The sequence below is a fragment of the Triplophysa rosa genome, linkage group LG2, assembly GCF_024868665.1.
Source record: "Triplophysa rosa linkage group LG2, Trosa_1v2, whole genome shotgun sequence".
NCBI lineage: Eukaryota > Metazoa > Chordata > Actinopteri > Cypriniformes > Nemacheilidae > Triplophysa > Triplophysa rosa.
In genome coordinates, this window is record NC_079891.1 from 21,362,657 (window position 1) to 21,506,835 (window position 144,179).

General features: G+C 41.0%; 1 protein-coding gene across 2 annotated transcripts; it reads left to right on the forward strand.

Annotated features, from left to right (window-relative positions):
- Positions 1-4,279: 4,279 nt before the first annotated feature.
- On the forward strand, positions 4,280-115,415 carry fibcd1b (fibrinogen C domain containing 1b). Of its 2 annotated transcripts, XM_057354047.1 has the most exons (8): positions 4,280-5,213; positions 42,528-42,611; positions 47,507-47,986; positions 56,346-56,505; positions 58,064-58,200; positions 69,478-69,574; positions 104,725-104,904; positions 109,935-115,415. In XM_057354047.1, the coding sequence occupies exons 1-8, from the start codon at positions 5,142-5,144 to the stop codon at positions 110,201-110,203; spliced, it is 1,479 nt and encodes a 492-aa protein (XP_057210030.1). In that variant the 5' UTR covers positions 4,280-5,141; the 3' UTR covers positions 110,204-115,415. The 2 variants fall into 2 exon arrangements, with proteins under 2 accessions (XP_057210030.1, XP_057210039.1); XM_057354056.1 differs by lacking the exon at positions 42,528-42,611 and having other exon boundaries at positions 109,935-115,414.
- The last annotated feature ends 28,764 nt before the right edge of the window (positions 115,416-144,179 follow it).

The window sequence follows — 144,179 nt, forward strand, 5'->3', positions numbered from 1 at the left end:
CTTCCTCACGCTATCATTACATATTAATAGGATCGTTTCCTTTGTCCACCTGTACGTTGTATTGATCTCCCTCCTGCTGTCTGAAGGGGTGTAGTCTGGTTACATTTTCGCTTTGGCTTGAATGACTTTTTTCGTGTCTGTCAGTACAGTGACAAAAGCTATAATTTAAAGTCATGCTTAACTGTCTCATTCTGTACTAGCTGAGGGCGGTTGAGACGTCTTTGGGTATGTGCTTGAGGAAGAAAAGTGAGAGAGAAAATATACTTTTGTACATTTTTCATTCACTTTTCATTGTTCGATATCTGCCGACATTTTTTCTTGTTTTTTTGCTGTCACATCACCTTCCCTCCCCCTTTCCTTCCACCCCTCAAATGTTTTACAAATTGTGGCTTTGGCATTTGAGGGAGAGCACTGCCTCTTCACAGACCTCTGCTTCTGTCCCCATGCTCTATCATCCATGAAAGCGCACACTTCTGCAAGTACACACACGCATAGAGCAACATGCTGTTCTGTATGTTAAAAAACAGGACACATGCAGAGCCTAAGCAACACAGACACGCACAGAAATAACACAAAAATACACTCTGTACCGAAAGCTGGTGCCCACATTCATCAGACTCACAAGACGGTAGACAGGCAATGCGGGCCCGCCCACTTATGAGTTTCGTAAGTCTTGCCAATGGTGCCTTTCTCTCCTTTGCCTAAGGCTTCTGGCTGAGATACGAGTCTTACTGGATTCAACTAACATACACACCTGCATCCAAAAGCTCCCCTCTGTCCACTATCAAGTAGTCTCAGCATGTGGCAGGCTGTTGCCTGAGGCCCTAGAGGGTTTAGGCTCCACACATCTTCAATCCTGTTACACTGAAGTATGTGCACAGTGTCCATGCTGATATCCTTAGAAGATGACAGTGTAGGTGAAATTTCATTGAAAACACTTCAATGAAGCTTCAGGGATAAGTATGTGATTTGTTTGGTACTGTAAGAGAATAAATCTACAACCAGAACTCCCTGTTTGTATTTTACTGTACTCATGCAAAGCTGCATGTCTTTGAGATATGAGCTATTTATGCCTTTACCATCTTAATATTTATCCATACTCTACAGTCATAGATTTTGCAAATGTAACTTTTAAGTGCCTTATAAAATGGACTAGATATAAGTCTGTAAAATGATTTGTGTAGATTCTGGCAGATGAGACAGACAGGGTAGCTGCTCTATGCACACAGCTCCCAGACACACACTCCACCTCTTCTATCTCTCATTCATGGCAGTTTTACCGGATTGCATCTGCTCTGCCATCTCCTTGCCCCCTTTTCAAAAATTAAAAAGTGTTCTTGCATGTTCTTTCTTCAAACACTATGATGAGCTACACATTAAAAAAACGAAGATGTCCAGCAATGGGCACATTTTATCTTTATATAGTCATTTATATACATAGAACATTTTTCATTTCAAAGAACCTTTTGTGCAATGGAGCGTTCTCATGGATGTAACAAAGTTCTTATTAGAACCATGTACCCCAACATAGAGTCAAAATCTTCATTTCCAAAGTATACCGTAGCCTACTCTCTCACATGCTGCAGACCAGATGAGATTTTTATGGGATATTGATGTACAGTTCATGATAACCAAAAATACAAATGAAATACAAAAATGTGCCCTTGCTACTAGGTTTATTACAAATACAAACTAGTGTATCACTTTACTTCAAGGGGTATTCATAAGACTGACATGACACATTAATAACCATGACATGACACATGTCATGAATATGAAGGAGATTTTATGCATGTTTATGACAACTGTAAGTGTCATTCGCTGATTTATGTCATTTTTAATGCAAAGATGACATTTTTTGAGTTGTCTTTGTTATGACAACTTGACATAACCAATGTCAAAGATATTTTATGAGCACCTAGCTCCTATCCCACCCCTTACCCGAAACCTAACCACTTGTCAACCATTAAACACAACACACAAGTAAAATTACAGTCACATGTATTTATTCCATAAAATGAACAAAACTGTATAAACGTATTACAAACAAGTCGCTTTGCAAACCTTCTGAACTGAAGCCATGCGATAACTTTGGGAACTCCGGGAACAGACAGCAACGCATCTTTTTTAATTATTATTATTTTTCGGACATCAACACATCTGTAAACAAGCGGAACATTAGAATGACGTAATCAGTAACGAGAGCCAATAGCATTTTACACTCAACGCTGACGCAATGACGACCATGAGACAGACGGAAAGCCAATGATATTTCACTATTAAAGCTGATGTAATTTGGCGCCAGATTTGAAAATCTGGAAACGCAGCAGAAACCGGAAAACAGCAGATGGTGATTGCTTTCGTGTCTGTTCCTCAAATAAATCAATCGTTTCATCTCGGTAGTCGGTACAATTGGAATATTTGTACGTTTTAAACATTTTAACTGTTTTGTATCTGTCTCATGCGTTTTCTGTTATTTAATAAATAAATGTGTTGTGTTACTTGCTCAAAAGGCCTTATCTGTGTATGTGTAATGTAAATACAGTTATCTCAACATTTTGAAATTAAAATAAAACCACAACACCTGCTATTATTGTAAATTAATACCCCAAAATGTACATTTTTAATGACAGTAGGTGATAGTCTTGTTTGTCAATGTTTGTCGTATTTGATGAAGGGACGAATGACATACGTATGTTATATGGGTTGGAGGATGTTGCATTAAAATGTCATTAAGTGTTAATACTCTGTAAGATAGTTTTATAACAGTGTCATGAATACATTTCTTGACCTCAACTACAGTGGTACAAATTTAACCTGTCATTAAAATGTCATTAAGTGTTAATTGTCATGACTCTGCCTCATCTTGTCATGTTTTTCTTGGTCTTGTGGCAGAGTCATGACAAAGCCTTTGGTCATGACAAAGCCTCTCCAGTCTTGTCATTGGCCCCGCCCCTCTTGTTTCCCGTATTGCTTCCCTGCCGTGTCTTATGTTCTTCACCTGCCCCTCGTTATCTTCCTTTGTTTGTCACCCTATATAATAAACTTGTGTTCATTGTCCTGTGATCGTTTGTTGTGCTTTGTTCTTGTGCTGTATGCTAGTCATGCTCTCCCCGTATATTACCTTGCCCTTGGATGTTCTTGTCTCAGTCGTGTCTTAGTTCGTGTAAGTAATTGTATTATTTTGTTCTCCATCGTTTTTGCCCCATTGTGGGAAGTCTTTGTTTTTGTACCCTGCCTAAGTTTAGTTATCCCCCATCGTGGGTGTTTTGTTTTTTTCTTTGTTTTGTGCTGTTATATTTAATAAATATACCCCTTGTTAACCCCTTCATCCCCCGCTGCCTGCAATTGGGTTTTTCTCTGCGCTGTCACCCCCGGTCGTGACAGAACCATGACAGTTAATACTCTGTCAAATAGTTTTATAACAGTATCATGAATACTTTTCTTGACCTCAACTACAGTGGTACGAATTACCATGTTTATGACAGATTTATGACATTTTATGTTGCCTTGGTAATGTCAAGTTGTCATGACAAAGACATTGACAGGTTATGATGTATTGCTTTATGTCAAGTTGTCATAACAAAGACAACTCAAACAATGTTATCTTTGCAATAAAAATGACATAAACCAGCGAATGACACTTAATGACAGTTGTCATAAACGTGCATAAAATCTCTTTCATATTCATGACATGTGTCATGTCATGATTATGAAGGTGTCATGTCAGTCTTATGAACACCCCTTCATGTAAAGTGTTACCAAAACAAGGTTTATATAAATCCTGGCCTCCCAATAAGTATTATTCATACCCCTCGGCCAAATAGGGAAACTTCTATTAAAATTATTGTACTGTTTTTTTAAGTTTATTGTGTCATAATTGCATGTAATTGTAGCTATCCTTATTATGAACCAATAAAGGCTTACAAGAAACACAAAAAGCCAAAGTTATTTTGTCAGTGAGCTTGTGGCCATAAGCTTGAGGGCTGGGGGGCATTTTCAATTTCTGTCACACCTGGACTGCGTCTTTGCATGATTTCCCTGTAAAACCCTGTCCTGTCATATAATCGTCATGGCAAAGTTATGCTCTGTAATAGGTAATATTACAAAAACACCCCTGCGTCCATTGGCTGCGTACTTATAAAATGTAACTACATCTGACACAAAACGAATCTTTAGATTTTTATTTGTTTAAGTCAGAGTTCGTTCGCTCTCCCTGTCGTGACGGGTCATTTTGTTGCGATGTGGGAGTTTCTTGAACTAGACGAGGGTGTGGAAAACTCAGCGCCGACGGCGTTTCGGAGCGAAAAGAAGAAATTGATTGAGCACAGGGAGCGCGCTTAACGGATAGCTTCTGACGCTCGAGAAGAGCGAGAAGCTCTGCACACGAATAGGAAACCGTTAATCTGTCCTGCCGCACTCTAGGCTGTCAAAACATCAACGAGACATCCTTCGCCCCAGTCCGGCAAACGGATTTCCTCCTCAAACCAAGTCCTGCGCGAGCCACAAGCGAGCGCTGCGCTTGAAGCAACATTTTATCACCGCTCACTCCATCCCGCTAACGGCTCAGCCCGCAAACGGAATACAGGGTGCTTCAGGTCACTTGTAATAGAATCTTCGAGACTGCACGTCTTTCTTTAAGTAATCACTTCATTGACAAAGTGGAGTTTATCGTCTTTGGAAAGGAGTCGGTTTGGATTATACTCGCGCTTGGCGAGTTAATTTCGCGCCCCTTTTTTGAGGACGTGTTCTTTCTGCCATTTTTAGTGTGGAACAGCCTATCTGGGGACTTTCTCAACGTTCTGGAGCAAAGAACGCTTAAAGAACAACTTAACGGAAATCTGTGAAGTTTTTCGTATTACAATCTTTTCTTATCAAGTGCGTATGATATACAATGTGTGTGGTGCTAGAGTCTTCGCCTCCCCTTTTCGACCAGATTTAGTCCGTGTGGTCCCGGAGTAGAGGCTAGATCGGTGTCTTCTCCCTCTCTCCTCTGTTCTCTTTCCCTTATTTTCTCAAGATGTTATTTGTCTGTTTCTATGGAATAACTGGCCAGAAAAGCGACTGAACGACCCCGTGTCTTGTTTTCTCACCTCCGCCTGAAACTGACAGGCGGTTGAGGATTGGCTCTTCTCCGGAGAATGCTCAATGATCGATGGGGAATCATGAACAGCTCATCGGAACTCGAAGACGGACAGCGGGGCAAAAACCAGGTGTGTGTCCCACTCTTCCCTCTTACACTTAGCAACGAAACAATGTCGTTTCCTGATTAGATACAATACTCATTCATGTATATGTGTGTGAGTGTTTAAATGCAGTCGTGTGTGTGTGCGTGCGTGTGTGTGTGTGTGTTCAGAGAATAGTAGCACAATGAGTTGAGCGCGCCTTGTTCCTGTCACTCCGCATAAGCGCGCACATAGATCATGCGCTCGACTAAAAGCGGCCGAATTTGGTTTCCCGTTAATGTAGGTTGCTGAAGAAAAGGGAGCTAGTCATGCGAAATACAGCTGCTGTGTGGATTTGGCAAATAAATGGTTTATTATGAAGTTTATCCGTTCCTTTTCCAGAGTAGGCTATATCCGATAAGGTGACTAAACAATCCAAGCGGTTTAGAAATATCATTTGATTCACGATCCGAACACTGCACTGAAACGTGTTTCGTAAGGATGGCAGGGGTTAATAACAACACTGTTTGTGGCACAGATGTTAGAAGAGATATGTGCTGAGCGTGATAAAATCCAGAGCATTTACATACAGAAAAAAACACTAATAGAAATATGGCTGTGGTAGTCGTGTGTGTGCGTGGGTAAGGGAGCCTTTGTGTTCTACCTGAGGGTCAGCAGAGGGCGAGACGGAACGGTAAGGCAAAGTGTGGATACGCCACAGTGGCGCTTTTGTGGGCTTTTCAAAACAGATCCAAGGTTGAGACTAAAGCAAACACTGCAAAACATCATAATGAAACTCCTTTATCCATATCACTGAATATCAAATGGCTTCAAAGTGCGTAAAACATATTTTCATTGATTTGAATAAGTAGTTTATGGTGAATGTGAGAATCAATGGCCAGTGATTTAAAAGTCTGTGACTGTATTTGTCAATGGCATTACTGGAACACAAGCAGCATCTGAGACGACAACGCTTAACACACACACACACACTGACAACAACAAAAAATATCAAAACAAACTCATCTCAAGAAATACTTGAAGCTTAAGTACACACCCACACCATTGCACAATCAAGTACATCTGGGGTAGAGAGGGAGGGAGGGAGGGAGGGAGGGAGAGTAGACTGTGCAGTTAGTACTCAACCTGTACTTTTTTCCTCACCCTCTCTCCCATTCATCTTTGTTTATTCATACTTTGTGTATTTTGTAATGCTTTTTTTTAGAGATCAATAATATGATGCCATTGTACCACAACCCAGTCTGTGTTTCTCTATGCTGCAATTAGGGGTGTCACAAATATACAGTACCAGCAATGACAAACAATATTAATATATTGACATGATATTAATAATCATGATTATTGATACATTACCATACATATGATCATTTTGTCAGAAAAATATTAAAAACCAGTATATGGTTGACACTTCAACATAGTAGATGGTGGTATTGCCAATTGTCATAAGAGCCACAATGTTAACAAATTTCTCTCTCTCTGCCACCCTCCTTTTGAATAGTGCAATAATAAGATTTTTCTGATTTCTTTTGGCCATGATAATTGTGAAACTCAAATATTGTGACAGCCCTAGCTAGGATTTGACTGTACCACAATCCAGCATTTATTCCTCTGTGCTGGGATGAATGTGTACAAGACAGCCTGTGTTTCTCTATCCTGGGATGAAACCGCAATACAATCCAGTCTCTGATGTGATGAGAGAGAATCAGTCCTCAAAAATTACTTTCCTCTGATGTGCAGTAGTTATGAGAACTGGTCTCTGATTATATGATCTGGTGTGAGTTTCTTTGGATTCAAATTATCTCAATACTTATAACCTGGATCAATGTCTGCATCAGTAGCTGGTTTCAGGAAAGTAGTTTAGGGCCTTCTGATTCATATCAGTTGTGTTAGGAAGATTAGAATGAATGCATCAAAAATGAAACTTAAAACCAACAAAAATGAAGATTTTTTGTAGGGTTTGATATTTAAGCTTGCCAAAGAATTTTAAGAAAGTTCAATCAATCAATAAAAAAGACCCCAAAACACACACACATCCTCTATACACACACAGTAGTGGATTGGAATTGATTGAGTCCGTTTTTGCTGACAACAGTCGGCAGCAGGCTCTGCACGTGCATTTTAAACTATTGACCTTAGGTGACTGTTCCTCTGAAAATCCTTTGTTATTGTATGCATGTTTACATTTTAGCTGAGAAGATTGGTTGCAAGAACACTAGCAAGAACGTTCCAGGGAATGTTGCAGAATTAATGAACGTTTCAGTTTTACACAGATGCAACTGATAATCGTAGTGATGTACAGAGAACAAAGATAACTATTAAGAAATGATTCAATTAAATCAATCATAAAGAGCAAAACTGTATTTGATATCTTGCCTAGTAAAAAAAGTTTAAATGCCAGTGAGAGTTAAAGCTTCCCTAGAGGGACAGGCTGAAAAACCTTTAGGGGTGTAACACAAAACCTTTTATTAGAGTGTAGATGTTCTCCTGGTATAATCTCCTAACCTACTCAAGCACACACTGATACACACTTCTGCTTGTTTGACGAAGCTTTTCAGGACCACGGACAGCAACAACAACACACCAGTGCCACATTCAGAACCATGGACAGAACCTGTGCTAGGTCTCACACTTCAACAAAATAATAGTTGTTTTATAACCTTGATCAGGAAAACTTTTTCAAGCTGATTTTTTTTACACACTTTTCGACCCAAATTGGGTTACAAAGGGTTGTTTTAACCCAAGAGTTGGGTTGGAAATAACCCAGCATTTGTAGATGTTTATTGTAGTTTTATTGTTGTTTGAAACATGTTTAGCAATCAACTATGGCAATTCTCTTACACAATTATTTAGCTAGAACAAAGCAAAACATGAAAGTGCAATGTAATTTAGTGTAATGTAAATTATATTATGAAAAAGACTGGTAGAATATATATATAAATAAAAAATATATATAAATCAAATGTTGCTGCAAAAGTTAGCCTGTAGTTCAGCCATAAATTGCAATATTACACAAGTGTGTCATGCTAAGAGTGTCACGATCGTGGGGAGACAGAACCCAAGTGCAGGCAGGTGAAGGGTTAAATAATAAACGTTTAATAACAAATAGGAACAAAAAACCCACGATGGGGAAAACGGTAACAAACAAAACAAGTAAATAAACTAAAATACTTCCCGCAAGGGGGATAAAACAAACATGATGAATGAATTAGTCCAACACGAAAAAAGGAAAGTCCACAGCAAACAGGAATGAGGGATCCGGAACACGAGGGCAAGGTAAGGTGAGGCAAACAAATACTGGAGAACAAGGAACACGCATACCCAGATAGCACAATCCATCTAGTTTACATCTATTTGACGTCTGCATTTGCATCTGCAAGACATCTTAAATACATAGTTTGCTCATCTGCAATACGTCTCGGAGACGTCTGAACGTCTGTAATACATCTGCTAAAGATCTGGAGATCTGCTGCTTAAAAACATCTGCTAAACATCTTAGAAAGAGCTGATGTAAATCCATTCTAAATCATAAACATCTTACAGACATCTTCTAGATGTCTATATGACGTCTGACAGCAGACATCTCCGAGATGTATTGCAGATGAGCAAACGATGTATTGTAGATGTCTTGCAGATGTAAATGCAGACGTCAAATAGACGTAAACCAGATGTATGTGTGCAGGACAGGACTTATAAAGGGGAAAACTAACGAAGGATAATAGGACAGGGATGGTGACGGGCAGGTGACAAGACTTAACATAAATGGGAACTGGCGGGAAGATGATAGGGACAGGTGAGGGAGATGAAACACTAACGGAGAAACAAGGGGGCGGAGTTAAACGAAAGACAGGAGGACACGCGGCGAAATGTCACAACATACCGCCACGTGTCTCCACACAAGACAAAACATATACACACAAGCAGTGTTGGGTGTAACTAGTTACTAAGTAATTAGTTACTGTAATTTAATTACTTTTCCCTTGAAAAAGTAAAGTAAGGGATTACTCTTATTTTTCTATAATTTAATTACAGTTACTTCTGATGTAATTAAACTAAATACTTTGTGTAATATGTGTGTGCAATAGTGGAATTGACATCAAAATTCAAAGTCTAACTTTAAAATCCATGCTTTAATGTATAATTCTCACATTTGTAATACTTTGGTTAGTTAATAAGAGTACTTAATGTAGTTTTATATTATTTATTTGAATGAATTAAATAAGCGTTTCATGTCTATCCTTCAATCACTTAACTAATCACGGTTGATGTAGGATATAGAAAGTAATTAGTAATAAGTAACTGTAACAAAGTTCAATAGAAGGGAAGGAAGGAGGCGGGAACCGGCGAACATTTAAACATTTTAATCCAAATAAATAAACAATAAACAGCATTAAAACAGGCTGGCAGCCCCTCACGGACGACTGCCGGCCACACAAACGTAAACAAAACTCAACAACTTCCGGGCCCGGTCCTCTCTCGTCGGCAGTCCCGCCGCTCGTCCTCTTATGCTCCCTAGCTCCCCGTGAGGCATGCGGGACCGGTGCGCGTACAGCTGATACTCATAATCACTCACGCCACCGGCCCCGCCTTCCTGCCCCACGGCTCTCGTCCCGCCTTCCTCGCTACAGTAACTAAATACTTTTTGGAGAGAGTAATTTGTACAGTAATCTAATTACACTATTGAATATGTAATTAGTAACTAGTAATTAATTACTTTTTCAGAGTAACTTACCCAACACTGCACACAAGACATGGTACTGTCACGACCCTGTCCACAAGACACGAAAACTCCGAATAGGAAGGACAGGACCCTGACAAAGAGGGACCAGTAACAATCTGCAAATATAATAAGACAGTACAAAGCAACCCCCAACAAGGAAAAAGATGGAGCTGTGAGGAAGGGAGAGATGTAAGGTTGAACTGCAAGTTGTGGGGATTTCTTTAAGCTTCAGGATATGCTGTAAGGAAGACACACACAGACACAGTTACACTTGATTGCATTTTGTTTTATATTAGATTAGTATTCTAAAGCATGATTTCCAAGTGCCCTGTTTATGCACAAACTCAGATGCCAACACCACTCAAATGTACCTAACATCTGCTAATGTGTGTCTGTGTATATGCCATTACTTTTTTCTACATGTGTGCTTGGGAACATCTTACTGTATATTCTCCACTTTTCTTTTTTATTCTCCTCGTCGATCCCTTTCTCCTCTCTCTCTCTCTCTCTCTCTCTCTCTCTCTTTCTCACAGACCATCTGTCTCTTACCCTGCTTCACCCTGTCAGTCTACCTCTTGCTTTTTTCCTCCATCAGGTCAACCTCTGACTGTTTCGTCAATAGAGGCCTGGGGAGGGGGTTGGTCGTTTTCTTTCCTTAATTCTACTCCTCCTGCCTTTCCTTTGAACCTTCTATCATTTTCTCATCTCTTCCTCCCCATGTTATTGCTTTCCTTCACAAATATGCACAGCTAACGGGAGTGTGGGCTTATGCACACAGACACGCAGTTAGACACAAACATCACCCCACGCACTATAATGAGGAATCAAGGTTCGCCATGCCCGTGTTGTGCAGAATATGATGCCCTTGTACGCTGAAAGAATTCTGTGCCCTGCGGGCCAATCAAACGGAGCGCTGCGTTAGTGCCTGCACATGCGGTTGCACAGGGCCTCTTAATTCACTTCCTGTTATGCATTCAGCGACACATGTGACAATAGCCTTAAGCCATTAGGCATTGTTCACTCACTAAAAAATGCATGAAACCGTGCATTATGCTGTATTTAAGATGCAGTAATAATCGTTAACATCTGTAATGAAGTCTTCATAAATTCAGGCTGCTTCCATACATAAGAATTATGGGTTAAGCGTGTACTTATTGTTTCAAAGGGAAATGGAGGTGGGTTGTATTTTCTTGCTGAAATGCTTTGCATGCATTTACTTTTTATCCCACCTGGGAAATAGGTTATATATACTCTAAATATATAGCTAATTACATGTTTTGTTATGTAATTACTTCCTTTGTTAAGGCAATCTTCAGTTGTAGAGCTGAACATTCACATCAAGGTTTCAGATGCATTGACAGATCTGTTTACACACTTGGTTATAAATTAAACTCATTAAAGATGACTGTTCAGTGATGCAGGGTGAATCCTCATCAATGCCTCCCTGATGACAATTTCTTTATATAGCCTTCTGATGAACTGTCACACAAAAAACAGAGAATGGTTATTTGGTTCTGGTTATGAACTTCTAAACAGTGATGGTAGGAAACGAATTAAAACAGGAAAATAACTGAATCATTTATGAACAACAAAAGTGCTAATCTGAGAGGAAGAGTGAGCGAGAGAGCGAGCGGGAGAGGGAGAGGGAGAGGGAGAGGGAGAGGGAGAGGGAGAGAGAGAGAGAGAACATAAGGGGCTGAGAAGAAACAAGACGGACAGATGAATCAGATAACTGTCTGGAGAGAGTGTAAGTCCATCAATGAGTGTGTCAGTCTGTGATGGTCTGAAGGCTCCTTAGGCATTCTTAGATTATATTAGTGAATGAGCAAACCTTACCAGGTTCAGAGTGACATACCAGTTGAAATTTAAGGTTGGTTTCTGTACTGTCGGTCATTTTCAATCAAAACATGGTATCAGCATTTTTCATTGTACTATATAAAAAATGAAAATTCTGCATTGAATTACTCACAAGGTAGTTGTTCCTAACCTGTATACATTTCTTTGTTTGGTTGAACACGGAGAAAAATATTTGGCCAAACAGTTCTTGGCCACCATCGACTACCATAGTAGGAAAAATGACAATGATAGTCAGAAGTGCCCTGTTTGCTTTCCTACATTCAACAGTGTTCAACAGAACAAAAAAAATGATAAAGTACAAATATTTTTCTCTGTGTTCATCAGAACAAAGAAATGTATGCAGTTTTGGAACAACTCAAAGGTGAATAAAGGCTGATTTATACTTCTACACAATAGACAATACGCCTTAGCCTGGTCAACTATGCACAAGTATAAATGAAAACTGGCAGTTTGCCTATGGCGTAGGTCCGACGCAGAAGTATATAACAGCTGTAAATGATGACAGATTATTTGTTTTTGGGTGAACTATCATTTTAAGTTTAGTAATGAGGACCCTATAATCTTTCCACAATGCCATGAATTCAAAATTCTTAAAGATGACAGCTGGCTTCAGGAGTGAAAAGTGTCTTTTGAAAAATATAGCAATAGAAAATATATCTGATGTTGGTCTTAAAGAGCTTTGCATGAAAAGTATGTAATGAGCCAAAAATCCATTAACTGTGTAGCTGTTGATTGAGCTGTCAGTTCAAGATTCAAAATTAACATAAAGTAATTCAGAATACACAAATAAAGCAGTATTTAGCCGCCAACCCAAGTATGCAGCGCAGCACTAATTTAAGTAGTGTTAATAGTGTTAAATTTGGCTTCCTGCATGTCAGTATAACGTTCTAATAAACCTGGACCTGTTGATCAATTATTTTTTTTTAAATCAGATTCCTGGAATCAAGCGAATTGTCAAATGGGCAGAGAACTTGCGAAAATAATTTAATTACATCCCCTTATAGACAGCATCGAGCCGTGTGTTTGACAGGTTTAAATAGCTGTTCAGATTCCAATTTCCCTGAAATTGGGGCTTTGTGTATTTCTACACCAAATTGACTCTCGTCTTGTGTATTAGGTGGTTGATTAATGACATTATTTAGCCCTGCCGCTCTTGTGTTTGTATGTTCACGCTTATGTGTGCATTATAAGGGGTCGTGAATGTGCGAGTTGATTTAATACTGAGTGGTAATAGCATCATTAAGGCGGAATGATGTGATCAGGAATGTCAAGGTTAATCACTGGACTAATTACAGCCCAGAGATAGAGATTAAAGGAGGGCGAGGAAAAATGGAGAGCAAGGAAGGCTTCACCTTTTCAGCATTTGCCAGACTGTAACCACATCTCGCGTCTTGACTTCGGCACGCATCCACAGAAGCGGTCTGTCAGATGATGATTGTATGGGGGTGGTAGCCATTAGGGATGCTAATAGCGATGGTTCCGCAGATAATTCTAAAAGGCAAATATACTGACAGATGGGGTGAAGGATTTGAAAACCAAAGTATGGAGAAAGAAACGTTGCAGGTTCTCCAACGAAGATCCAGGCCCTCGGTAACAGTAATCCAGCCCATGAATTATTTAAACTGCATCTAAGCTCAATCTACCAAACACCGATCAATTCCTCTGCACAACATATGGGGGAGGGAAAAGGATAGATGATGGAGGGAGAGAGAGTGGGTGGATTAATAAATGAATTTAAGAAGTTATTCAAATTCTAAATTATTTACATGTCAAATCAGTCTGAAGAACTGAGAATAGATAGCTGTGAGCGTGCCTCATTTTAAGGCAGACAGGGGATGAAGTGAGGTGTGTGAAGAGAAGAAACCGGATAAAAGAGAGGTTTGAAGAGAGGCCAGAGGATTGGATCAATAAAACATGTGAATACATCAGCAGTAACTGCTTATTTGTTAAGAATCAAGATTGGAGAAAGTGACTGTTTTGAAGTACTGTACGGTTTTTAACACATGAAACCAAAGTTCCTGAAAAAACAATTAATAGTTTATAATGACTTTTTTCTACAGTCTCTCTGGTTCTCCAGCATGTATAAATCAATGAAAGCGAGTCCATCATTAGTGCTGTTGAAACTACTGAGGGCATATGAGATCAGCTGAATAATAGCGTATAAGTGTGTTGTGAAAACCTTAGATGTGCACGTCTATTGACACTCTAAAGTCGTTCACTTCCTTTTGTCTCATACTGTCATGATCGGCAAGGAAAGAACCCAAATTCAGGCAGCGGTAAGGGGTAACAAAAACAAGACTTTAATAACATAACAAAAACTCCCGCGATGGGGAAAAAACAGGGAAACAGGATAATGAAATAAGAATAGGACGAAGACTGACTAACACTAAACTAAAACAACACTTGACATAGACTAAATTAGACACTTACTATAACCGAAGAAACAGGAACAACAGGAACAGGCAATAACAACAACTTTGGACATCAGCACAAAGTACCAAGCAAAACAAACGAGCACAGGACAATGAAACATGAGGGCATTTTAAAGGGTGACAAACAAAGGAAGATAACGAGGGGCAGGTGAAAAACATAAGACACGGCAGGGAGGCAATACGGGAAACGTGAGTGTCTAAAGATAAACACCCCATGGCTTTCTCACACTAAACCAAAGGCTTTGTCACGACTCTGCCACAATACCAAGAAAACCATGACAAGATAAGGCAGAGTCGTGACACATACGTGTATCTTCCAAAAAAAAAAATTACCACAGCAGCCCAATATTTGAATATTTTCTTCCTTACAGTTTGGTCAATGCTGGGTTATTTTTAACCCAATGTTGGGTCAAGAAGGGACAAACTCAACTGATAGGTTAAATTAACCCAGAATATGTTTATTTTTTGTATTGTGATGTACAGCCACAGAAAAAAAGATACCATATCAAAATTAGTTAAATTTTTTCTGAATTTACTATAGGTATGTGTTTAGGTAAAATTATCGTTTTTGTTTCATTCTGTGAACTACTAACAATATTTCTCCCAAATTTCACATAAAAATGAAACCTGGAGAAACAGGTCAAAATAACAGAAAAGATGCTCTGTATTTTTTCATACCTCTAAGCCTGCAAAGAACACAAGTTCATATTCACTTTTAAGCAATACAACACAGTGTTGCTTTAGCTATATTGCAATACAGTAATATTTCTACATGTATTTAGTTTAAAATAATTTAAAATATTTTTTTTATGTGAAAACCTGGATTCACTTTCCGTCGGTCTCTCGACGTTGTGTCGAACCGACAGATGGGGTTCGTCCCTGAGAACCAATCGCTTCCGACTTCTTAGAAAAGGCCAATGAAAATTGGCGAATGAAATTTGCATGCCGGACTCCGCCCCCGGATATCCGGGTATAAAAGGGAGACGGCGTGCCTCATTGATTCACCTTTTGTTCTTCGTAGCCTTCGCTCATGATCAACAGAGTTCGCTACAAGACTGCCGGCTCTACGACATGGTGCAGTGGACTGTCCCTTCCTGCAGCGACTTCCCCTGGGCATCTCGGCGGTTACAGAAATGTTCGAGTTTTTTCTCTAAAAGAGCAAATTTCTCCAGCATGGCATGTCCCGCTGTTCTCGTGGGTGCAACACACTCATCGAGGAGGGGGACGGACACGATGTCTGCTTCCAGTACGCTGGGGCAGATGTTGTGGATACGTCCTGCCCGCACTGCGGGCGGTTGACGATTCAGACGTTGCGTCACGGGTGGCTGTGTTCCCACGGGACTCAGCCACCACCTCGTCTGCTTCCCGTTCCGTGACGGCAGGACTACGGCCCTGCCGCCCGCTACGACGAGCAGCGAGGGTGATATGACGATTATTGTGAGCGCTAATCCGTCAGCCACTGGCTCTCGGACCGTTCGCACCTCGTCTTGCTCGTCTGACCGTTCCCCATGAGACAGTCCGCCGTCTTATTCCTCAATCACGTATCGGACACGGTACGTGATGATGAGATGTCTGTTGCAGCATCGGAGGATGACTCACTGGCATCAGACTCCGACGATTCCTTGAAGCTCCCTCCCTCGGGGGGTCGAGATCAGGAAGAAACGGACGTTGAAATGTCAGCCATGCTTTCCCGGGCCGCCGGCATTGGGTTGCGGTGCACCGCACTGCCTCTCCCAACGCTCGCGGCTGGATACACGGTTGATCGGGCTTGAGAGCGGCTCCAAGCCGCACTCGCCCCCAGTGCCGTGTTCCCCCGGAAGTGCATGAGGAACCTAATACGACCTGGAATGCCCCCTTCGGCGCGTACACGTCAACTAGTTCCATCACCCTTTCTTCCCTCGATGGTGGGGCAGCTAGAGGATACGTCGATGTCGCCCAGGGGCTCGACCTAGACTCCCGTCCAAAGCACGTAGGCTTTTCGGCATCTGAGGTGTCGAGAGCTTACTCTGCTGCGGGCCAAGCTGTCCCCTCTCTCCACGCTATGGCCTTCCTGCAGGCCAATGCGCGGAGAGAGCTCCACGAGGGTAAGACCAACCCAGCGGTTATGCATGAACTCCGCGGCTTCACCGACCTCGCTCTCGGGCGACCAAGGTGATGGCGCGGGCCCTGTGTCAGGCGATGTCCACACTTGTGGTCCAGGAGAGACACCTCTGGCTGAACCTTGCACAGGTGAGTAATACTGAGAAAGTCCGCTTTCTCGATGCACCCATCTCGCAAGGGGGGGCTGTTTGGTGATACTGTCGAGTTCAACAGTTAGGGAGCAGACAGAGGATATCAAGTATGTCCTCCCCAGCCGCGACTCGACCGCCCTCTGGCCGCCGAGATCCCGTGCACCGTCTGCTTCCCAGCAGCCCTGGTCCTCTTCGAGACATCGAAGAGGAGACCACCACCCCGTCAGCAGCCGCGGCGAAAGCCAAACCGGCCCTCATGGGAAGACCCCAGGGAGACCGAGAATACCTTCGGGCCCGACCCCAGCCATTCCATTGCTGGTGGTCGATCCGAGACGGTTCCTGCCCCGTCCCAACAGCCCATTCTAAAAGTTTTCTCCCTCTCTGGGCGTTTATCACACCCGCTCTCACCCTCTACACGACGGTGTTCGGCAAACTCGACGTTGCGTCATGGCGAGACCCAATGTCGAGGATAATCAGAAGCCTAAGCACTCTCAATCGACGGTGCGTTGTGCCACATCATCGTCTGGGTATTATCACAGCCGCTCTCACCCTCTACGCGACGGTGTTCGGCAACTCGACGTTGCAGCAAGACCCAATGTCGAGGATAATCATCAGACATCATCGCCAGGCAGGTAAAACTGCAGAGCCGATCTCATCTCCAGGGGTCCCCCCCACGGCGAGGGATCCGCACTGCCAGCCATCGAACCACCCCCGGGAGGTCGATGAAGCAGAACGTACCCCTAGCCTCCCTGTAAGTCCCTGGGAACCTGACAAGAGCTTCCCAAACCGTCACGGTGACTACGGGATACGGTCCGTCTCGGGTACGCGATCCAACTCCCCGGACGCCCGCCCAAGTTTCGGGGTATCCTCTTAACCTCAGCTGAGGCAGGGATGCCCCGTGCTTCGGGCCGAGGTCGCCACCCCTCTGGTGAGGAAGCGATCGTGCCCGTCCCTCTAGCCGAGATGTTCAACGGGTTTTACAGCCCATACTTCATCGTCCCCAAAAGAGCGGGGTTCGCTAGATGGCTCTCGGGAGGACGCTCAAGAGGGTAGCGGACCTACAAGCATTCTCCGTGTCCACAGATTGCCTAGAACTCGGGCCCGGTCATTCTCTATCTTGAGACCCCGGCCCGGCTACGTGCCCAGAGTTCCCACCACTCCCCCGAGACACCAGGTGGTGAACTTACAGGTGCTCCCCACCGGGGAGGAAGACCCAACCCCATCCGTGTTGTGTCCATTACGTGCATTGTGCCTCTGCTTGGACCGCACGCAGAGCCGCAGAAGCTCTGAGCAGCTCTTTGTCTGTTTCGGAGATCAGCAGGGAGGGCTGTCTCAAACAGAGATTGGTGCACTGGATCATGGACGCCGTCACTTTGGCGTACCTGTCCTAAGATCGCCTACGCCCACTGGGTGAGAGCTCTCTCCACACGGAGTACAGCCTCCTCGTGGGCACTGGCTCGAGGCACCTCTGTGGCAGACATCTGCAGAGCTGCGGGTTGGGCTACACCCATCACCTTCGCAAGGTCCTACGGCCTCCGCGTAAAACCGGTATCGGCTCGAGTCTTGCAGGCATCAGGCAAGACCGGCGGCCGGTAGGGTGTACGCCTATGACAGTACCCCCCCCCTTTCTCCTAAGGGGGTCAGCGTACTACTAGCCTCCCTTCTTCCCCCACTGGGTGAAGAACAGGCACTCCATCCATCACTAGCAAGCACCTCCTGCGGGCGGGCTGGGCAGAGCAGCCCTGCCCCTTAGGCCGGGTATCTCCGGAGTTATTCGTAACATAGCTCTAACCGGACCTAGTGCTACCAGACGTTGCAACCCCCCAGTAGGGCGGTTCCGTCAGATGTATCCTCATGCTGGTTCCCACCTTGGTAACCCATGACCTCCTTAGGTGGACCTCCACCTCGCGGTTTTCTCTTCAACCGCTCTTTCTTCCCATGAGTTCTCCCCCATCGGTGAGACCATGTTGGTATCTGCACTAGACTCCTCCCTGCGGTAGGATGTGGTCTCTGTAGCGCATCCCCCACTTGAGAAAGTAGCGCTTACCCAGTGGCCTTACGGTTCCGGGCGGCTTCTCGCTGTTAGAGAAACAAGGCCGCCGCCTGTGAGGCCGAAGGTAGGGGCCTTCCCACCTTTCAAGAAAGCTCTGGGACCCCTTACCTACCCACTGGTAGGTTACAATTTCGCGGTAGCGCTCACGGCTGACACGCCCATGCCAGTCACCGTCGCTTCGTTGAGATTGTGACAGGGCACAGTGTTATGGCGTTTTCCATTGGAACCCCATCTGTCGGTTCGACACAATGTCGAGAGACCGACAGAAAGGGAACGTCTCGGTTACGTTTGTAACCTCGGTTCCCTGATGGAGGGAACGAGACGTTGTGTCCTCTTGCCACAACACGTGCTGTCCTCTGCAGCAGTTGTGAGAGGTCTCAGGCTCCTCAGAACTAAGGTGAATGAATGAGGCACGCCGTCTCCCTTTTATACCCGGATATCTGGGGGCGGAGTCCGGCATGCAAATTTCATTCGCCAATTTTCATTGGCCTTTTCTAAGAAGTCGGAAGCGATTGGTTCTCAGGGACGAACCCCATCTGTGGGTTCGACACAACGTCTCGTTCCCTCCATCAGGGAACCGAGGTTACAAACGTAACCGAGACGTTTTTATCACAGTTTTAATTTATCTTGTCATGCTGTCAGTCTTTCACATTGATGTTGGGTGACGTTATGTCACTCCTGAGGTTTGATTTTATTGAAATTCAATAGACACTGCACTGGAAGGGCCATAATACATCTAGAAATGCTGATTTGAAATGAAAATATGGAATGGTCTCTTAATTTTTTTCTGTGGCTGTAAATGAATACTCCAAAATCATAGATATTTTTACAACTTAATAGTTCTATATGCCAGTGCATGATAACATACTGTAGTAGTACTGTTTTTTTATGTAAACTGCATGACTGAACAACAGCGGTATCCATTCACTTGCATTTGTTTTGTGTCCATACAATAGAAGTGAATGGGTACCACCCATTGTTCGGTTACCAACATTCTTCAAAATATCTTATTTTGTGCTCTGCAGAAGAAAGAAAGTCATACAGGTTTGAAATGAGAAGAGAGAGAGTAAATTATGACAGAATTTTAATTACTGGGTAAACTATTGCTTTAAGAATTCAGTCTACCCATTGCCTGGCATGACTGTCCCACATGGGGCATCATCTTTCTCTCCTTGTGGTGGTCTCAAGCGCCTCAGTCGATTTTGTATGTTCCTCAGCCTCTCTTCAATGAACCCAGTGGCTGGTCTATTATTTCGGCATTGGGCATACCATGTTTCCTGGAAAGACATTGAAAATGTATGGACATACAATGCACATGAACCCAGGGCCTGAAGTTCATTGTGAATAATACTACATATTTCCACAGGTTTTGCAATTATAATGCGTAACATGCACTATTTACATAGCAACAAATCTTACTACTCACATAACCACAGGCAGTTTTATCATGCAGACAGGGGAATGCATGTACCAAGGCTGATGCTAGGTTCTTTTTTGTCTCCGAGCTTGGTGTATGAAAAGAAAAGACAAAAATAATGGATTATCACAAAACTTTTTTTATCCACAAAAAATAGTGGATAAAAAAACGTGTGTACGTGAAGCTTTTAGGAAAAAGTTTTCTACTCCATAGTTTACTTGACTTAAGAACATGGCTCTACACGACTTCACGTCTTCACACACAGACAAAACTTAAAACAGAAATGTGAAGGGTTATTTAACCGTAATCATGAGATTTGAATATAGTCTAGTGCACTTTAATACCCTTTAAAAGAAACATATATGTTACACTCCCTTCGAACTGGAATCATGGCAATGTCCTGTGATGTATATTGATGCCATTGTACCGGATCTTGTAAATAATGGTAATAGCTGGTTTTTAATGGTTTAATGGCAATTTTATTATCTATGTATGGCAATAACTCAAATTAGATAAGATAAAAAGTGTCACCTCAAGAGAACGGTTGCTGTGGGTGTGCAAGCACGGACAGTCGAGAGCTGGTCTGAGGGAAAAAATATATATTTTAGTCAAAGATTGTCATTAACTTGGATTTAACAATAATAAATATGTGATTACAACAGATTCTTATTGTGAAAAACTTGCATCACACAGAAAAAAACGTTACACCTTGTGTGCGGTTTGGAAATGCACTACGCTTTAGGTGATTATGATCTAATGTTAAATACATCACAAGTGGTATTTTACATTCAAACGGCACATTTTGCCAAACGGTCATGATTAAATGATACGAAGAGTGATACAAACCTTTATTTCATGAGAAATAACGATGTAGTCAGTCTGCTTGAAGCGCCGTCTACAATTCCTCCTGCTGACGACCACAGATTTGAACTTTAAACACATACATTCTCGCCTAAATATCTCTTAAAATACATTTAGTGACTAAATGATAGGCCTTTCTGCCTATCGCCTTTCACTTCCACCTCAAATTCAGACAACTTGAGCTGCGTGCGCTGATTTGATTTGACCCAATGAGCTGGGTTAATACATAATAACGTCCGTTCCCTGATGGAGGGTCGTTGTGTTGAGAGACAGACTGGGGTTTGATCATGAGAACCTATCATCTCCGAGAGGAATTTAAAACGCCAGTGGGCTTTGGCGAATGGCACACGCACACCAGTCCCCGCCCTGTGCATATGGGTATAAAAGGGAGCGAAGCGTTGTGGCATGAAGACACAATGTATCGTTCCCTCCATCAGGGAACGGATGTTACAGTCGTAATCGAGACGTTCCCCTTCAGTCGGTCTCTCGACGGGCTGGTGGCTGACAGAGCGGTCACCTCGCACAGGGCGGGACCCCAGGGAGGTTGACTGCTCTGCTAACTTACCTGCTTGGCGTTACCGCCGGCCAACGCAACGTCAAGTGGAGATTGCGGAAGGCAGCGAGAATTTATGTCACCTGGCGCACCGTCGTATCGAGAGTGCTGCGGTGAAGCCCGGAGAGAGAGAAGCTCTTTAGAGAGAGAGGGGGCACCCGGCCCTAAAAAGGGCCCGGCTTGGGTGGAGGATGTGGCAGGCGGCATCCTGCTTTGACGCACCGGCGATGACCTGGCTGGGGGGGGTCACCCGCTGTACTCTCAATCGCCATGGCTCATCCCGTCAGGGCCGCTCTGTCTTTAGGCAGGTTCACAACAGGGCAGAATCCCCCTCACACGGGGCTCTGCATCTCTGGCGGGACGTTGCCTGGAGGACCCCTAATACCAGAGGGGCCACCGGAGGGGCGGGGCTGCTGGGGGTAAGGCTGTGCTCGGGACCTCAGCGACCGATATGTGGCCAGGTCACAGCGGAGCAGTGACCACACATCCCCACTTGCGAGATGGGCGCATCTAGAAGGCGGGCCTTCTGAGCATCTCTACGCAAGATTGAGCCACAGATGTCTCCCTTGGACCACTATCATGGATATCGGCCGACCCAGAGCACCCGCCATAACCTCCGTCGCACGAGGCACGAGGCCTGTGGCCTGTGGCGGTGTGCAGCCGCATCGGCCTTCCCATCAACCAGATCCTAACACTTTGACATATGACCCAAATGGGTCCCAATAGCATTATGAGCCTGACGGACCGCCATAGCATGGAGGGTGGAAGCAGATTAACCCACAGCATCGTAAGTCTTCGACACGAGTGTCAAAGAGCTTACATGCCCTGGAAGGGAGCCTTGGTCGACCCCTCTAAGTGGCAGCATCTGCGGTGCACCGCACACGAGCCGTAACTGGCGGAGTGACATCCATGGGAATTCCCAATCACCCCTGCCGCTCGCTAAAGCGATCGGCCTCTCTGAAGCGGTCGGCCTCGCCGAAGCAACGGTCGAACTCGCTCAGGAAGCAGACGGGGTTGCGGCTACATTCCGGAGAACGTAGCCAACCGTGACTGCAACACCTTAATTGACGAGCCATTCCAGTGCATGCTGGACCCCCAACATGCAATACAGGTGTCGTGCCCGTTGGACTTGGGGATGAGTCTGTCATACCCAAGAACACAGCTGCGAGACATGCCCGAAGACAGCGCAGACTGTGAGAGGAAATTTGCTCTTTTAGAAATATCTGCGGCTCGTTGCCGAGACGCCCAGGAGAAGTCTGCCACCGAGAGGGAGAAATCCGCTGCTTCACATCGTAAATCCAGCAGTCTGGAAGAAATCTTGAAGAGATGGAACGCTTGACATGTACGTCATGCAGGTTCCGAAGAACAAACGATGAGTGAAACCTCCCTTTTATACCCATATGCACGGGGCGGGGACTTGCGTGCGTGTGCCATTCGCCAAAGCCCATTGGCGTTTTAAATTCCTCTCGGAGATGATAGGTTCTCAAGATCAAACCCCAGTCTGTCTCTCAACACAACGTCGAGAGACTGACTGAAAGGGAACCCAGGATTTTTTAGAGTGCAATGTTAAGCTGTGAGCTTTAATTTTTTTTAACTTTACTTGACCTCTTAAGAATGATCAGCTTGTGCAAGATATAAAAAAGTAGCTAGATGAGACACAAGGTCAATGATTACATGGAAAGACAATTAAAAAGCACCACAGTGGAACGCAAGGATCCCCAAGTGTCACTGTTCTCTTCAGTCCTTTCACTATGCATAATACAACTGAAGTTAAATGATAAAGTGGGAATCATATTTTAAACAGCAGGCATAAGTTCATTTGTCTGCAGTATTCTTGCGCTGACTATGCAGAAGTTGGGTACAAACCTGAAGCAGAATCTGAGGAACATAATGACTTTCTCCAACTGAGTGACTTTGAGCCACAGGTGCACTTTATAATGAGCCTGACTGTGTGTGTGTGTCTCGGATAAGGTTGAATGCTACTGTGATTGATAGGTTCGAAGATCTGTCATTCAAAGTTCAAGCTGAGCCATACTGAGAAATGAACAAACAGATAAAACTGTACGACAGAAAGAGAGATAAAGCAGCTGATTTGAATTGTTCCGAACCCATCAAGTGTCGCCACCACTGTCATGATATAAGCCTACTGCACTAGGATTGCATACAGAGGTGGGTTTTTTAACAGGTGCTGTGATAATGGATATGTAGGGTACATTGGAATGCATAAGAGCACTGCAATAACAGCAAATGAAGTGTGCTTTAAAGGTGCTCCACTTTAAAGCCACTGTGGAGATACTGTCAGGCTTTTAAATGAGCCCAATTAGAGGCAAGGAGAGCCAAATGGCAATTTTATCATTAGCTCTTCTGACTAATTCACTAAATTAGAGCAGTTTTTGTTAAAGTTTAATTTTGAAACATTCAGAATAGATAGTGATAATTGCAACAAGGTAATAATTGGTTTTGGGCTAACTCACTTTAAACAGGCTAGAATTAAGGTTTGCATAAATTGCAGTTTATCATCGGTACATTCCTAAGGTGTTTTATCATTTGTTTGATTTTCCAAAGGAGGTCCTCTGAGCTCATTACAGAAGCAAACAATGTAATAAAAGGAGCTGAACATTTTTTATAAGAACCACCATAACCAATTTATTGTCTCATTTTGTGGAATGACTGTGCTGTAATCTGTGACCAATAATGCACAACGTCAATAGTTTGTTGTTGAAAACATACTTGATTATATAGTACTACAACCCGTTGTGTGTCATAAATGCTTCTACGTGTTAGAAAATTACTCTAATTGATCTGTGAATTTTTGAGACAGTGGATGAGATGGTCGGGCCGGAAATATCAGCCGTCACATCTTTTTATAGGGTTAAAATGTGGTTAATTGTCACCATGGTAACAGGTGATTCGTGCAGGTGGCTTGTCAGCATTGAGCAACCAAAATGACAAGGTCATAGTGAAGCATGGCATGACACACAGAAGGGAGCATGATTTTAACCCATGCTAATGATGTGAGAAGAATGACACTGACTGATCTTACCATATTTCAGGACTTTAGCTTTAGCCTCAGAATCTGTTGTGGCTTGTTTAAGCGTAAACTAATAAAGCCTTGGACAACAAGTTTTAATTACCAACAGTATCTTTGTGTTTGACATTTATTAAATGCCAAACAAATTTGTTTCCCCATCTGCAAATGATCTTTTGAGCAAATTTGTATTTTTTTGCGAGTCTCGTATCCTAGCTGAATTGAATGCTTTTATCTCTTCACTGTCTCACAAACAGCAAGCAGTTCATTCTACTGAATGTCCTGTTCTTACCGGCCTTACGGGCAACTGGAACTGGAGGTAAAAAAAAAGGTTTGACTCACTGTAGACATACAGATGTAAAGACTAGGAAAAGTGATCTGATTTTACTCATTATTTGCCATCAAATGACAGGATTTTGGTGGTTCAGCTTATCATCACTGCATTGTAAAGTCTGTATACATTGTTTCTTCATTAGTAATAAATAAAACTATAAAATAGTATAATAATAATTTTGGATATCATTTGATTTTAAATGACATGTGAAGCACATTTTAGGTATTCAGGCAATTTATTTGAATGCTAAATGCTAAAAAAAAATATTTCAACTACCCAACCTATTGAGCTACAGAAGACTTTAATTAGTTCAAATGAAGAGATAAAAATCCATTCAGTTTAATATCTCATGATTCATTTCAACCTAATGAAATTCATGATCAGTTCTGCTGTTTCTTTCCTATTTGGCATGTGTGAAAATAGTTGCAGAAATGTTGTGAAACGGTTTGGTGTGAAATGGGTCGGTATGTGATGATATTCCATTGGATTTATGCTAATTTAGCTCTAGTAGGGCTCTGCCTTCATATGCTACATGTTGCCGTGCATGTGTTTCTGTGTTTTGTCACTTGTTTTTCCAAACACCTATTAAAATGCCCGTCTCATTACAGCTTTGTACATCGGAGTGTCACTTGTCACTGTAGCGATGACACTTGAAAGCAAGAGGTGTTCTGGTTAAATAATAAAATTTTCACAGTCACAATAATCACTTAACAAGTGTTAATTTCCAGCAAAATAGTCCCCTTTTGTTTGTATAGCTGACATTTTAGAGAACATTTCATTTTTTTATGTTTTGCTCATTTGATGGAAAAAAAACATAAAATGACATTCATTTGTCAGAGTATGTGTCATGTTAGATGGTAAAAACTGAGGGGTGTCATGAGATAAGAGCCTATTGCAGATAATGTCTGAAAATGAAGTATGTGAACATGCATTCAATTAGTTTTTGTATGCCACAAAAAAATGTCAGTTGTGTTACAGAACCACTGATATGCTGAATTACTCATTGCTGTCCAAAATGACACCCATAGAGAGAATAAATTAATTAGATTTAGATTTTTTTAGATTTAGATTTAGATTCAATTTTATTGTCATTGCACATGTACAAGGCAACGAAATGTGTCCTCTGCATTTAACCCATCCAGAGAGTAGTGAACACACGTACCCTCGGAGCAGTGGGCAGCTATCACTACAGCGCCCGGGGAGCAAGTAGGGGTAAGGTGCCTTGCTCAAGGGCACCTCAGTTGTTACCCGCCGGCCCTGGGAATCGAACCGGCAACCTTCTGGTCATGAGTCCGACTCTCTAACCATTAGGCCACAACTGCCCCCTTAAAATTAATTATCTCTATAATCATTGTCTCGCACCTACCAAAAAAAATAGACCATTATGGTCTGTTATCCTACTCCTGCTATTTTTCTTCATGAGACCTACATTAAATGGACGACACAATGAGGCTATTTTATTTTTAGTGGTGTTATTATACCATGATATACTCCAAAATCCCTGGATTCTGATTGGCTCTGACAAGGTCTAGCCACCCTCATTGCCCTGAACAGATTTTCTAATGGCATTTGACTTAACGCACGGGCCTGTGTGACTTTGAAGGTTATGAGCTGCACAAACACTCTCTCACACACAAAACCCTGCTAGTTCTCTTATCCACCCACTGCTAGGTAGGCGTCCTCTCTGATGCTTAATGTTAGATTTTGATGAGAGAGAGAGAAAAAGTTGTGATGGATGGGTTTGTGAAAGAGATGCTGAGAGAAATAGTAAGAATGATGTGGGCGAAGAAAAAAATTGATGTGAAAGGTACAATTTGAAATTGAAGGTGACAATTAAACTTTATTGTTCACTTTAGGTGTGAAAGCCTCTTTTCTTGCTCTCTTACATTCACCGAGCAGTGACAGAGCATGGCACTGTGTGTTTTTTTCCCCCTTGACTGTGTTTTCTTTAGAGTGTGTGCTCTGTGTTGTAAATTGGGGATTATGTATTTTGTTTCTAAGGGATGTTAGTGAGCTGAATATTGTAAATTGAGAAGTGTCAAGGGTTTTAGGCATTTAGTCGAGTAATTGTCTCTTTAGCAGTATTTTAGGCCTTTCTGGGCTTATTGCTAGAATAATTGCATGCTAAGTGTTTTTGTGTGTGTCGGTTGCACAAAGACTTTTGAGCTCTGTGGCACTTTTCACCAAAATAGATTTTTTTAAACATAGGCCATGAAAATAAGCGGGTACCTTCAGAATACGTTTAACCCTTGTGTGTTCAAAACATAATTTTATAGACGGTTTCATCAGACACATGCGCTGGCCTGAAGTTAACTTCTGGTCTGTGTTTGGTTATAATATAACTATTTATTTTACATTTTATTTATATTAATATTAATTCATATTTATATTTTATTGTATATTAAGTGTATTAAATTAAATAAAAACTACTCAACAGTTGTTATTTTTTTTGCAAGGTCTACCAGGAAGTTACAGGAGTAGTTCACCTTCAAAATGAAAATTCTGTCATTATTTACACATTAGGACACATCATTTCAAACCTGTATGACTTGCAGAAGATTTTTTGAAAAATGTTGGTAACAGAACAGCACAGCCCCCCCATTCACTTCTCTTGTATCGACTAGGCATGCAGCGATTACCGAGGTTCACTATTAACAGGGCCGGATTATCCAATGGGCATTATGGGCACAGGCCCAGGGGCCCATACGTGCTTGGGGCCCAAGAAAGGGGGAGAAAATGTTTTCGCTATATTCATTCTGCCGTGTGCCTCTCTGGCCGCACACACGCAAGTGCGCACACAAAACCGTGTTTCTAACGTACACAAGTCTGTCTCTTGATTTAGTAACTTTTACAAGCCCTTTAGCAGCTTTTGTTCAGAAGCACAATGCGATAAATCAAGCGACTTTCCGATAAACTTTAGCTTTCAGTGGGAAAATGTCCCCCGCGAGCACAAGGTCTCTCTTTCCCCGAGCAGGGATCGTCTCATTGAGCGGCAGGAAGAAGCAGCACATTCCACAGGTGACTCCTGAATGAAATGAGTACAAAACAGCGTTTCCAACAACCTGTCACTGTTATCAACTGTTTGAATGTGTAAACATGAACCCATTTCGTCTGTAAATATGCACATGGTTACCATGACAGAGGCTGTGTGAAAGAATATAGCCAAAATCGCCGCTTTTTATAGAAACTGAAAAGATGTAAATGAGAACGGCTTTATTGTTGTGAATATAAGATATAGGTTAAGTTAGAATACCCTCACGGTTGTCTTTAAAATCTTAAAAAGGTAAGAGTTTTTTTTACATGTATTTGGTGTGTCTTCGCCAATAATGAATTTTATATTGATATAATGTTGATCAGGTCTAACTGCCTTAATTTACCGATTTTTAGCCTAAGTTAATAGAAAATCCAGAGTGCTTTTACATACATTGCAAAATGTTTACTTACACAGACTCGTAACAGTATTAATATTCGTTAATGCCGTTTACCATTACACGCTTACATAAGAACGTGAGTCGCGAAGTGCTTGTTACACAAATAAAGTTGAACAAATGGACAAATTACTCTTATAGTATAATCATTGACAAAGTCTGCCCTTTTATTCTTAGAAAAATGAATATGTTTATGTATGTGGGGGGGTCTACAAGACACTTGTGCCCAGGGGCCCCTGAATTCTTAATCCGGGCCTGACTATTAACCGCGCTTAAAAACGTCACGGTTAATTAATCGTAAATACTCCATTACATCGCGTGTTTATGTTGCACAGAACGGAAACGTTGCAACTTGCACAAAATGAAAACAAAGTTACACCAGCGGTGCACCAGCTTGAAGAGATGTGCTTGCTTATCAGAGAAACGGAGGCCACGACACACACTAGATTAACTATGGCAGAGAGACCAAACAGCCAATCTTACATGTACATTCACAATCAAGGCCGTAGCAGTGACAGTAGGTGACAAATGTGTGTGATCCGTGCGCGCTAGCTCTTAAAGGGACAGCAGCATAATAAATATATCTGTTTTAATGCTCATCAAACAACAAAAAACGAAGACAAAACACACTGCTCCTGACTGATCAACTTTAATAACTTTAATATGGTTTGATCTATATTTCAGTATACTCTGAAGACTTGTATGAAGTGTTATTTTACATTTGACTCTAATAACCACAGTTAGTACAACCTGAAACACCTAAAAAGCACTGTTAATTTTATTTGTGTGTTTGCTTAATTACATTTATTTATGCTATTGCTCATAATTTGATCATTTGTTGTAATTGTATTACTAACTGATTGACTATTATTATTAGAGTTAGGATAATAGTTTTATGGTATTATGAGCTTATTTATTAGGATAGCAGGTAAAAACAAACTAATAACTAGACATTATTGTTTATTTATTACTTTTTGTGGCGGGCATGTAAAAGTGTTGTCAGGGCCAGGAAATTGTAGAAATTAATGTATGCATAAAAATCGTCATAATCGTGCAACCGTAATTATTCCTCAGACTATAATCGTACCAACAAAATCTATAATTGTTGCATCTAGGGGTGTAACGATACACTCAGCTCACGATTCGGTACATATCTCGGTGCTTGGTTCACGATACGATACACATCTTGATATTTTGAACAAATTTCAAAAATGACACTGAAATTCAAATTTATTTTCAACATATTAACAATTTCAGTAATTTATTTTGTTGCACATACAACTTAATAAAGAATTTTAACATTTTAAGGCTTAACTGAAATTAGAATTAAGATCAGTGTCAATTTTGACAGCAAATTTTGATTTAGGTGTAGTCATAGTCTTTTAGTTTTAAATGTAGTTTTAGTCATACCAATTTATCATAGTTTTAGTCTATTTTTAATCGATGAAATCTACATTATATTAGTCTACTAAAATCTATCTGGATTAACTCATTTAATTGGTGTAATTAAATGTTCCATACAAAGATTTAACTGTTTCGACATAATTTACTTTACCTTGGAATTAAATTAAACCAGGTCATAACTACTGGATATGCATTGTTGTAACACAGAGAATATTAGACCATGAACGACATGTAGCAGTTCATTCAGTCTCATTTTGACTCAATTGACTCATTCGCTCAGTGAAGGGCGTGTTCATTCAGTACATTCAACCAATGAAATGCTCTGACAGAGCTCACGCTCAAGCGCTATTGGCTCGTGTCTCTTTGAAGCTACGCTGTCTTTGCTTGAGACAGTAATGAATGAGAAAAATCTTTCAAAAAGACATATTACATAAAGTGTATTACCCCAGCTAACACGGTTACATTGTGACGACGTACCTGGACCGGACCATATTCGTTGCCATGACGTACCATAATAATGTTCCAGCGACGTAACTTTGTGATTCCCATATTCGTCCTGAGGACGTAACATTGGACGTTGTTGGGACATGGTGATTACCTCCTGAAGACATACCTGAAACATACCATATTCGTCGCAGCGACGTACCAAATAGCGTTTCTGGGACGTGATGAGCACGTCCTAATGACCAAACAGTCACGTTGTTAAAATCTTTTTTTATTTATTTAATTTAAACAATTATCATCTCTCACATGGAGGATTAAATTAATTTGTGATTTAATCTGTGCGTTAAAGATGAAAATGTATGCATAATTGGAGTAATTCTCTATTCAAATATGTATAAAACACAGTATAACGATTATAAAACTCAACACAGCACTGTACATCACAATCAGATATTTGATTCATACTGTAGTACATGACATAAATAATCAAAGTCTTCAACACAATATAGAGGATTTAAAGCAGATATTTACTGAAAGAGATTAATAAATTATATTGTTGTCTTACCACATACGTTTAGCAGGTTGTCCGTTTTTAAAAACAACAATCAAAAGCTTCTTAGTCACATTCACAAACATAAGGGTCCGTTCATTTAAACGCTCCAAATCGATCGAAAATCACTAAAATATGTGTTTACTCTCACATCTGTAAGGCATAAAGTATAGAAAGAATATTAATAAACCGCTAAAGGAATATCAGGCAGTGACGAAAAAAGAAATGACCGTTAACGTTTAAATGCGAGCGCGCGGCTCTTTGCAGAACAGAAAAGGTGCGTGCGTGCACTAAATAAATAGAAACTCAGTTTTAATTGTGGTATCAAATTAAACTCCTGTTTAATAGCTGTCAGAAGTGGTATTTATTGCATTCGTCTTGACATTATAACAGATTTTACTCTGATCATAAATGTTTCACACAATAACATAATAAATAGAAATGACCAGTGTCCAGGTTATCTGAAGACCAGTACATCATGTCGCTACAACGTTCTCCATGGGATTAATTCACAACGTTATTTGAGGATGTGGCTAGGACGTTTCTGGAACGTGCAAGAAACGTAACGTTGCAAAGACGTCCTCAGAACGTGGTCATAAAGTAATGTCACGGTGACCAAATGAAGACGAACTGGCGACGTCGTCAGAACGTATTGTGTTAGCTGGGACATTTCTTCAATCATGCAAATCACATACTTGTTTTTAGCATGTCATTCGATCTTTTAATATACAGTACGACTCACATCATCGCTTCTCTGATCGGAACAGCGCTGGTTTCTTTTGGCTTACTTTATGTTGCATATCACGTTATGCAGCAGCTCACGTTAGCGGATAAATTAACATCGGCATTTAAAAACGTTTGTGCTGCCTTTGTTAATGAGTTTCGGGGTGACTCGCCTGCAGTCACGCATATCGTAAAATATCCCCATCTCTCTACGATGCGCATCGTAACATTTTTGCATCGCGAAATATCATAATACGAAGTATTGTTACACCCCTAGTTGCATCCCTAGTATGGACACAAAACCAATGGAAGTGAATGGGGGGCTGTTAACAACATTCTTCAAAATATCTTCTTTTGTGTTCTGCAAAAGAGAAAAAGTCATTCAGGTTTGAAATGACAAGAGGGTGAGTAAATGATGACAGATTTTTCATTTTGAAGGTGAACTACTCTTTTAAATTTCGGCCACATAACATATGTTTATGTTGTTGTCGCTGAAATCATCTGTATGAACTGTTTATGTTTTTTATAGTTCATACTTTTTTCTTTTACTTTTATTTCTAACCTTTACCAAAGTTTAGGATGTCTTGCTGTCATTATTAATAAAATGCATGTCATTTCAAAATATTGTCCAAAGAATGTCATTTTTTATTTTAGTTTTCTATGGGGGGGCTGTTATATTCAAATCAACTTTCTAGATATTTATTATATTTAGGAGGGTAAGCGTAATTATAACATGAACTCTTCTATAACATTTAACTTGAGTTAAAGTTGAGTGGTTTTGGGTAGCATGAACTCATTGGTATCTATGTGGATTAGATTGCACTTTTGTGGTCTTGCGAGAACTTTGTTAGGTTTGCAAGGAACTGCATGTCTTTCAATGAACAACACAGATCTCTGACCATAGTGGTTTAAAGATGCCATGAATTAAAACCACAATTTTAACCCGAGCTTTTGTTATATAAGAGGGAATAGTATTCACGCGAACATCATGTAAGTGTCAGACCTGAAAACGCCCTTGTTACTGAGAAACTGTTATTGACACCAGGCCCAGCGAACACCAGGTTCTGGAATGCACCTATCTATGACGACATTGATAGGTTGAACACCGCCTACAGAGAAAGAATATCAACGACTACTTCTCTAGTCCCGCCCACTGGTTCACGCATGACAATTCCTGAAGTAACACAAGTGGCGCGGAACCAGATAGAGCGAGCAAGCAATAAACAAACATGGCATTAAAGATAGCTAAATATTGTGCCATCCCTGGTTGTGGAAGAATACAGTCACTGCATAACCTTCCTTCGGATTCCGATATTAGGAATGCATGGTTAAAGTTTATTTTTAAAGACGTTCCAGCTCATCTGGGAAAAACATGGAGCGTTTGTTTGTTTCACTTCTCCGAGGATTCCTTCATGAACAAGGCACAGGTTGACGCTGGAGAGACTGGAAAATTAAAAAGCAATGCTGTGCCGTCAATATTGGATCCATTAGGAATGGCGCAGCAATCTTATGGGAGTAAAACATTTTTATACTATGCGTAACGTCTCAGTTACATTTGTAACCTCGGTTCCCTGATGGAGGGTCGAACCGACAGATGGGGTTCGTCCCTGAGAACCAATCGCTTCCGACTACTTAGAAAAGGCCAATGAAAATTGGCGAATGAAATTTGCATGCCGGACTCCGCCCCCGGAAATCCGGGTATAAAAGGGAGACGGCGTGCTTCATTCATTCACCTTTGTTCTGAGGAGCCTGAGACCTCTCACGACTGCTGCAGAGGACAGCACGTGTTGTGGCAAGAGGACACAACGTCTCGTTCCCTCCATCAGGGAACCGAGGTTACAAACGTAACCGAGACGTTCCCTTTCTGTCGGTCTCTCGACGTTGTGTCGAACCGACAGATGGGGTTCCAATGGAAAACGCCATAACACTGTGCCCTGTCACAATCTCAACGAAGCGACGGTGACTGGCCTGGGCGTGTCAGCCGTGAGCGCTACCGCAAAATTGTAACCTACCAGTGGGTAGGTAGGGGGTCCCAGAGCTTTCTTGAAAGGTGAGAAGGCCCCTACCTTCGGCCTCACAGGCGGCGGCCTTGTTTCTCTAACAGCGAGAAGCCGCCCAGAACCGTAAGGCCACTGGGTAAGCGCTACTTCCTCAAGTGGGGGATGCGCTACAGAGACCACTTCCTACCGCAGGGAGGAGTCTAGTGGAGATACCAACATGGTCTCACCTATGGGGGAGAACTCATGGCAAGAAAGTGTGGCTGAAGAGTAAACCGCGAGGTGGAGGTCCACCTGGGGAGGTCATGGGTTACCAAGGTGGGAACCAGCATGAGGATACATCAGACGGAACCACCCTACTGGGGGTTGCAACGTCTGGTAGCACTAGGTCCGGTTAGAGCTATGTTGCGAATAACTCCAGAGATACCCGGCCTAAGGGGCAGGGCTGCTCTGCCCAGCCCGCCCGCAGGAGGTGCTTGCTAGTGATGGATGGAGTGCCTGTTCTTCACCCAGTGGGGGAAGAAGGGAGGCTAGTTAGTATGCTGACCCCCTTAGGAAAAAGAGGGAAGGTACTGTCATAGGCGTACACCCTACCGGCCGCCAGTCTTGCCTGACTGCAAGACTCGAGTCGATACCGGTTTTACGCGGAGGCTGTAGGACCTCGCGAAGGTGATGGGTGTAGCCCAACCTGCAGCTCTGCAGATGTCTGCCAGAGAGGCGCCTCGCCAATCTCTGTTTGAGACAGCCCTCCCTGCTGATCTCCAAAACAGACAAAGAGCTGCTGAGAGCTCTGAGGCTCTGCGTGCGGTCTAAGTAAAAGCGCAGCGTGCGTACTGGACACAACACGGACGGGGTTGGGTCTTCCTCCCCAGTGGGGAGCGCCTGTAAGTTCACCACCTGGTCCCGAAAGGGAGCGGTGGGAACCTTGGGCACGTAGCCGGGCCGAGGTCTCAGGATAACGTGAGAATCCCTGGGTCCGAACTCTAGGCAGTCAGGGGACACGGAGAATGCCTGTAGGTCCCCTACCCTCTTGATGGAGGCGAGCGCCATAAGGAGAACCATCTTCATCATGAGATGAGGAAGAGAGGCATCCCCTAGGGGCTCGAAGGGGGCCCTGGTGAGACCTGTCAGGGCTACATCCAGGTCCCAAGAGGGTATGGAGCGCGGACGAGGCGGATTGCGCCTCCTAGCGCCCTTTAGGAACCTAATGACCAGGTCGTGCTGCCCTAGAGACTTCCCAGCAACTGAGTTGTGATGAGCGGCAATGGCGGCTACATACACTTTCAGTGTGGAGGGGGAGAGGTTAGTCTCGTGTCTCGAGTGTAGGAAGGACAGCACAGACCCAGTCTTCTCCTCGAGAAGCACACCAGGTCGAGAAGAGGTGCCACTTGTAGGCGTACAGTCGCCTAGTGGCAGGTGCCCTAGCCTGAGAAATGGTAGCTACCACCGCTGGGGGCAGACCACTCAGGATCTCCTCGTCCCGTCCAGAGGCCAGACATGGAGGTTCCAGAGGTCTGGCCTGGGATGCCATAATGTGCCCTTCCCCTGGGAAAGCAGGTCCTTCGTCAGGGGAATCGGCCAGGGGGGAGCTGTCATCAAGAGCATTAGCTCCGAGAACCAAGTCCGGTTGGGCCAGTGTGGCGCAACGAGTAACACTTGCTGCTCTTCCTTGACCTTGCACAGGGTCTGTGCAATGAGGTTCACTGGGGGGAAGGCGTACTTCTGTTTGTCCCGCGCGCGGCCAGCTGTGCGCTAGGGCATCCGTACCGAGGGGACCATCGGTCAGAGAGTACCAAAGCGGGCAATGGGTGGTTTCGAGGGAGGCGAACAGGTCTACCTGGGCCTGCCCGAACTGCACCCAAATGAGCTGGACTGCGCGGGGGTGGAGTCGCCACTCTCCGCGAGGCATAGACTGACGAGAGAGCGCATCGGCTGTCTGGTTCAGGTCGCCTGGGATATACGTGGCACGCAGGGAGCGGGTCACCTGCTGACTCTACCGGAGGAGGCGTCGGGTGAGTCGTGTTAACTGCAGTGAGCGAACGCCACCCTGACGATTGATATACGCTACTGCCGTAGTGCTGTCCCTGGATCGCATAGCCGAGACGGATCGTTCTCCTCAGCCACCGTGACGGTGTGGGAAGCTCGAGCCAAGCTCCCAGCGACAGGGGGACTAAGGGTACGATCTGCTTCATCGACCCCCCGGGGGGGTGGTTTGATGGCTGGCAGTGCGGGTCTCTCGCCGGGGGCAGGCCCCCGGGAAGAAGACTGGCTCTGCTGGTTCGCCTGCCTGGCATTGCAGCTCCACGCACCATCGATTTGAGAGTGCTGAGGGCTGCAATGTACATTCGATGTTGTGCCTTGCCATGACGCAATGTCGAGTTGCCGAACACCGTCGTGTAGAGGGTGAGAGCGGCTGTGATAAACACCCAGAGAGAGAGAGAAAAACATTTAGAAGTGGGTAGTTGGGACGGGGCAGGAACCGTCCCGGATCGACCAACCAGCAATGGAATGGCTGGGGTCGGGCCCAAAAGGTGTTCTCGATCTCTCTCGGGTCTTCCCATGAGGGCCGCTACAGCTTCCGCCGCGGTTGCTGATGGGGTGGTGGTCTCCTCTTCGACATCTCCCGGGGGGCCGCCGAGTGGGGGCACTGGAACCGGAGTGTCGAAGAGGACCAGGGCTGCTGGGAAGCAGAGGGTGCACGGGATCTCGACGGCCAGGGGGCGGCCGAGTCGCGGCGGGGGAGGATATGCTTGATATCCTCTGTCTGCTCCTTTTAATGTCAAGAACTGTGGCTCGGCAGTATCACCAAACAGCCCCCCCTTGCGAGATGGGTGCGTCGAGAAAGCGGACTTTCTCGCAACCCATCTGTGCAGGGTTTGGCCAGAGGTGTCTCTCCTGGACCACATGTGTGGACATCGCCCGACCCAGGGCCCGCGCGGTCACGTTGGTCGCCCATAGAGCGAGGTCCGTGAGGCGAAGTTCCTGCATAAGCGCTGGGTCGTTCTTACCCTCGTGGAGCTCTCTGAACGCCTTGGCCTGCAGGATGGCCATAGCGTGGAGAGAGGGGACAGCTTGGCCTGCAGCAGAGTAAGCTCTCGACATCCCTGATGCCGAAAAGCCTACGTGCTTTGGACGGGAGTCTAGGTCGAGCCCCAGGGGGACTTGACGTATCCTCTAGCTGCCCCACCATCGAGGGAAGAAAGGGTGATGGAACTAGTTGATGTGCACGCGCCGAAGGGGGCTTTCCAGGTCGTACTAAGTTCCTCATGCACTTCCGGGGAAACACGGCACTGGGGCGAGTACGGCATGGAGCCGCTCTCAAACCCGAGGTACCATGTATCCAGCCGCGAGCATTGGGAGAGGCAGTGCGGGCACTGCAACCCAACGCCGGCGGCCCGGGAAAGCATGGCTGACAATTCGACGTCCGCTTCTTCCGGATCTCGACCCCCCGAGGGAGGCAGCTTCAAGGAATCGTCGGAGTCTGATGCCAGTAAGTCACCCTCCGATGCTGCAACAGACATCTCATCATCACGTACCATGTCCAATACGTGATTGAGGAATAAGACGGTGGACCGTCTCATGGGGAACGGTCAGACGAGCAAGACGAGGTGCGAACGGTCCGCGAGCCAGTGGCTGACGGATTAGCGCTCACAGTAATCCTCATATCACCCTCGCTGCTCGCCGTAGCGGGCGGCAGGGCCGTAGTCCTGCCATCACGGAACGGGAAGCAGACGAGGTGGTGGCTGAACCCCGTGGGAACACAGCCACCCGTGACGCAACGTCTGAATCGTCAACCGCTCGCAATGCGGGCAGGACGTATCCACAACATCTGCCCCAGCGTACTGGAAGCAGACCTCGTGTCCATCCCCCTCCTCGATGAGTGTGTTGCACCCACGAGAACAGCGGGACATGCCACGCTGGAGAAATTTGCTCTTTTAGAATGCAGACGGTGTGGCACCGTCTGCTAGCTCGAACACCTCTGGAACCGCCGAGACGCCCAGGGGAAGTCGCCGCAGGAAGGGACCGTCCGCTGCACCACGTCGTAGAACCGGCAATCTGGAGTTGCTAAGTAGTAGCGAGAGTTGATCTTCACAAGCGAAGGCTCCGAAGAACAAAAGGTGAATGAATGAAGCACGCCGTCTCCCTTTTATACCCGGATTTCCGGGGGCGGAGTCCGGCATGCAAATTTCATTCGCCAATTTTCATTGGCCTTTTCTAAGTAGTCGGAAGCGATTGGTTCTCAGGGACGAACCCCATCTGTCAGTTCGACAAAACGTTGCGAGACCGACAGAAAGGGAACTACTGCTTTGTTAGAGATCGCTTGATATGCCCTGAGCACTATTCGCACGAGATTAGTATTACCTGGGGACCTCTACCGGGAGTCTCCCATTTGTTTATTTATCATGGAAACTCTCGTAACATTTGAGACCCGTGATCGCGGTGATCTTTTGTCTGGTTCGCCATCACTTGTCTCAAATGCTGACAGGTATGGACATATATCATTAAACGCAATACAACTATAGGCTATACAAACTATACGCAAAGCCTTGCCATCACATCCGGGAAATAAATCAGTAAATTTGAGTAAAATCATCCCGTGCAAATGTGTCACATGAAATACTGATGTGGGGAGGTAATTTATAAATCACACGAGGTCCCCAGATAATGCTAATGTCGTGCAAATGGTGCTAATGTGTAACCTAACGTTGCATCTCTAACCAAATTCACAGAAGGCTCCAACTAAGTTTACTACGCACCTTGCTGTTTCTCTCTTTAACGCACGCACAACCATGTTTTCTTTTTCTCCTGCTGTGTTCAAAGTGTTTACAGATTGACAATAATTTATTACATGTTTCCAATAACATCATCTCGTATGAACAAAACTATATTAATCTTTGATACAAATCCCACAAGCTTTTAAATAGAGTCCCGTGGAAGATTTTCAATTTTTCGTTTTCTTCAAAAGCAGTCTTATTGAGTGAAAGGTCAAATCAGGATTATCCAGCTTTTATAGTTACACATCAAAACCCCAGCAGTTCCTACCCTCAAGTACCATCAGTTCACACATGCCCGTGGCCATGATTGCCCCCAGCATCTCTGTGGTGGGTTGTATTTTGAGGGAAAGTGTGTGTGTGTTCAAGGTCTCCTTGGCTTGCCCTTCTATCTCTCAGTTCAATTGAGCATCACTTAACACCCGATTGTATGTGGGGTGGATCAGAGTTGAGTGAACACACACCACATGTGCACTGACCCAACAGCAGCAATGTCAAATGTATAATATATACAGTATATACACTCCCCTGCATACTCTCTGTACACACATGAAGATGGAGTAAGTGCAGATGAATCTGAGAAAAAGACAGAAAGAGAATGATAGAGAGTTCATCTCTGTGGTCAGATGGTAATGATTCTCCAGTTATTACATGCATTATTCACAGGAAACTCTTTCATGTGTGATTGGAGATATAAGCAGTGGTTTTAAAATCCATTCACCTCAGCACGTCTGTGCATCATGCAGTTTGTTTCATGTTCCCTACTTGAGCTTATTTGAAACATCAAGGTATGTCTATGACTTTGATTCAAGGGTGATATTGAACAAGTGAGATGTAGTTAATGTAGTTTCGAGTGTGTTTTCATTTGTGCATGTCACATATGTCATATGTGGGATATGTGACAGACTCTAGCTGTGGCACAATGTAACAGGAGAGATATGAATGAAAAGTGATGTTGCTTGGTGCTGTTTGTAAGATCCAAATATAGGTTGCTTTTACAGTAGGCTATTATGATTTTGTGAACATACAGTAGTCTGTATATTGTCAAGTTTAAAAAGCCTGAGGTTCGAGTTGTATTGTATTGTTGGACTTTTAGATTTTTAGATACAAAATAAATAGGCCTATCTCTTAATACAACATTACATTAGGTAGATGTGGCTTATCAAATGAAATTTAATATAAGCCAGTACAATAGACAATTTAAATAATTTGAAAAGTCTTCCCATCAATTCTGCTGTAACCAGCATCGGTGGCACAAATACAAAGCACAAAGCTGCTTTCCTGTCACATATTGCTGTGTAAACTTTTGATAGTCTGATTTCTGGATTGTTGATTATCAGTTACCTTTATAGTCAGAATTTGCAGTGATGTTTTTGTCTGTATTGTGACATATATTTGAGTGTAACGGCTTCTGCAATGAGGAGAAAAGGGGCCGGGCTTCTGGAATTGATTGGTTTGTTGAAAGTTTGAAGCCTGGCCAATGGACAGTGGACAGTGACTATACATAGTTTCTCCCTCGGGTCAAGACATGCAGAATAGAAAGGGAGGGGAACTTTCTGAGGGAATTTTGATTAAAGATTATGTGGGCACATTAATTTAAAAAATGTATATAATAAACACTGCAATATTAAAAAAAAATCATAATTTATTTTTGATTCATTTTTTTATTTCATGGACACTTATTTGGGGCATGGACATATTTTTATGGTGATGTGAGGTTATTAAGCAGAAAATAATTTGACAAGTCTCATCTTAGTCAACAGATGGAGTTTCCAGAGAGTGATGCCTTCATCTTTTATTTTATAGGAAAAGCTTCCTACTACAATATGTGCCAAAGGCCTGTAAAATTGTTTTGATTTTAGTAATTTGTATTTCTCCACAAAATGCTGCAAAACTTACCACAAACTCACACAATCTCATTGTTTCTTTCTGTTTAATGCATTTTCACTCTTAATTAAGTATAACAATTCACATACAGTCAAGTCAAATATAAAAATGTGCAGAACTTGATATTCTTCTATTACAGTATATCAGGCATCGATTGGATCATGAAATGCGATCACCATTGGTGGGTGGAGGGCTACAATAATGAGTAGCGATAAATTGTTCATAAATTTGACAAGGAACATGTATTATAAAAACGTTACGACTGTTGTGTTGAGAGACAGACTGGGATTTGATCTTGAGAACCAATCATCTCCGAATTTTAAAACGCCAATGGGCTTGGCGAATGGCACATGCACGCCAGTCCCCGCCCCGTGCATACGGGTATAAAGGGAGATGGCGGCGGCCATTCACTCATTTTTGGGGCTGAGGAACTTGAGAGGCATCTCTCGGTCACTGCAGCGGGTCGGCGAAGCGTTGTGGCATGAAGACCCAACGTCTCATTCCGTCCATCATGGAACGGAGGTTACAGTCGTAACCGAGACGTTCCCCCTTCAGTCGGTCTCTCGACATTGTGTTGAGAGACAGACTGGGGACCTATCTTTACATGCCATGGCGCTGAGCCGTATCACGACCACCTGCGGAGCGACACTGACTGGACTAGCGAGTCACATGTGAGCCACGCAGGTTCCGAAGAACAAAGGATGAGTGAATGACCGCTGCCATCTCCCTTATATACCTGTATGCACGGGGCGGGGACTGGCGTGCGTGTGCCATTCGCCAAGCCCATTGGCATTTTAAAATTCCTCTCGGAGATGATAGGTTCTCAAGATCAAACCCCAGTCTGTCTCTCAACCCACTGACTGAAGGGGAACTGTAAATTCCACATCTTCGCTTGAGCATATGAATGTATTGAATTCCTAGCAACTGCATAGCAAAATCACCAGTGTTAAAAAAAACTTCTAATTAACATTCACAGTGTACACTCACCTAAAGGATTATTAGGAACACCTGTTCAATTTCTCATTAATGCAATTATCTAATCAACCAATCACATGGCAGTTGCTTCAATGCATTTAGGGGTGTGGTCCTGGTCAAGACAATCTCCTGAACTCCAAACTGAATGTCAGAATGGGAAAGAAAGGTGATTTAAGCAATTTTGAGCGTGGCATATTTGTTGGTGCCAGACGGGCCGGTCTGAGTATTTCACAATCTGCTCAGTTACTGGGATTTTCACGCACAACCATTTCTAGGGTTTACAATGAATGGTGTGAAAAGGGAAAAACATCCAGTATGCGGCAGTCCTGTGGGCGAAAATGCCTTGTTGATGCTAGAGGTCAGAGGAGAATGGGCCGACTGATTCAAGCTGATAGAAGAGCAACTTTGACTGAAATAACCACTCGTTACAACCGAGGTATGCAGCAAAGCATTTGTGAAGCCACAACACGCACAACCTTGAGGCAGATGGGCTACAACAGCAGAAGACCCCACCGGGTACCACTCATCTCCACTACAAATAGGAAAAAGAGGCTACAATTTGCACGAGCTCACCAAAATTGGACAGTTGAAGACTGGAAAAATGTTGCCTGGTCTGATGAGTCTCGATTTCTGTTGAGACATTCAAATGGTAGAGTCAGAATTTGGCGTAAACAGAATGAGAACATGGATCCATCATGCCTTGTTACCACTGTGCAGGCTGGTGGTGGTGGTGTAATGGTGTGGGGGATGTTTTCTTGGACACTTTAGGCCCCTTAGTGCCAATTGGGCATCGTTTAAATGCCACGGCCTACCTGAGCATGTTTCTGACCATGTCCATCCCTTTATGACCACCATGTACCCATCCTCTAATGGCTACTTCCAGCAGGATAATGCACCATGTCACAAAGCTCGAATCATTTCAAATTGGTTTCTTGAACATGACAATGAGTTCACTGTACTAGAATGGCCCCCACAGTCACCAGATCTCAACCCGATAGAACATCTTTGGGATGTGGTGGAACGGGAGCTTCGTGCCCTGGATGTGCATCCCACAAATCTCCATCAACTGCAAGATGCTATCCTATCAATATGGGCCAACATTTCTAAAGAATGCTTTCAGCACCTTGTTGAATCAATGCCACGTAGAATTAAGGCAGTTCTGAAGGCGAAAGGGGGTCAAACACCGTATTAGTATGGTGTTCCTAATAATCCTTTAGGTGAGTGTATATACAGTATAATTTTAACACTGGCGATTTTGCTGTGTGGGTAACCGGACCATTCGCACAGCAAGCGAAAGCAGCATTATAGAAAGCACTGAGAGGCCTTCCTAATGTTCCTTTGATCTTATTCTGTAACCATTATAGTGAAATGCTAATGCAATATTGTCTGCTTTTATTGCCCGGGACATAAAACAGAAAATCAGATGAGATGCTTACAAAAGTGTATGCGACCCTATGTGTTTGTTTGTTTGTGAGATAAGAGGAGCTGTATCGCTAAGAAAAGCATATTATTAGAGCGTATTCATGAGCTTATTCTCACACCAACTGTGTTCCTGCAAACTCCTTTTGCTCTTGTTAATACAACGTATTTAAAAATGCAAATAAAGGTGTCAAATAGCAAACAGAACTGCACTTTATTTAGTTTTGTGTTTGTTTGTTTGTTTGTTTGTTTGATCCAGACATTCTGTGAGTGTGTGCCCAACTCTTCTCAACTTAAACACCGCTGGTCAGACTCAGATACAGTCAGACAAACATCGCCCAAGGTAAGGGCTACGGTCTACCATATAATTCAAGTCAAAACTGTACATAACACACATTCCTAGAAATACAGACAAAAAATTTATAAAACTTCTGTCATCATTTGTTCAACCTCATGTGCTTCAAAACATGTTTTTTTCTTCTTTGGTACACAAAGAAGATATTTTGAGAAATGCCTCAGTGGTTTAGTGTCTATACAGTGAAAGTGAAAGCCCCAATGTTGTTTGGTTGTCAACGTTCTTTAAAATATATTTTTTGTTCTGCAGAAGAAAGTCATACAGGTTTGGAAAGACATGAGAGTGAATAAATTATGAACAAATTTTAATTTCCGGGTGAACTATCCCATTAATATTTTGTGAAGGGAAACCAATGCATACGCTTGATTATTCTGTGTGGCTTCTGTACACTGTATGGATGAGGAATAAATGAGTCTGAATTGAGTCCTGCCTGTAGAAACCTGATGGGTTTAAAAAGGAGATGCCACTTATATTATATTATATTATATTACACATAGCATTTAACATGCAAACCCTATGATCAAAGTCAGAACCTTCAATTGCGTGTTTATTTGATTAGCTTTGAGTAGTTTGTGACTGCACCGATAAGTCTAACACACACATACACACATACATACAGTATGAGCTATGAGACACCCTTCATCTGTCTGGGCGTTAAAATAAAAATTCAACATAATGCACAAATGTGTGGGAGAACACAGATTTCATGTTTCTCTCGCATATAGAATGCACAGTGCTTGTTTATGATGCCCTGACTGTTTAAAATAACGTTCATGTGTCTGTTTGTGTGTTTGTGAACAAGTGTGACACTCAGTTGTGCAGTTTTCACTCGACAACAGAATACAACAAGCAAAAATAGCTATAAATCTACCGTGGCTCAGCTGTAGAAAATAAGCAACGGGAAACAATAACAAAGACGGTTAATCTACAGGGAAAATGGCTTATATAGTCCCGTCATCAATAACCCCCTTCCACCTTTTGAAAGTTTTGCATATAAATCTGTTTTGCCAGTTTTTCATCTAGATGAAACAGCTGCTCAGGAGGAAAGTGTCCAAGGGGCATTACTGGATTGGGTTCAATTAGATTACATGTAGTTCATACGCGCATCAGCCAGGGCTGTTAAATAATATACTGTTTGTCCTTTATCATGAACAGTTGGCTGGAATAAATACGAAGCATCAGAAGCCAATAAATTATGATGCAACTGGAAAGCTTTATTAAAAACTGGCCAATGGGTTTTGCTACGTTGCCATTCATGCTGACAACATAGTTTCTTCTTTTAATCACTTTAGTGCGGAGCTAAAATAAAATCATCGACAGTATATTAAATAAAAACAGTTCCCTTTGGCTCCAAAGTATACTAGAACTATCTGTCTCTAGTGAGATAGCAATAGCAAAATGATACATGTAGACTAGTGCATATCTACAAACATTAAAAAAACAGTATGATCCTATTTAAAATATTCAGCAGAGACTTATCGCCTCTGAAACCTGTGCTTAACATGTTTCATCAACCGTCGCCGATGAAACAGGGCAGATCTCTGATCTCTCTCTGTGTAAACTGCTCACTGAAGTGCATCCCAGAAATCTTTTTTATTTTCCCAGAGATGGTAGTAAAAGCCAAATCATAAAGCAAGCCATTAACCACCCATCAGCATGGGCCAATGCCAGCGTGACTGTTTTGCATATTAATGAAGAGGAAGGCTTGAGACAGAACATATGTGTGGGCATTTATTCTCAAAATAACATTGTTTACAGGTAAAGCACACCCACATTGCAGCGCATCCTTGCACAACACCCAATGCGCACACAAATGCAGACTGTACGTACATATGCATTTGTCTGGACGGTAAACTCAAAGTGGTTTAATTTTCTCCCATTAACGGAAGCAGGAGAGATGGAGTGCTATGTCTATTAACTGTGTGAAACAGGTACTGTAATGGAGTGAATGAAAACTGCGCATTGACCAGTGGTGGACAGTAACGAAGTAAATTCACCTGAGTACTGTACTTAAGTACACTTTTTTAATATCTGAACTTTACTTGAGTATTATTTTTTTCGGAGTACTTGTACTTTAACTTCACTACATTTGAAAGACAAATATCATACTTTTTACTCCACTACATTTATAAAAAGGTCCAAAAGTAGAAAATGGTTTCTAAGCAGCGGGGTTTCCTGCGGGCGCAATTTATCTGGCTTGCTAACTGCCAGGACCTTTTACTGTTGCCAAGTATTTCAGATTTCCTATGCTCGCGGTTTTCCGGCAAGCTTTGAATGGCCATTTGGCAGATTTTTTTTAACGCAAATCTGGCAACTCTGGGATCTTTCCCGCTAAACTAATGTAAACGACGGCGCAGCTACACCATTGATAGCGCTCTAAAAAGGCAAATAGAGGAACATGATAAAGTGTGGTGTAATCATCTGTGGGTTACGATCAGTCAAAGATCGTAGAAACATTGTCATGAAAATGATCGGCATAACGGCTAAACGGTAAATAAGCATCACATACACCTTGAGCTACGCGTGCGTGTTAACTTCTGATCTGCTGCTATGTCATTTAAAGCGATTTGGAAAATGAATGATGTTTTTACTGAAGTAACTATAGTTGAAGTATTCCTGTTGAAATAAAAACAATGGAACCCTGCCCAAAATACAACATAAAATGTAGTGGATTTAATGGGAATTGTACTATGGATACTTGTTGTCTACTTGTATGTGATGGATTCTATTGATGGGATGGTAAATCCTATTGGAATAAAACCCCAAACACACTACAAAGAGGAATTTAATTAAAAAACTCTAATTCGAATTCAATTATTCATTGTTTTTTTCAGCAGGGATGGTATTTGCAGTAAAACCACGATATCCACAAATTTACCATTTTCTATATATAGTAACCATACTCCAATTAATAATCTTCAGTAAAACCACAGCAACTAAAAATACCATAGTTTCATTATATTCATTATTATACTAGCTATAGTTTATGTTTGTAGTTAAATTATGGTAATAAATCCAACAAACACATGGCTTCTACACTTAACTATTTACAAGAACCTTACTACTTACTGGTAAGTTGCTGCTAAAACTGGTAAAGGGAATATACAAAATAAAAGAACACTTCTCATAAATACATATAGGCCTAGGGGGCTAATGAGGATAATTAGGCTAAATGATCATACAGGATTATATCTAAACTAAACACATATGTGCTAAACATGTAAAGCTCTTAAAGGAGTTGCTCACTGCAAAATTTGCCCCCATTGACTTTCCATAGTAGGAATAAAAACTACTATGGAAAGTCAATGGGGGCAAATTTTGAAGTGAACTACTCCTTTAATACAACTGATACTGTGAGCTACTCAGTGTATTCAGTAGGTTGCTTCAGAGGCATAAGGTATACGACAATAAAACAATGCACAACTGACATAAAGGAAATTTACTTTTAATACTTGAGTACTTTTAAAAGCACGTACTTCTGTACTTTTACTCAAGTAAGAATCTGTCTTTACAACTTTTACTTGTAGTGGAGTAATATTTGACCAGTAGTATCTGTACTTTCACTCAAGTAAGGAAGTTGTGTACTTCGTCCACCTCTGGCATTGACATAGCAACACACTCTCTACTTCTACAGTAGGTGGATCTGAGATGTGCAGCAATGCTTGTTTGTGAGATGTATACTTCTGATGAACCCAAAGTTTCAGGGGCGTGTCTAGAGCATTTTTAGTGGGGGTGGGGGGGGCATGCTGTGGAAATGCCTAACAAGAGGGTGGCCGCCAGTGACCAAAAAAAGTTAAATAGTTTAATACAGTAGACTACATAGTGTAAGCTGCTACGGTTTCCTCAATTGCTACTTATGCTTGAAATGACCTTTAGATTACTTTTGAATTACTGTTTAAGTTACACTGACACTTATTATTTTTTAACTTGGGAAAAAAAATAAAAACAAATCAGCAGAAATGATGTCAACCAATTTCTTTTAATAATTGGTTTGGCGATTACATTATACCATAGTTTTATTCACAATATTTTTCAAATAATATACAAAAGAAATACAAAATAAAGGAAATAAATCACCCAGCATAGTAAAATCTGATATACATATTAAGTTTGAATGAAAGTTAAATAACTATAGACCCTCCGAAATATGTAGACAAGTAGTCATTCTTTCAAGGTTTTAGGAACTGCATTAAAATGATAAGCACATCATTAACACCTGTTGAGACAATACCCTCTAGAAATATGTTTAAAATAAAGAAACTGGAGCATACCATGTGGTCCTGGCAGGATGAGGTCTGTGGAGATGTTGGTATCTAGCATCTGAGGTTTGTCACTTGAATTTGAATTTTGAACTCCAGCAGAATCTAGAAACTGATGGCTGTTAAAGAGGCCAATTGCAAGACATCTTGTAGTGGGGGCACCTGTGGTGGCCAATCAGATTTCAAGGGGGGCCGGTGTCACCACTGGCCACCATGTAGACATGCCACTGCAAAGTTTTGCTCTTGGGTGTGTCATTGGGTGTCCAATGTGGAATTTGCACCCGCTGAATTTTAACACCAAGTTCTGTTCATTCCCAATCATCAAATCTGTAGGTTTTCCTTCCAAATGTTGTTCCAAAAATTGTGTAGATTCCATCTAGGCCTGCAGTACTTATTTCTCATTGTTAATAAAGTAGTCAGTTGATAAAAGCTCACAGGAGAGCGGAGCGGATGGTGGAACACCTTCATCTATGTCTTTCTTTTCTGCAGTTCTGTCAGACTGCAGTATTATTCCCAAAGGGCTTTAAAAAGCACTCTCTGTTCTGCAGAAATTCTAATGATGATTATGATATTATGTTGGCTCTAAATCTCTCTCTCTCTCTCTTTTTCTCTATGTCTCTGCAGAGGATGAGTTGTAGCTACCTGCTATGTACCATCCTGCTCTTCGTTGCCGTGCTCCTCGCCGTCACAGTCACCGGAACCATTCTTCTTATGAACCACTACCAGGCTCCGCCCATGTCGGATGGACCGCCCCATATTAGCACCAATCAGGATGAAGCCAATGCACTGGTAACAGTTGAGAGGGGCGATGGATCACGCATCAATATTTTCATCGACCCCAACTGCCCCGATTATAACAGTAACTTTCTTCGGCTGGAAGGCGTGCAGACGTCTTTGCTGCACTCGCTTACTGACCACGATACAGATCTGAAATCTGTCAAAGGACAGGATCGTGCGCTATTGGTCAACTTGGCAGAGGAAGTCGCTAAGCTGTCTGCCCATGCAGGACAGCTGAAGATGGACTATGAGTCGTTGAGAAGAGGACAGAACAACCTGGGACAGGACTTGAGCACACTGCAGACTGAACAGAGCAGACTTATACAGGTAATGACATGCACACGCACACACATACCAAACAGCTGCATTTTCAGATTTCAGATATAACCAGGCCCACACTAAATTTGTGCCTGCAGAACTCAGCAGAAAGCTCTACAGATTTCCACGGAATTTGAACGCTCATCCATCACAAAGTTGTACGCATCCCCTGCCCCTGTTTTTCATGATGCTACCAATGAGACTCTCATCTGTGTTTAACACATTTTACCCTCTTTAAATCAAATATTCTGAATTCTGCAGATTTTGCAACATAAGTCAATATTTTATCTGGGCCTAGATACTGTATTACATATACAAAACATCACAGATTTGAATCACCTTTTTGCCTTCTACAGTTCATTTTGGCCCTGCGTATGTGCATTTCTATACGGAATTAATATAAGGTCAAAAAGCATAACCATAAATTAATTATTGGAATAATACATTGTTCAAACCTGTTGGAAACCGTGTTTATATCTTTTTACAAAATAAAGTTATATAGAGGGTATGCATGTGACTGCACATGCAGTTTGCAGAAACAAATGGAATTGTGTCAGAACAATTTTAGCTCAGTTATGTTGTTTTTGTTGAATCATACTGTAATAGTGTTATGTAACCTTTCTACTTTCTACACCTTTATATTTTGCGTAAATGTAATGGTTTCCAAGCAGTTATTTATAATCAAGCACGATGAATAAGCCTTGGACAGGCATGAATGGTTGCAAGGCAAGCTAGCCAAAACAAATCTAGTTTTAGCTGTCAAATGTTATACTATGTTATAAATCTGTGAAGTCATTAATAAATATCACATTATTAAAATAGTAGAGATCCGGTATTTCGTTTCACATTTCAAGCAAATGTATTTCATACAGACTTGATTAATGTACGGCAAGGTTTTACGGGGAAAACACATCAAACATTTAAGAACAGCAATGAGACTCAATTTGTTGAATCACCTAACAATTTTAGACTAGTAGAAAATGTTTACTTAAGGCTTTCTTTGTGTTTTTGTAATATGTGTACTAGGGTTGGGCAATGTTTACCAAATTAGCATCGGGCGATGGCTACAGTGAAACATCGCGATTGACCATGACATCGCCCTGCGGCATTTTAAAGTGATGCGCGTCTGGCACGAGCTGTATCTTTATACAGCGTGAGCTGGGCAGTTATCAATTCAGGCATCTGTACAGCGCGAGCTGTATTGTATTCTAATTCTGATGTTATATTCAATTAAAGAGTTATAAAGTGAGGCGCGTCTTCTTTATACAACGCGAGCTACAGTTATAAAGTCAGTGCAAGGTTTTATGCCTCTTCTTCATATTTGTTAACAAACGCAGCACAGAGCAGCAAGAGTCACGTGACGAAAAATAAACATTTTTGGAATCACGATGCCAGCTCAACATCGTCATGTCTATCAGCCATCGGTGATGGACGACGACATCGTCTATCGGCCCAACCCTAATGTGTATTACATTACACATCCAAGCAAATAGCAGTTGCCAAGTTGAGCAAAGCATTGCTGAGAAACAAGTGGGACCTGGGCAACCACTCATTACCACTGTTTGTTAAACCAGTAACGAGTAAGATCTGTTTGACATAATGAATTATACTTTACTGTATGTGTTACATTTACATTTAGTCATTTAGCAGACGCTTTTATCCAAAGCGACTTACAGATGAGGGAAACAATGGAAGCACTTGGAACAACATAAGGACAACAAAAAGCATAAGTGCAATAAAAACAAACTGGTCTCATATAGCCTATCACAGTATTCAGAGCTAAGTTTTTTTTTTTTTTGGAAAAAGTAGAAAAGAGATCAGAACTGATCAGTCAGGTGTTGATGGAAGAAATGTGTTTTCAGACGATTCTTAAAGATGGCTACAGAATCTGGTGATCTTGTAGCAGCGGGTAGATCATTCCACAAATGTGGAACCGATCCAGAGAAGGTACGTGAGAGAGATTTTTTACCTTTTTGGGATGGCACCACAAGACGTCGTTCGTTTGCAGAGCGAAGGGATCTGGCGGGTATATAAGTCTGCATTAGCGAGTGAAGATAAGGGGGTGCCAAATCAGTGGTGGTCTTGTAGGCCTTGGGGTCTTGGGGTGAGCTAACCGTTGGAAATAAGACAAGAAGATAAGGAAGCGTAAGCAAGGAAACCGTTAAAAAACATTACGGATTGCAATTATGTTTGAATATATAAATTGTGTTCACACCAACTACGGAATTTTACAACAGTTCACTCCAAACCCTATGTGTTCAGGTAGACTTAAGCCCAGTTCTTGATTCACACTTGAGACTGCATTCACAGTAATCAAAATCAGCATAATGGTTAATCGAAACTGGAACTGCATCAAAACCACTGGTGTGAAAGAAACATCAGAGCACAGTCAATATGACCAGAGGCAACCTAACAAAGATATCACAAGTGTCAAAAAGCAAGTGTTTTTTATTTTTAATGTATTCCAATAAATGCACAGCAAAGGTGACACGGAAGCTGCTTCTACAGTAAAGTGACACACATAACACAACGTGCATTTACACATGTGCATTAACAGGTTAATGCTTCACGTGCATTTACACATTGCATTTGTTGTGTATTGTACTCAGTCTGCATTATGCATGGTTCTGGAGTTAAATCGCATGTGTCCCATTTATGCCAGCTGTGGACAGAGCATGACGATATGAAGATATTGATACCAACTCTTCTTCTCTTCTGCTCTATGAGCTACAGTTTCAGAGCTGGGGGATGACAGATGCTGCCTGTTTCCTTGGGTCAAGTGAATTACCGCCAAGTTAAAGCCTGACTTTAATCTGAATTACGTAGATTTAAGGTTTAGGATTAACACCATCTCTCTCAAACTGCGAGGTACCAACAAGGTCCTACAAACGGGATCTATCAAATGCGCACGCAGAGACGCACACACACGGGCGCATGGCGGGAAGGACTATAAGAAAGTTGTTTATCACCGGCAAACACCTGCGCGACAGAGAAAAGCGTTTACAAAATCCCCTCTGAATGGAAAATAATCCTTCGTTTTTCGGATGACTTTTAGACAGGAATGGTGACCTGCGTTTGCGCGTGCATGTGCGTTTGCGCACATGCCTGCTTCGTTTGTGTGTCTGAGGATCTTTCTATTTCATGCTCTTATTTTGAGTGAATAGTTGGATTTGGGTGTGTGAAATTTGGAAAGGTGTAAAGAAAGCGCCGCTCAGCGCAGACTTGCGAAAAGAGTGACACAGATGACAAAGGCAGAGAGAGATTTAGACGCCGGGTAAAAAATATGCCATTTTAACCTCTCTAAACCTATCAACTCGTATTAATTAAAGCTAGTTCTACCTGTTATTAACTCCCCCCAGCATGTAAGTGGAACACAAAGGCAGTTCCTCCGCCTCTGATTAAACTAATTGTACTGCCAATTTAATTGCTAATTTGTGGTGAAACCAGCGCTGATTGTGCAGCGAGGTAGGATTACAGGTTACACATGAAAGCGTTTTACACATATAGTCAGTGAAGCATCAGGATATGCACGCTAAACAACCCCCAACCACTCCTCCAAGCTCCAAGAGTAAATGCTTTTACCTACAAAAGCCAACAATGAAAGCCTTGAGCTCCGTGTGAATTCATTTTAGCTTCGGTGGCATTTTAGCTGTAGAGACTATTCCGTTTACGCCCTGCCATTAAAGGAAGTAATTCTGCGCTGTCAATCATCTCAGCATTACAACGGTTATAAACCCGGAAAAGCCCTGAAGCTAAAGGTTACCTCCTCTGGGCACAACGCTGTCATTGCACTTACATGTGTGTGTGTGTGTGTGTGTGTGTGTGTGTGTGTGTGTGTGTGGTTGTGGGGATGTGTCAATCCAGACGTGATCATTAGAGTTCAGTGAGCTATAAGCTGTCAAGGCTCTGAGTGCCTTAGCAAGGGCCCTGTCTGCTTTCTTGTCCCGGGAGAGAAATTACACCTTCAGATATTCCATGTTTGTTTCATTTACCTATATCCAAGAATATAACCAGACATTCAACATTTGACGAGAGAGAGCGAAATATAGAATCCCAAGAAAACACACTATAAAAAAATGTTACTTAATTTAGGGTTAGAGTTGTTTTTTTGCTACATAAAATTTACAAGTCACTTGAATTCAGGGGCGGACTGACTTTTCCCAGTGGGCCGCATCTAAACATGGGCCGAAACGCGAAAAACACAAGTGCGATCAGGACGGAATGTAATAGCAGGTGGACGGAACACACTGAGGGCCGCTCTTGGCATAGAAGTCAAGAGCTGTTTTTTAGTCACAATCCAGTTTTGCTTGAATTTAAAGAGATAATTCACCCAAAAATGAAAATTCTATCATTAATTACTCACTTTCTGGTTGTTCCAAACCTGTATAAATTTCTTTGTTTGGTGGATATTGGGATGAATGCTTGTAACCAAACAGTTCTTGGACCCCTTTGACTACCATAGTAGGAAAAATGACAGTGGTAGTCAAAAGTGCCCCAGAACTTTTTGCTGTCCTACATTCTTCAAAATATCTTCTTTTGTGTTCAACAGAACAAAGGAAATTATAAAGTAATTTTTCATTCTATGGAAGTCAATGCGGTCCAAGAACTGTTTGGTTATAAGCCTTCTTCCAAATATCTTTCTCCGTGTTCATCAGAACAAAGAAATTTATGCAGATTTGGAACAACTCAGAGGTGAGTAAATGATGATAGAATTAGTATTTTTTTGGTGAACTATCCCTTTAAGTTGTATTAAACTGACTTGAAGTTAAAATTGGGTAAACTTCATTTTTTAACTTATTAAAAACTGACAAATTGCATATCACAATGTCAGTTTAATATCATTTTAATGCAAGTGAATTGAATTTGGTTTGCCAATTCAAGCAAATTGATTTGATGGAACTAAAGGCATCTTTTTAAGTTGAAATATGTAACATTTTTTACAGTGTATTACCTGAATATTGGAAGTTTACAGTCTAGCCTATGCAGAATATTTGTTTGTTTATTTTGTCATTTTAATGATAGGCACAGTAGCAGAGAAACAGGAAACTACTGGAAGAGAATAAAGGTTCAAACCTTGGTTTTGTAGGTCAAAACTGCTCGTCATACCTCAACATCGGAAAAGCCAAATGTATCAGCTGTGACAGGTGTAGGCAGGATCTTCCTTTGTGTGCTATATCCTACTTCATCTAACTCAGGTGTTTAGGTGTCTTCAAAATAATCACTGTACTCACTTTGAAAGACACATTGTTTAGCGCAGATTGAAGCTACAACACCAAATTTATCTGTACCGTTGAATGTGTCTCACAAACGTACACACAAGCACACACTCATGCTCAAAGGAAAAAAATATTTTTTTATCTAAAATGGTTCAGTTCTTTCAGGTTTAGAGGGGAAAGAACACAGTAGGTTTGGGTCTGTTTGTTTGTGTCCATCTGTGTGTATCTTGTACAGGGTCTTATTTCTAGGTAGTCAAGCAGTGACAGGTCCAGTTCACTGCCTTGAGCAGAAAACCACACCGTAATTCTGGCACAAAGACCTTTACAGCTTTATTGCACGTCGAGCATTTGACTTCACTTGACAGGTTGCCTTTTGGGAACCGTCTCAGACAGATTTTACCTTGCCATAGGCTACAAGGGATTTTCAGTCAGATTTTCAGGTTCTCACCAAGGGGTAAACGGACAAGACAAGGCAGACCGAGACAAAGACAAAAACCAGACAAACATGGTGAACATGACAAGGGGTAGACAGGACAACAAGACTACAGGATTGGGGTGGGATAACAAGAACAACAAACACGGGAGGGGGGTGGGGCAAAACAAGAGTTCACGGGGGGGAAACCAAAAGGGTTGGGGGGAACAGTCCCAGTCCCCGGCTGGACATGGCTTGACGCCGGCTGGAAGGCCGGCTGGACATGGCTTGACGCCGGCTGGAAGGCCGGCTGGACATGGCTTGACGCCGGCTGGAAGGCCGGCTGGACATGGCTTGACGCCGGCTGGAAGGCCGGCTGGACATGGCTTGACGCCGGCTGGACTGCCGGCCTGGCAATCACCGCGACTGGAACGCCGGCGGATCAACCCGACGACGCCGGCTTGATCACCGAGACTTGGACGGCCTTGCGGTCACGGACTGTAAACCGTTCGCGCCGGCTTGGATCCACCGGACCTGACGACGTTACAATGGAAGCTGGAACACAAGACTAGACACACAAGAACCTGGACCACACAAGACCGACACACAAGGACTGGAGCCCGANNNNTATACCGGACTGGACGCCGGCTGGATCACCGGACTGGACGCCGGCTGGATCACCGGACTGGACGCCGGCTGGATCACCGGACTGGACGCCGGCTGGATCACCGGACTGGACGCCGGCTGGATCACCGGACTGGGCGCCGGCTGGATCACCGGACTGGACGCATGACTGGACACAAGACTAGACACACAAGACTGGACACACAAGACTGGACACACAAGACTGGACACCGGACTGGACGCCGGCTGCACCGGACTGGATACCGGCTGCACCGGACTGGACACAAGACTGGACACCGGTTGCACTGGACTGTACGCCGGCTGCACCGGACTGGACGCCGGCTGCACCGGACTGGACGCCGGCTGCACCGGACTGGACGCCGGCTGCACCGGACTGGACGCCGGCTGCACCGGACTGGCTGCCGGCTGCACCGGACTGGACGCTCCTCCACTGCGCCTCTCCCTCCTTCTCCGCACCACCGGATCCATAGCCGACCTTGGCGAATCCGTGGGGACCGGAGGGAGTTCCGCAGTGGAGGAATCAGCCGACGTCATCCCTGGATCCCCTCCCTCCCGCTCGCTACCGGCGCCACCAGAGTGAACGGGGACCGTGGAGCTCAAGCCGGAGGGTACCGAGTCCCCCCGGGCAGCGGCAGTTAGGTCGAGGCCCTCCGGCGTGATCGACCGCGAGGTGGAAGTCCCACGTGGAACCCCACCCCCGGGATCGTCCCGGTTGGCCACGAACCTGACCATTGCCACGAACCCTAGGGGACCCAGCAGCCTCTTCTCAGACGGGGTGAGGCGCTGAGTGAGGCAGCAGTTGAATATCGTCTTCAACTCTGCCTCGTTGAACTCAGCCATCTCAGCCACCGCCGAGAATGCCCCGGCGAACTCCCGATTCCCGTAGTTCCCCTGGCGGAAACCTAGCAGCAAGCGGGCTTGAGCGGACCGTGAGGACGACGCCGTGCCGTCCATCTTGCTGCCCGCTGGGTTCTGAATTTGGCTCTTGTATTCTGTCACGGACTGTGGCAATGGAAGAAGAACCCAAGCGCAGGCAACGGCAGTGAAGGGGTTAACAGATACTTTATTTAACAAAACAAAGGAACCAAAACAAAACACCCACAAGGGGGGAAAGGCGGACACTGTAACAAAACAAGAACACTAACAAAAACTTCCCACGATGGGGCAAAACTAGAAAGGGGCAAAACTAGAAAATAACAAAACAGACTTACGACACAACGTCACAAAACAAGGCACGGAACGGAACAGGAACCAAGGTACACAGGAACATGAGCACAAACGCAATGCATACACAACATAGTACACGCAATACAAGAGCACAGGACAAAGAAACAAGAGGGTATATATAGGGAAGACAAACGAGGGATAACGACATGGGGCAGGTGTGGGACATTAAACACTCAGGGAAAGATAACGAGGAAACGAGAGGAATGGGGTCAATGACAAGACACTGGAGAGAACGTATATTATTGTCAAACGGACAATAAGATGTTTCTCTCCACACATAACCTAAGACCTTGTCATGGCTCTGCTACAGGACCAAGAAAAACATGACTAAGGAAGCAGAGCCATGACAGATAGTCACAGTTTGACAGCGTACTTTCGTGATTTAAAGTTTCATATATGCCCAAACTAAAGTGTTTTCTTAAATTAAACCCATTCACACTTAGAATAAGAGTTGTTTTGCGTTGAGCTGCAGAACTATAATTGGAGGTGTTGCTGTCCAAGGTTCTGAAGTTGGTTTTAGTAAAGGTGAAGATGCAAGGTACTCGCAATGGGGAATATGGACAAGTTACACTTAATATATGTAGACAAACTTTCTGTATGTTTTTGAGAATGACTGTGAATGAGCATTTATTTCATTTTCTTTAGGGCAATTTCACCAATACGGATGTGACATTTTCAGTCAAAACTTGACATAAATTCTCAGAGAATGTATACAGAACTGAGTAATACAAGAGTGAATGTTGTGCAACTTACCTCTACCTATTTAGTGTCAGTTCATATTTCATCTGTCCCTTACAGTTCATGTACACTTATTGAATATAACTACAGTATATGCTTCTATGTAACAGTTCATACGTTTGTGTTGCAGCTGCTTTCCGAAAGCCAGATTAACATGGTGAAGGTTGTGAACTCCGTAAGCGATGCTCTGAATGCCATGCAGAAGGAAACAGGTGGTCTGAAAGCCAGGGTGAAGGCTGACCTGCAGAGGGCGCCAGTCAGGGGTGTCCGCCTTAAAGGCTGTGCTAATGGTGAGACAACAAGCATGCCTAACTATTCATGCCTTAGATTTCCTTGTATGTAAAATATGTTAAGGTTCAGTGACTTTCAATGTGGTAATGTCATAGGGCACCACTAGAAATATGGCTGACTGAGTCTGGTGGGAAAGGGCTTGACAGGCCTGTATAAAACACAGATCGTTGCGATAACCCAACATCTGACCTCACTGATCCTCTTGTGTGTAAATAGGCTCAGATCCCTACAGTCATGCTCTAGCATCTAATGGAAAAAGTGTAAAAGCATTTGTAGCATCAAAAAGAAGACCGGCTCCCTGCTTGTGAATTTGAAACTAAGTGATCAACATACATATATAGATTTGTATAAATGACCAATTGGACAAGTTTGGGCTAATTATAATATGTTTTTTGTAAATCCACATGTTCCCCAGACCTCCAAGCTTTTTTCAACCACTCAATCCATCTACTCACCATCTCAGCAGCATCTAAAAATGATTAATTCTGTTTGTCCATCCTACCTTCCCCGCCAGACAATTATCAACTCCCACGATCTCAATAACACAACATGCTCTCTCGAAATCGCTCTCTGACATCACCAGCTTAGAGTCATGAGCTTTCCAGTCCCCGAGCAGAGGCGCTAATCCTCCCACTGTTGACTCACCGACTCGCTCTCGATCTGCAGAATATCAGACAATTTAACTGAAAACTGTGTTTAAAGTGTGCATATAACTGTCGCCTTATTTCTATACCCCTGCTGATTTGAATTCTCATTAGACGATTGACTGGGAACACGAGGAAAGTGCCCGCGCTTAAATTGTGCTCTCGGGAAGCTTAATGTGTCCTAAAGCATTTTGCCACTGTACTTTTAAGATGCTGATGTGTCTGCTGAAGCCACAGGTGTGGTTTGTAATGAACCTGGGTTTGAGGCAGACACTTGAATGCAAGTGTGCGGCAGTGAAGGAAGGAGTGTTTGCTATAATCAGAGAGAAGAATAGCACTTTTGGGAGCAAAGACCAGTGAACTGAGATGCACCAGCTGCCTTGAAAAGCTGGCATGAAGTGATATTGGCTAACCTTTAGCACTATTCCTCTGGACATTGAATTAGCCTTGGCCTAGTTTAGCTATCTACTATCCTGTTGCTAAAGGTGATGTAGTAGGCTGACCAGATTACAACTCGGATCACAACTGCAAAAACTCGGATGTCCAAATTCACCGTTTTTCAGGAAAAGGAAAAACACTATACTTTTTAAATGATTAAATACTGTTTTGTCAAAGTTGCCAAGCACTTTTTAATACTTTTTATTGGTTAGATATTTGCAAAACCAAGTGACAAACATAAAGAGTGACTTAAAAATATTGATTTATGGCAAAAAATAAAATCACAAAATATGGAGATATGAGGTTTCAGAAGGACAGTAGCGATATGTAGAATTATATTTTATGGTTATGGGTTCTGTTGTTATTTAACAAAAAGGGTTCAAACACACCAGACTTCCTAGACAAAAAATATGTGGTTTGTCAAAAATATGACTATACAGCATATAACCAGAATGTAATTCTCTCTCCCTTTCAGGCTCTCGTCCACGTGACTGTAGTGATATATATGCTAGTGGTCAGAGGGAAGATGGCATCTACTCTATTTTTCCCACTCATTACCCTGCCGGCTTTCAGGTCTTTTGTGATATGAGCACAGATGGAGGTGGCTGGACGGTGAGTCACAGTAACACACAACAACACACACTCACACACATATGCATATGTTGGTCTAAGCTTGCGGTGATACGCACTACATGAGGGTGGATGCAGTGGTGTCTGTGGTTTTGTGGTTGGAAAAGCAGTAATGCTTTTCCATATTACCTGGGTTTGAATGACACATGATGTGCACATTAGAGAACGACTGAATAGCTACCAGCAAATGTTATCTTGATTGCCCACTCCTGTTGTGATCATTGTCCTGGGGCTGGATTCACAAGAAAATACTTAACTGCCATATTTTTTCTTAAATTCGAATTGAAGAAAAATGTTAGGAATATTTTGTATTGCCGAAAAAACTGTTAAGACAGTTCTTAGATTTTTTTTTCAAGATTGATTTACAAAGCATATGCCATTTTATTCTTATGAAAAAATGAAGATGTTCTTAAGAAAATATGTGAAAACTTAATAAGAAGGAACATTCTTACAAACTTCCCATAATTTATCTTAAGAACAATCTTATATTTTGTTTCAAGAACAGTTTTGTGAATCCTGCCCCTGATTGGAGGTTGAAGTGTAGAAGCGATATGTGCTGGGGGTACTATAAAAAAAGAGTTAAAAAAATGAATGGAAACTATTCCACAGAATTACATTTTGCCCTTTTTATCGGGAAGTATTTGGTTTGAGTGGATTTGCCGTAGTCTTGTAGTAGGAACATGTGACAGAATGAGGGTTTTTGTGTTAATTTTAGTTAAAGTTTTAGCAATTTTCATATATGCTTTTGTCATTTTATAATTTATTGGTTTCTTTTTTTTATGTTGCTACATAAGATTCATTCATTTTTATTATAGTTTTTGTTTATTTAAAAATATATATATTATCTTATTTCCGTTTATTTTTGAGGCAACATTTCAATTTTTACTTCAGTTAAGTCTTTCCAATAATCTTTAGATCAATATCTTATTTGATTTTAATGAACAGAAACATTTTCAAAGTTTTAATTGTAGTAAACTAAAATAACCCTGGATAATTTAAGACAAATTAATATTGATGCATTTTTAAAAAGACATACAGCAAAATGCATTGGTAAAACCATTGAGTGCAGATTCTCCATCAAACACAAACCCATTACTTTCACGTCTATTACACTGACTAAACAAATGCACTTAGTTGCATACACAGATGTCTTAAACCACAGAAAAGAGCATAATAATCCATCACAATTGAAATTCACTACTGTGTTTTGGGGGAAAGCAACAAATATACTTTAGATATCATATACTGTACTTTTTTTTCATTGAATCTCTCCAAACAAACATCTACCAATAATCCTCCATCCAGTTCAGTAATAAAATGTAGCTGTACTGTTTTATTGAGTCTTTACAGAATGAGATCATATTTTAATGCTGAAAGATGCTGTCATATTTGACTACTTAAAATGATTAAAGTATCATGGCAGCACTTAGTAAGATTAAAGTCTTGATCATGATTATGATATGATGATGATAAGGTTTGCTGGTGATGATTGCTCTCCGTTTTTAGATAATACCTTGTGTATCCCTGCATAGAAATTAGTTGTGCTGACTACAGCGGCTCTCCTTTCCTGTACGTCTTGAGAATCAATAAGATGCATAACAATCTATCTATGTACAGTATCACATTCAAGTCATCCATATGTAAATAACCAGTGAGTGAATCACACAACTCATTAAAATATATCTTCTAATAATGACCCATTACATGATTCTAATGTTGATTATACATCAAGTCAGTGAGTCATCTGCATATATGATTATGCATTCTAAAAATACAAGAAAAAAAATCAGTGACTTTATAAAAGAGAGAAAAGTGCTGGCATATTGGTCATAGGGAGGAAATTACTTGAGACGAAAGAATCTGTTGTGTGCAGTCTGACAGGCTAAACAGACACCCACTGTCATAATGTGTGTGTGTAAATTGAAGGGAAACTAAGGAAATGTAGAAATGAAATGAGCCAAAGAGGCAAAGGTGCATTTGATCTTCAAGATGAAGAACAACAAGAGAGACGTGCAGAGATGTGGATCTTTAAATTGGTGGAGTCTGCTACTCATGCCTCGCGGAGGTGGTGTACGTGAACGGTTTGGTATATCAAAAAGCTGTTATCACTTTTGACTTCAGGGTCTCACGATCACGCGACTTAAAATTGGAGATAGTTTGAAATCAGACCAAAAGGGGATTTTGTTTCTAGGCCATGCAATTTAAAAGTTATTAGCTAAAACCTGCATTAAATGTTGAACAGTAGTTGGCGCTAGAGGGTATCCCAGAGTGTCAAATTCCACAACATTTTGCCATAAGGCTTTCTAGGAGATTCAAAAAAATAATAAGAAAAAAAAGAAATTCATTATTTTTTTAAACCAGAGGTTTACCACTCCAAGCCAAAACCTCTTTAAAGGTATAGTTCACCCAAAAATGAAAAGTCTGTCATCATTCACTCACCCTCTTGTCATTTCAAACCTGTATGACTTTCTGTTTTCTGCAGAACACAAAATAAGATATTTTGAAGAGTAATCGTAACTGAGCTACGGTGGTACCCATTGACTTGCATTGGTGTTGTGCCCATGCAATAGAAGTGAATGGCTACCGCCGTTGTTTGGTTACCAACATTCTTAAAAATATCTTCTTTTGTGTTCTGCAGAAGAAAGAAAGACATACAGACTTAAAATGACAAGAGTCAATTATGACAGACTTTTTATTTTTGGGTGAACTCTCCCTTTAAAACACACGCACACACACACACACACACACACTTACACAACCACGTCATGTTACAGACCAAAGGAACAGTTATTCATTTTCAGGCATCTATTAATTGAATGCATATGTTTGCAGATGTTTACGCAGGCCTGCCAATGTAAGCCTACTGTGAATCGTTTCACTGCTTTAACAAATGGAAATCAAAATGGTTGAGTTTATAGACTGAGCTGCTCTGAGCAGACGGTATAGCCACAGCTTTGTCTTAATATGAGGAAAAAGTCCCCTCAATCCTCAGTGCTCTCATTCATCGGTTCCATCACAGTGCCTGTTGCTTGCCCTCGTCTTTTTGTTGCCTCTTGTTTTCATTTCGGCAATAAGCATGACAGGGAGAAGAGAGAGAACACTCTGTTGTCAGTCACCCTGAGCTCCTATAAATGAGTGACACTTTTCCTCAGCAAAAATGCTAAATAGAGAAAATAAGCGAGCAAGAGAGAGAGAGAGAGGGAAAATGGTAACAATTCTAACAGTTCCGTATTTCTGCCACAGTGATTTTTCCTCAGGTAAAACCAAGCATAGCATTACATGGTCACGCACACACATCAAAAGCTTTGACAGATGAAAGAATCAGGACAAGGTGGATGTGTCAGTCAAGAATGATTCATACCTTCTCCCTTGATTCGATTATGCACTACAAACTCTCTCTTCTTCACTCTCTCTCTCTCTCTCCTTTATTTCTACAAAGTCCCTCTCTCACACGTCCAAGTATGCATCCGTGCACACAAGCTCGCTCGCTCACTCACATTATCACCTGCAACGCTCTGTATTCCGTCCGTGACCCGCGCACTGGCCCTGGATAATGTATTCCACTATTATTATTTTATCTGCTAAAAGGAGAAGACTAAAAATGAGCACTCTATAAATCATTTATGGGCGCAGATCTATTAGAGTGCTACGTGATCTGGCATTATCAAATGGTGCTTTTATCAAAAGTACCCATAACTCCTCTATGAAATATTAAAAACGCGCCAAGACTTGAAATGTAAAAGTTTTAGATTGAAACTCAATTTGTGGAGCGGCTGTGGGGAAACCTGGACTTGGAATGCGAATCGTTTCTTTTTTCCTTCCGGAAAAATGTTTTTTAGTGTCTGACTGTTTCTTATTGCTCATCCATTTTTTATATGGCGGTCGTATGTTTCTAAATGCATGTTTTTGAATTATTGCGCAGGGCGAATGCAGTTGCACAGGTTTGTAGCTGTGATTAGATAAAGCGAGCCTCTGTTTTCACAACATGCCCCATCGTGCAGGATTTATGGTGTGCTATTAGATTTTGATGGGGAAACGAGTGGTTTAGGGAGTTCTAGATATTATAATGAAACATGAGGCATATGGAGAAAATTAAAAGATTAGTTCACCCAAAAATGTTTTTTTCACAGTTTATGGAGTGTGTTTTGCTCCAAACCAATATGACATATGAATATCCCTTGGAATTCTGCAAGAGATCACTTATTTTATTAGTTTAACTGGAAAAAAATAAGACCTGACCTTTTGAAAATAACCACATTAGTAATGGATACATGTTTCTGTTTGTTACCTTGAAATAGGCACTTAAAGGGACAGTTCACCCAAAAATGACATTTCTGTCATAATTTATTCACCCCTTGTCATTTCAAACCTGCATGATTTTCCTACGGAGAACACAAAAGAAGATATTTTGAAGAATGTTGTGTGCCACTTACCAACATTCTTCAAAATATCTTTTTTTGTGTTCTGCGGAAAAAAAGAAAGTCATACAGGTTTGAGGGTAAGTAAATGATGACAGAATTTTCATTTTTGGGTGAACTATCACTTTAAATGATTTTTTTTCCCATTTGGATGTATACACATAGCAGTGCCCCATCCAGAAAAATAACATAGTAAATATAGGATCAGGCGGCAACATCACACATGTCTCTCACACTTCCTCTCTTGTATGAAGTCAATGATAGTCTCTATCATTCTATATTCAGATTATACATCAAACTTGATTCCGCCTCTCCCGATTGATCGCTCCATACCAATCCAGTAATCCCTTTCCAGAGAAGGAAAAAAGAGCAGATAACAGAGAGGGAAAGGGGTGATAAACTGTGAAGAATAGGTTTACGGAGAACATTAGTGAAAAAAAGAAACACATTTAAAGAAGCAAGGTGAATGGGAATGAGAAACGAAGGGTGAGCGCGCCATATATAAAATAGAGCCATTTAAAATTCAGCTTCATATCCGAACATACGCGTTCAAATGTGATAGCGTCTGAGAAACATTAAACTGTATCTCCAAAGCCATCTTTTCCTTGCCACGTTCATTTATTCTCTTTCTGGGTCCATCTACACATCTTCCTCTCTCTCTCCCTAAGCTTTTATAGCATATAAGTCATTATTGTTGATGATTATTGCCACCCTGCTTAAAACCGGACATCTGTTTTGAGTGTCTTTCAGACAAGAGTTCCTGCCCTTGTGATGTAATTTGCCTCACTGCCAACCACAGATTAAACACTGATCTCTTAATCACAATGTGGTGAGGAAAACCAAAAAGCTGGTTTAAGATCATCGGATCAGATCCCTGCAGCTCACACCTGTGTGGCTTTCCATGCAGCAAACGTGAAAGCTTACTGTGTGGATGCATGTGTATGAATAAAAAGGATTTCGATACCATGCTTTAAAATGTATAAATGACATTGCGTTACACAATTTTAAACCAAGTGGACAAAAATGACTGTATTGTGGTACCTTCTGGTTGTGAATTTTGTCTATAGTAAACAAAATTACCTACACGTTATTATTGTATGAAAGAGCATCTTTGTGAACTGGTTGGTTGTGAAAAGGTGTGAAAAGTGATATATAAATTGGTGGCACATTCAACTTGGATGCAATGAAATCTGTACATAAGCGTCATAACTGTGTCCAAATACATTTGAGGGTTACTATGGCAGCTTCTCCTTTTGTAAGTCTAGGATTAAACAAATAAAATGCATGGAGACCTTCAGCAGCTGTTTTATCATCCTTCAGGTGACAATGAATGCACACACATCTGGTTTTTGCTTTTTGAGACAGATGCATTGACAGACACATTGATCTCTCAGTGGTTGGTAGATGTCCAGAACCTGAGACTCCACACCATTACATCACCCCAATAAAGCATTTATTTTTTTGTTAAGTTGGCTCGTGTTTGTCTTATAGTGACAAGAGAGAATCAAATAATAAATTCCTTGTCTTTCCATCAGCTTTTTGCTCTTTGATCTCAACAGTTTTGTTTGTCAAATGGTCTTTTCCTTGACACGAACTATCAATGGCTTGCATTGATCAAAACGTTTAATTAACCGAAAATAAAGTTATGTATTATTTGTATAATTTAGTTATTAATAATATGGTATTTTAAATTGCACATCTGCAATGGGGTCCTTTTTTACAAAATATCATTCAACGAGTAATTTAACATTCAGTGTTTTGTTCATTTTAAATAATGAAAGAATGGGCCATGAGCATTGTGTTGTCACAGACATAAATCATGCATAAAGCAATATTATTCAGTAAATGTAATTTATGAAAATTATCATACACTTTTATTTCTGAGCGTAACTCTTTGATCATTCTAATGTTTCTGCATTCGTTTATTCTGTTTTGTCTGTGCAGGACGCAGAAAAGCAAACAGACAGTGTTACTTTTCATATCAATTAGCCATTTAATTTAAACATAGCCGCTGACATTGACTTGATCTGAATTCCCCAAACACTTAGCCAGATCTCAGTATCCATTCAATCATCTATGTGTGTGCTCTAATCATTGTTTTATAAAGCTTATGAGTCAACTCTTGATTCTGAAGTAAGTCTCAATAAATTATTAAAAAGGTTTTGGTTTAAATCAAAAGTTTAATTCTAGTTAGAAACCAGTCTTACTAATAATTTAAGTCTCACTGATAAAGTATGTTTATTGAATTTTTTTTATTGATTTTGCCTTTAAGAAAAAATAGATTTGCACAAAAAGAACCACATTAATTTTACACGTCTGTAACTGTAAACGTTAGACTACGTTTGAACTTTCTGAATTCTGCAATATGACTGATTAATGGTCATAATAACTGTAATGTGAGGAACAGAGACAGACTTCATTTCCTTTCTAATGCCGACTGTCCAGTGAGGGCACATTTTAATTATTTTTATTAAAGACGTGTATCCTTGGGCTAAATGTAAGGACATAAATGCCTTTAAAATGCAGTTTAATTTGATTCAGCAGTTATTGAAAAGAGAACTTTTAACTCCAACGTTAAATTTTAACTTGACTTGGGTCTTCTGAATATTTCATGAATTAAATCAAGTCAAGACTTTAATAATGCATAATATTAATAATGCCTTCATATTTCATTCGTATTGACTGAGGATTTTAAAAGGCACAATCCAAGCGACACATTGAATGTCAAGAATTGCCCTGTCTGAAGCAAACATAACAGAGCGCTTGTGAAACAACAACAAATAATTTTTCACCTTCTGAGTCGTACTGTATGCTAGAATAGGATATCAATTTAGAAAGGTTGTGTATACAGAACAACAGAGAAAGCAAACGTCATAGCGATGCCCTCAGCTGCTGTAATCCTCTGGTGAGGAGTTTAATTAAAAGAGAATCTTTAATTAGTCCAGTCTGCAGCGACTGACATTTTGGGTGCAGTTTGTCATTTGCTGTGAAATGGCAGGGCCGTGACACAAAGACCACAAGGGGAGATTCACAGATCATTGGACTGTAAGAGTTTGGGATCACTTGCTGTAAACACTAGGGTGCGAAAAGGTTAATATTATACGAGGTCATATAATTTAGTCTTTTGTTTGGCTGAATGAGTGAGAGTTTATAAGGCTCTTTGATGTTTTGAAGAATACAGAGTAACTACTGTAATGATAAAAATCTAAACCAAGGCATTAAGTGAAAGTGACCTATTTGTCAGGTATGGTGACCCATACCCAAAATGTGACCTCTGCATTTAACCCATCCAGAGAGTAGTGAACACACACACAGCAAGTGGTGAACACACGTACACCCGGAGCAGTGGGCAGCTATCACTGCAGCGCCTGGGGAGCAAGTAGGGGTAAGGTGCCTTGCTCAAGGGCAGTCGTTACCCACCGGCCCTGAGATTCGAACTGGTAACCTTCTGGTCACGAGTCCGACTCTCTAACCATTAAGCCATGACTGCCCCCCAAAAAAACATGGTGAAAGTGAAATACAGAAAAAGCCATAAAAATGCTGTAAAATAAATTTTTTGTAAAGTATTTTTTTATGTTCCGACTTGTACATTTCTTGATTTTGAAAGCGTTACCTTTCTCACCAATTCGTACCCAGCAGGTAAAATTATTCATCATTAAATTGGACATCATTACATGTATACTGTAATGAGATCACTTTAAAAACACGTAATTTTCCTGAATTTGACTGTTTTTTTAGATATTTTTATATATTTTATATAAGTCTTTTTTTTTAAATATAGTTAAAAAGTGTAAAATTACAGAAAGACCTATAAAAAAACATAATTTTACAGGGATTTATTTTCTACAATATATTTTTGGTGCCCCAGCTGCCTGAAAATTTCCATTTTTTATGCGCCGTTTTTACAGTGTATAGTATATATATATATATATATAATAATATATATGTATGTATGTATATATATTATAATATAAATGATATTATAATTATAATATCATTACATTTTATTATATAAATGTACACCATATTTCTTTATTTTTAACCATTTTAAAAACATTATTTTCTGTGTTTGTTTTTTACTTCAGTGTTTAAAAAATGTAATCACACCATACACAGATTCCAGTATTAACTTTATAGCTTGATTTATTGACTATTAACTTTAATCTGTACCAGTGTAAGCACTTACAATGGTTTGGTATTACGCATTTCCATTACAAGATATAGTTCATGACCCGTAAAAAGAGAAAAAACAGAAGATTCTGCAACATAAATACAGATGAGCAGTCGGTGCTATGCAGTGATGCAAACAGTAGTTTGGCTAAGACATCATATCAGGATTATACCACATCTATTGGGCAATCAGCACCAATGATCTCTTTTATAAACTGTCATACCACCTAGCCTTGCTAAACAGTATTACCATAAATTCCCAAGCCTTGTCATGGCAAGGAGAGCTGCGGAGATTGCTCTAATCCTGAAATCTGTTGACAGGAACAGAGGGAAAGAGATGGCCCATTTCTGTTTTCACCTTTATACTCTCTGTCTCCCTTCACTGTCTCTACTGACACCATGCTTAGACAGTGATGGTCAGAGATCTTTTGACCTATACCGCTTTCCTGCCTTAAATCAGTGGAAAACAGCAAGACATAACCGAGCCGCGATTGCATGTGTGTGCGTGCATGTGTAATTTCAACTTTGACAGCAATTTCTGCCTCAGTTCTGTGTAGGCAGGGTTGATCTCCCAGGAGCCTCCAGGCCAGCTACGGGGTGAGAGTGATGGAGGAGCGAGCAGAACTTTAAAAATGATTGACAGCTGTCGCCCTGTAACAACTAAACCTTGCTCTTTTCTCATACACATTTCAATAAAAAACAAAAAAAAGTCTTTCAGTTTATGAATAATTTACACCGTATATTTAACAATGACCGGGTTGAACAATAACATTAAACTGATGTTTTCTGTTTACACCTATATGTGACATGAAAATTGCTTTAATAGGCTGTTTAAAATCAGAGTTTAGTTTTTGAAGTTTCTAAATCGACATGAAGGCAGAGTATGTTGCACTTTGCTTGGTAATAGGCTTTAAACTTAGTCTTTAATGCATCAACCAAATTAGAACAATTATCAGTTTTGAAATAATGTAATTTAGCCAGAGAGATTACAAATAATGCAGAAGAACAAAACGAGACCCCTGAGTGTTGTTTATCTGACGATAATGCACTGAGTGCATTTCTACGCCACAGAAAGCACATAGAAATTCTCACCCACACGCAAACATTCAACACCTCAGTGTCAGTAATTGTGTCAGGCTAATTATATGGCCTTATTTCATCCATCTAATTCTGCACACATCTCGATTTATACCTCACAAGCTTTTGCTGTAGGACACCTCATTGAGTTATTTTTACACTCGATGTTTTGAATCTGAATTGAGTTCAGAGATTAATTTGATCCCTCTGGTACATTTGCGAAATTCATCAGTTAACATAATTTATCATGTTTTTCTATCAACAACATTTATCGAATAGAATCACATATACAAGATTTCTTTCTAGACCACCGCTGGTCTAGTAATTCTTCATAATTCCATTTCATGAATGTACATACAGTACCATCTGTCATAATAAAGCGAAAGCACTAATATTTAAGGAATCTGTCAGAAACTTGTTTTTTATTGTTTATTTATTAGGCAAATAACAAACTCAAATTCAACTTCTCTTTAAGGTCATAAATAAATAAAGTGTAACATTAAACCATTAAAACATATTTTTCTATTAAGGACTGCAAGTTTTCTGAAGTAAAAAGGTGACTAAAGAGCTTTACATAAATACTATGTAAAGTATTTTGTGGCGTCCCCCAAGGGTCAATATTGGGCCCTATGTTGTTTTCTTTGTATATGCTGCCCTTGTGGTATATTTTTAGAAGGCACAAGATCTCCTTCCACTGTTATGCGGATGATGTACAAATCTATTTGCCTTTCAAAACAAATGATAAAGCTTAATTTCTGTCATTACTTGATTGCCTGAGAGATTTAAAAAATATGGCTGGATCAGAACTTTCTTTGTCTTAATGCAATTAAGACTGAGATTGTTGTGTTTGGTTGTCCTGGGGATTTAAGTGTTTATATAGATGCACTTGGTAATTTGGGTTTCTATGTTCATCCATTTTACAAAGAATCTCAGTGTGATTTTTGACAGTGATTTTAAATTTGAAAAACAGATTAGTTCTGTTGTAAAAGCCAGTTTCTTTCAACTGAGACTGTTGGCTAAAGTCAAGCCCTACCTGCCAGTTTGAAAGTGTAATTCATGCTTTTATAACATCTAGACTTGACTACTGTAACTCTTTATATGTTGGTTTGGATCAGTCATCTTTCCAACGCTTAGAGTTAGTCCAAAATGCAGCAGCTTGGCTCTTAACTGGGACTAAAATGTGTGGGAACATTACCCCAGTCTTAGCTTCACTACACTGGCTTCCAGTCTGTTTCAGGACTGATTTTTTAGATTTTATTGTTTGTTTTTAAGATTTTAAAAACTTGGTTGGCGCCTGCTTATTTATCAGGACTTATACATGTCCACGCTCCTGTTAAATCACTGAGGTCTTCCAATCAGGTGCTTCTCGAAGTTCCAAGAACCAGGTTAAAAATTAAGGTGGCACCTAGTTTGTGGAATAGTTTACCTGAAGCAGGAAAAAAATACTCTTCATAATTTTATTCCAATTTATGATAAATAATTAAGACGTTACTTCATTTGTAATTTTGGGCAGAGCTTATAAAATTGCTGTATCCTCATACTGTATTTTCTTTCTCTAATTGGTCCTAATATTATTATGCTGGTTGTGTGTCAGGTGATCCAGCGTAGAGAAGATGGATCTGTGAACTTCTTCAGAGAGTGGGACTCCTACAGAGAAGGATTTGGAAAAATCACTGGAGAGCACTGGCTGGGTAAGTCATGCGTAGGTTTGCATGTGAGCATAAACAGTTTTTTTAAAGATGATCTTTTTAAGATTAACTTGCAACACCTGCACACTCTTTCAACCACATACTCTGCAACCAGACAATTACACCCTTTTCACACATCTTTAAGAGGATATTTAAGTAGGAATACCGGTCTGGTCTGGTTATCATGGAACCCAGCCCAGTGTTGACTGTAGACCGTAGCATGCTGACAGTAAATCTTCTGTGAAAACATAGACCGACCGCAGGAAGTATGGGGTGGACAAACACAACTTATCAAACCTCAGACTCATGGCTACACTGCTGTAATCCCTCTACTGTCTGTAATCCCTCCATGACTGCTTGGCTACACACATCTCCTACTCCATTGTTAAGGATGATAATGACACTGTAAACCAGGTTTCAACTTTTGTATCAATGTGTGATGATGATTAAACTTGATACCTAAAATTTACAATTTCTGGCGGTGGGGGGTGCTAATCAGAACTAAAAAAAGACCGAATTAGAGCATAATATGGTATTTCTACTTGATCAGAGAATGAACAGAAGCACCCGTTCCCTCGACTTTACCTCCTCTTCATGTAGTAAGCGGGAATCAAATCAACAAGCAAGCCCAAATTGCTGTGTTTACCATTTTTTGTGAGCCAAAATGGCTTTTGACAGCCAAAGCGCTATAATCAAGCTCTTAACCTGCAGAGAGGTTTAAACCAGAATCATTATTGTGAGTGAGTGTTTTTTGTTTCTCTCTGTACATAATGAGATGAGCAGTGGCTTGCTGGTCTCTGCTGCCGAGAAAAAGAGAGTATAAATAAAGGGAATTTAAAGGACACAAGAACGGAAACAAACATACCAAATTGGTGAAATGTGTGCGAGAAGATAGATGGATGTGATATTAGTGACCCATGAGAATGTACTGTAGATGTAGATACAGAGGCCTGTTGGTTCGTTACACCTCCCTGGTGTGACCAAGAAAGACACTTGTGCCCTAGGGCATACTTATAAATGGAAATGAATTCTCTATGTCTTTTCTATGTTAAATAAATTTAAATCAAAGAGACAGACAGTTTAGTTTAGTCAAGTGTGAACTTTCCAACCCCTTTTCCAACTCTCATCCTCCTTCAGCAGACACACATCCTGTTTTCGCCACACGCTGTGGCGCAGATGGATGGCTGTCATTGCACTTTCCATAGAGCTTTACTGTTCTGTTCAATCCCCACAGGCTGAGAGAGGCACAGGAGTAGGATGCAGTGTTATATTCTCAGTATGAGCCCTGAGATTTAGATAAAGCTTACATCATGTTCCTTTTACCAATTCCCTTATGACTTTTCTTCATTGCCTTTGACCTCCACCTCATCAAACATTGCGAGCTCATGAGAGTTTTGGTGATGGCAGAAGTTGCCCTTGTTGGATGAATCACGGCGGGTTTAGCGCCACAGAGCAGTTGAATATTGGAAAACAGAGCTCGCCCTGTTCAGATTGAGTCTGCATTCTGTGCCAACGTGGAAAAAATGCTTGCGTTCAAAAGCACAGGTCTGCCAATATTTCAGAAGCCAACTTTTATTCATGTGTTTTTTTCACATTTATTTCAGCACTGAGTTGAATGTGTATTGGACATTGCTTTGCAGTACCCCCATTCCACTGAGTTCACCCTGAAATGAGAATTCTGTCTTCGTTTACTTACCCTGAGGGAGAAATTGCTTTGTAAATGTCTTTGTTCTGTTGAACACAAAATAAGGTATTTTGAAGAATGTAGGAAAGCAAACAGTTCTGGGGCACTTTTGACTACCTTTTTCATTTTTCCTACTATGGGAATCAATGGTGGCCAAGAACTGTTTGGTTACAAGCATTCTTCAAATATCTTTCTCTTTGTTCACCAGATTTGGAGTTTTTATTTTGGGGTGAACTGTCCCTTTGTGTGCAGAATCATCAAGGGATTTGGTTTCATTTTTTCTATAAAAGAAAGCCTACAATTTAAATATAACATACTGTGTATGCTGAAGGTTTTTTTCTCAGCCTTTAAGTGATAGTTCACACAAAAATAAAAATTCTGTCATGATTTATTTATCCTCATGTCATTTAAAACCTACATGTTTTGATAAATGTCTCAGTAGTTTTGTGTCCATATAATGGAGGTCAGTGGGGCCCATTGTTGTTTGTTCTTCAGAATATCTTATTTTGTGTTCTGCATAGGAATGAAACTCATCCAGGAATGAACATTTTTGGGTGAACTGTCCCTTTAGAAATACAGTAGCACATAGATGGTCTTAAGGCTAATAGACAACACTTTTATTTTGACCTTAAATGTTTTTTTACAGTCTTAGATCATTTGTTTTTCACATAATTTACAATTAATATCATTCTATGAGAAATAGAAAGTTTCTGACTCTAGGGAAAACATTCTTATGCTTGGAATTTTTTTTGCCTATTTAAAAGTTGCCTGCTGCTTGAGTTTGTCTGTGGAATACAGTGTCAAGTGAAGCCAGACTGTGGGCAACCCACATATCTGCACTTTTTTGCATCTGTTTCTGAACCTGCCTGTTGTCTGGAGTCTCAAAAGTAAAGAGTGTCGAATGAAACTTTAAAGCTCACTTATGTTGTGTATTAGGAGAGAGAACATCTACTTTTATAAAATTGCTGCAGTTGACTGCCATTGACTACAAGTGTACCATTATAGCTCATTGGGAAGCACAACACTGTGATCTCTTGTCTGTTCTTAAAAAAGTTTACTTTGAAGATGTCACACATCCCTGCTAAAAGAGCTCAGATTAACATTAGCATTATTTCTGTGCTAGTTAATACTGGTTAATCCACATGTGAGATATAATTAGAGATGGGACCGGACTCTGTACTTTTAAGGGCACCGACCAAATTACGTCGGTACTACAGAGTATCGATTCACATGAAAGCAATCGGTGCCAAATATCGGTTCCTGAGAACGTATCGGGTGCTGCATGAGAGCAGGTGCATTAGAGAGAGAGAGAGAGAGAGAGAGAGAGAGAGAGAGAGAGAGAGCACATTTTACCTGACGCAAAGCAGAAAAAATAAAGCAGGTTGTCCTCCTAATCAATGTACAAAATATAAATAAACACTCGACTCTACATATGGTTATCATATCTATTATTTTGTTCACTTGTTTTTGTTTAGAAAATATAAGCATACACTCGCATTAAAGGAACAATACGGCGTTTCTAGGAGGATCTATTGACGGAAATGCAATATAATATACAAAACAATTTCTTCAGAGGTGTATAAGACCTTACGTAATGAACCATTATGTTTGTAATACCTTAGAATAAGCTATTTATATCTACATACAGAGCGGCCCTACATACATTTAATTTGCCGCCATGTTTTGTACAGTAGCCCTAAACAGACAAACAACTCTACACTCTAAAAATGATTGTGTGGACTCAACAAAAAAAATAACATAACAGTTTGCATCAATATTTTTGAGTTGTCACAACTTCTAACAGTTCATCCAACAAACTACATTGGGTCAGACAGATTACTTTTTTCTCTTAGATGAAATGTATTTTTAAGTTACACCAACTTAAAAATTGTTGCTCATTATTGAATAAGTTGTTCCAACTTTAAATACACTTTTTTATTTATATCTAAAATTACAAAATTCTCAATAACAATTAAAAGCAAGAGCTGATTGTGCCTATAGCATCTCCAATGAGATGCCTTTTGAGTAAAACAGCATTTGTGGTAATTTTCTTTGAGCCTAATTATATCCTAAGCAAATGCTCTATCCTTCAGGACAATGGTAACCTCTTAAAACATAACGAAAACCCTTTTAAATGCCAAGAGAACAAAATATTAAACTTAATAATGTCTCATGCTGTTCTCGTCTTGATACAAATCCATAAAATAACTCTATTTCTACATTAACTCTCATTATCCAGTACGATGCAAAGCATGATGGGAAATGGAGATCCTCAGCAATGCTATACATTGATACAACAAGCATCAGTCATGTACCCTCAACTGTAATAGATTAAATTTAATGATTGAACATGAACAAATTTATTTTACGCTTTTCAAACACTTGACACAGAGTTTGAACTTGTTTAGTATGTAAGTCTTGTTAGTATGTAAGTCTATGTAAGTCGGCTGGAAGGCCGGCTGCTGCACTGGCTGGACAGGACAGGACACTGGACTGACGCTGACTGTTGCACCGGACTGGACGCCGGCTGTTGCACCGGACTGGACGCCGGCTGGATCGCGCTCGGCTTCCCCCTCCTTGGCTTCTTCCTCTTGGACCGGCCCACAGTACGTGCGACCAGTTGCTGGGAAGTGGTGGGAAGCCAGAGGTACTCCGCACCGGAGGAGTTGGACGGGGAGTCCCACGACTCCCTCCGTCGGCGCCGTCCACGGAGACTGGTGGGTGGTGGGGAGGCTGCAGAGGGCGAGGAGGACGAGTTGGTGAGACTCAACACCCCGATCTGCATAGCCCGATCCTCAGGAGTAGCGGGCAGTGGAGGAGAAAGATTGGGTTGGACTGAGACCCTGGGCTCCGGCCGATTCATGGCATACCTAATCATGTCTGTGAAGCCCAGCGGTCTCAGTATCCTCATCTCTTCCCGAGACAGCGGTTCGTTCAGACTGCCGTTAAACATTGCCATCTGTTCCGTCTCGTCGTGGACCATCTCCCCTGCAGTCTCGAAGAATCGATCGGCGAACTCCAAGACGTCGGAGTAGCCCTGTCACAGACCGCAGAGGAGATGAGCCTGCCTGGATCGCCTTGCCTCCATCTTGCCTGCTGGGTTCGGTTCTAGCTCGTGGATTCTGTCACGAATGCGGGCGAGGTGGAAAGAACCCAGATGCAGGCAGGCAGAGGTGAAGGGGTTAACAGAGAATTTATTTAAATACACAAAACGAAACACCCACGGGGGGGTAACAAAGACAGGGCTAATACTAAAAAACAGAAACCAAAATACTTCCCACGAGGGGGCAAAACGGAAAAACAAGAACAGCAAAAACTAAACTAAGGAACACGACCAAACGTCTTACACAGAACACGGCAGGGTAAAACACAAAACTCACAGTCCACGGACAAGGCAAGAAACAGGTAAGCACAGGATACAAAGACATAGAACGCAAGTACATACACAATCCACGAGCACAGGACAAAGAAACATGAGGGCATTTTAAAGGCAAGACAAACGAGAGATAATGACACAGGGCAGGTGGGAAACATTAGACATGGCAGGGAAGCAATACATGAAACGAGAGGGGCGGGGCCAATGACAAGACACGAGAAAGCATATGAGATGTCAAAACATTTACTCTCAACTCAACTTTATTTATATAGCGCTTTTACAATTTTCATTGTTACAAAGCAGCTGTACAGGAGACACATTGACTACAAGCAAAACAATCAAAGTTGTACCTGCAAAAACAAGAAAAGGTTGAAAACACAGAAGACAGACACACCCACACACAAAACACTCCACACACACAACACGCACCCACACCCACAGACACAGAGACACACGCACACACACACACACACACACACACGTACGTACACAGACAAGTACGCACACACACACACGCTCAGTGAGAGCACACATTTAGGATAAAGGAGAGAGAAGCACAGGTCAAATATAACAGATAATAAATTCCTATATGCAATATTAATTAAGTAAAACTTTAAGATTCTAAAGCAGCCCCCCCGGTCAGGCAGATAGTGCAAAAACAGTATGCAAACGGTGGCGAGGAACCCAAAACTCTAATCGAGAAAAAAAACCTCAGGAGAACCCAGGCCCAACCAGGGGATTCCAGTTCCCCTCTGGCAAAAGCTGCTGCCTCTGCACAAGCTCCAGAGAGCTTGCACAACAAGGCTAAATAAAATAAATAAACTTAATAATAAAATAAATTATAGTTTAAGATTATCATTAATAATCTAATAGCATTTGAAATTTTGTGGTGAAGACATGTCAAGAGACCGCGTCCTTCTTTATCCAGCTCTATCATCTCAGCTCTTGTCAGGTCCCCACTTCCCATTCTCCGCTCTACCATCAGGTCAGGCCATGAACTGCATCCTGCTCGCTGTGGTAACCTTGGAACAATGAGACAAGACTGGCTGAGAGTAGAGTACTGTTCTGTACTCTTTGATGCAACAAGTACATCAGTTGTGTTTTTGGTTCCGGTTGATCTAACTAATGCAGCCTAAACCCTCTGAAGATTTATATTATGGAAGAGTAGTGTATGCAAGATTAAAAAGATGCGTCTTTAGTCTAGATTTAAACTGACAGAGTGTGTCTGCCTCCCGGACAGTGCAGGGAAGACTATTCCAAAGTTTAGGCGCTAGATAGGAAAAGGATCTACCACCTGCACTTGATTTTGAAATTCTAGGTATTACCAACTGACAGGACGCCTGAGAGCGTAATGCACGTGAAGGACTGTAATACAAAAGGAGTTCATTCAAGTACTGAGGAGCTAAACCATGTAAGGCTTTATAGGTAATAAGCAAGATTTTAAAGTTAACGCGATGCTTTATAGGTAACCAGTGCAAGGTTGACAGAACCGGGCTAATATGTTCATACTTTTTTGTACGTGTAAGAACTCGAGCTGCCGCGTTTTGGACCAATTGGAGTTTTTGTAATAAGCCTGCAGGGCAACCACCTAACAGTGCATTACAGTAATCTAGTCTTGATGTCATGAATGCATGAATTAACTTCTCTGCATCTGAGATTGACAGCATATGACGTAGTTTAGATATATTCTTAAGATGGAAAAACGCAATTTTACAGGTGTTGGCGACGTGGCTCTCAAATGACAGATTACTATCGAATAGAACGCCAAGATTCTTTGCTGACGACGAGGGTTTTATGGAACATCCGTCAATAGTTAAACAGTATTCTTGGTTGTTACTTATAGCAGTTTTCGGTCCAATAAGTAACACTTCCGTTTTGTCCGAGTTCAGTAATAAAAAGTTGTTACTCATCCAGTTTTTTATATCGACTATGCATTCCATTATTCGATGGAACTGCTGTGTTTCATGAGGCTTCGAGGAAATATAAAGTTGAGTATCATCAGCATAACAGTGAAAGCTAACTCCGTGTCGCTTTATTATATCTCCTAGAGGTAGCATGTATAATGCGAAGAGCAGAGGCCCTAAGACTGAGCCCTGTGGTACACCGTACTGGACTTGCGATTTGCGTGACACCTCATTGTTTATTGCTACAAATTGAAAACGGTCGGATAAATAAGATTTAAACCATTTCAAAGCTATTCCCTTAATGCCGACATAATTTTCGAGTCTATGTAGGAGTGTGCTGTGGTCAATGGTATCGAATGCAGCACTAAGGTCTAGCAGCACCAATAACGAGATACAACCTCGGTCAGACGCCAATAGCAGATCATTTGTAACTCTGATCAAAGCAGTCTCTGTACTGTGACATGCTCTAAATCCAGACTGGAATTCTTCATTGATGTCATTCCTTTGGAGGAAGGAGCATAATTGAGTTGAAACTACTTTTTCCAGAACTTTAGATATGAAAGGTAGATTCGATATAGGCCTGTAGTTCCTTAGTTCTCTAGGGTCGAGTTGGGGTTTTTTGACAAGGGGCCTTATAACAGCCACCTTATATGCTTTAGGCACATGTCCTAATGTCAGAGATGAGTTAATAATACCAAGAAGAGGATCTATAATTTCTGGGAGCATCTCTTTCAGTAGATTTGTAGGTATAGGGTCTAGTATGCATGTTGTTGATTTAGATGATCTAATAATTTTAGACAGCTCATCTTGATCTACGGTATAAAATAATTGCATTTTCTCCTTAAGGGCGCTGTAGTTAGTTTGTTCAGCGGGTTTCACTTCTGATTGCATTGTTATAATTTTTTCTCTAATATCTTGGATTTTATATGTGAAGTAGTTCATAAATTCATCACTGCTATGCTGATATACAGGATCAGAAGTCACTGACGATTTATTTTTTGTTAATTTAGCCACCGTGTTAAATAAAAACCTAGGGTTGTGCTGGTTTTCTTCTATTAGTGATGAAAAGTAGGCGGATCTAGAAGTTATTAGGGCTTTCCTGTATTTTCGAATACTATCCTTCCATGCTGTACGAAATACCTCTAATTTAGTTTTCTTAAAGTTGCGCTCCATTTTTCGGGCCGCTTTCTTTAGAGCCTGAGTGTGTTCATTATACCACGGTGTGGGGCTGCCATTTTTAATCTTCTTTAAACGTAGTGGAGCAACTTTGTCTAGCGTTACCGAGAAGGTGGAATTAAAATTTTCAGTGGTAATGTCAAGATCTTCAACGTTATTTCTCATGATTTGAGACAATTCGGGCAGATTATCGAGAAACGCATCTTTGGTAGTTGAAGTTATTGTTCTACCATATTTGTAACAATGAGTTTTATTTGTAGCCGTAGGCCAGTGAAGCAAACATAATACCAGATAATGATCCGAAATGTCTTCACTCTGCTGAAGGATTTTAACGTCGTCCACATTTATACCGTAAGACAGTATTAAATCTAAAGTATGATTACGAAGGTGAGTGGGTCCTGACACATGTTGACTAATGCCCATGGAGTTAAGAGTGTCTTTGAAAGCCATTCCTAAGGCATCTGTAACGTTATCTACGTGGATGTTAAAGTCACCAACGACAAGGAGTCTATCTGCGGCCAGTACTAGTTCTGATAAGAACCCACCAAATTCTTTAATAAAATCTGTGTGGTGCCCTGGAGGCCTATATACAATAGCTAGAATCAATTTAAAAAGTGTTTTATCTTTAGTATTAGGTGTTGAAACATGAAGAACCATGACTTCAAAAGAATTATATTTAGAGTTCGACTTCTGGGAAATGCTAAGAGAGTTATTGTAAAGTGCTGCGACACCTCCCCCTCTGCCTTTTAGACGAGGCTCGTGTTTATAATAATAATCTTGGGGGACAGATTCATTTAAAGCAATATAATCATCTGGTTTTAGCCATGTTTCTGTCAAACAGAGCATGTCTATTTTATGATCTGTTATCATATCGTTAACAAAAAGTGCTTTATTAGAGAGAGATCTAATATTTAGCAATCCGAGTCGTAACAGTTGATTATCTGTATTTTGTTCATGTTTAGTTTGTTTAACGTTTATTAAATTACTTTCAAGAGGTTTACGCATTATTTTATGTTTGCTAATCCGGGGGACAGACACAGTCTCTATTTTGTGATGTTTGGGAGAACGGATTACTACATGTTGTACATTTTGTGTATTCTGCGACGTGAGACGGCAAGCAGACAGTTGGTTAAGCCATACTGTCTGCTCCCTGACCTGGGCCCCAGCGAGTCAAGTTTTAGCATTAGCATTAAGACTTTTTGCCATATTTCTAGACAGGATGGAAATCCCAGCCCAGGAGGGATGGAGACCATCTCGTTTCAACAGGTCAGGTCTGCCCTCAAAACTCTTCCAGTTATTTATAAAAACTATATCATTCTGCAGGCACCACTCAGACAACCAGCCATTTAGTGATGATAATCTGCTATAAATCTCATCACCACGATAAGCATTGAGGGGGCCAGAGAATATTACAGTGTCTGACATCATGCTTGCGAGCTCACACACCTCTTTAATGTTATCTTTTGTGATCTCCGATTGACGGAGTCGAACATCATTTGTGCCGACGTGAATGACAATCTTACTGAATTTACGATTAGCCTTAGCCAGCACATTTAAATTTGACTTGATGTCAGGCGCTCTGGCTCCCGGTAAACATTGGACTATGGTGGCTGGTGCCTCTATGTTAACGTTCCGAACAATAGAATCACCGATAACTAGGGCACTTTCAGCAGGTTTCTCAGTCGGTGCGTCACTGAGCGGGGCAAACCTGTTCGAGACTGTAATCGGAACGGTCGAGTGATGTTTTGTCCTGCGACTACGCCGTCTCACAGTCACGAAGTTTCCCAGCTGCGGAGGATTTTCAACCGGAACCGAGCTGTGTGCGCTAATGTTGCTCGCATCCAAAGTGTTTTCTATCGTCGTTAAACTCTTACTATCCTCAGATAAAGATTGGATGCGAGACTCTAATTCTAAGATCTTCTCTGTCAGCCTAACTATTTCCCTGCATTTATCGCATATAAAACCCTCGCAGCTGACAGAGAAGGCTAAGCTAAACATATGACATGAGGTGCAAGTAACAACAATAGGAATAGAAGCCATAACTCACCGGATTTGAAGTGCAATTCCAACTTACCAAGGTTGCTCGATGGATCGTAGTATAAGCTTAAAAAGAGAAACGGTTAGCACACAAGACAAACCAGAGGCAAGATGATATTCCACAGTGTAAACAGAAAGCAAGCTAACACGCTATTGCTATGCTAACGGCGTTAAGTTAACTATCACTTTTGGTTTAGAATCTTCAAGTAGATAACAAGAACAGGGTTATTGAGATATCAGGATAAGTTAGCAACGACAATAAAATACACTAATATTAGAGCGAAGTGGTAAGAGCACTGATACAAACGAGCCGCCTGCAGGACGAGATTTACAACTCATGGCTTTCTCACATAAAACCTAAGGGCTCTGTCCCGATCCTGCCACACGACTAGAATTTCAGAAACAAGAGGGCAGGACCATGACAATAATAATCTAAAAGCTATATACAATTACGTTAAGATTATAAACGCTGGTATTAGAACTAGAATTTGATATTTTATACATGAAAGGCAGGAGTAGTGGTTAGTCCATAAAACAGAGATTATATAGCGTCATCTGATTTAGATAAGCAAAGTTTGAAATTACATTTATCAAAATGATTTAAACAAAAAGTACAAATCAACTCGCTTCACAGAGTCATCTGTCTGTCTCAGAGTCTGAGCAAACGGATGAGTTCCTTTCTCTACAGCCGGAATATGGAAGCCGACTTTCACATGCTGAAATTGCTTGGTTTTCTTTAACAAGAATACGTGAAATAATATAAAGTCTATATCCATATGATAGGACCGTTTGCTGTATTAACGAGTTTCTCTATCGCTTGGCATGAGATAAAAAGCGATTGGTCTGTATTATTTGTTTACCCACATAGCTTAATGTGTTCTAAAACACAGAATGTAGCCTGTTCTTGTTTTTAACATAGTCTAATGAGCCTTTTTAATGGCGACATAATTTAAAAAGCGATGTCTTTCTCACTAAACCCTAACAAATAATGAAATATTGTTTTTATGACATTCTTTACTTAAACTTTTAATAAATATAAAAAAATATGAAATATTAATAGTATTAAATCAATTTAATACATTGAAGTTTTATGGTTTATTAGACATGCTTTTCGCTTAACAAAAAGTCATCGACTTGAGGGCGGCAGCAACAGCCAATCACAACGGCAGTTCCAGAAAGGAGCAGGGCCAGTGGCATTTGTTGTCACAAAATCGCAGTGTCCCGCCCCCTTAGTGCCAAAAGTCAAAATGACTCGCGTGCGTGAAGAATGAAGACTTTTTTAAACTTAAAATCCACAAACCTTTTATTTTATGTAATAAATAAGACATAGTTCTTTCTACAGTCTTTCTAATGCCCGCAAAATCTCTTCCCTGCGTCAACATGAGAACAACATCTTTTTGCACTGTGGTGGCCACCGTCGTGTTTGGACTGAGCGATTCGTGGCAAATCTATAATACAACGCTAGTGGCCGCTGTTAATTAAGAACTGCGCATTTCCTTAAATGCGCGCACAGATGCAGCAGGCGAACACACACAACACTGCGCCGAACGATCAAGTTTTGTGTTTTCTTTGTGTTTTCTGTCCACCAATGAATAAAATCATCTCATGAAGTTCCGAAACAAAGTTATTAGTGACACATGCGTTAGAGCAGTCCAAACACAATAAAAACAAACGATGGAAAGAGGTGAGTGAGGCCGTCAAGGTGCAGTTTGAAGCTGTTAACAGTGCAGCATAACATTACATACGGTATAATACAGTATATGTAACTCTGTTAAAATGTATATTAAAAACCAGTCTGTTAATTTCAGTAATGATGCTGTTAAAAATAGTTTTTGTTGACGATTTAAGTTTTGTTTTATGTTATATTATCTAATGGTCTGCTAATGGTGGAGGCCTCATGGTTTAGGTAAATTATCACACTGCATAAATAAGTGATATGTGTCAAGATCGAGGTGAAAGAACCCAGTTGCAGGCAGCGGGGATGAAGGGGTTAACAGAAAGCTTTATTTAACAGAAAATAAACACAAAACAAAGACCCACGATGGGGTAAATCAAGAAAACAAGAAACAACTCAAACAGAACATAGACTGACTAAAACTGGACTAAACTGAGAAACACTTGACAAACTATAACTAAACACTAAAAGACTTACTTGACTAGACTCACAATACAACAGGACCAGGCAATAATACTAACGCTGGCCGAGACCAAGACAGCACACGCACCAAACACAATGACCGAACACAGGACAAAGAAACATGAGGGTATATATAGGTAAGACAAAGAAGGGATAATGACACGGGGCAGGTGTGGGTAATTAAACACTCAGGGGAAGATGACAAGGAAACGAGAGGAATGGGGCCAATGACAAGACACTGGAGAGAACGTATATTATTGTCAAACGGACAGAAATATGTTTCTCTCCACACATAACCTAAGGACTCTGCCCCGATCCCACCACACGACTAGAATTTCATAAACAAGACGGTGGGACCGTGACAATATGTGTGTGATGAGGAAATAGAATAATCTGGTAGTAATGGTAATGCTTTAGTTATTTTTATAGTGTTTGTTTCTTTTGTCCAGTGTGTAAAATGGGAAATTGAGAGGTTTGGACTTAGGTTTAGGGGAAGGGTCAGGGTGAGTACCTAGTTATCACCCAGTTATTAAATGTACTGTAATAAGTACACGGTACAGTATGTACATGGGAAACAGGACTGTAAAATATATTGCTATACCGAAAACAGGTACTGTTTGGTTCCGGCACCAAGTTCTAGGTACCGTACCGGTACCGGTTACAATGTGAGCAGTACCCAACCCTATATATAATGTGTATGTGTATACACCATTCTGTACAGAAAAAACATGCTGAGCAGTCATTATAATTCTGCTAAAACAGAATAAGCAAAAACTAGTGTTAAAATTGGTCACACTGGCCAATTCAAAAGTATACTGTAAAACCACAGTCAACAAACTAGACCAAGCTTTGAGACTACCAAAGATTGTCAAACCAGCTTTAGCTTGTTTAAGCTATTTATTTTATTTATTTTAAACAAGGCTGATTATCAGCTCAGGCCTGCAAGGTAAAGATTCTTTCGGGATAAAATCAAAGCCAAGCAACATCAAATTCAACAAAGTGAAATCATTCAGTTATTTTTTAATTTCTGTAATACCATCAGTAGGAATATGTGGGAGGAAGAAGCAAAAAAATCATACGTCAAATAGAAGAACAAGTTTGTCATTATATTTTTTATGAAGTAAGGGATTCAGTGAGTCATGAATCAGAGGGAGACTACAGGAAACAAAGTCCACACTTAGGAGAAAGAGTCAACTCTTGTTTTAATCCATGTACCTAATTGTATAACTTGGACACAAATATCATAAAATATGTTTTATTTTAAAGACATTATAAAGACTTCTGGCTATATAGTGGGAAGGTGCATATTGTTTATGTTTATTTGTATATTTTCACAGTTGCTTTCTGTGTGTGCTCCAGATATCTTTAGGTTAATTAATCGGGAAATATGTTTTGATATTTGGCTGGATATAAAATCCTTTTATGTTTTTTTTTTGTACAGTTATTCGTTATATGTTTTTTTCGATATATACTAAAAAAGTATTAATATGTAATAATATAATAAATTAGGCTTGTCACATACACTCTAAAAAAAAAGGTGCTTAAAAGGTTTTTGCTTAAAACCATTTTTGGTTCCACAAAGAACCATTCAAAGTTTCTTTAAAGTTATCTTTCTTACCTTTTCATAATCTGAAGAACCTTTTTTCGCCACAAACAACCTTTTGTGAGACAGAAAGGTTCTTCGATGTTAAACGTTTATGGAACCATTTAGACAAAATAGTTATTATTATAATCATGTAGTGAAAATCTGATATTGTTTTTAGAATAAATACAATGTATAAAATAATAGAATAAAAATCTACTGTATCTATGCCGGTAGATAGCACCTTAATCCTTTTATATTCAGATATTAACTCCCTAAAGAACTGCTTTTCCCATCGAAGCCAGCCAGGTTTATTTTACATATCATTTAATGTTTCAAAACTTTCTTTAAATTCAGAGCTCTCAAAGCGAACCAACTGAAGTGAGAGATTCTGCCTGTTTTCTTGTGATGGAACACCAGGCTGAGCTGTAATGAAGCAGGGGTCCTGTCTGATGTCAGATGGTTCATAAACAGCTTTTTAGACTGGGCTAATGATGGCAGACTGTGGTAATCTCCACTAAACAGTTGCGGCTCCAGCAACTTTGTGCTGCAGTGTGTGTAGGTGGTTCATTAGTGCTTTTAAATGTAGAACAAAACCTGATAATTCATAAATATACTCATTTCACAAACCTGTCCTTGGAAGATCCGCATTGACGTCATGGCGCAAACAAGACAGTGGTGTAACGGACGGGCACTCACTGCGGGCTAATCTTAAAAAAATCTTATTTTTGACGTGAGTAATTGGGACTTTTATTTTTGCCTATCGCTGTTTGGTGATCACAGTCCTTTGTCGTAGTCATTGTTGTTATCCAATCGTAATGGAAAGCTACAAATGTCCTGGAACTTAATAATCGTAGCATTCTTTGCTAAATAAGTAAGATAAAATATGCACTGAAGTTTTTTTAACCATCCCTGTCCCTGTATTTAGCCTATAGCCTACTCAACTCCCGAATAAGAAAGGCGTTGTATGCCCCCTGCAGAAGTCCACTGCTGTCCTAGGCACGTTGGCCTCATTCATAGATCATATTTGATACATGTTTAATGACAAAAATGTTATAGCCTAACAAACAATAATTGTTAAATGTTCCATGTTTCCAATGTTCCATAATGTTCCATAATTTCGAATAAATTAGACGGTAATTCACACTGGGACGTTTTTAAAAATAGCAATGTGCATAGATCAGATTTAATGCCAGTTGCCAAATGAAATAATAATACTGTAAGAAATGGGCATTTTGCCCATTCATCCCTTCCACCAGGGGGCCCCCTCTCCCCTTATGAACTATGGACTCTCTTGCTGTGTCCGAAATCGCCTACTTCCATACTATATAGTAGGCGAAAATGAGTATGAGTTATAAATAGTATGTTCAAAACCTCAGTATGCAAAAAACAGTAGGTGAGAAATACCCGGATGGTCTACTACTTCCACCAGGATTCGTCAGTGTGGATCGGATGGACACTTATATATCCCATGATGCCACGGGAGCTTAACAACTGTAAAATTTCAAAAGTAAATCAAATAAATATAGCGGAAAACTTTAAGGCGGACGTCCGTTTTTAATGTAAGTGCCAATAAATTAATTTCTCGTGACTAAATTATGTAATGTATGTTTATCAACTCTCACGTGTAGGTTGTTGTTAATACGTCATAGGTCAAAGAGCATACGGGTCACATGACCATTAAACATGGTGGATGCAGTATGCCCGAAATGTATTCATACTACTCCCACTCATACTATATAGAACGTACTGTTTTAACGGTCGACAGGTACTTATTCAAATTCAGTACATACTGTCACAGTATGCGATTTCGGACGCAGCCTCTCACTCTTTACACACTTCCTGTTTGATCTGTATTCAAGCCATGCGTGTGCCATATATACTTTTGTGAAGTATTGTCAGTTTTACTGCGTACCGAGCGTCTCACTGTTCATTGCCATTGTTCGTGTCTGTGTACCTTGTTATTACCATTGTGCCTTGTTTATTGGATTACTGCTTTTGGATTACCCTCTTGTTTTGTCGTTTGGTTGGACTGTCTCATGGTTTATGGATATACCTGCCTGCCCTTGACTACGTTTTGCCTGCTGTTTTGGATTGTTTGCCGATTGGTTTTTAATAAACAACCTGCACTTGGATTCTCAACTCTCTGCAGTGTCTCGTTCGTTACAAATACAACAACTTTGTGAAATGTTGTGGCATTTATCCTTAAACGTTATAACTACTTTTTAAATAGGCATAAATATTGATAAAAAGAATAATTTACTTATGGATACTTATGTCAATGAAATAATGACACAACACAGTGATTCAAACATTTAATAAAAACATGTGTTGCGTTTGTTGGTCAGGTCCCTGCTCTCTCATGCATGAAACACTGCAGTATTTCAAGTCTGTGCTGGTATTTTAGTCTCCTTACATCCTTCTGTGATTTGCGTTTGGTGGTTAAATGTCTGCAATGGACCTGTGTGTGAGGAGAAGCGGTGAAACGCATTAGCCATTGCTTTCTCAGATCGGCTTTCTCAGATCGGTTTGTGCTGCATTTTTTCAGTTTTTTCTTTCAAAGACGATGTACCTATAGTGGCATTTAGAATATATCTTCTTATGTTGCTGAAATTGTATGTACTTAAAATCTTTTTTCAAATAGTTTAGGTTTCATAGGCAGCAACAGCTTACTGTAAATACATAACCGGAACCTAGTGAGCTATACCATGGCATTTCAAGTTGGATGTACGAGGCTACGTGCAAGTAGTCCAATAGTTTTGACACAAAATAATATGGTCTAGTAAGTGGCATAGCACTGGTAAGTTACACGATTTTTAAGGCCACAGCAGTTTGCGTTACGGCACCGAAACAAGACTAACCTGCTTGTACGCTGGTATACAGTGGATGTTTGTTCAGGTGTTTGGGGGTTTGTTTGTTTGCATGTACACTTACAAGGGTGTAAGTGTACAATACAAGGGTGTTGTTAAAATTGCGAGGATATGTGTGTGTACTTTGTGTGTTTATGATCTTGATTCTTAGAAAAGGTCTAAACTGTGTCTGACAAGAACTACAATTGATTTCTTTTTCTACGGTTTTTAGAGTTCTTGGCTACCCTAATATTTTATTAATCCCATCCGATGTTATGTTTACAGACCTGCAACCTTCACTTTTCTGCAACATTCATTGTTTCTAATCTAAAATTTGTCTGTTTACGTGATTAATGCACACAATTGTTATTTACAGTTCATTTGTCACCAAGACAACTTGAAAAAGTTTCATTTTCATTTATGGAAATATTTATTGCAAGTCTGTCATCCTTATGTGAAAATGCTGTCAGAGCTCTGCTTGAGTACAACAGAATGTGCACAGGGTGTTGAAATTACCACCCTTGAGGAGAAAAAAACAATTTATCTCTTAAGAATGGCACATTATTGTCAGCGCCAGTGCACAAGATGGGAATTATTGAAAGCTCCATGAGGTGCACGGAGGCCATTATCCTCATCAAAGGATGGACTGCTGTTAGACAAAGATCATTTCACACAGACCATTTGCATATTCATTTCTGCATTTTTTTCTGTTGAATATATGTGTTTGTTTAGCAGAAAAAAACATAATAGCAATTCAATTCAAACCCTAAGGAAACTGCAGATTTGGTGTGTGTGTGTGCATCCACATGCGTGTGTGCGTGTTTGTGTGTCATTTCTCTTTGATAAACATCTGATCTGTTTTTAAACAGACTTTTGGTTTTTAATGTAAAGAACAGTGGAGTGAAACTGAAATGGCCTAAAATCTTAACCGGAACTGCTTTCAAGCATGCGTGAGCACAATGGGTTTTTTTTAAGTCACATATGGCACGTTCACCAAGACATGGCTCCAACAGATATGCCTTCTTTGTGTTTCGGGGCACATTAAAGGGGAGGCCTTCATTGATAGCATTATCCATTGAAATGTATCTTATTCACTGCAAATCAGATTTAATCAGATTGAATAACCCATGTTAAACGGAGCTCCTCTATCACTGGGGGGGAAGATATGACTGAAGCAGACAAGAGATCATTATCACTTCCTATTTAGACGTTCACTTCCTCCATCATTCTCGCTCTTTCTCAACACTTTCTCTTTTATTTCTCTCCTTTCCGGTTGTAAGTTCCCACACTTTGGATCAATTATACCAACATGAATTATAGCGGGCTAACAAAGAGCATCCATTTTCTGTGCAGACTCACAAGTTGCCCCTCCATAATTCTCTCTCTCACACACACACACACACACACACGCAAACACACTCTCCCACATACTCACACACAACTCGAGCACAGTGAGTGCACTTTCCATAATGCACCAGCTCGCACTGACTACGGGTGTCATTGGAGTTTAATATTGCTAAGAAATATGATACGCATAAAAAGAAAGTGCAGAATGAAGGGGAGAGAGAGAGGATGTTGAGATGAAAGATGTATTTAGAGAGAGAGTGAGTGAGTGCATTCATTTAATTTCGGTGTCAAAGAGGTGAAAGTAAAGTCATGCAGACACTTCCAAGGTGAGTTTGTTTTGTAAGAATGAACTATAATCCAGTCGCCCCATTCAAGTTTCCCTGAATTCCTTGTCATTTCTGCAAATTTTGTTCCCCGTTAATTTTTTCACCCCCTCTCATTATGTACTCCGAACAGCCTCCATTAGTGAACTAATCATCTCTGTAAATCTTGTTTTCCTGCATCTTGATCACTCGGCATGTTATTTATTGTATTGTTCAGCACTTGTTGGAGAGAAAATTGACAAAATACTGCAGCCTAGCTTTATGTTAAAGGAACAGTTCAGCCAAAACTGAAAATTCTGTCTTCGTTTACTTACCCTCAAGTTGTTCCAAATTGGTATAAATTCCTTTGTTCTGATGAACACAGAGTAAGTTATTTGGAAGAATGCTTGTAACCAAACAGTTTTTGGCCACCACTGACTACCATAGTAGGAAAAAATGCTTTATAAATTTCTTTGTTCCGTTGAACACAAAAGAAGATATTTTAAAGAATGTAGTAAAGAACTGTTTGGTTACATGCCTTCTTCCAAATATCTTCCTCTGTGTTCATCGGAACATAAACATTTATACAAATTTGGAACAACTCAGGGGTAAGAAAATGATGACGGAATTTTTATTTTGTGCTGAACTCTACCTTTAAAATTTGTTTGTGTATTGGTGTATAAAGTGTTGTGAAATTGTAAAAAGATAATACATTTTTACATGTTTTACAATGTTAAGTTACAATGTTAAGATTTTTGGAATCTACACCATTCATTAATAACTGATTTAAATGTACATTTACATCATTTTCTCAAGCCTTATCAACCTTTCACTCAGCTTATTGCAGTGCATTCTGGCATTATCATCCTTGATAAGGACTGATATGAAGCTACCTTAAATTTAGTCCAAAATGGGGTTTTGTAAGATGCCATCTGCAGAGCTTTAGTTGGACTTATATTTACAAATTCTGTGTGGGCCTGGTCACCACTAGTAGCAAACCAAATCTCTACAACCTTTGATTCTGCAAATATGACCCCTGTGATATCATCTTCATTTCCATGTTCGCTATTCTGTTGCTATGGCCACATGGCTGGAGATCATGTAACAGGCAGTAAGCGTAGGTTTTTTCATCCATTTTGATAATGTGTATTGAGAAACTCATGGAAATAGTCTTTTAGAAAGGATTATTTGATACAAATTTGTTAATAATCTTAATGCTAAATGGGGACCGTGTTAATGATGTCGTTCTGTAATATACTCTTCAGGTTTTTATTAGTACTGCCTCTTTAAAACCAGAAAAACAGAAGCAGTCCAAACCAAAAAAATTTTGCTAGTCAGAAAGCTGATCATTTTGGTTAATTAACACTACTAAATGTGCAGTAGATATATGGCAGAAAATGCATGTGGTGTCTCAAATCCAACACGTTCTTTCTGAGGGTCGTGTGAGTCATTTTTCTTTCTCTGCCGTCTGCACACTGCTTTTGAATATCTTTACACATGTGACACTGTGTCAGGAACTGAGTTAGCAACCACACAGCTGCTTTTTTCCTCAGGGGTGTCACTTTCTCTGAGTCGCTCTTCAAGCTTCGGTTTTCCTTCTGTAACTGGATTTTGGAACACAGCAAAAAAAAAGGTGACAATCTCATTCACATTGATCCAGAGCTTCTGGTGTAGCTCAGGGCTTCTGTCTTATTCCAGTGTCTTCATCCAGCTGTGCTTCTCAAAACCCAACAACAGCTACCATCAATTCAGGCCAAACAATGCAATGTCTGCATTGTTTTACACTTGTTTCTGTGAAGAAATAAAATCAGGATGAGCTGAATTTGCATGATGCAATTTTCCAGTTTGCAGGCGGCTTCCTGAGTGTTTGGTTTTGGTTATATGGCAGCACTTCAGAGAAATCCAGACAGTAGTGTTTTTGAGATGTACAATGCAGAATATGCACTCAGTTACACCCATGTCTGAATTTATGCCCAGTTTTAACACTTAGTTCTTTACATTATCGATATGTGATGAATTACTGTTCCAGTTTTTTTCAATAAAACCGTGTTTCTCAACCGGGGCTGAGAACATAACAAAACAAGCATTTAAACAATCTAAAGCAACTGAAAATCAATATATTTGTTGGTGTTTAGTTATTACAAATTCACATCTTTCTAGTTATGCCAAGCTTAACAAAATGTGTAAATGGGCGCCTCCAGATGTTGTTGTGGACGGCTATCAGTCAAATTCAATTTTGTTTTTGTTTATTTTGCATTTTTCTTTTTTTGGGTATTCTTAAAATACGAGTGGAAGGCAGAGAGAGTTTGTAACAATTGTGTTCAATGACAATTCTTATTCATTATTTACACGCCCTCTTGTCAATTCAAACCTGTATTACTTTCTTTTCTCAATGGGGACCGACAGTTTTTAAAATATCTTCATTTGTGTTTGCAGAAGAAAATCACACAGATTTAAAATTAGTAAATTATTATTAGTAAATTAGAGTAAATTATGACAGAATTTTCATTTTGAAGGTGAACTATCCTTTTAAGGGTTACATGTTAAACGTGTGCAAAACTGCAATATACTATTGTGGCACTGAAATTTTATCATTATTATCATATGTGTGGTATTAGCACACATTATTAATATTACAATTATCTTCAGAATATTGACACTCCTATAGAGCCACCGCACAGAATACAGTTTGTACTGGAAAAAAGCTTTACATGCGTGCAGATACTACTGTCAGGGCCGGATTAACATAAGGGCTAGGTGGGGCTGAAGCCCCAGGGCCCGCGGAAGGAGGGGGTTCTTGATTGGCTGGAGGAAATGGGAGCTGTCCTTACATCATTGATTGACAATTCATATAGGCGGTTGATTATAAAATAACAAGAAACTATTGGAAAATGTTCCTGACTGATATAATTCACCGTCCAATCAAAATCATTTTACAGTTTACGCCATTACGTCAGGAAACGCCTCTTTGCGTTATGCTTTCGCATGTCGAGAATATGAATATTCGGCTTGGCTCACTGGTGTTCAAAAAAGTGATAGTGGTGCCCAAAAAGGAGAAATAAAGTTGAAAGGGGAAAACATGAGGCTAATCTTACAGCTTAAACTCCAAAACTAACTAACTACTTTAGTTCCCTTTTGGACAAAACATCCATGCCCGAGGAAATTCCCGGGTGCAGCGGCATTAAACATTTAGCATCACCCACCGTCGCAGATCAACGTGCTTTACATGTTGAAGGTGAGTCCAACCTGTTAGAAAGCAAGGGTTTTATGTTTACTTTGCCCCTTTAGATAAAAACGACAGTAATAGTCCGGTACCCTGTCAAATTTGGCTACCTTACACGTTCAGTGTAGATAGACAGCTTCTAGCTGTGGTACGTGGCCAAATGCAACGGGACAGCTCTTAAAGGGGCCGCATTCTTAGATCTGCTGCTGTGACTCCTGTCACAAATGTTAAAGTCCCCATGAACCGTAGGTTGCGATCGTTTTTACTTCTGTATTTTGACGCATTTCCGAGTGAAAGGGAATTTCGTGGCTTCTGTCTTTCTCTGCAATTTGATTTGATGTATAAAAACAGCCGTTGCATTTTGAAATGAAACTGGCAGCCGACTGACAGTTGAAGGGGAGGAGTTAACAGATGCTCCGCCCAAGCCATTCTAACGTAGGTCATTTAAGATGGAATGTCATTACAGGAAGGAAGTGCATTTTCAAATTTTAGCTAAAGATTATGAGGGCACACGAATTTTAAAAAGAGAATGGCCCAAATTGATAAACTATTTACAATAAACGCTGCAATATTTCATGAAAAAATAGGCATTGTAATTTTTTATTTCACTGGGATTTTAATGAAAGGACAAAAGAAAAAATGAATTCAATGTGTTTTGTAGCTGTAATGAGAATTATTCTATATTTAATTTAGAATTTAGCATTAAAGACTGTAAAGTGTTTGAGAACTTCATTCAATTTCTGTATATTTCCTACCTGTTAGACATAATAGCTCTCAGTTATACTGTTGAATGGCTATAATTAATGTAATTAGATCAAATAATTAGAAAAGTAAATATAAGAAATAAATATTGAGTTAATATTAATGTTTTTTAATAGCATTGAAAGTTTAGTATGTGAACATGTGCCTATATAAAATAGAAATTAAAATAAATATTAACTGTAAAATTTAATTACTATAACAGAAAATTAGATAAAATAATTAGAAAAGTAAATATAAGAAATATATATAAAATGAAATTAAAATATTAGAAAATTAGATCAGATATATATATACACTGTGGCGTGGCAATAAAATGAAGGGGGCCCTTGGGTTTGCTATAGCCCCAGGGCCCAATGTGTTCTTAATCCGGCCCTGACTACTGTATGTCCATGTGAGAGCTTGCACAAATTGCGTCTTCCTTGTGAGCTTCTCCCTTTGAAGTCCATGGGTGATCCTTTCCTCTCGTTTCTAGTCTTGATGAGTGAGTTGAGAATAGACAGGTGTTAAATGTCACCTCCTTCATTTACAATCCTCTCCTCTGCCCTCTATGGCTCTATTTTTCCCCTTCTCAACAAGATACACACTTCACATTTTGTACAGAGTTCTCTTTTTTCTTTCACTCTTCTTACTATTTCCTTTCTTCTGCGCAGCGTCATATACGGAGAAAAGGCATGATGAATATTTTAACTCACAGAAATGTCACTGAAATAGGCAGAAAGAGAAAAAAATATTGTAACGATTCAAGCGCCGTGTCTTTTTCTTTTAGTGAAACCACGTGAATATGGAAGAATGGCTCGGGGGATATTTATAAGCACTCAATGCATTTCCCTTGAAACATACTTTTCAAATCCAAGCAAATAAATCTTTAATATTTGAACATTTTAGTTTGGCAAAAAGAAAAATATAGCTCGGCACGGTGTATGAATTGTTAATGAGCCATACCATTGTATCACTCTAATTAGCTGCAAATCGAAAACTTTTACCACATTAATCTGTATAAAGACGATACTTTTTGTCGGTAGAAAAATGGGACACAGAATTATACAATACAATCACAATGTATCAGGTTGATTTTTTTGACATTTACTTCAATTTACATTACTTAATGTAAACAATGTTTTATTGTTTAATTTTTCAATGTAAAAACATGTTTCAAACAACCTCTGTTTGTAAAAATATATATATTTGAGTCTCAGAGTCACAGTATGACATGTAAATAAATAATTTATTTGTACATATGCTAAAAACTCCTGTAGTGGTGTATATATTTACATCTGCCATATGTTGTGTTGTTTTTGCTGGGGTCAGATGGAAACCATTCACAAATCTGAAAAGTGCTTGCTTAAGCTTAATAATATCTTTGTCAGCGTTCCTACTCCTGCACTTACTCTCCAGGCCTCTAGAGGCCAGCGGTTTCCCTCTGCTGTTCTCATTAGTTATATCCATATCACCTGTACCTTGTTATCTCTAGGGTATTTAAGTTGTTTGTTTTCCCTGCTATTCACTCAGTTATTGGGTCTTGACGGCCAGTCTGACGGTTTACCCTCAGTGCTTCCCTCCATCTTCGGGTATGAGAACTTAGTCATTGTTTATGTTATCATTTATGTTTTCTAGCATGGTTTTCTCCCCTTGTGGAGTTTTTTTTTTATATACCTCAGTCCGAGAAGAACCTTGGTTGGATTATTCTTTCACGAAAGGATTTTTGTTGTTGTTGTTGTTTAAATAAAACCACTTTGCCTGGAGAACTGTCTGGGGTGTTTCGTTTGGGTCCTATTCAACCTTCTGTGGCCTAGCGGCAGATCACCCAGCTACACCGGAGATCAGAGTTCTAGGCCAGCTCGTGACAGAATAGCGCAAAGGGAGAAGACAAGACAGGTTTTAGTAGTGAAACATGAAAAGTAGGGTTAATTCTAAGGGAACGAGGGAGAAACAAACGAAATGAAACTGGGTTAACTTTCCTGGCTATGCGAAAAGGGCCGATGTATTTCTGGGAAAGCTTCTTGGACTCGACTCGGAGGGGCAGATTCTTGGTAGCTAACCAGACTCTTTGGCCGGGTCGGAAGTGAGGGGGCCTCCGGCGGTGGCGATTAGCCTGATTATGATACCTCTGGGAGGTCCGAAGGAGGGTATGCCTGGTCTTCCTCCAGGTTTGCCGACAGCGCTGGATGAAGTGCTGGGCCGATGGAACGCTAACTTGTGCCTCTTCCTCGGGGAATAATGGAGGGGCGTACCCAAACTGGCATTCGAAGGGAGACAGTCCAGTAGCCGAGGACTGGAGGGTGGTGTGAGCATATTCGGCCCAAATGACATAGGTGGCCCAAGTAGTGGGATTATTGGCAGCCATGCATCGCAGGGTGGTTTCCAAATCCTGATTTATCTGCTCCGTCTGACCATTGGATTCTGGATGAAATCCAGATGATAAACTGGCCGTAGCCCCGATGAGTCTGCAGAAAGCTAGGAACTAGGGGAACAAGAACACGAAGCACATCAAACGCGTACAGATACAATGACTGAGCACAGGACAATGAAACATGAGACTTCTTTCAAGCTCCACGAAGCCATTCTCAGCCGACAAGAAGAATTAATGACCAAACACTCTCAGGTCCTCTCTGAGGTAGTGAGCTCTATTCGTCAACTCTCCGAACGCCACCCCAGTACCTCAACAGCCTCCATGCCTCTCCCAAGTGGCAACAGGCCCGCTCCAGTAGCTGAACCTCGACTACCACCACCCAAGCCCTTTGCTGGAGATCCCAATTCCTGCCAAGGATTCCTCACTCAGTGCTCCCTTACGTTCGAGCTCCAACCCTCAAGTTTTCCCACGGACCGCTCCAAGATTGCTTACATAATCACCCTTCTCTCTGACAAGGCGCTCTCCTGGGCCTCTGCAGTGTGGCAGACTAAGGATGCCTGTTGTGAGTCCTACACGGCTTTTGAGGAAGAGTTTAAGCGAGTGTTTGATCATCCAGTCAGCGGTCAGCATGGTTTTCTCCCCTTGTGGAGTTATTTTTTTATATATACCTCAGTCCGAGAAGAACCTTTGTTGGATTATTCTTTCACGAAAGGATTTTTTTGCCTGGAGAACTCTCTAGAGTGTTTCGTTTGGGTCCTATTCAACCTTCTGTGGCCTAGCGGCAGATCACCCAGCTACTACACCAGAGATCCGAGTTCTAGGCCAGCTCCTGACAGAATAACTGAGTCACCAACATGGACCCAGAGACACTCAGTTCCAAGGATCTGTTGGCGGTGATCACTCAACATGAGACTTCTTTCAAGCTCCACGAAGCCATTCTCAGCCGACAAGAAGAATTAATGACTGAACACTCTCAGGTCCTCTCTGAGGTAGTGAGCTCTATTCGTCAACTCTCCGAATGCCACCCCAGTGCCTCTCCCGAGTGGCAACAGGCCCGCTCCAGTAGCTGAACCTCGACTACCACCACCCAAGCCCTTTGCTGGATATCCCAATTCCTGCCAAGGATTCCTCACTCAGTGCTCCCTTACGTTTGAGCTCCAACCCTCAAGTTTTCCCACGGACCGCTCCAAGATTGCTTACATAATCACCCTTCTCTCTGACAAGGCGCTCTCCTGGGACTCTGCAGTGTGGCAGACTAAGGATGCCTGTTGTGAGTCCTACACGGCTTTTGAGGAAGAGTTTAAGCGAGTGTTTGATCATCCAGTCAGCGGTCAGGAAGCTTCCAAGCGCCTGTTCTCTCTCCGTCAAGGTTCCCGCAGTACGGCAGATTTTGCAATCGAGTTTCGAACCATAGCCGCAAGGAGCGGATGGAACGATGAGGCGCTGCGGGCCTGCTTCCAGAGAGGGTTGACTGAGCCTCTTCAAGATGAGTTAACCACCCGAGAACCAGCTAAGGATCTTGAGTCCCTAATAGCTTTGGCCATCAGCCTGGACAATCGTCTGAGAGAACGGAAGGCCAATCGGAGCAAGGATTCTCTGTCCCAAGGATTCCTGAGCAGGGCTGTTTCTCAGGGGTGTGTCCCTCCATCCAATGATTCCCCGGAGGACATGCAGTTGGGTCGCTCTAGACTTTCTCCCACCGAGAGAGATCGACGCATGAGGGAGCGTAGTTGCCTCTATTGCGGTGCTTCTGGCCACTTCCGCTCCACTTGTCCTGAGCTATCGGGAAACATCGGCCCCCACCCAACTATAGGAGGGTTGTGATGGGGAAAATTAGAGCTCCTCCTACTAAAGCTGTAATAGCTGTTCCTACCACACTTTCCTGGGAGGGGCACCAGCATTTGGTCCAGGCTATGATCGATTCTGGAGCCGCAGGTAACTTCCTGGATCTGTCCTGGGCCAAGAAGACCAAGGTGCCCATCCAAATCCTTTCCCACCCCCATTCAGTCACAGCCTTGGATGGCAGACCTCTGGAACCGGGTAAAGTAACAGAGGTCACTCATTCCCTGCGACTTACTGTCCTACAACATCAGCAGGAGGAGACCTTCTTTCTTATTGACTCCCCCGAATACCCTATTATCCTGGGTTACCCTTGGCTGTGCACACATAATCCCCGGATTGACTGGCCCACTGGCACCATTCTTAGCTGGGGTTCCTCTTGCGAAGTAACCTGCCTATGTCAGAGTGCCTCAGTCCCTAGTTTCGAGTCCCAAGAGTCTGTCGACTTGCCTCGAGTCCCCAGTGTCTATCATCGGTTCAAAACAGTATTCAGCAAAACCCGGGCAACCTCCTTACTACCGCACCACACATATGACTGTGCTATTGACCTTCTCCCTGGTTCATGCCCTCCCAGGGGTCGGATCTTCTCTTTGTCTCCCCCTGAGCGCTTGGCTATGGAAGCCTACATTAAGGAGTCCCTGGCAGCCGGTCTCATCCGTGCCTCTACTTCTCCGGCTGGGGCGGGTTTCTTCTTTGTGGAGAAGAGAGATGGGGGTCTTAGACCTTGTATTGATTACCGGGGACTCAATAAGATCACGGTTCGGAATCGATATCCCCTTCCTCTCATGGCCACAGCTTTCGAGCTGCTTCAAGAGGCTTCTATCTTTACTAAGCTGGATCTCCGCAATGCCTACCATCTCGTGCGGATCCGACAANTTGGCAGCGGCATATGGAGCACCTGAGGGCGGTCCTGGGGACGCTGAGGGAGACCGGGCTCACGGCCAACCCGAAGAAGTGTGCGGTTGGGCGGGTGGAGGTCAGGTATCTGGGCTTCCACTTGGGTCATGGGCAGGTGCGTCCCCAAATTAACAAGACGGCAGCGGTTGCGACCTGCCCGAGGCCTAAGACCAAAAAGGAGGTGAGACAGTTTCTGGGGCTGGCGGGATATTACAGGAGGTTTGTGCCCAATTATTCGGAGCTTGCCAGCCCGCTGACTGATCTCACTAAAAAGGAGGCACCAGATCCGGTCCAGTGGACGGAGCGGTGCCAGCAGGCTTTTACCCAAGTTAAGGCTGCCCTGTGCGGCGGGCCGCTCTTACACTCGCCTAATTTTTCTCTTCCTTTTTTTCTGCAGACCGACGCGTCGGACAGAGGGCTGGGAGCTGTCCTGTCCCAGGAGATGGGGGGAGAGGAGCGGCCGGTGCTGTATATTAGCCGCAAGCTCTCAAAGAGGGAGGCTAAGTACAGCACCATCGAGAAAGAGTGTCTGGCGATCAGGTGGGCCGTTCTCACCCTCCGGTATTATCTCCTGGGGCGGGAATTCACCCTCTGGTCGGATCACGCGCCCCTCCAATGGCTCCACCGCATGAAAGATACCAACACGCGGATCACCCGTTGGTATCTGGCTTTACAGCCATTTAAATTTAAGGTGATCCACAGGCCGGGGGCACAGATGGCTGTGGCCGACTTACTCTCCAGGCGAAGGGGGAGGGGGGAGGCTGCAGGCCGGAGGGCTCCCCGGCCTGAGTCGGGCGGTGGGGGTATGTGGCAAGGGGTGTGTGATTTAGCAAGGTCTGCAGCGGGAGAGAAGGCTGAGAGAAGAGTGGTGAGTAAATGGGGTGCGAAGTGCAAATGATGATCAGCTGTCCTCTATTCCAGTGATTGGTGTGGGGATGCATATAAACAGCTCAGAGACAGGAGCCGTGTGTGTGAGAGCCAGCAGAGTCTACCAGAGAGAGAGAGAGAGAGAGACAGAGCCAGTGCCAGTAAGAGGACTGCTTCACGAGAGGATCGTGAGCTCCAGTGGAATACGGAGGCTGGAAACAGAGACGCGCAGCGTCAGCATTAGACTGAGATATAATTTTGTGAATAAACATATCTTTCTCTCCAGTAGACAACCTGACCCCGATCTCTTCCTTCTCACCTACACGAACTTTACTACACCCAGTGTCTATCATCGGTTCAAAACAGTATTCAGCAAAACCCGGGCAACCTCCTTACCACCGCACCGCACATATGACTGTGCTATTGACCTTCTCCCTGGTTCATGCCCTCCCAGGGGTCGGATCTTCTCTTTGTCTCCCCCTGAGCGCTTGGCTATGGAAGCCTACATTAAGGAGTCCCTGGCAGCCGGTCTCATCCGTGCCTCTACTTCTCCGGCTGGGGTGGGTTTCTTCTTTGTGGAGAAGAGAGATGGGGGTCTTAGACCTTGTATTGATTACCGGGGACTCAATAAGATCACGGTTCGGAATCGATATTCCCTTCCTCTCATGGCCACAGCTTTCGAGCTGCTTCAAGAGGCTTCTATCTTTACTAAGCTGGATCTCCGCAATGCCTACCATCTCGTGCGGATCCGACAAAGGGACGAATGGAAGACTGCATTCAACACCCACACAGGCCACTATGAATACCGGGTGATGCCGTTCGGGCTCACCAATGCCCCTGCCATCTTCCAAGCACTGATAAACGACGTTCTCCGGGACATGCTTAATCTATTCGTCTTTGTATACCTTGACGATATCCTTATTTTCTCGAGATCATTGGAGGATCATAAGGGGCAAGTTAGCAGAGTTCTCCAGAGACTCCTCGACAACCATCTCTATGTTAAACCAGAGAAGTGTGAGTTTCATGTCACCAAAGTCCAGTTTCTTGGCTTCATCATCACCCCTGGTCACCTGGAGATGGATCCTAAGAAAGTCGAGGCAGTCCGCAACTGGCCCATACCCACTACTGTTAAAGAGGTTCAACGAGTCATTGGCTTCGCAAACTTCTATAGGAGGTTCATTAAGAATTTCAGCACCGTGGCTGCCCCCTTGACGGCTCTTACCAAGGGAGGAGGAACCAAGATTCACTGGGGTCCAGAAGCAGCAAGGGCCTTCGAGGATCTCAAGTGCCACTTCACTTCTGCTCCCATCCTTCTTATTCCTGACCCTGAAAGATCTTTTGTGGTGGAAGTGGACGCCTCAGAAGTGGGTGTAGGGGCCATTCTGTCACAGAGAGGTCAGGATGGAAAGTTACACCCTTGCGCCTTCATGTCCCGCCGTCTGTCGGACGCCGAGCGCAACTACCATGTCGGGGATCGAGAGTTGCTTGCGGTAAAACTGGCCTTGGAGGAGTGGCGCCACTGGCTTGAGGGAGCTCAGCACCCTTTCCAGGTTCTCACGGACCACAAGAATCTGGAATATCTCCAGCAGGCTAAACGATTAAATCCTCGACAGGCTCGATGGTCCCTGTTTTTTAATCGATTCCAGTTTATCCTGTCTTACAGGCCTGGCACCAAAAATGTCAAGCCAGATGCCTTGTCCCGAGCCTACTCTCCTGAAACTCTAGAGAAGCCTTTGGCCTCGATTGTTCCGAGGTCTAGGATTGTGGCACCCATTCAGTGGGACCTGGAAAAGGTGGTGCGAGGGGCCCTTGCCCGTGAGCCCGATCCGGGCGGTGGTCCTCCAGGAAGCCTGTATGTCCCTCAATCTGTCCGGGCCCGGGTCTTGCAGTGGGGTCATGACTCCCCCTTGACTTGCCATCCAGGAAGTGCTCGAACACTTGACTTCCTCCAGAGGCGCTTTTGGTGGCCCTCCATAAAGAAGGACGTGAAGGTGTATGTGGAGGCTTGCCTGGCGTGCAACCAAGGAAAGTCTACACGTCAGCGACCTCAGGGGTTGCTTCATCCATTACCTGTTCCCCACCGGCCGTGGTCGCACCTTTCACTGGACTTCGTTACGGGGCTCCCACCATCCCAGGGTAACACAGTTATTTTAGTGGTTGTGGATCGGTTCTCTAAGGCTGCCCGGTTCATTCCTCTGCCCAAGCTACCTTCAGCAAAGGAGACAGCCGAGCTCCTCATGAACCATGTATTCAGGATATTTGGTATTCCCCGGGACATCATCTCCGACCGAGGTCCCCAATTCTCATCCCGGTTCTGGAGAGCTTTCTGCAGACTCATCGGGGCTACGGCCAGTTTATCGTCTGGATTTCATCCTGAATCCAATGGTCAGACGGAGCGGATAAATCAGGATTTGGAAACCACCCTGCGATGCATGGCTGCCAATAATCCCACTACTTGGGCCACCTATGTCATTTGGGCCGAATATGCTCACAACACCCTCCAGTCCTCGGCTACTGGACTGTCTCCCTTCGAATGCCAGTTTGGGTACGCCCCTCCATTATTCCCCGAGGAAGAGGCACAAGTTAGCGTTCCATCGGCCCAGCGCTTCATCCAGCGCTGTCGGCAAACCTGGAGGAAGACCAGGCATACCCTCCTTCGGACCTCCCAGAGGTATCGTAATCAGGCTAATCGCCACCGCCGGAGGCCCCCTCACTTCCGACCCGGCCAAAGAGTCTGGTTAGCTACCAAGAATCTGCCCCTCCGAGTCGAGTCCAAGAAGCTTTCCCAGAAATACATCGGCCCTTTTCGCATAGCCAGGAAAGTTAACCCAGTTTCATTTCGTTTGTTTCTCCCTCGTTCCCTTAGAATTAACCCTACTTTTCATGTTTCACTACTAAAACCTGTCTTGTCTTCTCCCTTTGCCCCCCCCACGCAGACCTCCTCCTCCTCCCAGGATCATCAACGGTCAGCCAGCCTACACGGTTCACCGGATACTGGACTCCCGAAGGGTCCAGAACTCCATACAGTATCTGGTGGACTGGGAAGGCTACGGGCCGGAGGAACGCTCCTGGGTTCCAGCCAAAGACATCCTGGACCCTAATTTGATCCGAGAATTTCGCTCCCGAAGGCCAGGAAGTTCTGGAAGGAACTGCAGGAGCCGTTCCTAGAGGAGGGGGTTCTGTCAGCGTTCCTACTCCTGCATTTACTCTCCAGGCCTCTAGAGGCCAGCGGTTTCCCTCTGCTGTTCTCATTAGTTATATCCATATCACCTGTACCTTGTTATCTCTAGGGTATTTAAATTGTTTGTTTTCCCTGCTATTCACTCAGTTATTGGGTCTTGACGGCCAGTCTGACGGTTTACCCTCAGTGCTTCCCTCCATCTTCGGGTATGAGAACTTAGTCATTGTTTATGTTATCATTTATGTTTTCTAGCATGGTTTTCTCCCCTTGTGGAGTTTTTTTTTTATATACCTCAGTCCGAGAAGAACCTTGGTTGGATTATTCTTTCACGAAAGGATTTTTGTTGTTGTTGTTGTTTAAATAAAACCACTTTGCCTGGAGAACTGTCTGGGGTGTTTCGTTTGGGTCCTATTCAACCTTCTGTGGCCTAGCGGCAGATCACCCAGCTACACCGGAGATCCGAGTTCTAGGCCAGCTCGTGACAGAATAGCGCAAAGGGAGAAGACAAGACAGGTTTTAGTAGTGAAACATGAAAAGTAGGGTTAATTCTAAGGGAACGAGGGAGAAACAAACGAAATGAAACTGGGTTAACTTTCCTGGCTATGCGAAAAGGGCCGATGTATTTCTGGGAAAGCTTCTTGGACTCGACTCGGAGGGGCAGATTCTTGGTAGCTAACCTACCAAGTTGGTTTTCTCCCCTTGTGGAGTTATTTTTTTTATATACCTCAGTCCGAGAAGAACCTTTTTCAAAGGATTATTCAACCTTCTGTGGCCTAGCGGCAGATCACCCAGCTACTACACCGGAGATCTGAGTTCTAGGCCAGCTCGTGACAATCTTTGTGTGGTTAGATCAAGGTATTTTATTAAAATATTTAAAAGAGAAAACATTACTAACGTTATTTTTACACATCATCATTGGGGTCTCCAGGAGCACAAACATAAAACCTATAAACAAGGGTTAAAGAGAGTAACAGTTTAACGTGTGTGTGTGTGTGTGTGTGCGCAAATGCGTGTGTGTGTGTGTGTGTGTGCTTGCACGTTTAACGCTAAAGGTTTTAGATTTCCTATGTGTATTTTTTCTGCTGTTCTTTATACAATCTTTTAGAGTGTGTTGGTGTGTGTAGGGGGGACCCAGGGGAGCTTTGAAATGTTATAGATTGCTCTGACCCAATTTTTACCTGCATAATTGCAGGAATATGTCATTTTTAGAGTGGTATTTATCACAGGTGTGCTGTGTGAGAGCTCGTGCCCGAAGGCTTTTTATTCTACTGCTCCCCTAAATTTGCGCTCAACACACAATCCACTTTCTGCCTCAATATATCACTGCCTATTTATATTTACTGGCAAACAGGAAGTTCCCAAGCTTCAGTGTTTTGACTGCCAGTATCACAATACAGGGCATCTCACTGAAGACCCAGGAGGTTTTTCTGTAGGACAGAGAGAAATAAGGGTATATATGATCCTTTCCCAATGTGTGTGTGTGTCAAGAAACTTTTTGAAGACATTTATGAGGTGGTTTAACTTGTAAATAAGTGTCATTGAGGTCAGATTGTTGAACTTTAAATGTAATGATATACAGAATTTTTGAAGACGGTAAAGTATTGAATATTAGTTATGTTGTATGTAATGAAACTGTTTATGTCAGCAAACAATCTGTCATCGAACATTAAAGTGCATGTATATATTGTGTTTATGAAAATTATGGTTTATTTGGATTATAAAAATTGCAATATGTATTCTGTAGTATAATAGTTTTCTGTTTTTTAAGTGTTTATTTCTTGTTACCACTATCTGTACTAATATGTGTTTACTGTAGCATCTTTGCAACAATGCAAAATTGTGAAAAGCACTATAAAAATACATTTGAATTGAATTATATTAAACATTATGCATTAATACTAAAATTTTCAGCTCCCACCAACATACATAATTATGATTCTTTGATGAGTTCAAAATGTTAGTTAAATAGCATTTGTATGTATCAGCATGCTTTTCACTTTTAATGCTCTTGTACAGTACAACACACATAAAGAATGGTGAATTTATAGCATGAACATCACATGAATGACATAAAAATGAAAAATGTTTCCCTGCTCTGATGTGCAAATTCTTCTTCCATAATCTATGCTTTGAAATAATCAAGGAAGAAAATTCACCTGATGAAGGCAACACACTCTAACTGGCATTACCTCTCGCTAGTTAATTGAGCAATCAGTATGATAATTCCATACAAAATGCTGCCTAGTTCTTAGTTTTAAAATATCTTCACAATAGTGTTAAATTAAAATGGGAGCACACCTGAGTTTAATGCGCTTAGACTCATCTCTCTGGTCCTTTCTTCAGAAGAAAAGGCCGGACGTAAACTCCCTCAATGTTTAATTATTCCAAACGCGCCTCTGGGAAAGTCTCAAGGGTTTTAATTAAGTCTGAATTAAAGTTATGTAAATTGCATGTGAAAGCAGCTAGTTTCTTTTCCTCTTTTCAAACATAAATTCTTTTAGATAATTTTCCTGGAATGGGGTAAAAGAGACAAGCATGTGCTCATGTCAACCAGCCTGTGAGTGGTTCTCTGTGTTATTGGCTATTTTTCTCTTCACCTCTGACACTTTTATTCATTGTCTTTGTCTGTTTCTTTCTTATTATTTTTTATTTTCTGTTTCTGTAGCATTGCATTGCGTTAGCAGCTTAAAGGTCATGGGTTTGATTCCCAGTGAACACATACGGAAAAAAGCACCTGCCAAATGCAGAAAAGTAAAAGTAGTTTTCCTCGACTGTACTGTATATACTTAAACTATATATATATTTTATATATAACAGCAGAAACACTTATATAAACCCTGGCAGCATAAGGTGCCAATCACACAGAACGCATTTTTCATGTTTGAATACGTGAGACGTCAAGTGCTATAGGCACGACGGGGCAAAACGTGAAGTGCATGGCGTGCATAAACGGCGCAAAACGCTCACTGCTAGTAGAAAACAGTTTAAAAAAGGCACCTCTCACTGCAAAAAATGCATTCTGTGTGATCCGGGCCTAAGAAAGCCATGTTTACATGAGATTGTTAAATAGTCAAAGCATAAATAGACCTACAGTATAGTCTCAAGACACATTTACGTCTGTATAGATGTTTACATGCTCAGTGAAATTGGTGTAATTGGCAAATATCTACATGCTCAAACCAACCTTTTACATAATAAAATAATACAGTTTAAGCTGTTAGAATGTCATGTTGTCAGGTTATTATTAAGCATAAGATTGCTCATGTAAAAGCGCTCACTGTGTCTCACACATCTAATTAAGTTTGATAGCTCACATCTGTGTTTATATTTGTGGATGATACAGCAAGACTTCCTGTCAGGTGCTTATGGGTCTAATGCTGATGTACAAAACAACGAAATATGACAAGAGTGAATCTCCCTCAGGTCTGCGTTGTTTTCTGTGTAACTCAAAAAATGTATACACGAATGCAAAGAATTAAAGTAGGCAGCTGCTCTGCATAATAAAAAGATAATTGAGCTTCACCTTTCTTTACTGTTTTATATGCAAGAACACACACATTCACACAGTTAATCTAATAACAATCCCTGTGGTTTACAAAAATGACAATGATGTCAAACGAACGATTCTTTCTCTCCTCAGGTTTGAAACAGATCCACGCTCTCACCATTCAAGGCAACTACGAGATGCGCATAGATCTGGAGGACTTTGAGAACAGCACCGCGTTTGCGCAATATGCCGTGTTCGGAGTTGGATTGTTCTCCGTTGATCCAGAAGATGACGGTTACCCCCTGACCGTCGCTGAATACACTGGAACTGCAGGTATACACGCACACATATTAAACACATACTACACTCTTAAAAATAAAGGTGCTTCAAAGGGTCTTCACAGCGATGCCATGGAAGAACCATTTTTGGTGCCACAAAGAACCATTCAGTCAAAGGTGCTTTAAAGAACTATCTCTTTCTTACCTTTTTATAATCTGAAAATGTTAAAGGTTCTTTATGGAACCAAAAGGTTTTTCTATGGCATAGAAAAACCTTTTGAAGCACCTTTTTTTAAAGAGTGTACAGCACAACCCCTGTAACTGTAATAACTGTGGGTCACTGTCAGCATTATTGTACGATTAGTTTGCCTCCGTGTGTTTAATATTCAAGTTTAACTTTGAAGGACCCGGTATGCAAATCAGTTGACAAGATTAAATCTCTGTCACCAGTAATAAGTGTTTATTAGGGTAGATAATTGGTCCATTTCAGCGTTTGTTGGCATAGACAGAGTAATTAAAGGACTTAATGCACTCATTTAGTCACACGCTAACACAATATACAGAATAGGTTCATTTGAAACTATGGGATTTGAAACCTTCTTTAAACCCTGAAGCAAGCAAAGTTTTAGTGTTTAAAGTTGATGTTGATGTTGACGTAAACGTTGTGATGAAAAACGCTGTTGTGGCCGAGAGTGATGGTGTATTTGTACAATATTTGCTTTTAATGCGCCCTCATTAGATTAGATTAGATTAAATTGTCAAAGGTGTTTGTACAAAAGGAGCAAAACACTAAACTTTTAAGGTATTTATTGAACAAATATTATTTGGCAAGAAGGCTAACTAAAGAGTATCAGGGAATGGCCTATGGGTTTTATTTAAATATCCAAAAACAAAATGCATAAAAAACTCACTGGAAATAAAGCATATATTGACTACCATTTTATCTCTTATTAAGATTTGTTGATCCTCTTGTGTGGTAATATTTTTAGTCCTTCTCCTTAATATAGGGACTTTACACATGTTCTGTGTCATTTTTTGCTCATTTTTTTTCAAAGCTGAGCTCCAGTTTGAACTCCAAGCACACCAATGGCACATGCATACAAGTTTCTAATGCATAGTTAATCAAATGTTTCATTAAAAGGTGAAAATGTCAATTGTTCAAAGTTGGACATCACTTTTGGCAACTACTCTATATAGACCGTTTCATCGGACACGTGCACCTGGACTGCATTTAACTTCCGGTGTTTGTTTATCGGTTTGGCTAGTCTAATAATGTAACTGTTTATATTTCATTTAATTTATGTTAATGATCATTTATATGAATTAATATTAAAATATTGTATAATAATTGCCTTAAATAAGTGATTTGTTGAATTTTTTATTTTTTTATTTTATTAAATAAACAATTTCTTCAATGGGTCATCTAGTTTTGTCGCATTTAAAGAAACCGCATGGGACATTGACATCTCGCAGTTGAGCTTGGTATCGCAGGCTAAATTCACAGTAATGGAGAGGTAAGTTTAGCCAAGTAACGGTTCTTCTCGGTTTCTTTTGCTTGTTATCAGAAATAATCTACAGGCACTCTATTATTTGTGAATGTGCATCGGAAGTTAAGGGCAGTCCTCGAACGTGTGCATGCGCATTGATGTTTGTTTATGTTGTTGCTTTGAAACTGTCTACATGAAATATATTTCAGATGTATTTTTAAGATTTTAGGTACAGGCACTATTTTTCTTCTATTTTTAATTTCTTCAAATTTGCATAAGACAAACGCTTGCTGTCAGTACGTCTTCAAATATGAGTAAAAATTAAGAGTTTGGTTCCAAAATGAGATAACTCTGATTTAAAAAAAATTCAAAAATCATGTTTTTTATTCTGTTTTATTGTATTAGTTAGCTGTATGTTTTTAGTTATTATGGCTTAAATAAAAACAAACTGCAGTTTGATTGATACAATTGGAATGCATAATAAAAAAACATGATTTTAGATTTTAGAGTTATCTCATTTTGGAACCAAACTCTTCAAATTCAATTTAACTTGTTGATATTGTTTCATTTAAAATGCTGAAATTATAACAAAAAAATTGGGGGAGTAGTTACTGGTCTCAGGCATCTGGACCCCTCAGTATCACATTTCCTCCTCAAAATAACCCCCCCCACACACACACACACACACATATGTACAGGAGACCAAAAGCCTCCAAATCAATTACTACCATTGACTGAAATGTCAAGAACATAGACAACTGCATCTCCGCCGAGCAGATTGAAAACCTCCTCCGAGCTTGTAACAAACATTGGAGATTAAAGAGATAAACAGAAATCATGCATTCTGTGTTTGAACCCGAGGACAGGTGGTACGGTAAGGAGAAACAGAGGATATGGAGAGACATAAAACACACCATTAAAAGAGTGTGAAGTAGAGGTGAGAGAGCCCCTGTCTTTACAGCAGGTATATTCAGATGAATTGGATCGTGTCCGGAGCATTTCTGTCAGTAAAGCAGGTGGTCTCGGCTGGGCAGCATCTTGGTGCCCTTGAGCTGCTGGCTTTCCTGCATGCTCTCTGACAGTTCTTCCCTAATCACAGCGCCGAGATTATTATTGTGATTATTTGCATCGGAGCTTGACAGGCATCTCCTTTGGACCTGCTTGGTGAGGCCTAATGCATGTCAAAATCCGACAGCGTCAAGGTGACTCCACGTTCGCTCAAGCATGTGAGCACAACCAGCACAGAGCCGCACATACACACGCAGACCAGCGCTTCGTTACAGCGACTTTTTTTATGCAGCATGCACATTTGGCTCAGCTTTTTCTGACATGGTGTTACCACATCACAACCTAAGGGTTTGCAAGATGGTAATATCCCCTTGACAAATGAATAGTGATTCCCAAGAGCAGGTGAGCGAATCGGGGGTTTGCAAGGACATGAGTTGATATAAAGCTCCTAATGCAGAAATGTCAAGACTGCAATACAAGTATCTTTTCTGTAGGCTCTATGTGACCCTAGTGTGACTAATGGCTTATTTCCATAGCTGTAGACGAAATCTGTCAAGCTTGAAAGACGCGTGTTTCCGGGAGAGAAATTCAGCGCTGGTGTGCGGTCTAGGATCAGTTCTCGCTTTATTGTCTTTGACGTTAGTGAGAAAACCTGACTGTGAATCAGAAGACCGCAGATGTTCAAGGGCATGTTAGAGGAGAGGAATGGATGCTTATTGCTTTGGAACTGTGTATGAGATCTTTTTCGTTTAGACTGGATGAAAGCAGTGGGTTTTAAACAGGACTATAGAATGGCCGAGAGCTTTAGCACCTCTGCATTATACCATCTGACATTTACTTCTATTGTACTCAACCCAATACAGATCGCTCTCACTTTCTTCTTTTGTCCCTGCCTCTCTCGCCCTCTCTCTCAGTGCACTAGCTCTTTTTAGAAAAAATCTCTTTACTTTTTGACAAAAATAATTTAGGGCGCATCAGACACGTCACCACTTTAGCATCAAGTTTTGTTGAGACTCAAAGTCTGTTTGGTTTGGTGTCAACAGAACATTGCTTGTTTACGTGAACAAGGACTTTTCATATGATCTACAACAGTTCTCAAACTGGGGGCCATGGATGGATCCAGGCGGGCACAGTTTTTGTGGCATAAATATAGAAATGTATCATACATTTTGTGCAATCAAACATCAGAAAAATTAAACCACCAACCAAACAATTTGATGTTAATGCTTTGTATAGTAAATATGCATAAGATTTTTGAATTTAGTCTTTATTTGAAGGGCCACAAGGGAATGCACCCTACACAAAGGGGGGCATTACAACAAAAAAGTTTGAGAACCACTGATCTTACAATATACAGTACAGCCACAGAAAATTTGAGTTTTGCCGTTAATCAGCATTTCTGCATGTTTTAATTCAATTCAATTCAATTTTATTTATATAGCACTTTTCACAATGTGCATTGTTCCAAAGCAGCTTTACAGGAGCAAATAAGAAAAACACAGAAAGGTAAAACACAGCACAGTGCATGGTGTTTATAGACCAAGCAAGATCATTATAATAAATAATATCTAATAAATAAATGAATAAATAAATAAATGCAGTCATATAAATAAATAAATGTTTTATAGCCATTCTAGTCCAGTTTCTGTTGGATTTCAAGAGAAACAAACCTCAGGAGTGACAAAGTCACCCAACAGTAATGTGAAAGACGCATACATTTTTTTTTAATTCAGAAAAATTATGATATATTAATTTGAACGAATCCTAAAATACATGTGAAGACATTAATATTGTGTTGTTTAAACATGATTATGAACTATGAGTTTTCTCTGCGGTATTCAAGATCTGCAAACATCTCATCTTTTTTGTCCTGTTTCAATTTTCTGCCAATAAAAAAAAACAATACTTTCATTTGGAATTTGGGTGAAATGCTGTCACTTGTTAACAGAATAAAACAAAAAATAATTTTACTTAAACACGTACCTATAAAAAATACATTAGAAAAACTCAAAATAATTTTGGAGTGCTCTCTTATTTTCACCGCAGCTTAATAAAAATAGAACATTTTTTATTTTTTACATATTTTCATTTTTTACTGCACATTTGCGTACGTTTGTGTGAGACAGCTTGATGTGGATTATCAGAAATACAAATTCACCACAGTGTAAGTGTAAGGCATTCTTTCTTTTAAGTGCTGAAATAGATACAGTCTCAATGGAAGTTAGCATGAGGATGAGAGCGAGGAGAAATCTAGGAGAAGTACAGAGAACCAAATAGGTTTTTTCTTGTCATGTCAGTGTACGCTATTGGTAACGCTACAGGCATAAATCACACTGAAATGAGATAAAATGCTGAAATTGCTCTTGTCATTTGTCTGAGCCATGGAGATGAGGCGGGTTTGCTGGAAACTATCTGCACATCGGTGTCTGTGGTCGTTTGTATTCATTGGTGTGTGTTTGTGTGTGAAATGGCTTTCTGTGTTTCGGAGCACTTATTAAGAATACTGCACGTCAGCTGGGTTTCAACTTCTATAATTCCCCTTTTCTGCTCTTTTCCCTCTTCTTTTGTGTATATGTGTGTGTTTGCCTAGGTGATTCTTTGCTAAAGCACAACGGAATGAAGTTCACCACAAAGGACCGAGACAACGATCATTCAGAGAACAACTGTGCCTCGTTCTATCACGGCGCCTGGTGGTACCGCAACTGCCACACCTCCAACCTGAACGGTCAATACCTGCGTGGACAGCACACCTCGTACGCCGACGGCATCGAGTGGTCGTCCTGGACCGGATGGCAGTACTCGCTGAAATTCACCGAAATGAAAATCCGACCAACGCGTGAAGAGAGAGAGAGCAAGTAAACAGCGCCGCTACTATGTGAAGAAGTACAAAAATACATGTTTAAAAGACCTTAATATGGAACAATATTGAAAACAGCAAGGATGGTCGTTGTTGTTCATCTGAAAGAAAGCTCGTGTTGATTGCTTAGCACTTTCGTTGTCTGTTTTGTTTATTCATTTTTTGTTTATTCATTTGGCGGTAAACTCACGCTGTTGTGTGGCTGCTGTAAGCCCTCCATGTGACAATCTTTAATCATATGACCCTGAAGTTTTCTGGAAACACACCCCAGCACTGACTCAGCTGTTTTGACAACAACCACAGTGAATCAACCGTACCATTATCTAGGTAATTCATAAATGGCAAAGACATGGTGGAACGTTTCCTAACGTCAGTAAAGGGCTTTATATTATTTTCATACACACACCATTTATCCTTTAAATGTATTTAATATGTTAAACTCACCCCACAGACATCTGGTAGATGCAGCTGATGCCTGCATTTTCTGTACATCTGCAAAACATATTTTTTGGATTGCTATCTAGTAGATGTCTGTAAGATGTTTCTGATTTCGAATGGATGTAAAACTGCTCTTTCTAAGACGTTTAGCAGATGTATTCCAGACCTCCAGATCTTTAGCAGACGTCTTACAGACGTACCTGTGCCACTTGGGACACAACCCAAAATCTGTTTTTGAAATAGAAGGCTAGTTTAAATATGAAATATGAGGAGATTGCAGGAAACAAGCATAAAATGAGAGAGAGAGAGAGAGCAAGAAGTAGAGGAGAGTGAAGAGGTTTCTGAGGGAGTTTGTCTCTGTAAGCGGAGCTCATCTGTCTGATAGGGCATTAACAAGCACATTGGCCACTTTGTCTGATCGCCATTGCCAAGTGATCATCATCCAGGCTCTTCATCTCACACATACACAGAAGGAGGCCGGCAACACAGGCAGAGATATAAGAAAAATGCGATGCCGTCCCCACGTCGCCAGAGTGCGTTTCTGACAGTTTAGTGGAGCTGGAGTGTTCTTGGGGATCTTTTATCGCCTTGACGTACTTGCTGATTGAGTGTTTACTTACCAAACGTTCCCTCAAAGACACTCGTACATACGTACAGTAGGGAATGTGTTATTTGCCCTTTGGACGGAGGGCGCGCGCATACGTTGTTGATTTAAATGAGCTGCCCAACTCACCCAGAATTCACTTTTAAAGGGGGGATGCAATGGTGTTTCATGCATTCTGACTTCTTTACAATGTTAAACATGCTGGCTTCTCATCCTTAACATGGTCAACTTGTCAAAAAACACTCCCCCAGCATTTGTATAGGTTTCAGAAAGTTTTTTTCGAACTTGAAAATACGTTTCATAACAACTTTTCTTAGTCCCTTAGTGAAAGTGAAGTGAAAGTGAAGTGAAAGTGACCTATTAGTCAGATATGGTGACCCATACCCGAAATGTGACCTCTGCATTTAACCCATCCAGAGAGTAGTGAACACACACACAGCAAGTGGTGAACACACGTACACCAGAAGCAGTGGGCAGCTATCACTGCAGCGCCCGGGGAGCAAGTGGGGGTAAGGTGCCTTGCTCAAGGGCACCTCAGTCGTTACCCGCCGGCCCTGGGAATCGAACCCGCAACCTTCTGGTCACGAGACTCTCTAACCATTAGGCCACGACTGCCCACTGGACAATTATTATTGCCCCCTTATTGGACAATTCTACCAGAAAAGCATGCCCACGTGTCAACCAAGGAGAGCAAGAGAAGGAACACGTCACTTTCACTTGTGTGCAGGAGAGAGCACTACGTTCGTGAAGTTCAGCTGTGTTTGTTTGTTCACTGCCTTTGGGTGATGGATGTTATATAAACGGTGGATATAATGCTGGATTTGGAGATCGTTTAACACTGATAGATGGAGCGGTAGACGCACGCGGTAACATTCCCCCAACCCCCCCCCCAGGCATCGTATGTTTTTGGAAATAATCATACAGCTGTATCGTCTTTTATAAATGTGATCAAACTAAAGTTTCTACTGATATTTGAAGGGTACAATACTATTCTGTAAGTAATCAAGATTAACATGAGATATGCAGAAAGTGTCGGAGTTACGGCCACTTTAAGTGTAAACACAGACACGTGTATCAGTTTGCTCACTGCCTCCGGGTCACTTTCCAAAGGTCAGACGTCTCAGACCTGAATATTGTGCTTTTCCTCAAGTATTGCTCTGCTCCCCTCACTTACATCACTCACTTTCTCTTTGTACTTCTCATCTTCTTCTCATTTGTTCTACCTCCGCTCTCTCTCTCCTGGAGTTTGTTTTCTTTGGTTCCCCATGGAAGTCGAAAAGGTCAGCGTGTCCTTTAATACAATTACGCTGCTCATTGTTCTCACGTCTTTGCTCTTTTCTGACTCGTTCCTTTTCTCTCCTCTGTTCTTCTCTTATTCATCCCCCTGTAAACTGAATTATTCCCCATTTTTGATAAAGGTCCATTTTCATAATGATGACAGTTTCTTAAATTGTGTAATGGAGAAATGTACACTGTTACTGTAACACGATTAACACACTAACAAATGTGTTTATTTGATTTGATTTTTGGTTCAGCGTTCATGTTGACTTGTGAATGAACTGCAAGTTTGAACACTGATTCCTTCATCTTTTAATTGAAGATTTTCATGAGCAGTTTTTGGCGTTTCCTTTATAAATGTACCAAGAGCTTTAAGATATGTGTAGAATTTCATGTACAGTGTGTGTTTTAGAGACGTTTAGCGCATGTGAAATGTTTTCTTACGGGAAATTGACAAAAGTACACAAATGAATCGATGTGAGACGTACAGGTGAAATCCATTGATAATGCTAGAATGTATCCACTGTCACATGGCTGGGATCTAAAGAGCTGTTGTGTCTGCCAGGAGCGATGCTAAAGAACATTTAAAGCTATGAGCACAAATAATGAGCACATTACTAGAGAAGGTATACGGCAATATGACAGTAAAAGCAACATTAGAGGATGCCGCCGAGAAACTTAAATGGACACTTGAAGACAGAGAGAGCTCTCGATCCCCACACCATCTCTTTCTGTCTCTGGAGTCCCATCTGACCATATTGCTTAAACTACAAAGTCGCCTCTGTCACTCTGTGTCTCTGTTCAGTCCTTCGCCTTCTCTTTTGCACTTTTTCCCTCGTCTCATTCTCTCAACTGTGATTTCTTTCTCTCTTCCTGTGGAATTACTCGGCAATCATTCGCTTTTCTTTGTCATCGTTTGCTTCAGAGTTAACCATGCCTGCCTGTTCAGCTGTCAATAACATTTCTTCAGTCGGTTGCCGTAGCAACCATCCTCTGAACAAAAGCTAGCAGACTGAAGAATGAAGGGAAAAGATGTTAAATGATGTAACAATGTCAGGAAATTGAGAAAGGACAAAAGACCAGAAGAAACCAGGAGTGCACATTATAACAGGAAAGATTATTTGTAATTGAGTGAGTGAGCGAGTGAGTGATTGAGTGAATGAAGCAAAAAAAATAAGTGTAAAGAAGAAAAGTTAATTGTTATTTCTGTTATTGGATCTTCATATTGTGTGCGTATTAAAAAAGTCAATAAATAACATTGAAATAAATGGATTTCTGCAATGGCACTGCATGGATTTTGAGATACATCTTCTGTGCGTGTCTTTTCTGTATCTTTGTGTTGTTTTTGTCTTTTTTTACAAATGAGTCTTTGATTGCATGAACAAATACTAAGTTAAGATCTCATTTTAATGATACATCAGTGATAACTGAGCGCTCCAGAAGGTGAGTCAGATGGTAATTCAGTATTTGCCAAGACAGACTATGTGAGTTTACAGAGTGTATTAATACATTAATACATTAAAAGAACCAGTTAAAGTGACAGTTCACCCAAAAATAAAATTTCTGTCATCATTTACTCACCCTCATGTCATTTCAAACCTGTATGTCTTTCTTTCCTCCACCGAACACAAAAGAAGAAATGAGAGAAAATTTGAGAAATGTTGTTAACTGGCACCCACTCTCTTGCATCGATATGATTTTAATGGTTGACTAACGATTAACAAAGTTCGGGAGAAGCCGATTGGTTCACAATCAGCAATCATAGACTCTACCCTATCAGCTCAAGTGAACCAGCACATAAGTAGACAAAGATTCTTACCTGAAGCCATCTCTAAAGGATTACACATCCCACCACCTCCCCAGCTCCTCCACTTGAGCTCTTGTTGATAGCAGGACTCCGGGGGTGAGTTCTGGGTTCGGCCGTTTCCAAGCTTGGTGCAGTCGCTCCTATTGGGGGGCGGGAGCGTTCCGGGTTCGGATGGAACCGGCGAGCTCAGAATCCGCTCCCCGGACAGCACACCAAACACGCATACTTTTTACCCCTGCTATCTTCATCATCTGCTCAGGCGAACTCGTGAAATTTGTTCGGTTACCAACATTCTTCAGAACATCTTCTTTTGTGTTCTGTGGACAGAGCCGTTTCTTGCTATATGCGGACAATGCGGCTGCATAGGGCCCCGCAGCCACCAGGGGGCCCCCAAACTGCAAGTTCAGCCTCATATTTTATTATATTTTGGAGAATTAAAAGTACCTGTCTTTATTTGCATGTATTGCATGCATTCATTATGCATTCATTTGCAAAGCATGTAAGTGTTCATAGGGTAAAATCATGTCAAAATCACCTTTGGGCTGGGCTGTCACGTGGTAAGTGACGTCTGCCGACAGGTCTGACGGGATGATTGACAGCCGCCCACCTTCCACTGAAGTGATGAGAATAACGGTAGACACTAATTACAATGTCATCGAAACGTACTTATGCGTCTGGTGCAGAGAAACGCAAAAAGAAGAAAACCGATGAAGAAAAACGATCACAGGATAAAGGTAAGGCATTTGATGTGGGTGGAGGGGTCACATAATGCCAACTTTTGAACAAGTTAGTTTGCTACTTTTGTCATGCTGGCTAGCTCAGCTAGCCTCAGATAAATGTGAGCTACCTCAGCTAACGGGCTATGATTGTTTGTTTGTATGTAAATAAAGTCAGCTTTATCCAGAGTTTGCTTTACAAAAAGGCTCAAATAAATGTGTCACAAGCATAGACCTCTGTGCTACTATTTTATAAATAAAACCAATTATTATCAGACTGATTATTGTTACTTTTAGTAGTAGTAGTAGTAGTAGCAGTATAGCAGTGGATTATTCATATAGCACTATGAATTTTAAATGTGCTATGAAATATTATCCAATTCTTTGCTCTATTGTATTTATTTTTTATTGATTGTGCAATAACATGGATGCTGGTCCATTATATACTTATTTATTTAAGTAAGCTTAGTTATTTATTTTTTACTGTTTTGGAATGGTGAGTTAAAGCTTTTTTATGTTATGCCACCTCAAAGTTTACATTAAACATTTTTCAAGAACACACTGTATCTGTTGCATTTATTAATGTACTCTAGCCTGCTTTCCTCTTCAAATGTAACAGACTGCTGCATCGTCACAGAATATATAAAAAAGTTAGGAATCTCTACCTCAGAGTTTGAAAAAATAGGGGCCCCCAAATAATATCTCGCATAGGGCCCCCAAACAGCTAGAAACGGCCCTGTCTGTGGAGGAAAGAAAGACAAACAGGTTTGAAATGACATGAGACGTAATTGTTGCACAAAATCACTCTATTTTAGTTATGCTGTACAGTTATTTTTTTAGTTCAGCCAACGAAAATGAAGAAATATGCATCGTCACATTTTTTTTATCTGATCCCATTCGATTCAGAAAATTCACAAAATATGATTTCTTTGCTATATGCCGTCATCATGGTGTAGCAAACCGTTTTACACACATCACTCCATTCTCCAGAAGGAAATCTTTCCTTGCCCTCTCCAGACATTTTTAATACTTTCAGAGTTTGTGCTGTCAACACATTACACTTCACCAGGAAGCACACCATTTTCAATTGCTCCCCGTGGACCGGCTGCCTCAAACATCTCCACTATAAATAAGTCTAAATTTATTTCTGCCGGAATCTTTATGTGTACTTTAAAGAAATTGGCAACTGCCAAAGAACATTCTGTTCCTATTTGCCAGTTTTAAAAACAGCATGTGTCTGTCTATGCTGGTTTGACCTACATTAATAGCACAATTTTTTTCTACATTTACTACAACTTGAGGACGTCCCAACTGTTCTTATCATTACTATGGCGTATAATAAACTTGCTCAATCTTTTATTTAAATTGATAAATGCATAAAGTTTTCTATGAGTGTTAGATTTAGCTGTAAGGTTAGAAAATATCATTAGCTCAGTATAAAATCCATTAAGCCATACATTACTGTATGTGCCGTGCTGGATCTGTATGTGTGTTTGGGCGGGCAAGAAAGAGAGATGTGATGAAGAGGCACACAATGGACTGTTTGTTAGATCACTCCTACAGTAGATGTATCCTATAGGGTTGTCACGGTACCATAAACATGTCTAACGATACTATACCAGCTGAAGTATCTCGATACCAAGCAGTATCACGATGCTGTGCCATATAATTCAAATCTATACAAAAAACACAGATTTAGATGAAACATTTTGTATTTACTATAGTAAACTGTATTATACTTTGCACTAGAATATGTTGTTGTATTAACTGTAGTAATTGGATAAATTGTAGCAAATACATTTACATTTAGTCATTTGTAAATACTGTAGTATACTTAAATATTTACTATGATAAGACTCAAAAACACTAGTATCTATGAGCTTTAGTAGTTTACTGTAGTAAATACTAAAGTACACTAGATCATTTTTCACTTAGGAACTAATTCAAATGTTTGAAAAATTTAATTCAAGGGAAATATTAGGCTTACTTTAAATGCAGAACTAAAACGGCAAGTAGGTGGCGTCAATTTTCCACTGAGTTAGTGAATCATTTAACCAACTCGTTCAAATCGCCAATTTGAATCATTAGCTCGTCCGAGACATTCAAAACACACATTCATTTAGATAAACACCTCAAAAAGGCAGATGTAAGTGTTCAAATAAATATTAACGCGCATATGCAACATGTACTACGATACTACCATTTCAAAAATAGAGAGGCATTGCGGGTATTTTGAAGCTTTAGGCCACGTTTACATGATGAAAAACGGAAAAGTTTTTCCTTTGCGTTTTTAAGTTTCATGTACACATGACAGCGTTATCAAAACTGTCTGCATTTACACGGATCCAGGAAAACGGATAAAACCGCTGTAGTATGCACGCATGTATGGTGTATAGTATGGTGGCGATGTTGTTGCTTATAGAAACCGGATGTGCCTTTGCGCATACACATGCACAGTAATAAGCCAAAAGTGCTTTTTAATACCGTGGTCGACGTATATGTGTGTTTAAAGTCTGGCGAATGTAAATAGTGTGTCTCCGCTGGTCTCATTGGTGCAGCAAATCCACATTTTGCTGGGAAAACGTTAATACATAGTCGAGCAGCGAGAGCTCACAGTACGGGAAGCCGCCATATTGTTTTGGCTATACTCGCGCGACCGAGCGCGTAATATGCATTCGCGAGACGTCATCGATTTCAGAAAGTTCCGACTTGCAGATTACATGGAAACGAAAACGGCAGCGTTTTCAAAAAGTTGCACTTTGAGACCCGTTTTCAAAAGTTTACGTTTTCAGTCCCCTAAAATGCCGTTTCCGTGTAAACGGACAGTCAAAACGCATAAATGTTTTCGCGTTTTCACTTGAGGATTTAGTGAGAGCCGTATTTGCACAGTGACAACAGTGCCTGCTAGGGTCACCGAATACGACGGTCACAGAATTTGCTGTAACACCGGATCTCAGGTATGTGTAGTTGATTGTTTTCACTCCTTAAAGTTGTATTTTGCTTCAGTCTGTGTTCTAAACGTGTACTATAACGTTTTAATGCAGATTAATGGTTTTGTTAGCAGTACACATGCACACAACGTATAGTTGCCCTTAACAAAGTGGTTGCTTGCTACATTTTCACTATTTTAATGACATACTGTTTTGGTTTGCCTTCTTGTTTTGTCAAAATTTCAGTAAATACTATAGTTAAACCATGGTTAATTTACCTTAGGGTCATGTAACTTTATTTGATGCTAAAACTGTTTTTTTTCTATTTTGCTATTGTTTTGTAATAGCATGTTTTTCTGTCTCTCACATGCAGAGAAGTGCATAGGAAAAACCGAGTCGCTAGCGCACAGTTGGCTGAAACGCAGAATTAAAGGGGCAGTGCAAATGAATTAGTAGGTATTGCAAAGGAAAAGATGTGCTGCAAAATCCTTGCTGATGAAGTTTCTCTTTGCAAAACTTCATTTTATTTCTCAGTACTTTATCTTCTTTTGCAAAACTTTATTTTTGTTTGCAAAACTCATTTTTTCTCTCCAAACCTATTTTTTCTTTTGCGATTCATTACTTTTGTTTACAATTTTTTTTATTTTTGCTCAATTTTTATTTTTATTTTGCAAATATATGTGGCATTGAATTGACCTCATATTTACTGCAATCACAGTAAGTAGGCATGAAGTGAAAGTTGTGTACAACAGCATTTCTTGTGATGTTTCTTAAGCACCACAATTTAAAAAATGAGCAAATACATGAGAGGAGATAATATAAGATGGGAAAGAGTGTTTGAATTGAAGTAAAAGTAGCGTGTAAACATTTGAGTTCTTTTGTACGGGATGACAGTGATATAGACAAGCGAGGGGTGTTAACAGCTCGAGATGCACATCAAGAATGCATGAAAAGACAACAATGCTCTTTGTTATTTTAAGATATGCATGATTTATCCCTGTCAGACCACAGAGTTGGTAATTGTGATCCTGCATTCTTGAAGGAATGAAAGCAGCACACTTAAAGTCAAGCACTTTTATATTCCCATATAAACTGTTTTAACTGAATGGTATGTTAGAAATGGTTTAGGTCAACCACAGAGAGCAATTTGTTATCCTATGCCTGCTTATTTTACTTTCGTAACCTTTTCGTGTTCACAATGAGTGACTCCAGTTAGAGAGGTTGCGAGTATAAAGGCCCTGTCGGATTTCTGCGTCGCCCTTTTCATGTATATGTGATGTTGCTGTTAGAAAGATGAGAGGAAGGGAAATGTCAGAGGAAAATTAAAGTGATTTTATTACCATGCCAGCTCCTTTTATTTCTTGCAGGCCTGACGCCTGTGAATGAGGGAACTTACATTAGCATAACAATCAATACCATCATGTAGAGGGAGCTGGAAAGAGACAGATTTTTTATTATCATTGTTATTATTTTAGATTGAGTGTCGGTTTCTCCAAAGAATGTTCCCACCGGCTGTCTCTGTAGCAAAAATAAATGAAGTCAATCTTAGCAGGCTCATCCGAAAGAATATATACTTTATCTATTAAACTCTCTCACACACGCACACACAAATACATTATTTTTCTTCACGTTGGCGGTTTCTTATTTCCAAAAGGAAACAATTGAGAGGTGCATTAGTAAATCTAAAGCTCTGTCACATTTACATGTTTTGTTGATAGAGATTTGTTTACAGAACCCCCACAATCACCTATGAAATCTGAACAACGCTCAAAAAAGATGCTGCATATACATGAATGAATTTAGGCCATTGCACAGTCATAATAAATCCACAACATGTTTCAGATCATTTCAAATATTTATAACATCAATATTTTCTGAGTATAATATTTAAATAGGCTAAACACAACAATCAGAAGCCTGATATACATATGCTAGTGACTCATGTAGCAGAAGGGGCTTTCATTAAATAATAGTATGAATATATAAAATAGATATTAGAAATGTGTGTGAAAAATGTGCAGCCATTTGCCTCAGTCCAAAAAAAATCTTAATAGATTTGTCTTGTTTGCCAGAAGTGTCTTAACAAGATAAACTTACTTGAGAAGCTACATTGCATAAGACAACACAATTTTTTATTTACATTAAATACTTTTTAATAGCCTCGTAAAATAATTTAGTGAAGGTGTCATGGCAGCCCAGAAGAGAATTGTATTGTTCACAGAGTATTGCTCTTTCATAGCACAAGAGATTTAATGGAGTTGTGTGTCATTTAAGTATTCCAAATGTTTCTCCTAAAATTGCTTAGAAGAGATAAAAATAGAACAAATGAGATAATTGGTAAAATACTATACATGAAGAGTGTGGAGCTCTAATGGATTTGTGTAAAGTTGATGAGTTTGTATTGAAATCTTCGTTAACACTGGTTGAAGACTTGACAAATCTGAGCTCAGGCTGTGACATTGTTGAGATCTCTTCTGAACTCTAATGGAGACAACTGTGTGATTTCTGGATCTTTTTTCTCAGGAGGCTTAAGCAAAAGTTTCCATTTGCTGTCATTGATGTTTAGGAGAAATAATTGAGATATTAAACACATCTTATCTTTTACTTAACAGATCTTTATGTTGTATTAGCTGAAATCATGCACAAATACACTTCAAAAATCATATTTACATGTTTATCATCCAGGCACACATCACCTGTTGCAGTTTCACGAGTTTGCCTCGCAGTAGGACGGATATTATACGTATTTGGCGTTCTGTCCCGGGGAGGGAGCTCCGAGCTCTGTAATTCCTCCCGAACTCGGAGCAACCGCCCCTTGACCAGGTATGTGCCCGGACGCTGGTCGTTCCCCCGTTATGCTGCTGTAAAAACGGGCTGATGGTGAGGAGTTAGGGTGGAGGAGGGATGCTGTGAAAATGTAGAGAGAAGGCAGGTAAGGCGTCTTGTAGGTCTTGTGGTAGGATGACTGGTGAGATTAGTTATAGAAAGCTGTTGAAGATTTTATTGACCAAAATATAAAGGAATCATGTACACATTACTTTATTATTATAAATCTATCTCTACGTAAGATCTGGTCTTTTGTTAGTTCATCTCTAGTTGTAAATACCAGAGTCCTTGTTATTAACCCCCCCCACCAGCTAGGAATGCTGAGGTCAGACTTCTGTCTCAAATTATAATGGTAACCCCCAATAACTTAGGTGTGTGTGTGTGTGTGTGTGTGTGTGTGCGTGCGTGTGTGTGTGTGTGTGTGTGTGTGTGTGTGTGTGTGTGTGTAAGGACACTATAAATGTCTTCCCCCAACCAGAATTGGGCAGTTCCATTGCAATCCAACTCGGCTTTGTTTCAACTTTGTGACAATAAAGTCTAACTACTTTTGGTTTCAAAACCTTGACTAAAGAGTCGTTCTTCAGAATCAAAAGAAGAAAATCACAACAAAGCCAGCCGGGTTGATTATCTGATTGGTGAGGTTAGTCATGGAAAGCCAGCCGGGTTGGTTATGCGCACATGCTCCTCCCAAACTTTGTTAATAAAACATCATGTGTTGAACTAATTTACTAGTTAATTAGCTTAATTTGTACAAGTACCATATGGTGTCATGTGATCAAATGCTACACTACACTTGGGCAAAGATATGTCTTGGACTTCATCGTTCTTGTTAGAAAAAGAGAAATATGCGTGTGCGCGTGTGTGTGTGTGTGTGCGTGCGTGCATGCATGCCTGTGTCAATGTTAGTATCTGTCTCTACAGTAGCTGTCATTGCTGGGTTTGATGTTCCTGGGGTGATGTCCCCCCTTCATCTCCCCTGTCACAATCCCATCTCTCTCGCGCGCACACTTCATTTTCCTTTAACAAGAGGAATGTGTCCATCATGACTTATTTCGATCCAAACTTTTCCTTTCATCACAACATCTGATGTGCTTTTCTAGTCATTAGCTGAACATTCACTGTAAAAGTGCTGTGAAATCTATTAATAAGCATCAGATGTCTGTAGAAATAAAACAGTCCCTGATTGACACGTTTATGATCCTGGAATATGGCTCTCCATTGGCAACATTTTCACAATATGATGATGCACACTTGGCACGATTCAAAACATTAATTAAAGACTCAGTATACAGATCAGCGCAGTAAGTTCAAATATGGTGGCATATCAATACATTTCATAATTTGTTTTTGCGTCTTGTGATAAGACATGTATTTAACAACTTGTCACAAGATACGAGACACAAAACATATTTGCACTGCGGCATTAGTTTGATGCAAGTGTTACACAAGGGCAAGTCAATTCTAATCCTGTAGGGCCATTGTCCTGAGTCCCAACCCAAATCGAACACAAATCTCATTCTGTTGAGCATATATGTGTGTGTGAGTGTTTCAGGGGTCCTGAAGGATGTGAGCTGTAATGCTGGAACAGTAAAGGCTTTTCACAGCTGGCGAAGAGTGAAGAGAGTCTGTCACGTGATTGACACACCATCAGGAACTGCAAATGGAAAGTGAATGATATCAAAGGGGAAAGTTGAGCATGTTTATTCATCCATCAGTGGGTGTGTATGTTGACACCATTGTGCATGCATGCTTGCTGATGTGCTGTCAGGTTATGATCATGTCATTTTGATGCTATCATAAACAGTCACCTTGCTTCTCCTTTTAGTAAATGGCCATCACACTGCATCCACATAGAACGAAATATGAAACACACTGACTTATATTAACTGCTGCTAAGCATGTGGTATATACACAATTTTGTAGCATATTTTTTTATGTCCACACATAGTTTGGTTATACAAGAGAGGACATGTAAAAGGATAGTTGAAAGCTTTAGTCTGAAGAACTGAGCTAGTAAAGAAATTCTGCAACAGATGGTGTTCTATCAACACAAGTTAACTAGGGCTGCCACTAACGACTATTTTTATATCGACTAATCTATCGACTAAATTATGAAATAATTTATTGTTCTAAATGAATAATTTTTCATTGTTAAATTACAACGATAGACGTTTTAAAGAAAAATCTATACTTTTCGTAATTTATTGATAAATGCAGAACGACAAGCAGCAATGAGTCTTTTAATTTTTAAAAAAGGACAACAGCCATTTTAAGCTAAATATAAATTGTCTAAAGAAAATAATTAAAAGCTAACTGTTTGGGCTGTTTAGTGCAAATGAACGAAGCCTGAATACAAATTACAATGGAACACAGCGGCGTCTAAATGAAATATAATTAATCAGTATATTCGTGCATGCTGGAACTGTAAAACAAATGCAACAAAAATCACTATATATTAGGCTAAAATATGGCATTTTCAGAAATGAATACTGAGCACAGGGAGGTTTTCAGGAATGTCCCAAAAAAAAAATTAGGTCAAAATTGGGTTTTCGTAAAAATATTATTCTCTAACATCTTGTCTGTCATGTCTGAAAACATCTTGGCAAAATGTGCTTGTTTATTGCTGAAAAATAGCGATTTATAGTGCCAAGTTGATGTTTAGGGCATGCCGGCAGAGGTGAAATAAATCGCCCACATCTTTCCCTCCACAAAAAACACTACAAAGACAGTTCACATATCAAAATAACGTGTAGAATGAAGGTGTATCAATGCACATTTCCCGCTTGTCCTGTGTAAACTACAGCAAGTTTTTTTTATATGTGATATGGCGGAGCTTGCCACATGAAAATGCGGGAGTTTACCCCGGTCAGCTTCTGCTCATGTGAGCCGCCTCCGTAATGCAAACGCGACACATACTCATTAGGTGTTCTTTTCTGACGGACAAAGACTGGAATCGGTTCTGAAATTTAGATGGTAAAATAATATAAAACGACCGGTCGATCAAAAATATTGATGTTGACTAATTATCAGCGTCGACGCCGTCGATTATATCGACCAATCGCGACAGCCCTAGGTTAAACCAACAGCATCTGACAGCACAGGTTTTAGCTCCCGTATCAGCAAAGGTGCTTTTGTGCATAAGAAAGGCCAAGAGAAAGAGATAGCCGATGGAGATTATACATGTACAAGAACAGTCTTTATATCAACAATCATTTCATTATTTATTAAGAAAATGACTATTGATGCGAACGCATGAGTCACTTTGAGGCAAAATGAGTTCCAGGTCTCTGTGGACCCAGAGCTATTGACTGAAGTGTCTGAAGTTACGGAGGATGATATTTTTCATATAGGTTTGCTTAGTATTAATGGTGTTTGTAGAGCTTTAGGCTCTCAAAAACACATGGGATTTGGGTTTATTGAGGTGCCGTGTTAAATCAACACAATTCCTCGAATGGAGACTGTGTGAGTGTTTGAAGACAGCAATGTGTTAACTCTGTAAAGTAGAAATATTGGTAGAAAGTTAGAAAGTTCTCAGCAAATGCTTTATTAAGCATTTCAGTTGTACAGTTCAGATTTAATGTTTCAGAAAATTAGTAGTAAGCCATTGTAGATTAATTTTCCTGAAAATAATAAACACGGTGAATCTGTGGTGCTGTTAAAACATGCAAGAATATGGCAATAATAGAACAACGTGGAAATCTTTCAGGAAGCATATTATTTTTTCCAGTTCCAGTTGGTGATGCTAACAGCATACAAATTATATATTTTTCTTGACATAAACATTATAAATATGAATACAACAACATGTTTAACAAAGTATAACGTTTCTGTATGAGTGTTAACACCTGTGTACATGGTCTAAATATTTGCTTTTTAATCTCTAAATGATGATATTTATGCAGAAACAGAAATCTCATATGTTTTTACACTTTTCCTAATAGTACATCATTTTCTGTATTGTTTCTGCTTTACAATGAGGCATACATATTGTCAAATTGTGTTGTTGTAGTACAGAAATAAAACCGAAACACCCAAACCGTCACCCAAAAATGACAATTTCTCACCTTCATGTTACAGGTCCAGTGTATGAAACTTAGCAGCATCTAGTGGTAAAGTTGCAAACTGCAACCAACGGCTCACTCCACCCCTCCCTTTCGAAGCCCTACGGAGGCTGACACAGAGCTAAGATGTTGTCATGTTTTTGCTTCTTTGTTGATGGATAACATATTTACGAAATGCGCTCTGCAGAGCAGTTTGTCTGTTTAGGGCTACTGTAGAAACAACAGGTTGTTCATTTAGAGTATCCTGGAGAGGTGAGGTCTCTGAGTCCCAACACCTCAATACAGGGGTGCCTCAGGGCTCAGTGCTTGGACAGCTGCTCTTTTACATATACATGACATCCCTAGGCTCTGTCATTCAGAAACATGGCTTTTCTTATCACTGCTATGCGGATGATACACAACTCCACTTGTCATTTCAGCCTGACGATCCAAATATTTCTGCGCGCATCTCAGCATGCCTGGGTGACATTTCACCCCTTGATGAAGGACCATCACCTGCAGAACCTTGCAAAAACAGACCTGCTTGTGATCCCGGCCGACCCAAAGATTCATCACAACCTCTCCATTCAACCGGGCTCATCAACCATAACATCTTGGTTACAATTGTAACCTCTGTTACCTTTCTGTCGGTGTCTCGACGTTGCGTCGAGACAGAATGGGGTTTGAACTTGAGAACCTATCATCTCTGATTGTACTTTTAAAAGGCCAATTAATTTGGTGAATGGCATGGCATGCCAGTCTCTGCCCCGTGCATACGGTTATAAAAGGAAGATGGCGTGCCCATTCATTCACCTTTTGGGCTGAGAAACCTGAGAGGCACTCCCGGTCGCTGCAGCGGACAGCGAAGCATTGTGGCATGAAGGGTACAAACGTCTCATTCCCTCCATCAGGGAACAGAGGTTACAGTCGTAACCGAGACGTTCCCTTTCTGTCGGTCTCTCGACGTTGTGTCGAATGGGGTCCCTATACAAAACGCCACGACGCTGAGCCGCGTCACACCTTCCAGCTGAGCGACACTGACTGGCCTGGGCGAGTCAAAAGTGAGCGCTACTGCGAATCGTAACCCTCCAGTGGTATAGTAAGGCAACAGTTCAAGTGTGTCAACGAGGCTCTCACCAACGGCCGTACAGGCGGTGGCCTTTTCTACTCTAGAGACGAGATAGCCACCCGGCACCGTAAGGAACACTGGGAAGCGCTACACCCTCGCCTTAGGGGTAAACGCTACGGAGACCACATCCTGCCACAGGGAGGTAATATGTGGAAACCTACAAGGTCTCACCAGTGAGGAAACGTCAAATGGGATGACCCAAGGGGTCAAAGAGTCTCTACATGTAGAGCACTAGCTCAGGTATAGGGGTTCACATTGTGAGGGATAACTCTACCTATACTTGGCTTGGAATACGGGCAGCTCCACCCGGCTCGTAAACCAAAGAAGTGCTTAGTGATGGATGAAATGCTTGTACTTTGCCCGGTGGGGGAAGTAGGGATGCTGAAATAGCACACTGACTCACCTGATGAAGGGGAGAAGGCGCTTCGCAGACGTACGCCCAGCCGGCCGCTGGTCTTACCTGTTGGTACCATGCAAAACGCGGGCATACACCGGCTCTACACAAAGGTTGTGGAATCTCTCAAAAGTGTTGGGCGTAGCCCAACCCGCAGCTCTGCAGATGTCTGCCAGAGAGGCGCCCTGTGCCAGTGCCCAGGAGGAGGCTACATCCCGGGTGGAGTGAGCTCTCACTGCCAGTGGGCATGGGTCGGGCAGGGCAAGATATGTTTGATGGCCTCCGTCTGCTTCTTCACTGCTGAGAACTGTTGAGAGAAATCCTTGACAGTTTCGCCAAACAGCCCACCTTGCGATGGGCACATCGGGAAAGCGTACCTTCACGGCGTCTCTCATCTGTGCAAGATTGAGCCATAGGTGTCTTTCCTGGACTACCAGATATGCTGCGACGGAAACCTCATCCTCATCACGCTCTTGCGTGTGTCCGCTATAGGTCGGTCAACTGCCGCCCATTGGAGACTGGTTTGGTGAGTGTATTGGGGCATATACGTTCCACGGCATTGGCTGCGGTGGGTTAACGTCCATGGGAGTCCCCACATCACCAACGCCACTCGCCACTGCAGACGGCTTGGCAGCTGCAGTGGAACGGGAAGCAGACGATGTTGTGGCTGCATCCAGAAAGAACATAGCCAACCATGAACGCAACACCTTGATCCACATATGGTCGCAGTGCGGGCATGCCGTATCAACAAACGCTACTTCAGCATGTTGGCGGCCCAAGCATGTGATGCAGGTATCGTGCCTGTCAGGTTCGAGGACGAGGCGGCCGCATCCAAGATTACAGTGGCGAGACACGCCTGGCGACACGTGCATGCTGTAGGACATTTCAGCTCTTTTAGGAAATTTGCTCTAATAGACACCTAGGTTCGCTACAGATACGCCCAAGGGAAGTCACACACAAGAGGATGAGTCCACTGCTCTATATCGTAGAAATCCAATAGAGATATCAGAGAGATAATAGCTCAGCATTTAATGCCTCGCAGGTTACAAAGAACAAAAGTAGAATGAATGGGCACACCATCTTCCTTTTATACCCGTATGCACGGGGTGGAGACTGGCATGCCATGCCATTCGCCAAGTTCATTGCCTTTTAAAAGTACAATCAGAGATGATAGGTTCTCAAGTTCAAACCCCATTCTGTCTCGACACAACGTCGAGAGACCGACAGAAAGAGAACACCTTCCAGAATGGCCAGAAACCTGGGAGTGGCAATTGATGATCAGCTAAACTTCATGGATCATGTTGCCAGCACCACCGGGTCCTGTAGATTCATCCTTTACCATATTAGGAAAATTAGACCTTTCCTGTTCGAGCATGCTACGCAAATTCTAGTCCAGGCTCTTGTCCTGTCCAGACTGGACTATTGCAGTGCGTTACTGGGTGGACTATTCTGTAGCCATCCATAAGAATCGGCTGAAAACACATCTCTTATGTCAACACCTGACCGATAAGTACTAAGTCTGACTTCTATTTCTTTCTACTCTTTCTATAAAAAAAACTTAGCGTTGTATACTGAGCTGGGCTATGTGAGACCAGTTTTTACTGCACTTGTGCATTTTGTTGTTCTTATGTTGTTAGGGGCCAAGCCCCGTTGGGGCTATGGCCACTACTGCTTCTGTTGGTATTCTTCTTGTTCTTCCTTAATAGGAGTCCTATGAATCATACGTAAGAAAATGATGAAATTTGGCACACTCGTAGTGGTGGTCCTCAGTAGTCATGTGACCAATTATGGGGGCCATAGCACTCACTCTATAGCACCACCAGCAATTCAAAATTTCACTTCTCAAACAGCTTTAACTTTTGAACCCATTGATCTACAGAAATCCATGTCATTCAGTGTCATTCACTCATCACGCTTATCGCATTCCATGTGTTACATTAAGACTCCGCCTATTACAGTAGCGGCCATCTTGAAAAATACAGTATTGCATTATTTCGTTACTAGTCCTAGAAATTGTGACCGATTATCATGAAAATCGGCTCAGACGATCTTTGGACTGAACCGCACAGACGTGACCCAACAGAACTGCGAATTTAGCTGTTGTTCAAAAGTTATTTCATCGCAAACTTTTCAAAGTTGACCCAAAAATGGATCTGAGGCTGTATCTCATCTATCGGTACGAAACTTTGAACGCTTCATCGACACCTCAGACTGGGGGTCCTTGCCAAAATGAGGAACAGCGCCACCTATGGGTTGCGAGATTTGAAAAAAAAATATTTTTGCTCGTAACTTTTGATAGGTTTGTCAGCAAATTGTTATCTCGGTGTCTACGGGTTCCTCGGATAATGCCGAATCGTATGATTGTAATCATCTGACAGGATTGGATGAAAAGCCTGTCCGGCATTTAGAATTTTGTCATAAATCGTAATATTTTTAATTGTGTGATATATCGGCACAACATTTGGTACGCGTCATTGAATTTCAGTCCCGGGCGTACCCGTGAAGTTTCAAGACAGCGCCACCGAGCATTCATGAGATATGACGCTTTTTATATAATTGCTAACTCTTGAACGCTTTGTCTCAAATTTGTTTTCTGACGGTCATTATTTCTCCTGGTCCGTGCCGATTCCATTGATACCTCGTTTGTCATTTTCTAACATTCTGTTCATAAACTATTGTAAAGTTTATGAAAAACTATTTTTCGCTGGTTTAATTTCTTGAGCGATTTTTCGATAAATACCTCTTCAAAGTTGACTGTGCCTGCCACATTGTATGTTTCTCGTATTAAACTATTCTGACTGTATGTAACGTGTTGTGCAATACTATAGAAAAATGATATCACTTCTGATATCTGTTTCTCTTGTACATTGTATTTCTGTTATTTTTGCTCTACACTCTCGTTTCAGCCCCTTTGGGGATTGGCCCATGTCAATGTTTGAAGCTCTGAAAGCTCTCCTCGGGATCCTGGGTCAAGCACATCAACTGAGAGGCACAACCAGATAAACCGCAAGCCTCTGGTCCAAGAGGTTGTGGGTTTCGATTCTTGTGTTGTGCATTTCTATTAAAAATTATATTCTTACTTTCATTGCCACTTCTGACATCTGTTTCTCCTGTACACTGTATTTCGGTTACATTTGCTCTACTGTCTCATTTCAGCAGTCCCTATCCACTATGTCAACAGAGTGTATCAACCTAATAAAACGCACGCCTCTGATTCTCGAGGGGCACGTGCGTTGCTTGTATATACAAAGTGTACGTTGTGATTTCATTCTCGACTGTTTTTTAAACTATCCGTTTTTCACGTACATATTGTTCTTGTGGCTTTGCACTGTCATTGGTGCAACTTTGGTTATTGTTACATATCGTTACTTACACCTCAATCAGCTTTGCTCAGCAGCTGTGATGTGGTAGTATGTCGGCTCAGAGGCCAGACTCGCTAAGTCACTAGCATGGAGTCTTGGGGTCAGCGGTTCGAATCAGGCTGTGGGTGTGTTTCGTGCTTGTGAGTAAATTTTGTGTTTTGAGTTTGTTTTCACCTATTCTTTTCGACCTGTCCCTTTTTCATCACGGATTTTCCGTTTTTGACCTTTTTTTGCTCTCGTTGCTCTGCGTTGGCGTGGCTCCGCGCTGCGCTTGTGGCGCGTATTTCCAATTGCTTCTATTGTTTACCTCATTTGTAAGTCACTTTCAATAAAAGCATCTGCTAAATGACAAAATGTAAATGTAAACATGGTGAATTCCATGCAAGGGGACCCACAGTGTATGTAGATAGAAATAGCTAATTCTTAGGTAATAAAAACAATGTTTTATTATGTAAAGTCTGAAGACATAGTGCAAAGATTAAACACTGGACCTTTAAAATAAAGAAATAAATTAAAATATATATTTATTAAAATTATTTTATACTGTTGTCTGAGGTCTACTTATGACATTTGCGTGGTTTTAACATTCAAAAACATCAAAATCAATAAGTAATAGGCTATTTTCTACCCGGGTTTTGAGGCCATCTTGTCAAACGCTCTGTTTTAATGGGCGTGCCGACTTGGAAGTAAACACCCACTGCTATGATTGGATATCAGTTTGCATTGTAAACTTAGTTGGAGCCTTCTGTGAATTTGGTTAAACACGTAACGTTAGGTTACACATTATCAGGACATATCAAGCGATCTCTAACAAAGCAATAGTGACGCATAGTACAAATATGTTTTACTCACATAAGATTGCTGCGCTATTCCTGTCGGATCCAATGTTGCATGTTTGTTGCTTGGTCGCTCTAAATAAAAATAACAGTGACAGAAGTCCTCACTTTTGCACATATGACACGGGGCTAGCCGCTCTCGAGAGCCCTTTGCTAAAGTGACAGGGTTGCCAGATCTTCACAGAAAAAATAAGCAAATAAAGACAAGAAAAAAACAAACCTTAAAATGCAAATTGTTTATATATTTTAAAAGACCAAAATTCTTAAAATCTGCAACAGACCATTTATTAACACCTAAGTGCTGAGGCCAAACAACAAGCATAAACGCGCTTATTAATAACAAACATGGCAACACAGCAAAAGAGCACAGCGCATATCAGCAGTTTAGTTTAAACTGACGGACAAAACGAATCTTTAGCTGAAAAATATGTCGCTATGGTAACCAGTTTGTCAATCATCACAAATGCGGGAGTGTACTATGTGTGGCTAAAGTCATTCGCGAACCAATGGGAGGGGTTAGAGAAGTAGTCGTTGATATTTTTCTGTGGAGGCGAGGCGGTGTTCAACCTATCTATAGCATTCCAGGACCTAGCGTTCGCTGGGCCTGGTGTCAATAACAGTTGTAATTTCAGTAACAAGGGTGTTTTCAGTTCTGTCACTTACAGGATGTTCGCTTGAATACGAGTCCCTCTTATATAACAAAAGCTCTGGTTAAAATTGAGGTCTTAATTCATTGCCCCTTTAAAACTGTTGTGTGCAACCTTTCATGCAATTACAATGGAACACTTGGAACATAGTGCTTGAGTCATACAAACTACCTTTATAACATTATATGACTTCCATTTATTGTTTCCTTCTTGAACCCTGAAAGATCCAGCCCTCACTGATTGCAGATTTGGGTGAATTAGGTGACTATTCATCAGGTCTGGCCATTTCTCGCAAAAGAAGCTTTCAAAATTCTGGCTCAGACTCAAGTCTATGTTATAGTAACTCAATCCTGGCCAGACTCTCAACATATGCAATAGAACCTCTGCAGCTCATCCAGGAAGCCGTTGATAGGTCGATATTCAGTCTCCCCAGATCCTCACATACAGTACATGTGCTCTGCTCTTTCCACTGGATCTTATTCCTGCTCAGATCGTGTTCAAAACTGTCTTGCCATATTAACGAGCAGTAATCTACATACAGCCAGTGATCAAATCTAAAATAATTCAACCTCATTTGGCATACTGTGTCCATACAATCCTCCCACAAATGCATATACGGACATTGCATTTCATTACATAATGCATTAATAATGTAGAGGAAATCCTTAAAAATTATAAATAAACTATTTACCAGAACAAATATTGTCCCACTGTAAAAAAGTACATTAGTATTTTTTATATTGTACAACAACACCAGAATATACTGTATATGGTACGGCCATACCCCTACCACTCCAGGATAAATGTAAGCCTTAATACGATGTTATACACATATCCAAAATATATGTACCTTTATATGATAAAATATAATATAGCAGTAGGTCCTAAACACTGATATACTGGGATAGGAATTCGGTGACTCTAACCTTGTTGCAAAGTTTATTGGATGCCCATAACCTCATTTTGCCTCCAGTAGAACAGAGTCAGCTATTTATTGACACACACATCTGACCTGAGCTGATGCCTTCACACCAGTGTACCACTGCATGCTGTTTAAAGGCTTTGGGCAATTCAAAGTGAAAAAGACAATGGGAAAGGGAGACAAGGAAAGTGTGTGTGAATGAGAGAGAGAATAATTTTTGTAAAAAAGATATTTCTAAAGTGCATCTGCTTACTGTTCTGACAGACCGATATATCCGGAGCCCTTTCGTGTTAACATGCAAATACATAATAGACAGGAGGAAAAACTAAGAATTAAAAATACAGATGGACAAAATAGCACACCTGGAGATAGATAGGGAAATTATCGATGCATTTTCATTTAGCTTTTTATTCCCGTTGTGTGCTGTTACTGAGCTCTGTTTACTGCCTGATCACACTGGCCTTTTGTAGAACAGAAAAGAAAACAACAGCCAGACTTTATAAGCCTTGCATAATATTTAACACAATGCAAATGTACAAACACATTAGATGTGTTAAACTACAGATGTGAATTACAATTGTTACTGTCATTAGAGTAACATTGGAGGGTGTGGCGAGAGGAGGGGATGGGACCATAAATTGGTTTTATTGGGAAGTAGATTGTGGAGAGGCGCTGACAGGTTTATGACCCCAGCCAGAACAAACAGAGTGGACTGTTGCATGCTGGAGCCTCTCTCAGTCATGTTAATAGCAGGTGACTTAGTGCCTCCTTCTTCCCATCAGAGTCTAATATACGTCAGCATCACTGCAGGCACTGCATGTGTTCCAGTGAGAGTCATACAAAACATACATGGTACATAAAATGCTGGTATATATATCGGAATACATAGACTGGGAATGCTGTAGTAAAAGCAACTACCTTTAACTAACCAAACCCTTGTGAGGTGCACTTTACATTGTCTGTATATAGGCAGCTACTTTCTAAATGAGAGTGAAATACATTTTTAATCAGTCAAAATGTTTTAGTAGTTGTTTATTTCAAGTCAGGTAGCTCTGAGACCACCAATATGTGAGTGCACTTCAGTTGACAAAAAATCCTTTCTGCATTTAACATATACTGTAGTATAGTATTTCTTATCTGGGAACATTGACCAGAAGATTTGGAACATGGGGCATAGAAGTTTGTTCGTCCAATAATGCAACTTTCCCTGTGCACCTATATTACCATCGATTGAGTAGCAAGTGGCAGTTTTTCAAGTCTTGAGGCGTAACCTAACAATTTAATTTAGTCTTCAATATTCACTCACGCATGCATGCATGCACAACCGGCCTTTCTCATGCAAAGCCCACTAGACACTATATTAAAGGGATATTTTCTCACCCTCATGTCATTCTAAACCTGTATGACTTTCTTCTGCAGAACACAAAAGAATATATTTTGAAGAACGTTGAAGCCTATTGACTTCCATTTCTATAGACAAAACACTATGACTTTTATCAAAATATCTCCTTTTGTGTTCCACAGAAAAAAGAGAGCAAGATATACATGAGGGTGAATAAATGACGAAAGGAATTACATTTTTGGGTATCTCTTTAATATTGAGTAAAAACAACCTTTTTAAGAATGTAAATTATTTAATCATGTACATAATTTGCAACTGTAGTTGTTTTTGGTGTCACTAAACATTTCTAAACAGACAGGTGTGTCTAAACTCAGCTATAATTTACAGCAGTCTGTTAGTGAATAGAACACAAGGCTGATAAATAAAACATAATCTCTGACCTTAATGGGCTTCCATAATTGCATCCTTTCTGACTGCTGTCCTCACCTAAACAGCATTTTATTATAATTTGCCAATTGTCCAGCCACTATTAGCCAGTTGCACTCAATGTAGCAATAAGTATTCTTTAAAAAGGATCACAGGTACAACCATTTAGGTCACATTTAAAGTGATAGTTCACCCAAAAATGAAAATTCTGTCATCATTTACTCACCCTCTACGTTTAACGCGTCGTGACTAAACAAAGGGCGCCAGTGTGAGTGTGCACACCGACGCGGAAAACGCCAGGCGTAAAGGCTTTTTTTTAAATGCCTCAGGCTCGTTTTCTTGGTTTGACGCACTGTATTAAAAACTGGCCTTCCAATGAGATTGCCGCTTTTGTCCACGTGCCTGGAGCTGCTGAAGTTACAGTAAAACATGACTTGGTGGCGCTCAAGCACAAAACGGTCTTGCCGAGCACACATTGACAAAGAGGAACCAAGATGAATTCTTCTTCTGTGTGACAAGCGAGTGTCAGAATGCATAAATTTGCGCAGCTCCACATTGTGTACTGGGGTGTTTCTGTTTTTCATTAAGTGAATTTGCACGTTCACTCGGCTCATCGCCAGTGAAAATCCTTTGGGTATGAACGCCGAAAAACGTCTCGAAAAACGCTGGCAATAAGCGCGTGTGATTAACGTCCCGGTCTGTACGTACCTTCAGATCGTTCTAAACCTGTATTAATTTCTTTGTTCTGCTAAACAAAGGAATATATTTGGAAGAATGTCAGGAACTGAGCAGAGGTGAAAATAAATAACATGGGATATCTTCCTTTGTGTTTAGCAGAACAAAGAAATTAATACAGATTTGGAACAATTTGAGGGTGAGTAAATGATGACAGAATTTTCCTGATTGGGTGGAGGATCCCTTAAAGATCCGAGATTTTGTTAATACTGTATAGGACTGTATAACACATCTGATTAAGGGATCCCTGTGACTGGAATCCAAATGATTGCTCAATTAAACTCAAATCGGTCTTATTATTAATAAACGCGTTGAAGGAAATCCAAAAGAAAAAGCAATGCTAAATATTTTTTTTACGTCATATGCTGTTATAAGATGACTGCTCAGCACGTCATGGAGACATGCATTAGCTTTTCTCCTGACGTTTTAACTGTAACACTCAAGCTATCTAGCAGGGCTTTTAAACCCTCAGGGTGACTTTAATGAAGAACAGCTACAAAAGCATCTCTGTATAAATGGTAAAGAAAGGTCTTCATCTTCCTTTGTGTCTTTCTTTTACTATTTCATTTTAGTAGAGGGTTCTCCTCACTTTAACTGTCTTAAAAGATGACATACAGAAACAAGTGGAGTTTTCTTGCTCTCTTGGTTGTTTTGTGTTCTTTAATGCGGTGTTGCATTGGTAAGTGTATGTTGCAACATTGTGTTTATGAGGACGCAGGTTTGTGTTCCACCTGCAACATATTTATTTCTGTCATTCTGTGATGTGCTGACTCAGATTTCACAATATTTCTCAGATCACTGCATACGCATTTGAAAGGACCAGTGGATTTTAATTTCCAATTAGTAATTAATATACTTTTATTGAAAGTCATATACCTTGCATAACTTCAAATGTATGCAAAGCCATGCTTTTTAAATGTAACATTTGTCATTTCTGCACCACTAGTGACATCAACATGACCTCCGTCTAAAAAACTAAACAGCCAATAGACATGCAATAGCAATTTTCAGAAATGTCAACATACCATCCTTCCAAGAGCACCAACACACAATCCTCTGATAACAACATTGTGACAAAGTAAACACACCTGTCTGCCTATTTACTTACATTTACATTTAGTCATTTAGCAGACCCTTTTATCCAAAGCGACTTACAGATGAGGGAAACAATGGAAGCAATTGGAACAACATAAGGACAACAAAAAGCATAAGTGCAAAAAGAAAATTGGTCTCATATAGCCTATCACAGTATACAGAGCTAAGGTTTTTTTTGAAAGAGTAGGAAAGAGATAGAAGTCAGAGCTGATCAGTCAGGTGTTGACGGAAGAGATGTGTTTTCAGACGGTTTTTAAAGATGGCTACAGAATCTGCTGAACTTGTAGCAGCGGGCAGATCATTCCATAAATGTGGAACCGATTCCGAGAAGATACGTGAGAGAGATCTTTTAGCTTTTTGGGATGGCACCACAAGACGTCGTTCGTTTGCAGAGCGTAGGGATCTGGTGGGTATATACGTCTGCATTAGCGAGTGAAGGTAAGGGGGTGCCAAATAAGTGGTGGTCTTGTAGGCCAGGAGCAGAGTCTTGAATTTGATTCGGGCGACTATAGGGAGCCAATGTAACTTAGTGAAGAGAGGAGTGACGTGTGCTCTCTTTGGTTCATTGAAGACCACTCTTGCCGCCGCATTCTGGATCATTTGTAGAGGTTTGGTTGTGCAAGCTGGAAGTCCAGTCAGTAGCGAATTGCAGTAGTCCAGTCCGGACAGAACAAGAGCCTGGACTAGGACTTGTGTAGCATGCTGGGATAGGAAAGGTCTAATTTTCTACAGATGAATCTACAGGACCGGGTGGTGCTGGCAACATGATCAGTGAAGTTAAGCTGATCGTCGATCACCACTCCCAGGTTTCTTGCCGTTCTGGAAGATGTAATGGTTGATGAGCCCAGTTGAATGGAGAAGTTGTGATGACTCTTTGTGTCGGCCGGGATTACAAGCAGTTCTGTTTTAGCAAGGTTCAGCTGCAGGTGATGGTCGTTCATCCAGAGCAAGATGTCGGCTAGGCATGCTGAAATGCGTGCAGAAACAGTCGGATCGTCAGGCTGAAATGACAGGTGGAGTTGTGTATCATCCGCATAGCAGTGATAGGAAAAGCCATGTTTCCGAATGACAGAGCCTAGGGATGTCATGTATACAGAAAATAGCTACGGACCAAGCACTGAGCCCTGAGGCACCCCTGTGTCGAGATGTTGGGACTCAGAGACCTCTCCTCTCCAGGATACTCTAAATGTCCTACCTGTGAGGTAAGACCTGAACCATTGTAGCACCACTCCAGAGACACCCATAGCCTTGAGGGTCAACAGGAGTATGTGGTGGTTAACAGTGTCAAAGGCAGCAGAGTAGGATAAGTACAGATGTGTTAGAGGCGGCTCTTGCCAGTCTCAGGGCTTCAATGACTGAGAGCAGCGCAGTCTCAGTGGAATGACCGCTCTTGAAACCAGACTGTTTGCTGTCCAGGAGGTTGTTCTGGGTGAGAAAGGATGAGAGCTGGTTACATACTACCCGTTCAAGAGTCATACTTCACAAATGAACAGAAAGTAAAATGGCATCATTGAAGTGTATTCAAAGTGATTGAGTTTGAAAAAATGATGGGGAAACAAAAATAGGGGTGTTAATAAACTGGAGTGTTTTTCCAGTCAAAACATCATAAAAAATGTTCAGAAGTGAATAGGCTACTGTATGCTATGATTTCAAGATGTTAGTGCACATGTTTGTGTGTAATCCTATGTTGTTTTGGTTTTCTACCAAAAAGTTTAGTGTTATTAATTTAGGCCTAAACAAATCTGAGCTCCATTAAATGTGCTTTTTAGCACTAGTAAGCCATTTGTTTTTATAAACTGTGTAAATGATTATGCTGATGGATGTTCTTTATTAAATAAGTACCTTTGTGTGTTTAAGACAGAACATATTATTTACTTAATATGTGTGTAAATTAGCTGATAGTTAAAACACACTGTAGTGTAACCAGAAAATCCTTCCCACTGATGTTTTAATACAATTATAATATAATTATCCAATAATATTTTCAGTAAATATAGACTATTTTGCGTGATTTGAAGCTGTAAGAGAGAAAGGCAAGCACATTTTAGAATGAATTTAAGGCTATCACATCCTGATTTTATCTAGTGCTGCTAATCATGTTTAATGGCCAGCAATACCTAAATATAATCAGACCACTTTAAAGTGTCAAAGAGGATATGGGGCGAAATATGACATAAAGGCTTTAAAGATAGGGCTGATATTATTAATAATCCCATTTTTATAATATTGATAGCAATAGCAGGCAACGTTTATAAGAATTGGTTTAATATGAGTTAGAGTGTTTATGTGTTTTTGTGAGCATCATGATTTATCTCTCTAGTGCTTTTAGGGGCTTGCCAGAGGTCTGTTAAGTCACACTGTTTTCACAACTTGACTGTCAAGTCCCAGCACACACTTTGTATTCCCCACATAGAGTGGTTCTCAATGTCACCAGATGGAAAAGCAAGACAAACATCACAAAACATTTTACTTTGTTTTATCTGTCTGATGGTGGAATCTAACTGCATATATATAAACTACTTAATTGTTTGAGATGTGTTCAAACATCAGGGCTGTTTGTTTTTGGTTGTAGTGTAGTCAAACACAGCAAATTAACACTGGGTTTAATCAAAGCATCATTTAATCAAAGTAATATTTTAGTGTTCTGCTTTCTTGTGGTATTGTTATTTCAATATATTTGTTTTTTAATCTAATATTTAAAAATGTCATTTAAATTTCAGACCATACTCTAGATTTCTAACTTATCTGGCAAATTTATATGAATTGAAAACTGTAAAACAACAAGAATGGTTACAAGATTTCAGATAATGACGCATGTGCCTAGCCCAAAGTTAACTTCTGGTCTGTGTTTGGTTATCGGTCTGGCTAGTGGCTACTAATATATTAATTCATTTTATGTTTAATTTATAGTAAGATGAATTTATATTCATATTTTGTTGTTTAGTGGTTGTATTAAATTAAATTAAAACTGCTCAACAGTTATTCAGTTATTGATAGGCCTACTATTGATCTACCAGAAGTTACGTTAGGGCCACATAACGTTTGTTTATGTTGTTGCCGTTGAAACCGTCTATACATCTAATATAAAAAACTGTAAAAGCGCTCAATGGGGCAGGCACATTGTTACAAGACATTACCAGTTGAAGGACTTACCCTTCAATTTTGCCTTGTGGCTATGAGTCACATTCAGAACATCTCTGAATTTTTTTTAAACAATGGCCAATGTTAGGGGCATTGCCTGCAGTGTAATGTTCAGCATGGTCTCCATAAAGTTACATTGTGTGTGACTAAAGATAACAGGACACACTGATTCTCACCTTAACTTAATCTCACACTGATGGCTAATTGATTCTCCTCACGATGTTTGTGCTCTTACAGCCTGGATAAAAATGCTGTGCACACAAGCATTCACACACACATACACAGTCTGTTTGTCTTTATTATCATTAACATCATCTACCTTTTTTATCTGACCCCTGCGGTGACCAGCAAGACACAGCAAACAAGTGCTTGGAAATTAAAACATATCATTTTACCATTAAAACAAATTTTTGCAAGCACATACTGTTTATCTGCTTAACCAAAGTTCTACTGTGGTTAGAAATAGCAATGTGTGTTGATCGTGTGACCTAGCTGTGGGTTTTTAATAAAGCTAGTCATCCAGAAATGCGCCACTGGAATTGAATAAATGGGATTTTGGATTTTCCGCTTTCTGATGCGCCCTCACACATAGAAAGAGAGAAACAGCTTTGGGAAGAACTTGTTTGTAGTCATGAGGTGGCCTTTGCTACTCTAGGGGCGAGATAGCCGCCCAACACCATAAAGGACACTGGGAAGCGCTACTGCCACCTTGGTTGCCCGTAGAGCGAGGTCAGTGGCGTTGTGCAGTTCCTGCATAACCGCTGAGTCGTGCTTTCCCTCGTCCAGTTTCTTCAATGCCTTAGCCTGGAGGACCTGCAGGATGGCCATGGCATGAAGCGCGGAGGCAGCTTGACCCGCGGCAGTGTAAGCTTTCGACACCAGTGATGACGAAAACTTACATGCTTTCGAAGGGAGCCTTGGTCGGTCACTCCAGGTGGCGGCCGTCTGCGGGCACAGGTGTAGCGCGACGGCACGCTCAACCTGGGGTACATCGACATAGCCCTTAGCTGCTCCGCCGTCGAGGGAAGGCAGGGCGACCGAGCTCGTCTGACGTGTACGTGGCAAAAAGGGGGCGTGCCAGGTCATCGTTAGCTCTTCATGCACCTCCAGGAAAAAAGGTATCCAGGTACCAAGAATCCAGCCGCGAGCGCTGCAGGGAAGGCAGTGCGGTGCACTGCAACCTGAGGTTCGCGGCGGCTCAGGAAAGCATGCCTGTCATCTCCATATCAGACTCCTCCTGGGCTCGACCGGCCGTAGCCGGGAGGTCCAGGGAATCCTCAGCGATTAATGTCAGGAATGGGCACGCCATCTTCCTTTTTATACCCGTATGTACGGGGCGGAGACTGGCATGCCACGCCATTCGCCAACTTCATTGGCCTTTAAAAAGTACAATCGGAGATGATAGGTTCTCAAGATCAAACCCCATTCTGTCGGTCTCTCAACATTGTGTCGAACCTTATGCATACACATTTTATATTTCCAAGCAAAGCATTCTAGTTGGTTAACCCAGAGGTGTTGGCATTGACTGGCATGGCAGCTTGGTCACAGGTTAGAATACCATTTGGAGTGGGTCGAGCAGTAGTGGATTGAGCAGAGAGGTTACATACCAGAAAAGAGCTGTGTTCAGTTGTGCGTTACTGTAGACTTATGTAACACCCGCTCCCTTAGAGCACCGACCACCAGCTAACTAGCATAAAAGGTGGAGAGTGTTGAGGGTAAATTAGACCAGTGTTCAAGGTTCTTATGGAACCAGTTGTGAGAGAGGAATGAACAGACAGACAAGTTGATTATGAACTATACTAGGCATATTTATGTGGAAAAATTAATGAACCGATCAACTTACTTTCTATTTCAGGACAATGGATGGAACAGAAATACAGTAAAATACATACAATAATCACAGATAAACATGGAAAATAAAATAAATTGGTTCAACTGGATTCTGTACAGTCTCTTCGTTTCTTAAATTAATTTCTTGGTTTGTAATCTCGTTTTACCCTTCTTTGACACCTAAAGCTAAATTTAATGCATCCGATTCGATTTTAGATTATTTTTCTAGGTTTCCATTTAATCTAGTATCCCCTAGCTCTATGTTGTTACTCAATTTAGCACCAATAGCCAACTAATCAATCCTATTTTTCATTCTATTTAGCAACTAGGTTAGTTTAGTTCGCCTCTTCACGTTCTTTATGATTATGACAATTAACGTTAAGTATCTAAGTCAATGGCGTCACTCACATCATTAAACCCCAAAGGAAACTTACATTTCGAATACAATCACAGAATTGAGCAAATTGTCAATTGCAATACAACATTACAAACCAACAAGCATACAAACAAGGATGATTTAAACCCAATCAGTTCACATAGTGTATCCATTTCGATAAACTAGTCTATGAAATTGCAAGAACCGATCTCCATTTTGAAGTAAACAACCATCTGTGTCCCATGAAATGCATGCGTTCATGAATTGCAACAGTTCAGGCCTACCGTCATTCAAGGCACAGCAATGTGTAACAACGCGACTGTTAAGGAAACCTCCAAGTAAGTTCGCTCTGTTTTCCAGCTTGGTTGAATCCCACAGTCCGAGGGAGAATTAAGCAAAGGATCCTTAGAAATCTTTCGACGGTCTCAATGGTGTTCGAGGCTCGTTGAGTGGCTCGCCATCTTAATCCATGCGGTGATGAGCTGCGGTGGACGCCATTGCCGTATTCACGAGAGGAATGTTCTCAATCCCGGTTTTTAGACAAAACAAAACACTTAGTTAAAAAAAACACCTCGTTAAACTTTCCGTTCAGGTAGGGTAACAAATTCACTTATGTTTCTTAGAATCTCTCCGCCGATTTCCTCCATGCTCACATGTGCTTCTCGTGCTTCCCCCTTGACCTCATGTAATCACGTTGTTCACGTTGAGGCCACCTGATTGGTGAACAGTGCGCTTCTCACGTTGTTCTTAAAGGCTACATATTTCACATGCATTCACAGAAACCCACTGAAAAATGAACAATAATACATTGTTATGGAGGACTAAACCTGCAAAAAATATAAATAAACAAATGTATAAATAAATAAATATATAAACGAATAAATGTAATAATATGAAAATAAATAAAGGAATGAATGGTTTGATAAAACAAAATAATTCGTTTTAGCTATTATTGATCTTAGCTTTAACTTTTCGTTTCATTTTTTAAATTGATTTTTTATTTTTTGTGTCCATTTTTTAATTATTTTTAATTATTATTTTTTATTTTTAGATTATTTTATTTATTATTTCCTTTTATTTTTACATTTATTTATTTATTTATAAATTTATTTATTTATTATCGCATGTATTTATTTCCACTTTTATTTATTTATTCTTGAATTTATTCTTACTTTTCTGTGTCTTGTATGATAATTAGATGGGTTGGTCTTGCCTACTATTGGTTCAGCGTAGATTGAAGCGTTTGATCGATTACTCTTGACTTGTTTTGGACTAACGTCACGTCACTCACTGATCGTTTGCTTCGTATATAACGTTAAGTAACTATGGCGGGCGCACAATTAGCTAGAGAGTTACAGCATTTAGCCAATGAAGTCGATAACCATGCATCAAATGACTATGTGTCATTCAGATTAGATGCACTTCTTGATGATTTATTACAGATTGACGGCGAGATAAATGACAAAGTTCTTCCTCAGTTGTTAGCCTCTTTGCAGCACATTCAAAGTCTGTGCGAGTCAGAGGGTGCTATGGTGGTGTTACAGTTCAACTGGTGAAAATCATAAAGCACAAAATGTAATAAGGTTTAACTACACAGATGAGCTTGTAAACCGAAGTCGCAAGCTAACGCTTTGTCAAAGTGATAGTTATAAGCAGCCTTTCGGTTAGAAAAAGCGTAAAGATTTAATGTAACATGATGTAACAATGTAAATGAATTGAGACATAGTGAATTTAAGTCACAAGTTAACACGGTAGTAATGAGCATCGTTCTTTCACTACAGGGGCCATCAAATGGAAACCATTCCTTCTAAAAAGACGTGGTTACTAAACGGTACTCGTAAACTACATTTCATAAGAGATAAATAACACAGAGGTTACAAGTTAAGATCTGCAGCAGCTAGCCTCTTGAAATAGCTTAGTGTGATTGTTACCGTAGTGACACGCTGCCTCGCTTTATTTCATGGGTACGAATCCCGTGTCAAATCGCTTTATTTATTTTTTCACCTCGCTTCAGCCGTTACGGGCGATCATACCAATAATTTGCAATCTTAACAAGAATGTCAAAATCATGTAACAAGAAAGTCTGTGTTTATTAGACATCTTAATATCAAGTCGTCTTGTGCTTTCAGAATCGACGAATCTGCTGAGGTCGTTCATGCACCTCTTTGGCAGAGGACCTGTAACCGGAACTTGGTCACCACCTTAGCACCCCCTGACTCGCACAGATTTTGAAGAACTTTGTCATTTATCTCGCCGTCAATCTGTAATAAATCATCAATAAGCGCACCTAATCTAAATGACACACAGTCATTTGATGCATGGTTATCGACTTCATTGGCTAAATGCTGTAACTCTCTAGCTAATTGTGCGCACGCCATAAACGTTATACACGAAGCAAACGATCAGTGAGTGACGTGACGTTAGTCCAAAACAAGTCAAGAGTAATCGATCAAACGCTTCAATCTACGCTGAACCAATAGTAGGCAAGACCAACCCATCTAATTATCATACAAGACACAGAAAAGTAAGAATAAATTCAAGAATAAATAAATAAAAGTGGAAATAAATACATGCGATAATAAATAAATATAAAAATAAATAAACGTATAAATGAATAAATGTAAAAAATAAAAGGAAATGATAAATAAAATAATCTAAAAATAAAATAATAATAAAAAATAATAAAAATGGACACAAAAAATAATAAATCAATTTAAAAAATGAAAAAAAAGTTAAAGCTAAGATCAATAATAGCTAAAACGAATTATTTTGTTTTATCAAACCATTCATTCCTTTATTTATTTTCATATTATTACATTTATTCGTTTATATATTTATTTATTTATACATTTATTTATTTATAATTTTTGCAGGTTTAGCCCTCCATACATTGTTCCATCCATAACAAAAATTTAAATGAAACATACTTGAATTTACATATTCAACCTTTTTATGTAATAATAAAGAACTTTGTTTTAATGTAACTTCCCTATTAGTAACACTCTACAGTTTATCATTTAATTATTATTTACAGTAGTTCACTAGGGTTACACTTACACCATGAACGATGTCACTGAGCTGTGCAAAGAACGAGGAAAAACAGC

Excerpts from the sequence above, each read along its gene's own strand:
- fibcd1b (XM_057354047.1), top strand. The coding sequence starts at position 5,142 with ATGCTCAATGATCGATGGGGAATCATGAACAGCTCATCGGAACTCGAA. Across the intron at positions 5,214-42,527 it reads GACAGCGGGGCAAAAACCAG|ACATTCTGTGAGTGTGTGCC; the intron begins GTGTGTGTCCCA and ends TGTTTGATCCAG. Across the intron at positions 58,201-69,477 it reads CAGATGGAGGTGGCTGGACG|GTGATCCAGCGTAGAGAAGA; the intron begins GTGAGTCACAGT and ends GTTGTGTGTCAG.